This window comes from Xyrauchen texanus, chromosome 43 (genome assembly GCF_025860055.1).
Source record: "Xyrauchen texanus isolate HMW12.3.18 chromosome 43, RBS_HiC_50CHRs, whole genome shotgun sequence".
NCBI lineage: Eukaryota > Metazoa > Chordata > Actinopteri > Cypriniformes > Catostomidae > Xyrauchen > Xyrauchen texanus.
Window position 1 is genome coordinate 5,059,252 of NC_068318.1, and position 144,179 is coordinate 5,203,430.

At 42.0% G+C, this 144,179-nt stretch overlaps 2 protein-coding genes and 2 pseudogenes across 3 annotated transcripts; 3 read left to right on the forward strand and 1 right to left on the reverse strand.

Moving 5' to 3' along the window:
• Positions 1–35,959: 35,959 nt before the first annotated feature.
• Positions 35,960–46,203, reverse strand: LOC127636146 (gastrula zinc finger protein XlCGF17.1-like). The gene is made up of 2 exons (XM_052116564.1): positions 45,865–46,203; positions 35,960–39,089 (listed from the first exon to the last, which is right to left on the reverse strand). The coding sequence occupies exons 1-2, from the start codon at positions 45,941–45,943 to the stop codon at positions 38,179–38,181; spliced, it is 990 nt and encodes a 329-aa protein (XP_051972524.1). The 5' UTR covers positions 45,944–46,203; the 3' UTR covers positions 35,960–38,178.
• Positions 46,204–54,025: 7,822 nt separating this feature from the next.
• LOC127636151 (sterile alpha motif domain-containing protein 3-like) lies at positions 54,026–58,288 on the forward strand. 2 transcript variants are annotated; one of them, XM_052116570.1, is made up of 7 exons: positions 54,026–54,315; positions 54,493–54,580; positions 54,799–54,954; positions 55,662–55,802; positions 56,101–56,272; positions 56,864–56,943; positions 58,145–58,288. In XM_052116570.1, exons 1-7 carry the CDS (start codon positions 54,299–54,301, stop codon positions 58,181–58,183), a joined length of 693 nt encoding a protein of 230 aa, XP_051972530.1. In that variant the 5' UTR covers positions 54,026–54,298; the 3' UTR covers positions 58,184–58,288. The 2 variants fall into 2 exon arrangements, with proteins under 2 accessions (XP_051972530.1, XP_051972531.1); XM_052116571.1 differs by lacking the exon at positions 55,662–55,802.
• A 20,984-nt stretch (positions 58,289–79,272) lies between these two features.
• On the forward strand, positions 79,273–109,606 carry LOC127636142 (NACHT, LRR and PYD domains-containing protein 3-like; annotated as a pseudogene).
• A 10,033-nt stretch (positions 109,607–119,639) lies between these two features.
• Positions 119,640–119,758, forward strand: LOC127636245 (uncharacterized; annotated as a pseudogene).
• The last annotated feature ends 24,421 nt before the right edge of the window (positions 119,759–144,179 follow it).

Below are 144,179 nucleotides of genomic sequence, written 5' to 3' on the forward strand. Positions count from 1 at the left end.
TGCATTTTTCTGAGCTCCTAATTTTGTCCATTGTTCTATCTCTTCAGGGTCATCCTCATCATAGTTTAAAAATGTCTCTGGGTGTCTCACTCTCCTGAGGAGCAAGAACCATAACACTCACGCAAGTCTCAGTCCGTGTTGCAGCCTCTCTGGCAGCTGTGTCAGCAGCTCGGTTTCCTGTGGCCTCAGGAGAATTGTCCGTTGCATGTCCAGTGACTTTGATAACTGCTCCTGTTGCAGGAAGATCACAGGCATTCATAAGTTATTTTACCTGCTGTTGATGAGAGATTGGCAGACCGGCAGTGGTTAGAAATCCTCTGCGTCTCCACACAGGGCTGCTGAATAGGATCGAGTTCCCACCCATGTCCATAGATGGAACGGCCTGCTGGCATCGGCATGACGTAATGCCGGGGAGGAAGCAAGAGTTTCTTTGATACTCACAAACGCCTCCTCCATCTCCTCAGTCCAGTCGATCAGCTCCGATCCAGGTTTTCCTCTTTTCAGCGCCTCTGTGAGTGGTTTAGAAAGTTCAGTGTATTCAGAAACATACTGGCGGCAATAATTCAAAAGACCCATTACTTGCCTTAGACCAGTAACCGTGTTTGGTTTTGGAAGTTCAATGATAGCTTTAACTCGTTCAGGAGTGATGCGTCTGCCGTGCACACCCACAATTTGCCCCAAATAAGTCACTTCAGGCAGTGCTAGCTGTGCTTTCTTCAAGTTCACTTTGAATCCCCCATTTTGGAGGGCATTCAAAACAGTCTGTACAGCAGTCAAATGTCTGAACTTGGTTGGACTAGCAATTAAAATGTCATCCACATATTGTAGGACAACAGATCCGTCATATTCAATTTGTTTTCTTACCGGATCGATGAAGGATGCTAGTACCTGATGAAACAGTGTGGGTGAGTTGCAGAAACCTTGTGGCAAACGACTCCATGTCCATTGGCGACCCCTGCTGGTGAAAGCAAATCTGCCTTGGTCCTCCTTGGCTAGGGACAAGTCCAAAACCATTAGAAATGTCTAAAGCAGTAAAAAGACAATGTTCAGATCCTATCTCGTGTAGGATAGTTGCGGGGTTGGCCACCAGAGGGTGCATTTTCTCAGACACTGAATTCAGAGAAGTGTAATCAATGGTCAAACGCCAGCTCCCAGGTGGCCACGACTGAGATAAGCGAATTGTTTCATTGCAGCCAAGCACCCACAGAGAATAATAAAGAGAAATAAACTCAAAATGCCTCCAGTCAATATTCATAATTAAAGAAACAATGAGCCGAATTGTTAAATCTGCACTTATCATCTGCAAAGTATGCAATACAGTGGCTTTTTACACAGTGTTAGAAGTGATCTCAAGATCGAGGTCTGTAATTGATACAGTCGCGCCCGTGTCAATCAAAATAAGGCATCCTTCACACTCATCATCGGCTAGCTGGAATACAAAATGAAATGTTAAGAAGCTTGCTAGAGACTGAACACCTCAGACCACATTCATCTTCATTGTGTTTTTTTTTCAATGAAAGTGAATGGTGACTGAGACTGAAAGCTCTTTGGCCTTGATCACTGATAAAGTGTCTCAGTGTTCCCTGCTATCAAAATAGAACTGCATTTGTTTTTCTGTCAGGCAAGCTGAGAGCACACACATTTTCTGCCCAGAAAATCTTATCAAGCCTCACAAACAGCCTCGAAACCCTTCCTCAAACTACACCACAGCCGACTTCCTGCCCAATAATTTTTGCCACTCTATCACGCTGGGCAATCAAACTAGACCATCCGTCCATCACATTTGGAATTGCCTTTTCATGGTTTAACGGTATACCACCCAGTTTACAAATCCATGAATAGGCAAACACGGATAAATATTTGGCCCTATCAGCGTCTTTTTTTTTGTTCTGCAGCCTAAATATAACAACACTTATCTTAAATACACCCTTGGTTTAAAATTCAATAACTTATTTGACTTCAGTTTAACGCAATACACTCAAAGCTTTATTGTTTGTCCAGATAATGTGATTTCCCAAATACAATTCAATCGCTTTAAAGTGATCACTTTTTTATAATCTAAATATTCTTACTCATCACTTTGATATAAAAGGAGTTATGATCTGACACATGTCCATTCAACAGCTGCTCCCTCTCAGTTTAGTTAATCTTACATCAGGCTTCATTCATGACATGAAAAGAACAGCCCAAGAATAAACATTGTCCAGTCCGCTAAGGGTTAACTTTTTGATTTCATGCACATTTCTTCGATTTGAGCTCGTCAGAGCAGAGCTGTTTACAGCGTGTGCCCTGCTCGTTTTGGTCAGAACTACTCAGAAAATTCCCTTTATCAGACATTTTTCTTGGTCACAGTTGAAAATCACTACCGAAAAGATTTTAGCAGCTAATATTTTACGCGGATAAATTAACTATAACAGCAACAATACTGGATTTCTACCAATTTCACCACAAAGTATTCTTCACAAACATCCTGGTCACATATACTGATCCATACCAATTAGGGTCACAATTTATTTACTTACTTGGGACCGCTCCTGATGCATCCCTGGCAAAACAATCCCTATTGTATTTTATTTATTTTATAACTAATATCTGAATCCCTAACTGCCTGATTCACTAAGCTCGGGGTACCCCTATCTGAGGTGGAAGAGATTGAGCAGGTTTACGGTGCCACTGGACCTCCCGTCCAGGGACGCACTCTGCCGGGGTGGTGCTTCACCCATGCCCACCTGGGCCCCCTCACAGAGCACGTTTCACTTGCGCTGTTTGCTGTTTTAACCCTTAACAGCTCTCTCAGCGACTTCTTATACTCTCAATAGTATAATTAAATTACTCTTCACTCGCCTCGTCGGAGTGAAGCTCTCCCGCTCCCCTTCAAAATCTCTTCCAGGCAGACAGCCCTAACAATTAATAAAAGCTTCCTACCTTGTTTGCTGATTTGCCAGAGATGTCACCACGGAGTGATTGCCCGCCTAATCCTCCACCAAACTGTTAGGGGTATAACAGTTATGACCCGGACCAGATATGGAGAAAGAAAACCAGGAGTCGAGAAATTCAATTAAAGAATCAAAATTTACTGAAGAATAGTTTGCAGTGAAATTGGTAGAGCCAGCGACAAAGTCTCACGAGGAGATCGAAAGCTAACTCGTACATTACACAAACTTTTACATCAATTATACCATTTGCAAGGATGTACATTCTATTATTTAACTCCTGATTGGCTAAAAGAACATAAAGTCACAACATATAGACAGCTATGCGGCCTATCAACATTAATCAGCGCACTTGTCGTCAGAGCCCGAGATTTACATCTGAAGTGACCTCGCAGATGATCGCGGGCGTCTTCAAGTCGGCCTGGTGTGCCTTCCTGGGTTCAAAACCTGGGTAGAAGGTCAAACGCACACACAAAACACTGACGAACAACAGTTCTTCTCTGGGCACAGGAGAGCCAGAGCACACATTATCAGGTCATTTAAGCCAAAACAAGAGAGATAAAATTTTCACTCCTCAGGCAGAGAGGGGTAGAAATAACATACCTTTCTTCCCTAAAGAAATAATAAGAGAAAATCACACTTCTACTATTCAGGTAGTATTGCATAGGACTTTAAACCATATACTTAATCATAGAAAAGTAAAGATCAAACACAGAACATATGTTTAACATTCTCCCTGCCCCCTCTCATCACAGCTAAGCTTATCCCCAAAGGACCTTCAGACTACGGGCAGGACAGAGAGAGAGACTCTGGAATGTTCCTTAAAAGACACTAGTTAACATTCACACACATATGATTCACAGTATATTTCAGTTATGCATAAGAAAATAGAATTGATTATGTGATCATGCATATAGTTAATTCATCACTTTATTAAAGAAGTTAAGCAACAGAATACAGATAGATATTGATATAAAAGGATATATATATATATATATATATATATGTATATGTATTGATATATCTGAAGAGCCAAGGGATTTTGAGGAAAAGGGTACAAGAAAAACTAACACAGTGTGAAACACTCCATGCCGGGAAATTGCTTCTCGCCGCTGAAGGGAGAAGGGATGAGTCTCTCCTTCTCCATATCCAAGACAGGGACTTGGTGGCTAGTGAAGCACGGTATCACTTCACCTGCTATCGAGATTATACCCGGTACCTGACCACACAAAAAAATGAGAACAGAAACAAACATATATGAAAATGGATACAAGCACTTCTGCAAAACAGTCATTGAGGAGAGGCTTTTAAAACACCGCGAAGTGCTTCAACTGTCAAAGCTGAATTTGCTATTCAAAAAAACTGTGGAAGAAACAGAGGGAGTGAACATTGCAGCTTATAAGGCACATTCACTTAAGGCAAGACTTCAAAAGTCTCATCCCTTCTTGAAATTCCTGAAGGCATCCACAACCTATCTTGTATATGTGGACAATCTGTCAGCTGACGAGATTGTGCATGAAGTTGCTGTCTCCTCTGCTTCCTCCTCATCTGAAGAAAGTGAAGGAGAAATGACAAGTCAAGAAGCTATTGAAAATGCCACCATCAACACAAATGATTCTCGGGTGTTATATCATGCTGTAGCGCTTTGAGTCTGAGAAAGGCGCATTACAAATAAAATGTATTATTATTATTATTATTATTACATGCCGTTCTTCTTGAGCTCTTAGCTCTCCGGTTATAATATTGGCTGCTTGCTGACCCTTTAATGTTATGTCAGATGTAACTGATAATTAAATATGTCTTAAAACCTGTTAGCGTTCCTGCAAAATTTGCCTAAAACGCCTAAAAAAGGCCTACCCAAATTAAATTGCATGCTGTTCTTGAACCATTTGGAGTATATGCATGCTTTTGGTCTCTTTTGAAAGGTGACACTCAGAGGTTTGTTCCTAAACAGTCAGAATCACTGTAAGTCTTACTGGTATTGAGTAATATAACTTTGAACACACTGAAAAAGGACCAAAAAAAATTCCGCCTACATTTATTTTTGTAAACAGATGCCTACAGATAACTACAGCTGGGAGCTATTAGCTGGAAAACACAATGGGATCACAGCATGAAGCCTTACCAAACACAGTTTAAAATTTTATAACAATACCTTAGAAAATGAGTGTTTTACACATGTTTATCTAAGTGTATGTCTAGGCGCTTCTCAAAAAAGGCCACTTGGAGACTCCAAATGACCCTTTGTGACCATAGACACATAAAATGCTGCCATTCTTGAATGCTTTACTCTACAGTCATAATTTTGGGCTCTAATGAAAGGTTACACTTAGGGCTATTATATTCCTTATCCAGATTCACTGTCAATAATTGCTGACACAAAGTAACTGAAGCATAAACACATTATAGTGTTGTTTTTTTCAATTCCTGAAACCAAACTTTCTACAAAAGAGACAAAACAAGTGCTATGGTACTAAAACACTTTAATATTTGAACTCACACTATATATATATATAAATAAAATCAATAATAAAATATATATATACATACACATGTATTTCAAACTATTTACAAATTATTCTTTTTTTCAGAATCCAAGGGGCACATCTGGTACTAAAACAAAACTATGCGTGCTCTAAAACAGATTTCCACCTAGCTTCTGCCAGTTCTCCATCTGCCTCTCCCTCTCCCCCCCCCCAGTAAAAAGTGTGTTTTACTAGTCCTCTTTGCCATTTTACACCAGTTAGCTACTTTCTCTCGTCAACTCCAACAATGCTGTGTTTACGCACGGGCGCATGAATCACTCTGGAACTTTGCGCATGGACTTCTGGCATGACCTGAGGAATCGACCCACTAAATCTGCATATCAACCTTTACAGAAATTCATTGGCTATCAGAAAAGACTGTCATTTCCATTCAATATTGCAATTGGGTCGATTTACTGTCACTCAAAGAGAGGGAGGTACCATTTTTCATCATTGTGCTCGTTGGCTATTGAAACCAAGTGACACCTATGTCATGGACCAATTGGCTCAAATTACCTGTCTATCAAAAGTTCAGGGATCAAAGGCCATTTTGATATCACATTTTCTTCAATGTTTACTTTTCAAATGAAACTAGATCATAGAATGCGTGGAAGTTGTGATAGTGCTGTCGGCTAACGCGAAATGCTACTACTATATTCCGTGGATGTTTATTGATATATAAATGTGTTATGGACTAAACACTTCATTGAATTGGATTGTATGGACCCTTTACAGTGTAACCAAACCATTTTTGTTGGAATGTAATGGATCAGTGGACTTACAGGAGGCATCATGGGTGAGTTTCTTCCAGTTTGGATTTGTTTATTTGGCTGTTGGTGGTCTGACAAAGAGACAGATTGTACCCGCTGTGTTGATTGTATCTTAAAAAGGTTTACATCGTTCGAATCACGAGTATCTCAGCTTTCCAAATATATGTATTATGTTTACTTTTTTTTTTTTGGAGTTTTATCTTTCAAAAACATAAACCTCTGAAACACAGCGTGGGTCGAGTTCGGCACGTCGGATCAGGAAGGCCATCAAGAGGTTCATGTTTACCTTGAGTTTTTGGAGAACGTTTGCAAAACAGTCGGAGGTAATTATCCGCGGACATACAGTGGAGCTGTAGCCTATGTGAGTTGGACGAAGTGTTACCATTAGAATTAAGTATTTAAACTTTACACCAAATCAAATATGTAATCGCATGATGCTAGCTACTGCTAGTTAGCCAGCTGAAACTACCCTACTTAAAACGACACTAACGAGACGCTTACATACGTTTGAACAACACAGTGTACAAAACAAACATTTTTTATAGATATCATATTCTAATGAAATGAATACTCACAATCACAAAAACAATGTCCTTGGCGATAGTCATTGTGCTGCCGCCGCAGATGCTGCTCGTGTCTGACAGCTGAATCTTCCGTGTAACAGCTGTTCTAAATAAGCTACATCTGATTGGTTAATAATAATCATATGTCAGTATCTTGCCACGCTATTGGCTCGACTGATATAGTAGGCAACCGCGTTTGCCTGCATATTTACGGTCGTGCATTATGATTTCGGGGGAAAATGTGCAATAAATGGGAGTGGGAACACTTTTCATATCGTTGAGAATAAAACAACCGTCCCAACTTTACAAATTCAGGTTCTCCCTCCATGGGGATCATCCATTTCGAAAAGTAAAGCAGATACGGGCCCTCGGCCCACCGTCTATATGACCACACACATGAACAGGGTTGGGAGGGTTACTTTTGCAATGTATTCCACTACAGATTAGTGTTGTCACGGTACCAAAATTTCAGTAGTCGGTCCCAATACCATTGAAATTTCACGGTACTCGATACCATTTTCTGTACCAAAGCAAAAACATGTTACTAAACAACACTCTTTTATTAACAAAGTCTAGAAAACATTAGCAGCAGAACTAAGAACAGAAATATGCCATTGAGCAACACTTTAATTTAAATATATTATTTTTGAATTATAACAAAACTGAACAAAGTATGCTTAAAGTATTTTTGAACACTTATATAAGATTTGCTTCAACTTTTCAAACTTTTAATTTAAGTTTTAACCAAGTACTAAAAAAAAGCCTAAATAAATAAGCATACAATAGAATTAATAAAAAACAATTTCCAAACTAATGTGCAAAGTGCTCTCTTATTAATAAAGCTGCATATTGCCAATTTTCTTCATGATAAGAAATGCACAGTGACATATAGGCCTATTATGTTTAAGTCGCGAGCAATCGCGTTCTAATTTATCTGCATTTAGCGTGCGCTCGAGGGATGAGTTCACCGAGGCAGAGTCTCTCTCAGCTATGGCAAGCCGTTTTAACTTTTATTCATTTCAGGATATGAATTCTTGATATCAACAATTCAATTTTCATTAGTTAAAATGATAGTTATTGATATCAGGAATTCGATATCTACTAGTAACAATGGCAATTTTTTATATCAACAATTACATTTTTACTAGTTAAAATGCTCATTCTAGATATCAAGAATTGTATTTCAACTAGTAAAAACTATAATTCTTGATATCTGTAATTGTATTTTCACTAGTGAAATGTCACCATAGGCTGCCATTCAAAATCAATTGTTGATATCAAGAATTGATTTCTTACTTGTTGAAATTCCAATTTCACATATCAGAAATACAATTCGTACTAGTAAAAACCTTTATTCTTGATATCAACAATTGAATTGCTACTAGTAACAATGTTCATTTTTGATATCAATAATTCCATTTTCACTAGTGACAATGTTCATTTCTGATATCATGAATGTGATTATTACTAGTAAGAAAGCCATTTTAGATATCTGAAATTATGTTGATATCATAAATACATTTTCAGATATCAAAAATGTAAATTTTTACTAGTAGCAATTCAATTGTTGATATCTAGAATAGACATTTTTAACTAGTGAAAATTGAATTGTTGATATCAAGAATTCATATCCTGGAAATGAATAAAAGTTAAAACGGCTTGCCATAGAGTCTCTCTCTCAGCCGGGTGCAGTTTCAATCTCTACCCCAGATCGGGACATTCGCGCAACTCATAGAAGAGGCACCGACCACACAGAGAAATGCCAGTTTCTGAGTTTATAGTTATTAACATGACCTGCTTCTGTATTATTTGAACTTTAATAAAGCAATTTTACTGCATTTAAGATGTTACGCCGAGATGTTTCCTTGAGCTCCGCCTCCGCTTATTCCACAACGGTACATGCTTCTGAATGTACTTTTTTTTTTTTTTTTTTTAAATCATTCCCTAATACTTTGGGATCTACATAAAATAAAATAAACTGTGAAAGTTTTGAGTGCATCTGGACTGATCTGTGTAATTCTTCCTCCATCAGATGTGAACTGCTGCTCTCACGCGATATCGTTACAGTTTAATGTGATTTCATGTTACGTTAAATGAGATCAAACGACTATTCGACAACGAACATTTTTCTCATCAATTTTGTATTTTCGACGATGTCGATAATGTAGAATAAACGCTTCAGCCCTAATGCAAATGATAATATGCTTTTAAACTCGCCTGCTTTATTTGCTTGAATAAATCCGGGTGTCTGTCTTGAGGTGTTTCCTCCTTTCGTCAGAAGCATTTACAAACAGGTTTTTGCTGATCTATGATGTTTCCCTTTTCATCAGCCTCAAATTACCTGGCTTTTTCCCACTTTTCATTTCGACATGATTCAGTTGAGACTCTGCAGAAGCTTGCTTGTCGTCATCTTTTGCTTGTTGTGAGCGTTCGAAAGTTCCCGCCTCTGCACGGTACCCCGTTACATTCAGAAATTCTGGTATCGTAAATAATTTTTTGTTTGAGTACCGACTTGGTACCGGGGTACCGGTATTTTTTGACAACAGATTACAGAATAGGCTACATGCTATAAAATGTAATTTGAAAGTTCAATAACGTAGGCTATTATAAATACTTTGGATTACTTCTTCAGCAATGGTAGATTTTTTCACTTGTTTTGACTATAAAAACTCAAAATGCACATGTTAAAAATACATTCTCTGAAAAACACAAATATCTTATGCAGTGTTGTTTCTAAAACAAGATCAGTCAAATTGATCTTGTTTTAAGGATTTTTAGATATTTTTACAGGAAAAAAATACAAAATGTATTATCAAGAATACGATTTTTGCCCTAATATCAAAGGTCTTACTAGAAAAAAAATTATGATTCAGCGTGAATTTTCTTGATAAAAATATGATCGTGTCAGGGAACATGCTTGTAAAATGTCTAGGAATAGCAGAAGGGGCTCTTCGGCGCCACCTAGAACATGGGCATGTTCGGGGGGCTATCTAGCACATCCCTTTTGAGGTACAGACACCAAACTCCCAGGGATTTAATGTTACAAGTACCAAATGTGGGCGACACATCCCAAGACATTGACGATGCTAAATTGCAATTTTTGATATATCGCACGGTGTTGCCATGGCGAAGTGACCAAAAAACGTTAGAAAAAATGGAATAAGGAAAAGTCTCGTATCTTCTGCGTGCAGAAAATTAAAAACATCAAAATTGAGCCAAATGTTTGTCCTTGTGGGCTGATCACTTTGATTGATGTTGTGGGTCACGGTCATAGCGCCACCAACTGGCAGAAGGAAGTGTGTCACTTTTAACAGACAATCACATTAATCCATATAATGTTAGCCTGAATTGCTTAAAAAAAATACAGATTAATGTCAAGGCATTGCACATTTTAAATTCTGAAGGGTTTCTTGATATCATAAATACTGTTGCAATGGTAATTCATTAAATGTCATCATCCTTTTTTGTGCATATTCACATGTTTTTAGGTATTTGGCATAATTTAATTTTAAAGTTTAAGATTAATAAACATATTTATTACATTTTATATAAATAAAAAATAATAAAAATATCAACTGAAATTTAAAAATACAAGAAACCCCTTGTCTAAGCCACTGTCTGTTAATTATCTGAGTGGCAATTACAAGAAATGTCCAATAGAGGGCATCCAAGCTCCAGTGTTGAATGATTTCCAACAGTTCTGAGTCTGAGTCCAGAATGGGCGGGGACTGAGTTCATGAGTTGGTTGAGGTCTTTTGCAGTCGAATACCATAAAAAAAATGCAAACAATGTGTCCCAAATCAATATACATCAACTGAGGTGCGGATGCAATCTTTGTTAAGACCCTTTAACCCTTTCCAAATGACTTTTTTATTTCCAAAGTGCAAACATTGAGGCCAAAAATTATCTAATGATGATCTTACATGAACAAGATCACCATTGAAGATCTAACGGGATGAATGGTCCCCTGTCTCTCCATGAAATGGCTTACTGGACAGAGTAACTTGGTCGATTGAAATTGCTGTTAATAAGTTTGAATATTGAAGATGCCATATTATTTACTGTACGTGAATTAATAATTTAAGCAGTAATTTAGCAATAATTAAATTTATTCCATATCATAGACATCCATTTAAAATATGTTTTCATTTGCCTTACCTTAACAAACATTATTACAGTATAAAATACAATACAATATAATGCTTAAAAGAAACTCGAGCACAGTTAATATCCACCATTGAAATCTGCTACTCCGAAGAGTCACACGGTTGCTTAATTTGTGACATCAAAGTAATTTAATATTTTAATGGACATTAATAATCACGATTACAATATCAAAGGCAATAATCGACAATAAAGATTTTTGCTAAAATCATGCAGCCCTAAACTGGGTAGGCTATATATGAATGTGTATGTATTGTTTGTTTCTATTTCTCATATGACTGATTCTCACAGTAACACTAACACTGTTACACTTATTATTTTGGGTATGGCTGGCCATTCTCGCACTAGTTCAAAGTCAACTAGAAAGTGTAAACGCTTCCCTGACTCTGTTCGTGTGTACAGACCAGAGGCGGCGAGAGCGTCAAAATTAGCTCTGGCTGCCCTGCCACCAACGCTGTCGAAGATTCGTGGACGCTCTGACGTAGTTGAAATAGGCGGCAAGGTTCGTTCGGAATGCTTGGTTTTGTGAACTATATTTAAAGGGGCCGACATATCACAAGTAGTGTATATCCTCATGAAATCTTTTAATATATAATATAATATGATATACCATAATATTCTTCATCAACTCACCTGGCACACCAAAAATTTCAGACACATTTGTCCACGCATCGTTTTTAATTATTTTTATTTATATCCCTGTAAGCAAACAGGGACAGATCAAATATTACGGGAAAACCCGTCACAGCAATAATCAGTTTCTCCATTTTGTCTTCGGAACTAATGTTTGGTGGGAACCAAAGTTTACATGGTTGTGTTCTCTAGACTTCGCTAGAGCGGGGCACTTCTATATTCCAATAGGTTGCCGCCGAACCGCGTCACAGCTCATTACCATAATGTTGCCTGCACTTGAACTTTCCTCTGACGACCACACTGCCATCTCTCGACGCTGAGAGACGCTGGCTGCCATAGAAAATGAATGACTTCCGGTCGATTTGACGCTCTTGACACCTCTGGTCTGAATGCACCATGTTTCGTATCCCTCATACTCTGACATCAATTCACAGGCACCAAAACCTCTCCAATTTAAGCCTAGCCGTCAATTCTGTATTTACCTAGGTAGTGTGCGTCAGGCTGAGTGGTCAACCTCCAATATGATTGTGGAGCGGAGGGGGGCGGGGCAGGGTCGGAATATCGTGCGCCCGGTCCCCAATCGGTCTGATGAGGCGCGCGAGGGATAAAGGCGGCCGGTGACGATGGTACGAGAGAGAGAGAATTACGGGCATGTCCGTCATGTGTGTTTATGTTTGTGCTTTTGGTTTAAGTTTAATTAAATTATCATTTATGTTGACAAGCCGGTTCTCGCCTCCTCCTTGCCCATCCTTTAACTGTGTTACAATGATGTTGTGAGAAATTTACTTTTTCATGCTGTTTTTACTCAAGATGTAGTTGCTGAGATATGCAGCTTTACAAACTGTCAGGGGTGGGAGCTCGTCCTAAACTGTAGTGCCACCAACTGGTGGAAGGAAGTGTGTCATTTTAATAGTGTTGTTATGGCAGTGGATTCAATTTCATGAAGTTGTAGTCAAACTGGAATGGGAATGATGGCATATATCTATTACACATTGTATGTTTAGGGTCCATGTTTACATTAATGTTGAGTTGTTGCTGTGTCCCGAAAGCCACCGAGTGGTAATGGACCCTTGGTGCTTGGGCCCGTCATCGCTGATTGCAGCTATATTTTAAATTGTAACTGTAGTGGAATACAGTTTTTTGTATTTTGTATACAATATTTTGTATTTTAAATACGTAATCCCGTTACAGTTCATTACTCCCCAACCCTGCACATTAATTAATATAAGAAAATTACTTTCAACTTTTAAAACAGCTATTAACCAGTGGCCTTGCCCATCTACCCTGTATGTAATAATATCACCTGGAAACTTGTTGAAACAAATTGCAACACCAGCAGATCTATTGGTACCATGACTAAATAGTATTCTTTCACCCCATTGTTTATTCCAAAAGTTAACATCCAAATTGGAAGAATGTGTTTCTTGTAATAAAATGCATTGTGGTTTTCGCCCTTTGCAAAATAAGAATAATGCCTTTCTTTTGTCTAAACCTTTAAGACACCTCACATTTAAAGAAGCAAATTAAATTGAACAGTTGAACATTACTGTAGAAAATTTGAATGAAAATCCAACAACAAAACTTAAAGTGTAAAGCTTGTTTTACGATGTTTAACAATAACAAAAAGAGTCTCATGTCCTCCTTTCTCCTGTTTATAGTTCAGTGTTTATAGTTCCCCTTCTGTCACTCACTCGAACATTGTGTTGATGTAGTGACATTAGGGGTCGCTCTCAAGAGCCAGAGACACCTTCAGATCGTTGAGAAAAGGCCAATGAGAATTGGCGAGTAGAATTTGCATGCCACTACACCTGACATATGGGTATAAAAGGCTGAAATGCGGATTCATTCAGATTTTTCTTCAGAGCCGAGTGGTTTTATCTCAGCAAACTGAAATACTACCAAAATCATTCACCTCTTCAGAGCATATGGTGTTTCTTTCCACTCTGAACTCCACTGCAGACTACGCCCCTGGGCGCTTCGACTGCGCTCTAAAATAGTATTATTTTCTAAAATAGTATATATTCTATTAGAGCAAGCACAGTGACGTTGAACGTCTTTTTAAAGATGCGTCTTTTTAAAGATGCCTTTTCGTCGCTGTGCAGTTCCTGGATGCCAGAACTCAATCCTTCGGCTCGTCCGCTCTCACTACCCTCGACTGTGGGGTGGCCGATTATGTAACGATACCCCAGGTGGATAAGGCGAATACAGCACACCTGTGCCCGCTGAGCGCCACCACCTGGTGGAATCACCCAGCACTCCCTTCCCGAGCTTCTGTTGAAGGAAAGCCATGACCCCAACGTAGCCATGGTCAAGTTCTCGCAGTGAGAACATGAACCATCCAGAAACGCTGCCTCAGTGTGATAGCTGCCCAGACACATGAGAAAGCGCCTGTGGTCGTCAGGAGCAGAGAGCACTCTACCGCATCCAGCAACTACACAATGGCGGAAGGGCATCTTTATAAAGACGCGTCCTGAAAAGGACGTTCATCGCCAGCTGTGTATTTGCTCTTTTAGAGGAAATAACTCTTTTAGAGAAATAAATTATTTTAACTGCGCTGTCGAAGCGCCCAGGGGCAAAGCTGCACTGCCGTGCAGAGAAGGAGAAAGCTGCTGATATGCACCGTAGATCCAACAGCAATCACTGTTGGGAGATGGGAGGAACAGAGTGTGACTCGCAGCTCGCTGCATACACAACCAGTCGGCTCCGAAGAAATGTTCTGAATGAAACAGATGCATTTCCTTCCCTTTATACCCATATGTCCGGGGGCAGAACATGCAAATTATGTATGGCAATTTCTCATTGGCCTTTTCTCATAGATCAGAGATGCAAAAGGCACTCAAGAGAGACACCTAGTGTCGCTTCTTCGACACAACGTCGAAGTGAGTGACAGACGGGGAACTAAAGAACTTTGATAGAAACAGATCTGAATATTGCAATTAGTTTCTGATGGCACTGCATCCTGATTGAACGTCAGACTAATTGTTTCACTGCACTCCGCCCAGGCCCCCCTCGTCCCACTGGACGGCTGAAGAATTGTTTCAGGGGCGCTTCTCTCTCATTGGCCGAGAGCGTGCCTCACCTCCTATTGACTTATAAAAGACAATTAAATTAATTTAAAAACGACTTTAACACAAATAAAAAAACTATAAAAGAGTCCTTTCTTGATTTTTTAAAATGTCATAGATCTGCCAAATATTTATTTTGTGCATGCCAATTAATAATGTGCATTTTTCATAAATATTTATTTTGTGTATGGGTTTTTCAGTGCATTATCATAACATCAGGTGCATTGCTTTACTGTTGCAGAATGGAAAGAAAACCCAACCTGCACGTGGAGGCTGAAGAACTGAGGCTGAGGGCATCTAAGGGGGCAGCCACTGTGGAGAAAGTCCATCTTTCTCAGGTGTCTAAAGGGGTGACCTTTGTGCCTGAGGCTGTGCTGGGGGAGGTCAAGGTCAGGGTTATCAGAGGTGGAGGGGACCCCTTTGATGACCTGCTGCTTGCAAGTTAAAGTGCCATGCAGTTTGATCAGTAAAGGGGGAAAACCTTCAAGTGGATGCTAGAAAATGACCTTGGTTACTCCCTCATGGTCCTGTCTGGGTATCAGCGGGAGCGTGAGGCTGAAAGAATGGACAGAAATTTTACCTTAATAGCATAGAATGCTCTTCTAGCATTCTCTTTTAGTGCATTCACAGCCAGACCAAAACCCCCTGAAGCATTGATTTTTAGGCTGAGATAGTCGTAGTGTAGGGTGTGTTCTATTGCAGTGTTTCCCAGAGTGAATGTGTATCTGGTGTCCTGTACTCTTTGGACTCCATTTTCCACAGTCCCCGTAGCTGTCACTAATGCTGCGTTCCATTTTCCTCGGATGTCGGAGCTGGGAATGACGTCACACCCGAGTTGACCGCGTTCTAGTACACAAGTCGGAAAGCCAAGATTGACGCTTCCAGGCAAACCTTTGTTGTGCTTGCTCTTTCGAAATACAAACAACTACAGAGAGCTTCTAAACTTACACATTAGAGAAAGCCCGTTAAAAGGAATCACTAATAATGACACCGAAGTGATAATAAGTCAGTTAGCCGATGACACCGCCTTGTTTCTAAATGATGTCTCTCTAGTAGCTATAGCATTAGAAACTCTTAAGCCCTTCTCCAAAGTCCTCAATTTGTAACATTCCTATAAGAGATAGCGTCACCTATTTGGGGGTTAAAATAATTAAAGATAATAAGACTAGGTGCCCCTCCAATTTTGCCCTAATTATTGAAAAGACACGCAAGGCACTGAATCATTGGTTGCTGAGAGATCTGACAATCTGCTCACTAAAGCAGAAGGCATTTCTCGCTTATCATATACTGCTCAGTCACTTTATGTTGACAAACACACATGTAAATTAATTGACTGTATTATTATGGAAAAACTGTTCACTACATTAAGAAATCAGTAATACTATATTCATATGAAAAGGGGGTTTAAATTTTATCGACTTTAGCTCTATGAACAACACTTTTAAAATAATCTGGCTTAGACAATATTCTCAAAACCCATGGTCTGTTTGGAATACATTCCCTCCACATATTTATTCTCATTTGGGTGGTATAGAATTATAAGATTGAAAAACTTCCAATTAAACTCTCTAAATTTTTATCAACAAGCACTTGCTGCTTGGAGTCTCATATACAAACACAACTTTTCTCCCCAAAGATTCTTTATCTGGAATAACAGCAATATTTTGTGTAGGAATAAATCTTTATTTTTTCACAATTGGTTTAAGAATGGGTTGTTATTAGTGAGTCAGTTATTCAATAATAAAGAGACTTTATTTGTGTTTGCAGACTTTATCTCAAAATACAAAATATCTATTACATTAAAAGAATTCAGTGTGGTTAAAAAGGCGATACCTGCTGAGGTGCGGATGCTTTTTAGAAATGGTGTCTATATGTCGGCACTCTCTGTCTGTCCTCCCATACCTGAAAATAGCCCAGTTGGTTCAATTTGGTTTTCCATGTTAAAATCTAACAATTATAAAATTATATTCTTAATTCTGAAAGAGAGTATCTATACTCCTCTTTTTATTTTCTATTGGAACAATCTCTTTAATAATGTAAACTTGACTCAAGTTTGGTCATTGCCCCAAAACTTTCTCCTTACAAATAAGGTTAAGGAAATCTCATACAAAATAATTCATAGAGTCTATCCTACCAACCAATTTCTAAAAATGTGGTGGACACTTTCGAAAGAAAGCGTCCTGAGGTACTTTTTTAAGTAGAGAAGAGTTTTCTTTGGCCACTGGCTTATTATTATGTGTTAAGCATTTAATTGTGCAGCTGAGTATGCCCTCTTTTAGCAAACCACATGAATTCTATGACACAGGTATACAGAAAAAGGTATTGTGGATGACTCCTGTGCAATTGAATGGGGAAAGAGGAGGCATTTACCTTTTCAACAAGAAAAAAAAATTAAAATAGACAATGTCTGAGAGGAAAGGGTCTGTTGTTCCTTTTTTAGAGCTGCAGAACAAGACATGTGTCAATGATGGGAGAGCAACATAAGGATGCATGCAGTGCGCTTGCTTTAAATAGCCTGTTGGTAGCAGCAACTCTCGCTTACAGCCATACCACCCCGAGTGCGCTAGAGAGTCACTTTTTTCAGGAAGTGTTTGGCTGCAGTGGGTTAGAAAGGCTCACCACATGCTTTGTGCTGTTTATTTTGTTTTTGAATCAGTGTTTGTTTTCATTTGATTTATTTTTGTTTTAAGTTTACCCTCCCAGCAGTAGGCTATATGCTGTATGGGGGGAACTGATGTATTGTTTCGTGGCTAATTAAAAATGGATGGATCATCTACAACAGACACGGAAATGGTAGGAGAAACACGATGGTGAGATGACAATGGACTTGTTAAACAACAAAGAGTTGGAAAAGGAAAGGAAGCCAGAGAAGGAATTGAAAAAAGAGTATATATGAAAGAAGCAATAGTGATGGTGGATTTAGCAGACGTCCATGATACAAGAGCAGAGGACCTTATTAAAGCGGTGACGGAGAAAATTGGAGTGGTAAAGATTTTGACGGTGAGGCTGAAACAATCAAAGGAATATGAGATTACTTTAGAAAGGGAGGAATACATAGAGGAGTTAATGGATGGACTGATAATTAAAGGTATGTACTGTGAGGTTATAAAATTGCATAACAGAGACTATGTTGTTTCCTTCATGCATCTGCATGCTTACATGGATGATGAGGACATTTTAAATAAATTGGAGGGGTGGGGAGTAATCCCCAACTCTAAAATCAGAAGTAATGTGTTTCCAGGAAAATAATGGCAGAGGGTCCACAATATTTTTGGGTGATGCACAGCCACCAGGTGAAAACCTGTAGGCTTTGTATGAGCCTGAATCATGTGATGAAGGACTGTCCAGACTTTAGGTGCTTTAAATGTGAGGAGAGATTTTACTGCAAGAAACAAACTAGAGGAAAGATGTAATGGAGGATTTTAAGAGGTGGAGTGGAGAAATATTTTTTAAAAATGGGGTTGGAAGAATGGGGAGAGGAGTTGCTATTTTAATAAGAAAAGATAAAGATATTGAGGTTAAAGAAATATATAATGACAAGAAAGGCAAATGTATTGTTATTTAAATAAGGTATGAAGACAAAAATTTATATTGATTAATGTACATGCGTCAAATGAAGAAAAAAGAAGAACTTTTTTAGTACATTAAGAGATCTAATGGAAAGGTGGGAGACAGTTATGATGGTGGGAGATTTTATTACAGTAGTTAATAAAAGAGATATGGCAGATGGAATGGTTTTTAAAACCGATATGGGGAGAAAATAACTTAAAATGCTGATGGAGGAAAACAATTTGATTGATGTGTGGAGAGAGAAATGTAAAGAAAAGAGAATTTTCTAGAAAACAACTAGTTGGAAATTTCATTTGTCAAACAAGTATTGATTATTTATTAAGCACAAGACATTTTGAATATTTTATAGAGGATATATCCTACAAAGCAACATCTCTGAGCGATCATAAGATTAAGAAGGAGGATAAAGGACCGGCAGTATGGATTTTAAATAAAGAGTGAAAGCTATAAATTAAGGATTGAAAAATTAATAGAAGAAAAAAAGAGATGATGGAATGTACTTAGAAGATAAAATAATATGGTAGGAAAATGTAAAATATGAAAAAGAAATACTCAATAAAATATAGCAAATTGGTTCAGAGAGATAAAAAAAAGCTAAAGAAAAACATATAAGGATAAAATTAAAGGAAGAGATAAAATAGAAAGAAGCAAATATACCGAATGTAATAGCTGTGGTAGAAAATCTAAAGAAAATAGAGGAAAATAAATGTAAAAGAGCTATGTTGAGAAGTAAAGCAAAATATACGGTTGAAGGAGAGCAAAATACAAGCTTTTTCTTTAACTTAGAAAAAAGTAAAGGGAGAGCAGAAGAGATAAAAGAAATAAAGGTCAAAGATGGAGAACTTGTTAAAGGAACGAAAGAGATTTTGAAGGAAGTAAGAAATTATTATGAAGAACATTTTAAAACAAAGGGGTTAGATGAAGAGAAGAAACATATATCATTACAGCAAATAGCAATGAGAGTTGGGAATAAAGACAAAGCAGAATGTGATAAGGAAATAGGACAGGAAGAAATAATACAGGCAATTGGTCTTTTAAAAACAAAGAAAAGCCCAGGTATAGATGGGATAGTAAATTAGATTGATAAGGTTTTCAAGGATAAAATAAGTCTATTTTTAAAAGAAGTATATGAGGAGATTTTTAAGGAGGAAGGGCTAAATCAAAGGATGGGTTTAGGGCTGATGAAGTTAATATACAAAAGAAAGGGGGATAAAGCACTTTTAAAGAATTTTAGACCAATCACCATGTTAAACACAGATTTAAAGATTTTAGCAAAGGTTATAGCAAACAGATTGAAGAATGTACTACCCAACATAATAGAGACAAATCAAGCATATGGAGTGAATGAAAGAGATATAGCAGATACAACAAGCAGTATAAGAGATATCATAATTTTTATAAATGGAGAAAATAAGAATGGGTATGTAATTAGCTTAGAATTTGAAAAAGCCTTTGATGGAGTAGAGCAAGGTTTTTTATTCTCGGTTTTAGAGCAATTTGGGTTTGGGGAGAATTTTATTAAATGGATACGAATTTTATCTATCAGCTCAATTATATTCTCTGGTAGTGGAACCTTAAGGGTTGATAATCAAAAAGGAAAAATAATTAAAAGGAATAGAGATAGAAGGAGGAGAAGAAGTAAAGAAAAATGTTCAATATGTGGATGATACAACAATTGTAGTAGAAAATGTACAGAGTGTTAAAAATGTCATGGAATCAGTACAATGGTATTGCCAAGGATCTGGAGCAAAAATAAATGAGGAAAAGACAGTTTACATGAGATTTGGGAGGGTACCGGATTTAACTGAAGTACAAGAAATTAGCATTTTAGGAGTGCTTTTAGGGAAAAACAAAAAAGTACACAAGATAATATATGGGAAGGGTTAGTAGAAGGAATGGAAAGGAAATTAATTTTAAATTAATGGAAAGGAAGATTTTTAAACTTAAAGGGAAAGATTTTAATTGTAAATGTGTTGATGCTGTCTAAAATGTGGGTGAGAAAAAGATTGAAAACATTTATTTTAGAATTTTTATAGGAAAAAAACTGAATCGCTTATAATACATTGATTGGACTGGTAGAAGGAGGCATGGGTTTATTAGATCTAGAACAAAAGAAGAACAGTATGAGAATCAAAGCAGTATTTGGATAAGGGAAACAAAGGGGATTGGAAAAGGACAATGACATTTTATTTAAATAAATGTGGAAATTTGGAATTGGGAGAGAACATTTTATGGATGAAGTTAAACAACTGGATGATGCTAGGGATACCAGAGTTTTATAAAGAAGTTTTTTTTTAACAAAGGTGGATTTTAAACCATATGGAAGAGAAATCATGAAATCACTATCTGCCCCCTAACCAACTATTTTGCCAAAGTCGACCAATGAGACCCCCGGACCACCCGGAGAGGGCAGGGCTGTCCACAGACCCACTATCTGCCCCCTAACCAACTATTTTGCCCAAATTGGTATTTACACTCTGTGTTTGGTGCCCACTGTGCCCGCCCACACCCTTAAAAAGTCATGTTTTGAAGTTTGAAAAAAGAAAAAATATCACAGGAGAAATCTGCCCTCTTAGTATGTGATAGAGGGGCACCAGATGTGCAAGCATGCAAAATTTCAGCACTTTGGAGCTCAAAATGCGAAGTTAGAGCACATCCCACATGCAATTTATACCATGCATTTTCACTGCGTGTCCATGGACATGACTCCAAATTGTCCAAATGACTCCCATTTGAAAGCTGTAGCTTCTCATGGGCCTCTTAGTCAGTGTGCAAAGTTTCAAGTCTGAATGACTTAGTTAAGTGCAGTTATTTTCCTATAATATTTTTGTAGATTTTTTAAAGGACTTCCTAATCTCCGAGGAACACTCATTTTTAATATGTTGTTTCTGAGGGCCCAACGATGAAGCATTCGAATCCCCCAGGTCTTATTACCAGATTTAACCCATCCACGAAACCACTGTAGAATTGCATTGCTTCAATGGGCAAGTGGGACATTTAGAAAAGGGGGTTCCGAAGGCTACAGGACCTTGAAATTTGAGATATTCGATTGTCAGATTTAGCTGATTTTGATTTTGCATCCTAGGTATTAGTCCTCTTAGTATGTCAATAAGGGGCACTTGACGTGTTACCTTGTGAAATTTGGGCTCAAAGTGCGAAGTTAGAGCACATCCCACTTACAATTTCTACCATTCATTTTCACAGCGGTCCGTGGACACGACTCAGAATTGTCCAAATGGCTCTAATTTTAAATCTGTAGCTTCTCAGGGGCCCCTTATACAGTGTGCAAAGGTTCAAGTCTGAATGACATGTGAGTGTATTGTGACAATAATTTTTCAGGAATATTTGTCTTGATTTTTGAGTACTTGCTTAACACTGAGGGACATGAATTTATTATATGTTGTATCTGATGTCCCCAGGAAGGAGTATTTGACAACTGAAGTTGCTGGCATACGATTCAAGGGTTTTTTCCCCGAATCATACAGGAAGTTCCCACTTCCAATTTTTTTAAATGGCGCCAAATGCAAGGTTTGTGGACAGTCATTTTTAAGCTAATTAAGCATATTTATGAGTTGTAAATTGCATAAACCTGTTGTATGGTGTATTTTGAGTGCTGAAAAGGGGATTTTGTCAATCAAATTGAATGATGCTTCAAGTACTATTTTAATGAATTATACACGAACCTAGTATTAAGTCACGTAGTGCTGAATAAATGTACATAATAAAGCTTACTGTCCTACCCCACTCCAACCTCAATTGTATGTATAAACTTGAATTTGGAGTCACACACATCTGTTATAACTTAATGTTCATGGACTCTTTGTTTGTCCATTTCTCCTGTGCAACAACGTTCTGCACCAATTAAAGGTAGTTACGTTGCAGACATAATTGTTGTTTTTTTACATGTGTTTATTTATGTTGACTCTGTGAGTGCTTGTGCCTGTGTTTTGTTTCTCTCTCTCTCTGCTGTTTGTCCCACTAATTGTCACCAGGTGTCATCAATGATGAGGAGTGGAACCAGATTAGCTAATGGTTGGATGTGCCTGGTTTCTTAAGCAGGAAGGAAAGGAGAGGACAACAACTGACTGTGTTGTCCGGCCCCTGGTGAATGGAACGCACCACCACGTTTTTAGAGGACGGTAGGGGTCTCCCCAACCCCTGACAGCAGTAACCACTCCAGGTGGTTGGTTGGGAGCCCCTCCTCCCTTCACGGTCAGCGGCCGTACCTCCACTTCCAGGAGGCCGTGGCTCCTCCGTCCTCTGGCGGATGGCCATAGCTGCTCCTTTGGGGTGGATGGTAGCAGCGATAACTCCACTATGGTGCATCCCTCCTCCTTACCGTGTTTCGGCACCAGTGTAAAGGGATTAATGGAAAGGAGGAGGTGAGAACCATCTTGATAATAAAAAATATTATTTAATTTAAAACTTAAACCAAAAAGACAAACACACACATAGGTGTTGGACAGCTGCCCGTAATGCTTTCTCTCTGTTGCACCACCGTCCGCAGTCAGCCTTTATACCTCTCGGAGGCTTGATTAGCCTGATAAGAGGCCAGTTGTGTGGAATCACGACCCAGCCCTGCCACACCAAGGAAAAAGAAAAGAAGAAAATTACTTGTTTCAGGAAATCAGTAAATGCTGCTGTAAATCAGAATTAAATAGTGAGGATGAAGAAAAACGTATGATATTGCAATCCAAATTAGATGATATGAACTGCAAGAGAGCCCAAGGTGCACTTGTGAGATTGAGAGGAAAGTGAATAGAGGAAGGAGAAAAGAACACCTCTTATTTCAGCAATTTAGAGGAGAGAAGACTTCCAAAAAGGTTTCCAAGCTTTATGGTTTGTTTAAAGAAATTTGTTAGTCAGATTTAAGAAAAGAAGAATTGGATGATGTGAGCTTGAGAACGTCATTGAACAAATTCCCTGTTTATTACAATAATAAAAAAGTCCTGAGATTTATTTGAGCTATCCACAATATCCCTGAGTCTCATGAGGCTTTGCGGGTGATGTGGGCGGAACTTCCTGTTAAGCATACACAATCGTTATGTAAAGTACTAACACAGCATTCAAAATGACAGAAATTTGAGAACAAATGATTACAGAATTATAGTGAGGCGATATTGTTCTTCCTCACCTATCTGTTAATGATTATGGCTTTCAGGATGATGGCCAAATATTACAAATATTGAGTCTTTATCCATTGATGGAAGGACCTGAGCAGACTAATCTGAAAATTAATGTAGCCTATTAGCGCCTTCAAAGCTGTAAAGTTGGACATGTTTTGAGAACTGTAGATAACTATGGTCATTTTAAAGCATATATTGAGTCTAGTCAGAACCTGAAGAGTTTGGTGTATCAAGATTATGTTATTACCTCTGAATGAAGCCATCCCAGACAGAGTGCTACATCCGGGCTTCCAGCTGTTCAGAGCGGATCATGCTGTGGAACCATCGGGGAAAATGAGAGGCGGTGGAGCATGCTTTTTACATCAATGAAAGTTGGAGTACAGATGTAACAGCTTGAAGTAGATGCACTGTCCTAGTTTACAATGCTCTTCATCAACTGTAAGCCTCTCTACTCATTGCGGGAGTTTATCTAATTTATTCTGGTGTGAGTGTATATCCCGCCACAAGAATGTGTGAACGCAGACCTGGGACTTATGCAAATATCCTATTTGTAGACTTCAATTCAGCCTTCAATACCATTATGCCTGATCTTCTCTCAACCAAACTGACCTTGCTCTCTGTGCCCACCCCAATCTGTCAATGGATTATCAGCTTTCTGACAGATAGGCAGCAGCTAGTGAGACTGGGGAAAATCACATCAGGGATGCATTTAGGGAGTCTAGGGAGTCTTGTGTACATCTATAACTGTCTGGTTTGGTTCAGCCACCAAATCAGGCTGAAGGACATTACAATGGAGAGTCAGGACTGCTGAGAGGATTATTAGTGTCCCCCTGCCCAGCCTCCAAGGCCTGTAGATTTCCAAAGTAAGGAAACATGCAGGTAGAATCACTCTGGACCACACACACCCTGCCTTCTCCCTTTGTGAACTGTTGTCCTCTGTCCGGCACTTGATTGTCATTGCTGCTTGATTGCGATGCCGAGGATACACAATCCGGTGTTACTGGAGCGGTTTGCCAGGAGGCAGAGGGGCCCACTGCCATCCACCAGGAGGCAGAGGAGCCAGCTGCCATCTGACAAGAGGTAGAGGAGCCGCTGCTGTCCACCAGAAGGTGGAGGAACATGCTGTCGTCCAGGAGGCGAAGTCCAGTGCCACTGCCCAGCGTCGCAGAGGACCGCTGCACAGCTGGTTGAGTACAGAATGGCAGCATGGTTGCGAACCAGAGTTTTTTTTCCTTTGTCTATCCCCCCTCTCTCTCTCTCTCTCTCGGGTTCTCTGGCTCCTCTTTATATCTCTCCCACTGATCGTGGCAACTCAGAACCGGGTGTGCATCCTCATGGCCTGGCCATGCCCTCCTCGTCGTCACATGTGCAGTTGAAGTAAAAAATGTACATACACCTTAGCCAAATACGTTTAAACTCAGTTTTTTCAAATTTCTTTACATTTAATCATAGAAAACATTCCCTGTTTCAGGTCAGTTAGGATGACTACTTTATTTTAAGAATGTGAAATGCAAAAATAATATTAGACAGAATTATTTATTTCAGCTTTATTTCTTTCATCACATTCCCAGTGGGTCAGAAGTTTACATACACTTTGTTAGTATTTGGTAGCATGGCCTATAAATTGTTTAACATGGGTCAAACATTTTGGGTAGCTTTCCACAAGCTTCTCACAATAAGTTGCAGGATTTTTGGCCCATTCCTCTAGACACAACTGGTGTAACTGAGTCAGGTTTGTAGGTCTCCTTGCTCGCTCACGCTTTTCCAGTTCTGCTCACAAATTAATCGAATTGAGGTCATGGCTTTGTGATGGCCACTCCAATACTTTGACTTGGCCACAACTATAGTTTGGTAATATTAAATCTGTTGAGTGCTTAAAAAATGAGTTTTAATGACTTCTGACTGAAACTGTATATTGACTCATATTTAATTCAATAACTGTACACACCCCTTACCTTGTATATATATATTGCCACTTGCACATATGCCGTTCTCTCTTATATGTCCTTGTAACAATTATGGAAAGGAGGAAGGTGGGGCTGGCTTGACAAAACATGTAGACATTTATTGTTGCACTTTTCAGTAGCACACAATAAGGCCGCTTTTCAGCAATACACAAAAGGTTTACTTTTCAGCAAAACCCCACACTGACACACAGATACACACAAACAGTGTCACGCATCTCCTCTCCTTTAGTACTCTCGCCACCCCTCGTTGGAATGCGAGATCGGTGTGGCATGCAGGTGAAAGTAATTCGCCACTTATCTTCCCGGCCTCACTCTATCCAGACGGCGCTCGGCTCTGCCCTGCTTACCACAGTCCTATTATATTATAAGTCTATTTATGCTCTTACCTTGTTTTATATTCTGTCTCACTGTAATGTTCTTTGTGCACTTGCTTCTTTCTCCTATCACCAAAAAAAGTCCTTATGTACGTGAGCATACTTGGCAATAAAGCTCATTCTGATTGTGATTACTGCAGATACAGGTGAGGTCCAAACTCCAAACAGCAGGATGCTTGTGTATTGCAGGACTCAGGCGATGATACTGTCATGCTGCCATTTTTATTTATAACATACAATTATTTTGCTGGAGATTAGAGTGTGGTAGGCTAAATCTAGCTTTATAATTGTCAATTTACATACTTAATCTCCATATCTAAATACAACAACCTACCTTAAATGTTTTAGTGTTGGCTGAACAACTGATCCTGTTGATAGATTGAATTTATTGTTCTTGGGTAGGAAATAACAATGTCTTAGCAGCTTCACAATGAACTGTACTGAACAAAATGAACTACATGCACTACTAATAAAAAATATTTTGGACATACATTATAAACATTTGACACAAAATGTAATGTTCTCTGTAAAGCAACTATAAAACAGTATGCATTATTAAAAGCACTGTACAAATAAATTTTATTGACACTGAATTAATGCCCAAACTAGTGGCACCAAAGTGGCTCCAAACTGAATTACAAAAATAAAAAGTGGGAGGCACATATACAAACTGTTGTAATTCCTACACCGTTCACCTGATTTGGATGTAAATACCCTCAAATTAAAGCTGAAAGTCTGCAGTTAAAGCACATCTTGTTCATTTCATTTAAAATACATTGTGGTGGTGTATAGAGCCAAAAAGATTAGAATTGTGTCGATGTAACAATATTTATGGACCTGACTGTATGTTGGGTGTATATATGTTTGTCTGTCTCTCTGTTCTGATCCTCTAGGATGAGAAGTGGCACCTGTTGCGAATCAACTTGGTTGACTCTTCTGATTGGCACCTGTGGCTGTGTACTCTGAAATAAAAGCTCTCCAGTTTGGAGTTACGGGACAGACATTTTACGACCATCTCTCTCTTGCTGAGTCCCTTTCTCTTCTCCCAGATATTGGGTGTTTTTTCTCTCTGTGTTATAAGCTGTGTGAGGTATTGTCTTTTGGTATAAAGTTGTTGTAAGAGAGCAATGTTACCCTGAATGCAGACAGACATTCGCTGTTACCCCCTGAGTGGGAGGTCGTAACAGTTAACATTGCCAGTGTTACGATTCTCCATCACTCATTTCTGCCCTGGAGCAACGCCATTGTGTGGACCACTGATCCAGCTTGTTCTGCTGCTGAGTAAGCTTTTCCCACCAGTGTGGACGTTTGTTGACACAGTTTGGAAGGATGTACATGTTACTCGCTGGGCAGAGGTGTGCTGCTACTGCCTCCTCCACAGGGGGTAATTGGGCATAACCGTTCTCTTTCCTGTGATCCACATTAAAGAGGATGGCTTCACTGCGCGCCATATAAGGTCAAGCGCCAGGACTTGGATAGTTTGTTATGAACATTGGGGTTGAACTGTGCAGGATGCTGCCGTTTGACGGCATCCGGACTGCTGGAATCATTCATCGAGGTGAGACTGTTTAGGTTCCTCTGGGGGTCACCAGCCAGGGTGAAGCTCTTTGACCGCCCTTGTAAGGACGTGGAGCATCTCCATCAGTGGCGCATGCACATTCTTCGCCCTCGCTGGGGGGAGGGGTGGCAGCATCATCCACTGACCACTCACCTGATGCAGCGAGAGACATGACATCATCATCACCAGCGTCAGATCTGCCAAACAAGATAGAGTCTGCATATTCCTTCAGAGGGCCGGAGCTCGTCTCACATATAGCGTACTGGGAAACGTGCACTTCATGGAGATTTAGGGGGTGGTGGGGCGTGTGCTGGAACGAAATCCACCTCAAATTCATCCTGCTTGTGTCTCCTCATGTGACTCCTCGGGTATCACAGAAGAGGCGGGCGGGAGGGCTTGTGAGGCTGAATTATCCCTCAGAATGAGGGTGATTCACAAGTGAGGCGTCTTGAGACATTTACATTTATGAACTTGCTTTTATCCAAAGCGACTTACAGTGCACTTATTAGAGGGACAATCCCCCTGGAGCAACCTGGAGTTAAGTGTCTTGCTCAAGGACACAATGGTGATGGCTGTGGGGATCGAACCAGCGACCTTCTGATTAACAGTTATGCGCTTTAGCCCACTACGCCACCACCACTCATGCCCTCACAGTGAGGACAGTCTGTCTCTCACAGTGAGGACAGGAGCTGACTCTGCGTGGGCGCGGCCCAGACAGTTAACACAGCTCTTATGCTGATCTGACAGCGGGATGTGTCTCTCACACAAGGAACACTTACGGAATGACATTTTTACGTGAACACGTGACTCTTTTATACATATAAATTAATATATATATCACACAGTATACAATGCACAATATACAATTGCTTTGTAAGGATACACAAACCCTCCTGAAGCGCTGCGGGGAATGAGGATGCTGAGGCCAGTTCACCAGCGAAGTGTCAATCGGCGAGGCGGTGTGATGTTCGCCGGAGTACTGCAGAGGAGCGGGAAGTTTTCCTGCGAAGATTCCACCCGCTGACTCGTGTATATTGACGGTGAAGGTAGAAGGCTTCTAGACAAGAGATGATCGCTGTCTTGAAGGAAGAAATGAGGAAATCGGTGTCTGTGCACCTGTTTTATGTTTTTCAGTTTCACGCCCAAAACAGGCAGAACTCAAACACCATAGCCAATATTAGAATATTGCCCTTATTGTGGAGAGGCTTCAAAAAGGTTGTGTATGAAGGCACTCCCCATATGCGTAACTACGCAATGTCAAGTGGACTGAGTCGTAAGGGGAAATCATTTTCATGTTTTCTGTAAAGGCATTAATTAAAAAAGAGCTACAGATACACCTTTTAGACAACATCCTAAACATCTATGAGTGTTCTTTGATTTGTAATGGAAAATTATTGCCTTATGGCAGCAAATTATGACGATAACAATAATAATAGTAAAACTAAGGATGCCCCACCAGTGTAGCACGGGTTTGGGACAGAGAGAGACAAACACAATTTTCTTTGTCCCCAGAATATTGTCACACTGGAGCCGTTGAAAGAATGTCTGAAGTTAGGGCTGGGATAAACGATAATTTTTTTAACGATTAATCTAGCGATTAATTTTTTTCGATGCATCGATTAATCTAACGATTCATTTTTTTCAGTCCGATTCGATTTCGATTCGATTAATTGACTTGTGACAACACCGGTAATACCGGTTCCCCTTCTGTCGCTCTCTCCACGTTGTGTCGGAGAAGCGACACTAGGGGTCTCTCTTGAGTGCCGATATTCACCTCTGACCTATTGAAAAGGGCCAATGAGAGTTGGCAGTCAGTATTTGCATACCCCGCCCCCGCATACGGGTATTTAAGCGGGGCAAATACGGAAGTTTTGTCAGAAAATTTCTTCGGAGCCGATGGTCTGTCTGCAGTTTGCTGCGAGTTTACACACCACTTTAAACGTTCCTGTTTCCTCTGACGATCTGCATGCTGTTGGATCTTGATGGCGCACAACAGCAGCTTTCTCCTTCACATTGCACGGCGTGCATTGTTGCCCCTGAGCGCTTCGACAGCGCAGACACACACACACATTGTGTATTTAAAAGAGTAAATTCCTATTAAAAGAGTAATTTCTCTAAAAGAGCAAAACACAGCGGCGTTGAACGTCCTTTTCAGGACGCGTCTTTTTCAAGATGCCCTTCCGCCCCTGTGTTGTTCCTGGATGCGGTAGAAGCCTCTCCGCTTCAGACGGCCACAGGCGCTGTCTCGTGTGTTTGGGCCGCGATCAAACCGAGGCGGCGTTTGTGCATGGTTCATGTTCTCACTGCGAGAACATGACCATGACCACGTTGCGGTCGCGGCTTGCTTTCAACAGAAAGCAAGCCACCCCAGCTGCACCCCGCATTGCTCCTTCTTCCCACGGGATTGAGGACGATGCGGTTGGCGCTGGGGGCGATTTGGGGGCAGCAGCGGGTGCAGTTTCGCCGGGTTGCCCCCCGCGAACCTCCCGTTCCCCGACACGCTCGCTGGTCCCCGTCCATGCTCGCAGCGATAGCGGCTCGACTCACGGCCTGGCTGTCTATCCTCCCGAGCCCGAAGCAGATGAGCTCGCCGCTGCATCGGAGAGTGTGATGTCTGATGCCGAGAACTCCCCTGGACTGCCGACTTCGGGCCAGCAGGCCCAGGCTGAGGCCGACGCTCAGATGTCTGACATGCTTTCCCGGGCCGCCGTGAGCGTGGGGTTGGATTGGAACCCTCCATCCTCCCCACAGCCTTCATGGTTGGATGACTGGTTCCTCCAGCCTCGACGGCGGAGAGCGCCACGGATACGGGGCGATTCCCCAGGTCGATAGGGCAGTTGCGTACCATCTATGCCCCGGTAGCCCTACCTCCTGGCGTGGCCGCCCCGTACTCCCATCCAAGCCCTGTAGGACAACATCCTCGCTCAACGCGAAGGCCTACAGTCCGGCTGGACGCGCTGCCTCCGCCCTGCATGCGATGGCCCTCCTGCAAGTCCACCAGGCCAAAGCACTCAGAAACATGCACGGGGGTGGACCTGATCCTGATGTGCTGCAGGAACTGCGCTCAGCGACCGACCTCGCCCTGAGAGCGACGAAGGCCACAGCGCAGGCACTCGGACAGGCGATGGCCACCCTTGTGGTCCAGGAACGCCATCTTTGGCTCAATCTGGTCGAGATGCGTGAGGCCGACAAGAACCGCTTCCTGGACGCACCTGTCTCTCAGATTGGCCTTTTCGGCGACACCGTCGAGGACTTCGCCCAACAGTTCTCCGCGGTGAAGAAGCTGAGGGCGTCCCCTTGCGGCGAAGAAACGAGCTCCTGCTCCGCCTCAACCCAGGCCCAGCTCTCAGCCCCAGCGTCGAGCACCCCGCAGGCAGCGCACGCCCCCTGTCTCACGAACCTCCTCTAGGACCCGGAAGGCTCCCAAGCGTTCCTGAGACAGCCGACCCAGAGCCGAAGACGTTAGCTCCGGAGGTGGTAAGACCGCTCCGTCCCCCGGTGGAGGGCCGGGAGGAGAATCCTTTGTTTTTTCATTTGCCACACCCCCTGACAGGGGCTGTGGTACCCACATTCTCAATAAAAGAGCTATTTCCTTTGCCTCTGGGTCACCTGGCCCGCAAATGCCGTTCTCACGGCAATCTGCTTTCAGATTACGACAGTCCCGGTACACCGGATGCGGCGATCCCGCCTTCCCACGACTGTCCCCCGGCCGGCCGGTTCAGACGAGTCCAGAGGACCCCTGCCGGGTGCGCGGAGCAAGGTAAGTGCTTTGAGTCTATTCTCAGCACCTCAGCCTCAGGCCGCAACGAAGGGCGCCCGACGCTGCACTACCTGTTCCGCCCCGCTGCGAGGCCCCGCCGGGTACGTCCAAAATACTCGTCCCTTTGGTGCCCCTAGCGCAGAGCTGGGAAGCGTGGCTTTCGCTTCCCAACGCATCACGCTGGCTGCACCGGACCATTCGACTCGGTTACGCAATTCAGTTTGCCCGGCTCCCGCCCCCCTTCAGGGGCGTCCGCTTTTCCGCAGTACACGGCGAGCATGCCAGTTCCCTGCGCACGGAAATCGCGACCCTCTTAGCCAAGGGCGCGGTGGAGCCCGTCCCTCCAACCGAAATGAGGAAGGGTTTCTACAGCCCTTACTTCATTGTACCCAAGAAAGGCGGCGGCTTACGACCAATCCTGGACCTGCGAGTTTTCAATCGGGCCTTGTTAAAACTCCCGTTCAAAATGCTCACGCAGAGAAATATTCTGGCTGGTGTTCAGCATCTAGATTGGTTCGCAGCGGTAGACCTGAAGGACGCGTACTTCCACGTCTCAATTCTGCCACGACACCGACCCTTCTTACAGTTCGCGTTCGACGGCCAGGCCTTTCAGTACAAAGTCCTCCCCTTTGGCCTGTCTCTGTCCCCTCGCGTCTTCACGAAGGTCGCAGAGGCGGCCCTTGCCCCGCCTCACGAGCGAGCGTGCTCAGTCGGTGCTGGACTGCCTCGCTTCCTTCAAGCCAGGCACAGTGGTCCCTCTAAAACGTTTCCAGAGGCTCCTGGGGCATATGGCTTCCTCCGCGGCGGTCGCGCCGCTGGGGTTGATGCATATGAGACCACTCCAGCACTGGCTCCAGACTCGAGTCCCGAGACAAGCATGGCACCACGGCACGCATCGGGTAAGGATCACCCCCGCCTGCCTCAAAACACTCCGACCCTGGACAGACCTCTGCTTTTTACGGGCAGGAGTGCCCCTGCAGCAGGTGTCCCGATGCGTTCTGGTCACAACCAACGCCTCCCGGTCCGGGTGGGTGTCGTGTGCAGCGGGCATGCAGCAGCGGGCCATTGGAAAGGGGCCCCGCTGCGTTGGCACATCAATTGCCTGGAGTTGCTGACCGTCCTTCTTGCTCTCAGGAAGTTCCTCCCGTTAGTTCGGGACAAACATGTCCTCGTGAGATCGGACAGCACCATGGTGGTGGCGTACATAAATCGCCAAGGCGGCGTACGCTCCCGCCACATGTCACAACTCGCCCGCCGTCTCCTCCTATGAAGCCAGCAGCGACTCATTTCGGTCAAGGGGCTGCGCAAGTACGCATTTCCCCCAGTGAGCCTTCTTGCACCGGTGCTGTGCAAGGTCAGGGAGGACGAGGAGGAAGTCACGTTAGTGGCCCCCTACTGGCCCACTCGGACTTGGTTCTCGGAACTCAGACTTCTCGCGACAGCTCCTCCCTGGCGAATTCCCCTGAGAAAGGACCTCCTCTCTCAGGGACGGGGCACGCTCTGGCACCCGCGCCCAGACCTCTGGAACCTCCACGTCTGGTCCCTGGATGCGGAAGAGCTAGCCGGCTTACCGGTGACCGTTGTGAATACAATCAACCAAGCCAGAGCCCCCTCTACCAGGCACCTTTACGCCCTAAAGTGGCGCTTGTTCGCAGATTGGTGTTCTTCCCGAACCGAAGACCCGCAGAGATGCGCGATCAAGTCAGTGCTCCTGTTCCTACAGGAGAGGCTGGACAGGAGGCTGTCCCCGTCCACCCTCAAGGTGTATGTTGCCGCCATTGCCGCCCACCACGATCCTGTAGACGGCAAGTCTTTGGGTAAGCACGACTTGATCCTCAGGTTCCTGAGAGGCGCCCGGAGGTTTAATCCCTCCCGGCCAGGCCTAGTTCCCTCCTGGGATCTCTCGGTAGTCTTGGCAGGACTCCAGAGACCTCCCTTCGAGCCGCTTGAATCAATTGGACTCAGGGCCCTCTCTCTTAAGAAGGCCCTGCTGATCGCGCTCGCCTCTATCAAGAGGGTCGGGGACCTGCAAGCGTTCTCTGTCAGCGACACTTCCCTGGAGTTCGGTCCAGCGGATACGTCTGTGATCCTAAGACCGCGACCGGGCTATGTGCCCAAGGTTCCTACCACACCCTTCCGAGATCAGGTAGTGAACCTGCAAGCGCTGCCCCGGGAGGAGGCAGACCCAGCCCTTTCGTTGCTATGTCCAGTGCGCGCCCTGCGCATTTACCTGGACCGCACACAGAGCACCAGACGCTCTGAGCAGCTCTTTGTCTGCTTTGGGGGACGGCAGAAAGGGAATGCCGTCTCCAAACAGAGGCTCGCCCACTGGGTTGTCGACACCATCACACTGGCTTATCACACCTAGGCCGTGCCCCTACCCTTGCGGGTCCGAGCTCACTCAACAAGGGGTGTTGCGTCCTCGTGGGCACTGGCCAAGGGCACCTCCCTAGCAGACATCTGTAGAGCCGCGGGTTGGGCAACACCCAACACCTTCGCGAGGTTTTACAACCTCCGCGTTGAGTCGGTTGCGTCTCGTGTTTTGTCAGGTCCAAGCCCGTAGAACTCGGTAATACGTAGACCAACCGGCCGGGTGGATCGCTTGCGCCCAGCGCCCTTTTCCTGACGTCAAGGTAAATTAGTGCGCCTTCTTCCCAGGGCGCCCCACTCCGAGTCGGGACCCTGGTCGATTCCTCCCCAGCCCTCCGGGTCCGCGGTTCAGCGGAGGAACTCGCCGACCCAGGCCACTGCGGGTACCCTGATGGCTACCCTGTACTGGTATAGGTGCTCCACAGGTAAGGCCTCCTGCGCGGACTCCCCCTGTGTGTAATTCCACGGTTCTGTCCCCGGTGTCTCCCTTAGGCAGTTACAGCTGCCCTGGTCGCCGTGCTGTAGCAACTCCCCCCTTTCGAGGCTGGATCTACCACCGCACCATACTTTCCACACGATCCCTAAGACGGCCGTGTGACGTGTCTACCACTTTTCCTCCCCAAGAAAAAGGGCAGGTGTGGTCTCCGCAGGGTCTGGGTAAGACCCCTTCCCTATATGCGTGTAAGGGCCCCGGCCGTGATTGCTCTATGCGAGAAACATAGAGAGAAAAGAGGCCCAGCCAGGCTGGCCCGTTCCCATGTTGGCAAACATCGCCTTGTTCCCCTCCCAGGGTAACTAGAAGGATTCTGATGTTCTTATGGGGCATTGGGGAAGGGTACGTGCAGCCAGGTACAGACGATGCGCGGCACTGGATGAAATCCCTGCCCGCCTCTGTATCGGCGGTTCACGTACACGGTTCAGCGCATGGCAAGATTGGAATGGGTCCCCTAGTGTCGCTTCTCCGACACAACGTGGAGAGAGCGACAGAAGGGGAACGTTTGGTTACGTATGTAACCTCCGTTCCCCGAGGGAGGGAACGACACGTTGTGTCTTTCCTCCGCCATGTCGCTGAACCAAGCCACTGTTGTGGCCGGACCATTTCCGGCTCCTCAGAAAAATCCTGACTAAACTTCCGTATTTGCCCTGCTTAAATACCCGTATGCGGGGGCAGGGTATGCAAATACTGACTGCCAACTCTCATTGGCCCTTTTCAATAGGTCAGAGGTGAATATCGGCGCTCAAGAGAGACCCCTAGTGTCGCTTCTCCGACACAACGTGTCGTTCCCTCCCTCGGGGAACGGAGGTTACATACGTAACCAAACGTTTCATCGGGGGTGGGGGTGTATAAAATGTAAAAAAAAAACATTTGCCGGGAGTTTGATTGACTGGCGATCTGATCAATCAATCATAATACGCCATTTTTGTCCGACAAAGTAGTCAGGAGAGAGAAGATTAACGTCGGTGGATTTGAATTTGAATAATGGATTGTAGGCTACTGTACTGACATCTTTCCGCGGTTAAAACAACAGTCCTTCTGATGTAGGCTACATTCATGTTTAGCCTATTTGATGCTATAAATTAACCAAGGAAAAGATGATCGGTTCACGAGCAGCTTTAACTGAGGAAATCTGTCACGACACATTAAAGAGCCACAAAATAGTAGGCCTATTTATGGTTTAATTTTCTTTGAATGGCCAAATTTGAAAGTTGAGACTTTATTAAATGTTACCTGCTTGGTCCTGTCTGTCAGCGCATTGTCAGTGTCCTCTACGTATTTTTCACGACATTCATAGCTATAAGCGCATTATTAATAGCTATAAACGAAAACTGTGTGTCGACAACGTATTATAGCCTACTCCAACATCGAGTGCAAAGTGGGGAGTTGAAAAAAAACTTGCTCTGTCATCTGCAGCTGCAACCGGGTGGCGCCTCTTCAGATGCTGGTGCATTGCCGTGGTGCTAGAATGGAAGCCCATCTCAATTTTGCAAAGACGACATATCACGGAATTGTTTCCTTTTAAATTAAAGAATTCCCATACTTTAGAGGAACGAGTGCATGCCGCCTTGCACTTCTGATAGTCTGAGGAGCCACTCGTGTTGCTACTACTCGCCTGCGCCGCCATCTTTGTTTTGGGTCCGACGAATCGACGCGCATATTTTGCGTCGACGTATTTTTTGCGTCGACGTCAGCGTTGTCCCAGCCCTATCTGAAGTGTTATTATTTATTTACCTTCAGGCAAGCCAGCAGAAAGATTTTCTTCTAGACATCTTATAGTTAAGCATAAATGTGGACTGCCTTCAATCAATTCGTGGAAGATGTCCTCTTCTACAATGGTGTCTTTGTCATCCAAGTCTTGAAGAGCAGCACTTGTTGCAAGCCCTAATTTGATTTTAAATATTTTAGGGTTGACTGAACAACTGATCCTGTTGATATATTGAATGTATTGTTCTTGTGTAGGAAATAATGTCTTAGCAGCCTCACAATAAACTGTACCATACAAAATGAACTACATGCAATACAAATAAACATTTATTTGGATATACATTATAAACATTTTACACTAAAGTTCAATGTTCTCTTTAAAGCAACAAAAAAAAAAACAGTATGTTTTATTAAAAGCACTGAACATATAAAAGTAACTGATACTGAATGAATGAACACACCGTTTCCAAATCACCTTTTCCCATTGAAGGTGGAGTGTGTAATTTCTGTGCTACTAGTGGCACCAAACGGAATTACAAAAATAAAGTATTTTATTACTGTAAATTATATAATACTGTAAAAAAAATAGGCCATTCTAAATAAAAGATGATAAAGTTTAATGTCGAAATAAAAAAGACCACTATAACATTAACACAGAGGACAGAAAGCATTGCAGAGGAATCGGCTTGTCCGATAACATTGCCGGTGTTACGGTTCAACTGGTTTTCAAGTTAAAGGTGGAGCAAGCAATTCCTGAGAAAGACTCTTGATATTTGAACCTCAACAGACAAACAAACCCCTCCATTCAGTGCTACACTCCACAAACTCATGCAAGCACATTACCAACGCTGTGTGATCACAACTGTGTTGTGTGGATCAATCCGATCCACTTAGTTTATTTTCCCATTTACAGGGCCAGGGCTGTGTACAAATACAAGAGTTTTTTCAGCACACTCACAGAACGGACAGCTAGCTTACCGTAAAGAGATATTTGTCTAATTGAATTTGACAAAAAGCATATTTGAATAAAATTACACACTCCCGTTTAAAGGAAAACCTGCACATTCTGCAAAGACACTCAAATGAAAGTGAATTGCTGGCAAGAAAAATGCAAGAAGGAGGAAAATCAAAATACAGTTAATTTCAAACGTGATAAAACATCTATGTACTGTACATGTCTCATCTAATAATGGTCTTCCACTATAGCATTGATCAATTTAGCATTACAGCATGAAAACATTGTCACTACTCACAGACAGTTCAGGTAAAACACTGTTCCTTTTACATGCCATTTCAAAACACATGAAGTATTCACAAAGAATAGAAATGAACAAACTCACAAAATGTCTTATAAACCATAAATGCATGTTTACACACCTGTTAGCACAATAATGCTATAGTTCATGTAACTATCATAGCTTGAATATAATGTTGGATTTTATAAGTAATCACCCCTGTTGACTTCGTGCCAATAATTTGAAAAGAGCACACAAACAAAATATTCAGATCTTTTTTAAACAGTCAATCGTTTTATAGGTAGCTGATGGAAAAAGCAGCATCTGGGACTGGAGCTCTTTGCGAGAGGTTTCTGATCATAACAGCTTTTTTAGTTGTTGATAAAACTCGTTTGATTATAAGGATATCCATTAACTCAAAACACTGACTGTAAAATTGTAAAGACATCTTACAAAATTTAAAAAGCAAGAATAACCACATAACATGCAAGCAAGCAGTGACCGGCTACACACAAAACACCAACCAACTTCCGCTAGCCAACTGGAAATTCCGCCCACCTAGTGAAATACATTGGACTCTGAGAATATTGTGCATGAGTGATTATTTAAAACCATAGTCTAACACTCCAGTGAAGCCATTCAATCCATTAATACTGCAATATAACTTTAGAATCACAATTAAGATTTAGCGAATACTGTGATTCTCAATCATTAGAATGACAGAACTTAGCATAAACAAACAACTTTTATCACATACTTTACATATATTTATGTGCTTTACCTGATGGACATGAGAATGACTCTTCCATCCTTTAAACCAATCAGTTGTTAATCAAAAATCAACATAAAATTCCAGTGAATAATCCAGCGGACTCCAGTGTCAAGTGAACATCACATCACAATCTCAGCTGAGTCAGTTGAGCTTTTGGCTTATTATTCTTAACTTATTATTCATTTGTCAGCTGAAAAAAAGGGTAATTTCATAATGATTACACACCAGGTCTAGAGGTGTATGAACATAAAAATTAACTTGGACATTCTGCAGAAAAAAGTTAACTTGTATAACCGTGGCTAAACAGGGAAAAGACAATGCTTCACATACACACATACTTATAAACCTTAAATGGATGCAAAAATACATTACATCCAGACCATATCTGTCCTAAGAAATTGAATGAAGACATTAAAGCATGATTCTCTATAGAGCTGGAGTTTTAAGACATTACAGAATGATTTTACATAAAGCTGCTTTAAAACAATGTGTGCATTGTGAACAACGCCATCCAAATAAAAATTATTTGACTTCTGACAAAAATTGCCTTCGATAATGTAATTGTGATTTAATGTTGATGCCTGAAAACACTAGGATGATTTCAGGGCAGTTTGATCTCTAGCATGTGTCTTCTGATGAGTTTTTAAACTTGATGAAGAAACAAATGATTTCCTGCAGATGGAGCAGCTGTAAGGTTTCTCTCCAGTATGCACTCTCTGGTGGACTCTTAATTCAGATGGTTTATAAAATCTCTTCCCACAGTAAGAGCAGAGGTAACGTTTCTCTCCATAGTGTCTTTTTTCATGAGATTTCATGTCAGATTCAAGATGGTAACGCTTGTTACAGTGTGAACATTGAAAGGGTTTCTCCACAGATTGTCTAATTTCATGACGTTTCAGATCAGATTTCTTAAAGAAACGCCTATCGCAGTGTGAGCATTGATAGGGTTTCTCCCCAGAGTGGATTTGCTGATGTGTCTTTAGACAAAATAATTGTTTAAAGGTTTTGTCACATTCTTTGCACTGATACGGCCTCTCATTGGTGTGCAAACGGACATGTGATGTCATATGACTCTTGTTGATGAATCTCTTCTCACAGTGAAGACACGTGTACGGTTTCTCCCCCGTGTGTATTTTCTGATGCTCATTAAGATTTCCTTTAGTTCTAAAACACTTGTCACACTCACTGCAGCTGAAAGGCTTTTCCTCACTGTGTGACTGCATGTGAACTTTCAGTTTAGAAGTTGTAAGGAAAACCTTCCCACACTGCTCACAGGGAAACTCCTGCTTTACTTTGTGCACTTCTGAATGACGGTTCCTCTCTTTTAAGGTGGAAAAGATGCTCTCACAACTCTTACATTTGAAGACTTTCTGCTCTTTGTGTCTTCTCTCATGTCTCACTAAATGTCCTTTCGTAGTGAATGTCTTCTCACAAATTTTGCAAGAAAGATGCTGTTTTGATGTAGAAGCCATTTCTCCATCAGATGGACCACTGTTTGTATCTGAAAGGAACATAACAGTATGTAATGATAAAACAGTACAAATCACAAACTACGTTTCCATCTAAGGATCTTTTAAGAAAAAGTTTTAGCGCATCAAAATAAAGCTGATGGTAACGCAAATTATCGCAAACATTTCACAAGTGTCAACATAATATTTTTGTCGATACATCAAATGTTGTGAAAAACTGGTTTGAAAATGTCTCTGGTTACGTAGTGTAACCCTTGTTCCCTGAAAAAAGCAGAACGAGATGCTGCGCTGAGAAAAGCGCTTTGGGAACGAGAATACCCACGCCGCCGCACTGAGGCTGTCCGGACCCCTACGGTTGTGAAGTGTGCTCACAAGAACGCGAGAGGTCTCAGACATGAGCTTGAGATGTCGACTCAAGGACGTAAGAGCCCGGAGTAGCATGAACATACAAACTATATAATTTGATGAATGTGGGCGGAGAGGACCAGCCTGCCGCATCACAAACTTAATGCAGAGGGACCCCTCTAGCCAAGGCTTTAGAGGAGGCGACACCTCTGGTGGAGTGAGCCTTGATACCTACTGGCGAAGCTTGACCGTGCACCTCATAGGCCAGGGCATTAACATCCCTCACCCAATGCGACATAGCCACTGGCTAGTGCGGTGGACATAAGTCTAAAGGGCACAGACTGGACACAGTCTGTGAAGTCCTTGCTGCTCCGGCATTGCAAACGGCAGGGAGCAGAAGGCATAGAGAGTAACCTGATGTAGGGTCACGAAAGGCACCTTAGGCAGGAAGTCAGGATGAGGGTGCGAAATTGCTTTGGTCGTTCCTGGGGCAAACTCTAAACAGGCTGGCAAAACAGACAGAGCCTGTAGGTCGCTAATTCTCTTTATGAGGTAATCGCCATAAGAAAAAACATCTTGAGTCAGAAGTCTGTCAGATGCTGACTCTAGAGTTTCAAAGGGGGTTTCAACCAGACCCTCAAGGACTATTGCTAAGTCCTATGAAGAGGTCATGGTCCTAGCAGGGGATGCCTCTCAAAGGGCACTCTGTCCATCAAGGCGTGGCAAGCCAAAATGGCAGCCACATAGACCCTGAGAGTGGCGGGGCATGTGCCTGCTGACAGTTTTTCCTGCAGAAAGTCCAGAACTGAAGCAATCTGGCAGTTAACTGGATCTGCATATGAACTTTTAGTAGAGGGAAAAACATACAGGCGCATTCTGGGCCATGTATGTGCCACCGCGTCCAGCCAAGGGGGGCTGGGTGACACAGGGAGAAGTAGAGGAGACATTGCGTTAGCAACCTGCGACGACGAGACGCACCTAGAGTGGGACCCAAGGTAAGAAACCGGGGTCTGAACCACATAGAAAGGGAACGAAGCCTGCGGCACGTAACCCTTATTTACCTTAGGGGACCGTCCCTTGGATGAAACCCCCTGGCTTATAGCCACAGCTGGAAAGGTCTCATGTGCAGAAGGCCAGAAGGGATCACCGCGGACGCAGATGCCATGAGACCTAGTATTCGTTGATACTGACGAGCAGTGCAACCTTGTCCTAGCCTGACCTTGCTCAGGGTGTTCTGAATGGAAATGATTAGTGCGGGAGACAATTGTGCCTGCATCGTGATCGAATTCCATATAACCCCCAGATAAGTGATTCCCCGGGTGGGAGAGAGAACGCTCTCTGACGTTAAGTCTCAGATCCTGAGAAACAAGATGAGCTAAGACGATATCCCTGTGCTGAACTGCCAGTTCTTGGAACTGTGCTAGATCAGCCAGTCGTCTATGTAATTCAGAATGCGGATGCCCCGGAGTCGCAAATGAGCCAGTGCTGCATCCCTGCATTTCATGAATGTGCGGGTTAATAGGGCTAGGCTGAATGGAAGAACCCGATACTGGAAGGCTTCGCCCCCGAAAGTGAACCTCAGGAACTTTCTGTGCTGTGGCGGAATTTCTATATGAAGATGGTGACCAGCCAAACGGGATGTTGGGCTTGTGACATGATCGTCTTGATAGTTAGCATCTTGGACTTGAACACACTGACTGGGCAGTTCAAGCCTTGATCTAAGGTCGGACGCAACCCCCCACCCTTTTTGGGAACCAAGAAGTATTCGCTGTAATAACCTGACTCTTTCTCTGGAAGGGGAACATGTTCTATGGCCCCTTAGACCGAGAGATTTTACAGTTTTTTTCACAGTAGAAATGCCTGTTCCAATTTACGGTAGTGGGGACCACGCCATTGAAACACGGAGGGAGGCGAGCGAATTTAATTCTGTAGCCCTTCTTTACTGTTCTTAGGACCCACATAAAAATATCTGGCAGAAGTTTCCACGCTGCCAGGTACTCTGAGATGGGTATTATTTTAAGACTTCCTGTTGAGGGGGTGTTGAGTGTTTCCGCGTCCTGGATCAAGGCAGGATGCAACGGTACACCCAACTCTTTGTTGGAAGCCCGAACAACCAAAGGCGGCTGGAGTGAAGAGGTTTCGTGAGGGTATCGGGAGGGCCGAAGTGGATGGTACACGCACCCTGTCCCGAGGGGAACTACCCCCACAAGGCTGGGTACAAGACCATCAGGGCTTCTTTCTATTAGAAATCATGACCCCGAGGTCCTGCTTGGGCGGCTGCTGAGGGCGACGAGCCTGTCCTCAGTCCTTACGAGGGGGAGCATGACTCGCCACGCTCGGTTTCTGAGCCTCCCTCCTAGCAGAGTCTGGGCGAGACTGGGTGGCCGACGGCCCCGCCGCCTGAGTGCGGTAAGGAAAAACCGCCCATAGGCTTCCTCGTGGCTTTTTGCCTCCTGGAATCTGGAGATAACCGTATTCATGGCATCTCCAAAGAGACCAGAAGGCTAAACCAGGGCATCAAGTAAGAAAACTCTGTCCTTATCCCTGATGCCCGAAAGGTTAATCCATAAATGCCTCTCTGTGCTGACTAAAGCGGACAGAGACCGGCCAATAGCACGGGCTGTCTGCTTGGTCGCACGGAGAGATAGATCTGTGGCCTGATGAAGTTCAGAGAAGGCTTCTTCATCAAGCGTTGCACCCGCACTCAGGTCTTTCAGTAGGTCAGCCTGGTAAGCCTGTAACTCAGCCATGGTGTGCAGCGCAGCACCAGCCTGACCTGCCGCTTGATAAGCCCTCCCTACTAGCATGGATGTGGTCCTGCATGGCTTAGTGGGGAGAGCGGGTTTTTTCAATGATGATGCCGAACCCAGTGAGAGATAACCCGCGAGTGTCTCTTCGACCGGTGGCATCATTGAATACCCTCGTGCCTCAGCACCCACGATAGTCTATTTTTTATATAACAATGACGAGGGCACGTGAACGCGAGAAGTATAAGGCTTCCTCCATGAATGAGAAAGCTTGTCGTGGAGGTCATCATAGAAGGGAAGGGAAAGATGAGGCATTCCCTTCCCTTGGCCACAGACAGAAATCTGTCCTCTAATTTGGAGCGTTTAGAGTTTCTTGATCACGTGGCCAATCGAACTGAAGTCTGGCCACCGCACGAGTAACCACATCGAGTAACTCCTCAGAAGATTTTGAGTCATGTTTGGAGTGCTCAGATATGGGTAACTTGAAGTCCGCAGACCTAAGAGAATCAAGGTCCCCCTCAGGAACTGAAGAAGCACCGGAGCGCGCTTCAAGATCATGGGAAGGACCAGCCGGATCTGGGGAGAGAGCGAACGAAAGGGACGGACCCGTCTCTCACTCCTCAACCAGATCCATACGACAGCCCCACAAATGAAGTGTGGGTGCCGGCTCTCGGAAGTAAGCAAGGCGAGTGCGAAGCATTTTGACCGAAAGTAGGTTGCAATGCGTGCACCCGCCCTGCCCCAACGCGAGAGTAGCATGCTCTTCCCCCAAACAAACAAAGCAAAACTGACGCGTGTCCCTCTCAGCCATAGAGCGTAAACAGGGGAACACGCATCGTTTGCCTTGATTCTCCAACATTTTTCTCTCCTTTCTTTTTTTTCAGGGCAAAGAGAGAAGAAAAGAAAGTTCTGCGCACTGCCTAACAATTTCTAACTCCTAACAAAGGAAAGAAAGTTTTGACTGGCTTGTGAGAGACACACAGAATGGGCTCTGAAAAAAATTGATCTGACGACATGCTGGCGACGCGTCTATTTATAACCTGGCCACAGGTGCATCCAATGATCTCACCAGCCGAGGCTATAAATTCTGGTCAATGTTCATTGACATGTTACACACATATTAACAGCTGGTCACAATGCAGGATTGTTCCCAAAGCACTTTTCTCAGCCCAGCATTCAAGTGAAGCTTTTTGTAAAGGGAACACTTTGCCGAGAAAATTGGCAGTAACGCAAAAATATAGTGTCACATGACGGAGTTTACCCCAATCGTTAGCCTGTGTTAATCATGACGACAGTATACATCCTTGATTATGGATTGATCTTAACGGCATATAGATCTGATGCTGCAAACATGACACCCCAGGAGTGTCAACAAAAATATCTCACATCATGCACATCGACAAGTACACAGAGAACAAATGAATGGCCACTGTTTGCGATTAATTGAATTGCAGTATCTACCCGTTTATTTATTAAAATAGTTTTTCCACACAATTCAAAATAATAGACGGCAGTCATGGAATTAGCCCACAATACAAGAAACATAATTTCTGTAACAAAAGCTTCTGCGTGTTTTTTATGTTTTTTGGGAACACTTACAGCCCAATTCTATAAAATTATTGTTTAGTTTTACATTTCAAAAAATGCCAGCAAAATTCCCTGTATTAAATAAAATAAATTACCAAACAAAAAAAAGCATTAAATTAAAGAAAAAAATTACCAAACTAAAAATATAGATATTTGTAAATCTATATATGCCTTATCTTGACACAAACTTAAATTAGCTTTACCCTGTTCTGTAGATGAATAAAGTCGTCTGAATGACGTTCTAAGAATGTTCTAGACTTTATTCAAGACTATAAACTTATTAACTTTCACAAAATGACCTTTTGAACATTTTGAACAATATCTTTTAAATATTTTAAATCTTCACGTCGTATTAGCTGAGCTTCTTCAGAAAATGTAAATTGCATTATGACACTAAAATAAAATTTAGATGAAAATCAAGTTCAGTTGGTCCTTAAAAGTTGCTGGAGAACTATGCAGAACATAATGCAGTTGTGATGCTTTAGATATGATTGTTTAAAATAGCCTATTGAATATCAGGAATGTATCATATATAAACCCTGATATTACACCGCATCAATGTTTCTTTTATAGCTGTGCACACACATCGACTGCGCCATGCCCACCACACGAGTCCTCCTCCAAAACTACTGATGAATGCAGCGGCACTATGACTGGGACTCTAACAGGTAAGGTTAACGTTTAGCAAACAAACCAACAAACAAAATCGGCTAACTTGTAGTGGTACATGCTTGTGTACTTGTTAAATTAACGTTTCTGTTCACGGTGACATAGTCCTACAAACTGGGGCCTACGTAACTTTAGATATTGTTTGGATGAATGGCTATAGCTAGCTAAATCCATGTTAAAAATGCTTTAAGGTTGACAGTAACTGATCAAGTTTAACTCACATTGAACTAGTTATCTTCTTAAACTGTACTTAACCTTAGGGTTGGCTGAATTAACAGTTTAGCTTTCTTGTTGTTTTTCCTCTTCACATTAATGTTATAGCATCTGCCGACCCTGAGGAGCACGAGGAGACCAGAAGGCTCAGGAGATGAGTCTTTGAGTCTGTAAACAAAGTCAACAAACTGAAAAAATAATATCAGAAAGTTTTTTTGAGGTAATGTTTGTAATCTTTTTAAAACTGATTTCATGGTATTGAAAAAAGTTGTTTAGGAACTGGTATCGAGTCAAGGTATCGTATCGATATCGACATTTTTGGAACGATACCCAGCCCTAGAGATAACATTAAATTATGTGTAGCCACAAGCAACTATTCCTAAACCAAACCCTTATGCTAAACCTATAGTAAGCACATGTTAATTAGTTATGATCAGTCATTACTTGTGTGGTTACACTGTTAAATAAAGTGTAACCCATAATACAATCAACTATCATGTACTGCACTTTTATCAAGACTATAATCTATCAGAACTATTTTTCCAATGCCGAGTTCACTTTCAGAAAACTACCTTTTGAACATTTCAAAATGTTTAAATATTTTAAACCTAACCATCTTTGCCTTGGATGGATGGTCCTAAATACTGAGAGAGAAAGTTTCCTCCACTACTTTTGCCGGCAGGTTGCCAGCTTGAACAGGGCCATGAAGATTCGCTTTCGGGTCAGAACCGGTGCCAATTGAATAGGTGCAACTTCAGGACCAATATTACAGTCCTGTCAGAAGGGCAATTGTTGCCTTTTGATTGCAATTCTTCGTCTTCTGATTGATTTTATTTGTTAATTAAAATTACAGTAAACTGGATAATTTCAATGAATTGTCTCAATACTCTCCCCATTTTACCAAAACTTCAGAAGAAAACAAAATGAGGGACACCTGTGTGGCGAATTAGCGATAAACACACATTTCTGAATGGAAACGGCTTCAGGGCAGATTTCTGTTGCGATAAATCAAAACTTATGCGACAGAGTGGGTTTTTTTTAGGCATGACGTCATCACGCACACCCTTTTTTTTTTTTTATAGCTATAGAAACCGCTTATAAACAATTTGGACACTGACAAATGTCTGAATGCTGCATTAGATACATAATATCAAACAAAGTTGCATCAGCACACAAATGATGCTAGATAACTTACACTGCATTTTCTAAAAATCTCATGTGAAATATTATAAAGTAAAAAACATACCTGAAGGAATAAAATCACTATCTTCATCACTCTTGTTTTGTTCCTCTATTGTGGTTATCATCATCATCATCATCATCATCAGTGTGTTGTTCCTGTGCTGTGGTTTCTCGTCTCATCTCCATGAGGTTCCTGCAGTCCATCAGCTTCACTGAACACATCTTCAATGGTATCTTGAGCATCTGCTGTTCTCCAGCAGTGTTACAGACAGAAGCCAGATCAGTTCCTACTGATTTACACCACATCAGATCCACCTGCAAACTCATCTTCAATATCTGAACTAAAAACAATGAACTATAAACACTGATCCACAAACACTAGCAGAGTGCTCAAACTGTGAGTTCTTTCTTTAGTGAGTTAACTGGAGGACTAAAGAGCTTATAGCGCCTCCTGCTGTACTGGAGTGAAACACAATCAACACTAGATTCATCAGGAGGATTTCAAACACATTTACAGCAAATACAAGTCCACCTGCAAACTCACCTTAAACATCTGAACTATAATCACTGAACTATAAAAACACACAAGCGGAGTGTTCAAGCAGTGAGCTCTTCTTTCTTTCTTTCTTTAGTGAGTTTACCGGCACACTAAAGATCTTCATAGCGCCTCCTGCTGTACTGGAGTGAAACACAATCAACACTAGATTCATCAGGATTATTTCAAACACAGAATACTGATTTACAACACATCAAATCCACCTGCAAGTCATCTTCAATATCTGAACTATAAACACTGAACTATATTGTGGTGTATTATTGTTAGCTTGTTCTAGCTATTCGTAGTGCTACTGAATTCTATGTTTACATTGTGTTTGAGGCTTCCTTTATTTCATTAAATACCAGGGGGCTTAAAGACAGTATTAAGAGAAAAACTATATTTTTATTTTGCAAAATGCAAAGTCCAGTACAGAAGACTCAACTTTTGAACTGGAAATACCATTTTGTTTAACCATGGAACTAATCTGCTGGTGTAGCCATATGCTTGAACAACTGCCAATGAAAAGTTGTTGAATTTAAAGGAGATAAAGATGGACACTGGATTGCTGTGGTTTTAATCATTGAAGGAACTCCACTGATTCTTTTAAATGTTTATAATGGACAGTCTAGGAACTAAATATTGCAGGAACAAATTTCTGAGACTATTAGAGAATTGAAAGCACTCTTCCCAACTGATAATATTTTAGTGGCGGAAACTTTTGTGTAACTAATTGTGTACCTGATGAATGGATGGATAGATTCCCAACAAAGTATGTTGGTTATGAATATAGGCTAATCAAAATATTACTGGGTTTTGTATTAATAATTCCCTAATATATGTTTGGAGACATGTTAACCCTGAAATAAGGCAATATTCATGGATTAGACCCCCTTGGGAGTCGTAAATCAAGAATAGATATTTGGTTGATAACACAGGAAATCTTAAAATATGTTTCACAAGCTAAAATATCTGCGGCTCCTACTACTGATCACTGTTTAGTTACTGTCACACTGATGCCTGACACTGGAATGATTTGTAGATGAAATATTGGAAATTAAATGCTAATTTTCTAAATGATGAACAATTTTGTAAAATTTGAAAGTACTCATTTGATTATGGTAAAATAATGTGTAAAAACTAAAAAGAATTAGAGAGACAGCTGATAAAGGACATTAATGATTGTTGTAATAAGGATCTGTAATTAGATACTGATAAGGAAAAAATTATTAGATTACGATTGTCACGTTTTCATGTTTTTGTGCTTTTATGTTGAAATTCTTGTTTAGTTCCCACTTTCCTGTTTCCTGTTGGTTTTGTAGTCCTTTTGTAGTTTTATTTCACGATTGGTTCTCCCTGATTGTTTCCCCAGGTGTTCCTTGTTTTTTCTTGTATATTTAAGCCCTTGTTTCCCCCTGTTAGTTTGTCAGTCTTTACATGTTTTGTTTATGCTCTGTGTTTGGTTTCCTGAGTTTTGATTTTCTTTTTATTCTGAGTTAGCTTGTATATTCTGCCATTAAATAAAGCTGTGAAAGAAAGACTGACCCCCGAAATGGATCAAGCAGCAATCTTCATCCGGTTGAGCCGAGTGAACCTTCCTATTATCGAATACACTCGTCTGTTCAGCACCATTGCCAGATGCAAGTCTTTGTACCAGATCAGCCTCCTTGCTGACAAGTGGAAGGAATTGCCAAAGACCGGTAACTACACGTGGGAAGAATACGTGGATTTAATTTTATCAACGTTCGCTTCTGAGAATCCTCATAAGAGACAGCGCCCACACCTGCCTCAGCCAACGCCCATGCCTGCCACGTCCAACAAGCCAATGCCCACACCTGCCACGGTCAATGAGCCAGCGTAGCCGGCCTCGCCCGTCCCAGAGCCAGCGTAGCCGGCCTCGCCCGTCCCAGAGCCAGCGTAGCCGGCCTCGCCCGTCCCAGAGCCAGCATTGCCAGCCTCGTTCCTCCCAGAGCCAGCATTGCCAACTTCGGCCATCCAGAGGAGGAGGAAATGAAGGGCTTCTGTTCCCCACTTTCTGCCTGTACTCCCTTCCACGGCTATTCCTCCAGAGCCTTCCACGGCTCCACCCCCGGTGCCTTCCACGGCACTGCCCACTCCCCCAGAGATAGTTCCTCCCGCGGCTCCGTCCGCTCCCCCAGAGACTCCTCCTTCAGCAGTTCTGTCCATCTTACCAGTGCCTCCTGACCCTTGATCAGCCCTGCGGCCGCCTCCCAGGCCTCCGGACCCAGTCCCTTTCCTACGGCCGCCTCCCAGACCTCCTGACACAGTCCCCACCTTGAGGTGGTCCCTTTGGTCCACTGGCCCTCTGCCTGATCTCCTCTGATCTCCTGGCCGTCCCCTGGATCTGCTCTGGTCTCCTGGCAGCCCGCCTGAAATGCTCTGGTCTCCTGGCCGCCCGCCTGAACTGAGGTTGAGTAAATGATGACAGATTTGTCATTTTGGCTGAACTATCCCTTTAAGAGCATGAAACGCCTGCTGCAGCTTTAAATGTTGTTTGTCTCTTTTCAGACTCCTCCTCCTCAGGTGAAAGTGAAACTATTAAAATAGGATCCATTTTATGACAAGAGCAGAAATTACACGACGAGAGAAAAATAGAAAGTGTACAACAGTTTGTGCTGCACTGAATTGTGTGAAACAATAAATCAAGTGATTGTGAAGTATTTTGTAGGTAATATTCTAATCAGTAAACCGTAAGTGAACATCAACAAATCTTGACAGGTGAGTACTGAACTGCTGCAAACCAAACCTCACAAGACAACTTGAATGAATCTTTAAATCTATCAGCTACAGTAAGACATCTAACAGATATCTTAGTATTCACCACAGCAGAAAAAACACATACTGACACTTTTGCTCTTTTATCTGAATTGTCAGTATGTGTTCAGTTTCTTTGGCACTGAAATGTTACTGATTTGATTGGCCTGAATATAGATGTCCCTTTTGTTGACAGGTGTTCAATGGACTGTTCAGATGATGTCATGGACTCCACAAAAGATCTCAGTGGACAGAGAGACACAGGGAAGGTCAAGAGGTCAGAGGATTGCACTGGTTTAATAAAATACACTGATAGATATTACATACACTACAGTATAAAACACTGAGGAGAAATGAAAACCGACTGGATTACAATTTTAAGTATCAAGTATTAAGGTAATTGTCAACAACATCACAATTACTACTTTTGCTTGCTTAATTCAGAACTTTCAATCAAACTCTCCAACAAATCTCTTCAGCAGAAGCAAATCTGTTGCAGAACTGTGGTGAATACAGTCTCATGAATGATGGTTGTATATCTCAAGTGTAATCTGTTGGAACAAACATGTGAAAACATGTTTAGGGCAAAGTGAGATCTACAGTAAGATGACAGTGAGATGGTTTAATTCAGTCACAGATATAACTGGAAAAATGTTTTAGTCAGTTGTATGTAGAAGATGAAACTCCAATGTGTTTCTCTGTACATTTTTAGACACAAACGCAGGATTTCCTTCAGATGAATGCGTAACAAACCGTTAAACTAAAATATTTTTTAGGATTGGGGTCAAAGGTCATTTGTGTGTATGTTTATCCTGTAAAAGTACATTTTATCATTCAATTCTTGTGAAAAAAAAAAAAAAAGTTTTTCAGAAAGCAGCACATTTTTTATTGTATGGTGTATATTAATTCTGTGCATTTATTGGCGTGTAAGTTTGATCTTCAGTCACAGCTGAAAGTCTTTCCAGTTTTGGTGCATTCAAATCTAATCTGCTGTGTAATGTCATGTGCTCAAATATATCTTATTTAGATAAGTGAAAGTCCTGAATGTTGAACTAGGACTGAGCATTAAACATTACCAAACAGTCACTGTGTGTAACCATGACAATCTGACTTTTACAATGAATCCATGAATATAATTGTGCCATTATTTTTTTTCCACACAACTTTGCAGAGATCACATGAACTGAACTCTGTTTATTTGTTGTTTTAGTGTCATTCATGGAGAATCTCCTGAATCCAGCTGTGTGTCCATGAAGAGTGACTGGTCAATGGAAAAACCACCTGTTTTCAGTTCAGGACCCCTTTGTGCTAATGTTAGGTGTGGACTCTCGTTGACTGACAGTATGAACTTGTACATCACAAAGATAACAACTGATAAAACACATGAACTGAACTCCGTTTATTTGCTGTTTAGTGTCATTCATGGAGAATCTCCTGAATCCAGCTGTGTGTCCATGAAGAGTGAGGGGTCAATGAATAAACCACTTAACTTCAGTTCTGGAGAATCTTTGATCAACTATAGAAACAAACAGGACAGATCAGAGTCTGGGAAACTGCCATTGGACTCTATTTTTGAGGTGTGATTTATGTGTGTGTGTGTCAAAAATAATATATTGTAGATTATTGCCCTTGATATTGTAACTTATTACTGCTTAAATTATTAATTCACGTACAGTAAATATGGCATATTCAAACTTATTAACAGCCGATTTAAATCGACCAAGTTACTCTGTCCAGTAAGCCATTTCATGGAGAGACAGGCTCATGTAAGATCATCGTTAGATTATTTTTGACTTCAGTGGTTGCACTTTGGAAATTAAAAACTGTCATTTGCGATCAGAGTTTTTGTGAAAATGTTAAATCTACCAATACCAGCTGCGTGGCAAATTAGTCTTATTAGAGCAGACGCGATAACAATAACGGTGATTCCTGACATATAATATTCATGCCACATTGGCCTACTTATTAACATGACAAAACAAAACTGTATTACATTTGTAATAAATTGTACACAGAAATCGAGCAACGCGACAAACTCATTACAATGACTGCAGGTTTACACTGTTTGAGACCTGCATTTCGACGCGAGCTCCGCGACGATCCGCACAATGTTCTGCACTCTCACGAATGCTCTCATTAAAAACAAAGCGGTCTAAACAGCATAATAAATCAATTATTTACACCGTGTCTGTGCCTTGATTAGAGCGGGAGCATTTTAGTTTTGTCGTGTTGGTCATTTGCAGTGTATTTAACATCTATGTTCGAAGCGATGCAATGAATCAAAAATAATTACAAAGTGCTTTTCGCTTTTGTTCTACAGCTTATTTTCGAGTGTCTGGTGATGTTTCTTCAGTATTAATTCCCCTGTGCCATGCGAACAGAGCAAGAACATAAAGCAAGCAACTGTTTAAAACTTGCGCATTAGGGTCGGTTGTCATTACAGATAGGATGGAGGACTAAGAAGCTCTGATTGGCAATTGCCGTTTCATTGCTCAACGGACATGTTAGTGATCTGTTAGAGGACTCAACTGCTGCAAAAACACATTGTAAATAGAAACCATCAATGGAAAAGAAGTAGTAAATATTATTTACGGTGTGACAAATTATTTATGAGGTATGATTTACGACCTAACAGGTGTACTTTTTAACTTTGCTTCCTCTCCCCTCCCTCCGGCAGTTGTACACACTGTCAGAAAAAACGGTACGGTTGGGGTACATTTGTGAACACTTAGGGTACAAATGGTGAAGTTGTACACTCAATGGGTAATATTTACACCTTAGGGTACTAATATGTACCATTTAGTGGTAAAAAAGGTACAAATATGTTTCCAACTGTCAGAGGGTCCATGTTTGGACCATTTAATCCCCAAACAAGGGTACAATCTGTGACATAGGAAGAAAGTGTGGTAAAAGCTTATTAGGCTCTGCATCCACAGTGATCTCAACAATTCAGTGAACACATATTTGTCAATCACCCAAAATAGATTAAACATAAGAAATCCATGTTCATGAGTTGTTGGTTATAAGAAGAGATACACAAAGTAACCAAATGTATTGAATAGCCCACATCTTTACTGCTGTCACTGGTTCTGAACAGTATCCAGGCTGGCACATGACCTTCTATTGATTATGCAGAGCATCAAGATGATAAGTTTTAAACATAAAGCAAATGTAATAAAGTAGGTCTGTATTTTTTATTGTAATGCTAAACTGTGTAATATAATACCTGTTTTAACTTAAGATAGCCTACCTAATTTAGAGTTAAAATAAATACACATGCTAATCTTTTTTTAGCAAAAGCAATTTTTAAAAGCAATGTAGACGAAAACTATTCAACGTTTATTTAAAATGATATGGGGTACTTTTACTTTGCATCCAAGTACAAATACACGCATTTGTCCAGCCAATGGGATTGTAGCCCGCGCAGTGCACGACTTTATGCGCGCGAAGAAGTAGTTGGAGGTACTGTGCACAGAAAGCGACGGTTATTCCAAGAAGATGGCTGTCTCACTCCTGACGCTGTCGACGGAGGATCTTCTTCAGAAACTGAAAGAAGCCGGAATAAATATCACCGAAGACGAAGCACAAAAATTCAGAGGTATGTTTAGTTTTAAGTATTGTGAAAATCCGTTGGTTCCCTTTCGAGTTATGTGCACTTGAAATAACGTCTGTAGCGTTAGGCCTAACTTAACGTTACTGACGCGTGAGGGAAAACCTTTATTCGAAAATACTGGCCTGACAAAACCAACGTATTGTTATTACACTTATTTGTATGTTTTAGCCTTAAATTAAGATATAACTTTTAGCATCGTTTACAACGTTACTCTACCGCGAGACCGTGCTTGAGACGCTGTCAGTGGTGAAACGGCCTTAGAAACAGTTCAAACCAAAACCATCGCGTTTTGTGTAAAAAAAACTATATAAACCAACAGTTTATAAATTCAGTTTCCACAGAATTTTCTTACAACTCTAACCTAACGTTACCCGTGTTCACCCAGGACGCGAGCGAACGCATGGCCTGCTTCTATTTTAACGCTTCTAGTCAGTCTGGAATTAAATAATTTACGAATATCATCCGTGTGAGTTGATTTTATATCAGTTTTATTTGGTAACGTTGTATATTAAATAACGTTCTAAACGTTAGTCCATGAGTGATCATTTAGTCCTGTCAGTCATCACGAGCGAACTGCGTATGTAAGTTAAGAATCATTAAGTTAAGCAAAACTCGTGAAATAAGTTTCTAGTCTTTGAGCTGCTAATTTAAATAAGTTTGCTTATAATCATACACTCAGAAAAAAGGTACGTTTACCCTCCCTGTACATATTAGGCCTAACGTTAGTACTTTAAGTACATATTGGTACCTTTTAGCTTTTGTACCTTAGGGTACTGCCCCAGTGACAGCTTTGTACCTTTTTTTAAGGGTAAAAAATATACACTTAAGAGTGTGTACAGAGTTATTATAGTGTGTTTTTCTAAATTAAAGTCATATTGTATATTGTATACTGATGAATTTCCATTGTAAGTTTAAAAGTTGTTTTAAAAAAAGACATTGATTTTATTTTTGCTCTTAAAACCTCAAGCTCACATTGATCTTTATTTTTTTCAGAAAATGAGGTGGATGGGGAAACAATAGAGTGTGGCCTCACAGAGAACATGATCTCATATTTATTTCAAGGCTCCTTTAAAAAACAGTCCAAGTTCAACAAATTTGTACATGAGATGAAGGAGGTGATAACACTAACACTGGAGCCAGTGCCAGCAGAATCCCACCAACAGACTTCTACTACAGAAATGCAAGTATTACATTGACTATTTTGTATTATATTTGTCCTATGTTTAGTGGTTGACCGATTTAGATTTTTTTCCTCTGATCTAACTAGCGTGCAAAATTTTAAGAGCTGAAGAGAGAAAGATTTTGTTTTTTGATGGGGCAAGTGAAATAGTCCGACCAGATAAGTAGCCCGATTAAAGGAATCAGTTATTGCCAGTAATTATCAGTATTACTACTAATGCAAGTTCTTAACTACTACCCCATCCTCACTGCAGAAATGCAACAAGTGGTAGACTGCCTTCTGGGTTTGCCATTCCACCCTTTCCTAGAGATCTTCAGGCCAAGCTTGATGACAAAGAACCATGCCAGAAGTCCTCTAAGGATAGACACAGAATCATTAGAGTTCTTCATGAAGCCATGATAGAACACACAATGTAAGTCAGCAACTTGAAAAGCAACATAAATACTTTGATACATATCAATGAAGCAATGCTTCGTTGACATGCATTTAAAGTATTATATTTTACTTAAAAGTAATAAAAATAAAATATAATTATTTTTTTATAATAGGGATTTCCAAGGGGCCAATTGGTTTTAATTGAATCTTTCAGGTATCCAACCAATGCAGAATATGTGCAGGTGGCAAAAGCACTAATTGTGAAATACCCTTTCCTAAAGGATCTTGAAGGGAATGGCTATGTAAGTTACAAGGAATGGTAGACTTTACATTATGTGAAAGGACTTTACCAGTGTAAATAGGAGTTACATAATGACATTGTTCCATGAATGATATGTTCTCGATTTTAATTGACAGAAGTTGGTGGATGCTGTTTATATGCGTAAAAAAAAAAAGGGAAATCAAAATCTCTCGGCTGTATTCCCTGATCTACTACTATATTTTTCCCCGCATATGTTAGCACACTTGGCACCAGTCCCTCAAACGCAAATTTAAAGCTGAGCGTGCACCTCTCATCCATGAAGATGAGGTAAGAAAGAGTAAGGAGAAGTTTGGCCACACAAGAGTGAGACACTCTGAACAATCTCCAACAGCCTGTCGCAGATCTGAGTCAAGGGTAAGTGTATTCCTGTAGTTCAACAGGTTTATTAGTCAAGATCCCAATAAAATTTTACAACTGTACAGTAATTGAATTAGGGCTGCACAATTGACAAATCATAATTGCCATTACTAAAGTTAAACACTAAATGGGTTAAACTATAGGATCCATTTTTCTTGTTCACTGCCAAAAGATTGCAATATGTTGCTATGGTCCTCAAGTTAATGGTTGCAATTTCATCAGTGTCTCTTTAGGTCTGCATGACAAACAAAAAAACTAACATTACAATATTTAGTTTTTCTGCAGTATATATTGTTATAAGAAAGACTACAGGAATTTTCACCAGATGACTTGAATGACTATATTAATCATTCTAAAATGATTAGGGATAGAATGAGTTTGTTGGGTAGTGCATCTCTGTCATCTCAACCAGAGGTCTCTGGCTAAAATTTTAGATTTTGATTTTGAATTTATTTATTTTTATTCTGGTTAAAGAAATACATAAATGAAGAAAGCCAAAATATAAAATGTCATGGATGTATATTTACTGAGTAATCCACCATTTTGTAGAGGGGGGTGAAAATTACCATTTCACCTGAGTTGAAATTGCCAAAAGAAAAATTTCTTGAGAACTAATTAACAAAATTAACAAAATCACAAATTTGAGCCAGGGAAGTTTCTGAAATGTGGTCAGTTTGACACGGGATTAACTCCTGCATATCCAGTACAGCAAGATGCGACCTGACACCTTGGTGGTCAAAGACCGAATGCAGCGAACTTTTGCATGGCGAAGAAGGGAGATAAGAGATGGGATGACTGTGGAGGATATACTTAAGAAATACCCTTTCCTAAAAACACCCTCAGGGGTCAGTGATATCACCGATTTTATATCAGTTTTCAGCTTAAAATAAATGTTGATGTAAGCTAAAAGTATGCTAAAATGAAAATTTACAGTTATAACTTTTGGAAAAACATTGCAATTTTCTAAACTGTCAGGTGAACAAATATATGTGCATTCAAGCTTAGAAATATTTGTACAATGATATTACTTAAGCGAAATGGCAATGAAAGAGGCAACATAGAATATTAAAATGTCTGATTTTATTTATTTTAGTATTTTTAGTTCATGTGAATGATTAACTTTCTCTTTCTGTCTATTTTCAGTTGTGTGATGAAATTGACCAAATGCATTCATCAACTGTCAGCTTAAGCCAGCGCTTCAAGGACGGCTTTACCAGTATTGTGCCAAAGGTGCTTGAGCTTGTTCAAAGAAATGCTCCATTAGCCAAAATCTACAAAGAAGCAAGAGAAGAGATGCTTGCAGAAGATCTACCAGGTATTGACATAAAACATAGCAGTTTTGTGATAATCTATTTCCAAACTTTAAGGACTGATAGTTTTGTTAATTAAAAGTATAAGGTGCTCAACAAATACATTTGTTGAAAATGTGTGCTTAGTTTCCATACAGTATATCCTTGAGAAACTGTGATTAGCCCTGGGCGATATGACAAAATTTTCATATCACGATACAAGTAATTTTATTTCACGTTTATGATATACATCACAATATATAGTTATTTTTATAGGAAATAAATTTGATTAATAAGTTGTTTTGCACATTTGTCAGAATCACCAGAAAACAGTTAGTCAATTATATCTTAATTTTCTTTTTGGGTTTGCCCTTTCATGCGCAAATTGTTTCATTGGTAAAACATGCATTCACTTGAAACCAGCTTGTAAACAATTTCATGCATTTTATGAAACATTTGTTAATATTTCCAGTTACTTTGTTTTTAGGTAATAGCAGAAATATGACTAACATTAAGTAAAGGAAACCACTTATGGAGGATATAAATTAATATGAAAACAGGCAATTTATAATATTAAATTATTGAAGAGTCATTTATATATTTATTTATTACAATAGATTCTGACTTTCGTGCAGCACTGATTCTGCTGCCCCACATCTTTAAAGAGAAAGTTGAGAGCTTCATCACATTGGGAGAGGTATGGAACTATTTGTTAAACTGTCATTTTTTAATACTCTGATACAGGTCAGGTTATTCAGTTCTGATAGATGTTTAAAGGGGTCATATGATGCGATTTCTTGTTTTCCTTTCTCTTGTGTTATGTAGCTGTATGTGCATGTATAAGATCTGCAGTTACAATGCTCAAAGTCTCAAACCCAAAAGATATTCTTTGTAAAAGTTACGGCTCAGCCACGCCTTCCTGAAGCACTTTGTTCAAATACACCCCCACATCTCTACGTCAGTGTGTGGGGACAGAGTTTCATAACACCGGCGTAACTTTTATTTTCACCCGCACCGCCATGTCATGGAGACGCTGTGTTTTTTGTTTGCGAAAGCCAAACTACTTTGTTTGGCCTTCCAAAAGGGGACAATTAGAAAACAGAGGCTAAGCTTTAGTTACAACACTGTTCCAGAACAGTACAACCAAAATATTCGACTGTAAAATAAGGACTTTTTTTTTTACCTAAAACCGTAAACATTGCATTAAAGGAACACTCCGACTTTTTGGGACATTAGCTTATTCACCGTATCCCCCAGAGTTAGATAAGTCCATACACACCCTTTTTATCTCAGTGCGTGCTGTAACACTGTCTGACGCACTCCAATGCTAGCCTAGCTTGGCACAAAGACTGGAAGTAAATGGCTCCAGCTAGCATACTGCTCCCAATAAGTGACAAAATAACGCCAACATTTCCCTATTTATATGTTGTGATTTGTATAGTCACAGTGTGTAAAAATAACAAGGTCATATGAGACACGGGCATCTTTTAACCGTATACATACTGGGAACTATATTCTCAGAAGGCGAAGCACTGCTACTTGGGCGGAGTGATTAGCGCAATACTCTGAGGGAACTCTGCTCCTCACCACAGGGCTTCTCAGGTATAAATGGGAAAATGTTGGCGTTATTTTGTCACTTACTGGGAGCAGTATGCTAGCTGGAGCCATTTACTTCCAGTCTTTGTGCTAAGCTAAGCTAGCGGTGGGTGCGTCAGACAGTGTTACAGCACGCACTGAAATAAAAAGGGTATGTATGGACTTATCTAACTCTGGGGGATACAGTGAATAAGCTAAAGTCCCAAAAAGTCGGCATTTTCCTTTTAAATCCAAATACAAAAAATAATGTTATTTTTAGAACCATCATATGACCCCTTTAACATTTTCTTTTCTTCTCACAGTTTGATGCTGATACACCATACCAACCATACAATTGGTAGAAACTGACTGGAAAATGGCTTTCTCCAAGAGGCTTCAAGTCCTTGTCAAAGTGGATGGTGTGGAGGTGTGCAGGGGAATAGGAGTTGAAGAAGGGATAGTTGCAGCATTCAGTGCTTACTACGTTTTCAACTTGGCTTATCCACCCTACTTGAAGAATACATTGACCTTCCTGCAGCATGCCATAGCAAAGATTACTGAGGTGGGTGGCAAGCCCCTTCCAATAACTGTCACCCGAATAATTAATATCCTGTGCTGAAAATGCCACAACCATATCGATGCACAAGGTGTAGGAGAAAAACCTTCACCATAATGAAACTAGTTCAACATGTTGGTCTGGTTCACAACCATGAACCCAATTTCAGCATCACATGTGGACTGAATAACTGCAAGTCATCTTTTACAATTTACGAGTCTTTCAGGCGTCATGTCTATCGAAAACATAGGAAGCTTGTTCTACCTCAGGATGATCTGGATGCTACTGAATACATGGACAATGATTTTGAGGAAATGGACTGTCACAGTGATCTGGAGCATACCAATGAGCTACAGCCTAGAACAGATGAAATGCATCCACCTAGTAGGAATGAGCTTTTGACAAACTTTAAAGAAAATCTCTTCAGCTTCATTCTTAAATGTAGAGAAAAAAATCACATTCCACAGACTGTCCAGCAGGAAATAGTGAATGACATTAATTTTTTATTTTGTTATTTTAAAGAGAATTACGACTCATTTATTACTTACCATCTTCAAAAAAATGGGTTCAACATTTTAGAATGTCCTGAAATAAGAGAAATGTTACAGTCAAGGGATTTTTTTGAAGAAGCTTCCAAAATTGTGAGCTCTCCATACATGTTAAAAGAACATTGTAAATCTAACCTTAGGTTGGTCGAACCGGTACATCATATTTTGAGGTCACCTAGTGGACACACAATAGGCACATATTCATATGTACCCATCACTGAGGTTTTAAGTAACTATTGCTCACATGAGGACATATTTGATGAAATTCAAGCAAACAACTATTTAGACAGAGATCCAGATTATTTAAGTGACTACTCAGATGGTACATATTTCAAGGAACATCCCTTCTTTATAGTCAATCCGCATGCCTTACGCCTTCATTTTTATGAAGACGAATTTGAAGTTGTGAACCCCTTAGGTTCAAAGAAAACCAAGCACAGGCTTTGCGCTTTTTATTATACAGTAGGCAACCTAAAACATTGCTCAAAACTGAAGCACATTCATCTGGCTTTATTAGTACGACAAACATTTGTAAAACGCTGTGGTTTAGCGACTGTCTTAAAACCAATGTTAGACGATCTTAAAAAACTTGAAAGTGAAGGGTTCATGGTAACTGTAGGTGGGATTGAGCAGACCATTCACGCTGCACTAGCAACATTTTCAGCAGACAATCTTTCAGCACATATGTTAGCTGGGTTTACAATGTCGTTTAACTCTGCTAGAATTTGTCGCTATTGCATGGCAACCCACAATGAAATAAAAGAGAAATTCAGAGAGAGTGATTTTGTTTTAAGAACCCCAGAGGTACATCAGTACCATCTAGCGTGTATTGAAAACACTGAGGATAAAAGAATGTATGGTGTAAACTATCCTTCACCATTTAATGAATTGAACTATTTTGATGTGACAAAGGCATTTCCGCCTGATATAATGCATGATTTATTGGAGGGAGTCATTCCTCTTATAATTAAGCTAGTTCTGAGCTGGGCTCACAAAGAAAAACATATTACTATTCAAGAGTTAAACGATGAACTTAGGCAACTTTCCATTGGTCAAAATGACAAGAAAAACACACCAGTACAGTTGTCAGAGCGAACTTTACACAAATCTGGAATTGTTGGATCAGCTTCACAAAAGTGGTTTCTGTTTAGAATTTTTCCATTTTTAATGGCACACCGTATTCCTCCCAATAGCAAACATTGGAATGTTTATCTGTTGTGTCGTGACATTGTTGACATTGTAATTGCCCCAAAGGTGAAAAGGGAAAACCTAGCCATGTTAGATACACTAGTTTGTGAGTTTTTGACACAGCTAAGTGATGTTTTTGGGGATGTTGTAACACCCAAGTGTCATTATTTGACTCACTACTCAAGACTAACAACAATGTATGGACCTTTGCGTTTACTTTGGTGCATGCGTTTCGAGGCGAAGCATCAGTATTTTAAAATCATTGCAAGTAGCTGTAGAAACTTCATTAATATTGCCAAAACTTTAAGCGAAAGGCACCAGATGAAACAATGCTGGGAATTTTCCACTCCCAATATCCTTGATGAATTTGAGATGGTAGTAGGTAGGAGTATAGAGACTCCGTTGTCATCGCTACCATTAGACCTACAGAAAATTCTTAAAAATGTACATGAAAATGAAGATTTGTGCAAAGACATACAGCGTGTTTCAGAAGTGACTGTTGACAGTGTGAAATATGCTTTAAAAGATGTATTCATTGTTGACTACGTCCATACAGAAGAAATTCCTCTATTTTTCCAAATTAAGTACATTTTAAATGTCAATACTGTGTGGTTTCTGTGTGGCAAGTTTTTAATACCAGTGTTGTATGATTCACACTTCCATGCATATACAGTGAAAGTTGACTTTGAATGGAGTATTATGAAACCAGGGCAAGAGATGGACTTTCAGGCCCTTGACACGTACTCTGCTGATGATAAATTGTTTGTGATCCTCAAGAATGTTTAAAAAGTTCAAATTAAATATGTAGTACTGTGTTTGGTGAAATGTGTTTTTCTGATTAAATGTTTTTAAGGGTATAAAGTTAAAATGTATGAAATGTGTACTGCTAGAAAGATTGCTTTGTCATTCTTGATGTACAAAACTGTTTTAAAAGTAGAAAAAATTCTTAAAATGAGATCTAGTACTGATTTTTTTTTTTTTTTTTTTAAATGAAATTTTGTGATTCTTGATGTTAACATGTTTTATTGCATGGTAAAAAAAAAGGTTAATGAAATGTATTGTACTGATTTTGAAAAAAAGCTTAATATAATATTAAGCTTAATATTCTTACTTGAATAATTTTTTTTAGAGTAAAAAGTTGAAGTAAAAATTGCTCAATATATACATCCTGTTATGACACAAAATGTCTTAAAATGAGATCTAGTACTGATTTATTTTATTTTTTTAAATGAAATTTCTTTGTGATTCTTGATGTTAACATGTTTTATTGCATGGTAAAAAAAAAAACGTTAATGAAATGTATTGTACTGATTTTGAAAAAAGCTCAAAAATTTGCTCAATATATATACATCCTGTTATGACACATTGTGATAGTGCTTAACATATTCATGCTTCGAAAAATGTGAGAATGTAATCATTTTGAATGTTTAATAAATGATAAAGAGCATTCTGGCCTTTTTAATGTGCTGTATGGGGTACAAATTTGCCATCATAAGGTACAAAACGCTTGTCACTGGGGCAGTACCCTTAAAAGTACAAAATTGCACCTCATAAGGTACAATTTAGTCACCAGAGGTACATATTTGTCTTTGAAAGGTACATACTGCAAGGGTACTGATATGTACCCATGTTAAAGGGTACAACGGGTGTACCCTTGAGGGTACTGCCCCAGTGACAAGCCGTTGTACCCCTAAAGGTACAAATTTTGCACATTTTTTCTGACAGTGCAGGATGTGGTATGACGTGTTTGGTCAGCTGTTCTGATATGGGATGATTTTAATCTCAATATGATTAATGAATGCACACACAATTATGTATGTACTAGATACATTTTGTGAATGTATTTTACTAACCACAAACAAATGCCATTTGATTTGAATCTGTGGAATTCGGGATTGAATGATTGTGCAGCGATTTGTACAAATACAGACATGTTTGCAAATAAACATGGTCTGTTCTACATTAATAAATCAAAAATTGCTCATGCAAAGATGAATCCGTGCATTTGTGGATCAGAAGACACGCGTGCATTTATTGACATCTTGTTCGAATCGATCGTGTTCGGTTCATTTGGATTTTGAGACTTCCTTTTCGCAGTTTACAGCATTCCACCCACACACACACACACACACACACACAACTAACGAACAAGCCAGTGCTCTTCATCAACGTGAACACGATTCATAAATGGGTGTCACTATGCAATGAAACAAATGCTTTTCAACCGGTGTCTGTAGAATTAAGAATTACATAAATGTGCAGCAATTTGTACAAATAAAGTCATGTTTGTGAGTATAAATGTTCTGCTTTGTATTAAAGTGTGACAATTTCCGCGTGCAAAAAGGAATCCGTGCATTTGTGGATCAGGCGACACGCGTGCATTTATTGATTCCTTGTTCGAGTCGATCCTGTTCGGTTCATTTGGATTTTGAGACTTTCTTTCCGCACTTTCAGCATTGAGGATCCACACGCAACTGAAAGGCAAGGCAGGCAGCTACCACTAGATGGCAGTCGCAGAGAATTACCGAGTTGGCCTGCCCTGGTTTGAGAACAGGTGATAATGGACATTTTGGCATTCTCCCGAAGAACCTTTAAAACATGGATAATACCATTTTAAACCAACAAGCTGGTTGGGTAAGTAACACTAATCTTTTTTCTTTTTTTCTTTTATTGCATACTGAAAAGAAGAAAAAAAAAGTAACTTCCTATAGACTAGCAAGTTAAAAACAATGTACATTTGATATATTTGACATATTAATTACATTTTATAAATATTCATTTGATGAGATATTAACAAAAAAATGTTGGCTCTTCATTATGTATGTTAGATTATTGTTTAGAGTGCGAGCTGATCAGGGAGGAGAGAATGTTGGCGTGGCTCGTCTGATGTTTTCTGTACGTGGAGAAACTGCAAGAAAAACAAAACTAAGGACACTTGTGACAAATGTCAAAAGGTAGTGTGTGGGATCTGCACATGGATGGTAGAGAGTACATGTGTCGAGTAATCGATCCACAAGCGTCAGTGAATGATGTGCGGGTTTGCCCCCAAAACAACCAGATGCCTTGTTCAAGTGAGCCCACTTTTAGGAGAATTCGTTCATAATGATTTTACAGCATACTATTTTCATTATAGTTTTACAGCATGATATTTTTGCTCACAGTAAAACAAATATTGCTTTCTAAATCAGTTCGTTTTCCCACAGTTTAGCGAATGTTCATATTCTTTATTAACTGTTTTGGCCATTTTGGGTTTGGCCTATATGTGTTTCATACATGTCTAAGGTTTTTACTATGCATTGAAATACACATTGGTGATGTTTTTATAAGCTATTGTATTGATTTGTTTTTATTTTACAAAGAAAATAATTTAATATAAATAATCAAAGTTGCATCTGTAATCAGCTACAATAGCAAGTTCTGTGGTTGTCGATGAACTAATACATTTTCACATTCATTAGAATTTAAATTTCGTGTCCTGGTGTTTATTATTAATATAACAGATTCATTTATTCATGGATTTCGATTCCAGTGGTGGCTGCATAGGATTATTTCCAATTTCCAATAACTCCAGAGCATTGTAAAGTCCAAAAGTCAACATGTTTTGAAAAAATATAGATTTAATAATTTCCCAAATTCACAACATGTTTTTATCTAACGAAATATTCCGCCTCAATCCATGTTTGTTGGCGTTTAGACTTTCAAAAACATTTTCACTGTGGTGAAAAAACTTGCTGGACACAAAGCTGAGGCACGCACCTTCCGGGGCAGTCTAGCAGCTCATATACATATATTTTTTGTATAGTCTAGCACTATTATATATTACAAAAAAAGATTGTATTATATTGGACTATCTACGTTCGCTTGGCGCTCCGTGCTCCATTTAATCCATATTATTCTATTTTATTCTAATTGAGGATTTTGTTCGAGGATTTTGACATTTTTTAGGGTGATGACGTCATAAAATATGACGACAGACATTAGAAGCTTCATTCTAAAACCTCAATAGAAGTGTCGAATGTAAATATGACATGACATTTGGTCCAGTCTAGTATGAACGGTCAGAATGACCACTATGGCCATTCTAGTAGTTATAGAATTCCGGTAGTTCTCGTGTTAAATGCAAGTACAAGTCTGCTTGATTAGTGTCCTTTGGAAGATCAAAGCGTGTCTCAGCCATGACAGTATTACAAATGTCATAGACAGTAATGTCTTTGAAGGCCAAGTTTAAATATATCTCTATAAATTCATGCGCATCCATGCTCTCAGTCTCTTTGAGTAAATTAATGATGGCAATGACACAATCGGAAAAGAGCTATACACACACCGGAAACTGTAACGCGTGCGCACGCGAAAGTCTCTTAGATTTTTTTTTTTTTTGCACAGGTCACTTCGGGGGCTCCGACCATTAGGAAGATGCTCGTGGAAATTCTATAACTACTAGAATGGCCATAGTGGTCATTCTGACCGTTCATACTAGACTGGACCAAATGTCATGTCATATTTACATTCGAAACTTCTATTGAGGTTTTAGAATGAAGCTTCTAATGTCTGTCGTCATATTTTATGACGTCATCACCCTAAAAAATGTCAAAATCCTCGAACAAAATCCTCAATTAGAATAAAATAGAATAATATGGATTAAATGGAGCACGGACGCCAAGCTTAACGTAGATAGTCCAATATAATACAATCTTTTTTTGTAATATATAATAGTGCAGACTATACAAAAATATATGTATATGAGCTGCTAGACTGCCCCGGAAGGTGCTTGCCTCGCTTTGTGTCCAGCAAGTTTTTTCACCACAGTGAAAATGGTTTTGAAAGTCTAAACGCCAACAAACATGGATTGAGGCGGAATATTTCGTTAGATAAAAACATGTTGTGAATTTGGGAAATTATTAAATCTATATTTTTTCAAAACATGTTGACTTTTGGACTTTACAACGCTCTGGAGTTATTGGAAATTGGAAATAATCCTATGCAGCCACCACTGGAATCGAAACCATGAATAAATGAATCTGTTATATTAATAATAAACACCAGGACACGAAATTTTAATTCTAATGAATGTGAAAATGTATTAGTTCATCGACAACCACAGAACTTGCTATTGTAGCTGATTACAGATGCAACTTTGATTATTTATATTAAATTATTTTCTTTGTAAAATAAAAACAAATCAATACAATAGCTTATAAAAACATCACCAATGTGTATTTCAATGCATAGTAAAAACCTTAGACATGTATGAAACACATATAGGCCTACCCCAAAATGGCCAAAACAGTTAATAAAGAATATGAACATTCGCTAAACTGTGGGAAAACGAACTGATTTAGAAAGCAATATTTGTTTTACTGTGAGCAAAAATATCATGCTGTAAAACTATAATGAAAATATTATGCTGTAAAATCATTCTGAACGAATTCTCCTAAAAGTGGGCTCACTTGAACAAGGCATCTGGTTGTTTTGGGGGAAAACCCGCACATCATTCACTGACGCTTGTGGATCGATTACTCGACACATGTACTCTCTACCATCCATGTGCAGCTCCCACACACTACCTTTTGACATTTGTCACAAGTGTCCTTAGTTTTGTTTTTCTTGCAGTTTCTCCACGTACAGAAAACATCAGACGAGCCACGCCAACATTCTCTCCTCCCTGATCAGCACGCACTCTAAACAATAATCTAACATACATAATGAAGAGCCAACATTGTTTTGTTAATATCTCATCAAATGAATATTTATTAAATGTAATTAATATGTCAAATATATCAAATGTACATAGTTTTTAACTTGCTAGTCTATAGGAAGTTACTTTTTTCTTCTTCTTTTCAGTATGCAATAAAAGAAAAAAAAAAGAAAAAAAGATTAGTTTTACTTCCCCAACCAGCTTGTTGGTTTAAAATGGTATTATCCATGTTTTAAAGGTTCTTCGGGAGAATGCCAAAATGTCCATTATCAGCTGTTCTCAAACCAGGGCAGGCCAACTCGGTAATTCTCTGCGACTGCCATCTAGTGGTAGCTGCCTGCCTTGCCTTTCAGTTGCGTGTGGATCCTCAATGCTGAACGTGCGGAAAGAAAGTCTCGAAATCCAAATGAACCGAACAGGATCGACTCGAACAAGGAATCAATAAATGCACGCGTGTCGCCTGATCCACAAATGCACGGATTCCTTTTTGCACGCGGAAATTGTCACACTTTAATACAAAGCAGAACATTTATACTCACAAACATGACTTTATTTGTACAAATTGCTGCACATTTATGTAATTCTTAATTCTACAGACACCGGTTGAAAAGCATTTGTTTCATTGCATAGTGACACCCATTTATGAATCGTGTTCACGTTGATGAAGAGCACTGGCTTGTTCGTTAGTTGTGTGTGTGTGTGTGTGTGTGTGGGTGGAATGCTGTAAACTGCGAAAAGGAAGTCTCAAAATCCAAATGAACCGAACACGATCGATTCGAACAAGATGTCAATAAATGCACGCGTGTCTTCTGATCCACAAATGCACGGATTCATCTTTGCATGAGCAATTTTTGATTTATTAATGTAGAACAGACCATGTTTATTTGCAAACATGTCTGTATTTGTACAAATCGCTGCACAATCATTCAATCCCGAATTCCACAGATTCAAATCAAATGGCATTTGTTTGTGGTTAGTAAAATACATTCACAAAATGTATCTAGTACATACATAATTGTGTGTGCATTCATTAATCATATTGAGATTAAAATCATCCCATATTCTGATATCCCCGCGCTGTAGCCGAGACCATCTGTGTATTTAAAAGAGCAAAACTGATTCATCTTTAATGATGTACAATGTTTAATGGAAAACAGAGATGACAAAAGACTGCATGGTATAAGACTTGTCGTGTTTCAACTCAAACTAAAAAATAGTGATTAAACAATTAATTGATGTAATCATTGAGATGTTTTTCAAAAACATGATAAAGTAATGTGTGTGGGTCATTTTATTTATTATTATTATTATTATTGTAAGACATAAAAAGTATTACGTTTAAAATGTGTTTAAATGATGTGTCTTTAATGGGGTGCAATGCTTGGTGACAACTGGGGTGTTAAAATAATGGTTGGTATAAGACTTCTTTTTTACTTTTAACAAAGTGGTGAAAATGTGTTTCTAAAAGAGTTGATATTGACTGAAGCGAAATCATTCAGATGTTCACTTAAATTATGAATAAATGGTTTAACAAAGACAAAGTGTTATTTTACTTTTAACAGAGGAGAAAATTTGTTTTTTAAACAAAATGTGTCAAGTTGTCAAGAACAACAAAGTTACTTTTAAAAAAACTTTAGCTCCACTCTGATGGATGGAGTTTAAACATGCTGTTAAGATTATTTCACAACATCCTTTCTCTTAGGAAGCATGTGTGTTTTTAAAGTTATTATTTAAACAGATAGTTGTCACCTGTTCGCTGTTAGATGCGGGGACAGGATGATTTTTATATATCCCCGGATTTAAAAACGTCATCTCTCTTAGGAAATGTTTTTTAAACCGTTAAGGCATTTGGTACGGATCAGGATAAATGGGGTGTTTGTGTTTGTATTCACATGGGAAAATGCTTCGGACAAATGCTGTGCGGGGTTTAACAAGATTTCGAAGTGTCATTTTAAATCTTTGATCTCTGAATATTTCACAACAAAAACGTTTTTGCTTTTCAGTTCTAAAATAGTTTTTTTTTTTTACTAAATATACATCCAAGAATGAGTTTACTCAATGAATCACTTTATACACTTTTATACTGTTAATATTGTAAATTTCATGTCTGTGTTTCTTCACACACAATCGTCTACTAAAAATAAACAAAAACAATCAATAATAGTCTAATTAGAAAGCAGCTACTGAGTTAAATCACTGGACAGTAAATATATGGAAAGCAAATGAGGCCAGATTTGTGTCTAGTCTAAGGGAAGGACATTTTTCTGTTGTGAATGATATCAAAGAGACATGCATAAAATATGTTGGAACCTGGACAACTGCGCAGGAAATACAAGCAGCTGCAGATTTGTTTGTCAAGAATATATTTACTTAGTCATAACAAGCGTCTCAAATATTGCACATCCAACGTAAACGCAAACAATAGAGTAATTTACTTGATTAATCGAATAGAGTGACATTACAAAATAGTTTTATGTGCCAAAATAATGCATTCTGCTGATTGTGTTCATACTTGCAAAGATTTGACAAATGCAATGTAAGTTTAACAACACGTCATAAACTTGACAGACAAAAGCAATGGAGACATGAGAACATTGAAATGACTCTGAAGCGTTATAGAGAGAATGCCAAACGAAGTGCAAGTTCTCGATATGTGACTGAGGAAAATTATAGAAGTAAACAAAGTACAATGCTCAGAAATATGCAAACTACAAGCAACATCGTATCAATGTAAAAGAACAGAGAGGACAGAAGTATGCCAATATAAAATCTACCAATGTTGTTTCATTCAGTTCTAACAGAGTTTTTAACAAAATATACATCCAAGAATTAGTTACTCAATGAATCACTGTATACACTTTTGTTCTGCATATCGGGGTTAATAAATATCCATGTCTGTGTTCTTCACACACAATCGTCTACTAAAAATAAACTAAAACAATCAATAATATTATAATTAAAAACAGCTACAAATAATGTAACATTTCATTGTAAAAAGCATGCTGAACACTTTCATGCCGTATGCTCTTTACTTCTGTATAGGCCCGGACTGGCCATCGGGAGCACCAGGACAATTCCCGCTGGCCTGGCAACTAAGTTGGCCTTTATTTTAATTATTATTATTTTATATTACTACATTTACCAGTGATAATTTAATTCGTCATTCAATAAAATTATTATTAATATTAATAACAATACAAAATTAAAAAAATCATGAATCTGTTAGTCTTGACTGGCAAGGCTACGATTCGACTTTACGCCTCAGACAAATGGTTAAACAGAAAATGCGAGCAGCACTCGATGATGGAGAGAAAACGGCCTGGTGGAGCAGAGAGGGAAGGGACAAAAAAAAGCACTCCAAGAAGAAGCAGCAAAATGTTGCAAAATTACTGACCTGTTCAGGGCTTCAAGTGCAGGTCAGTTTCATCTGTAAATACTTTTTTCTTCGTTAACTTAGTATTGAACTGCTAGCAAATGTAAGCGGTATCGCCCGTCTAACGTTACATTCATGGAGAAATCAAAACAAATGAGTGCACAACGAAAACTCACAGAAGAAATGTACTGAGGTAAAAATTAAATTTTTTTTTATTTATAACATATGATTTAGGCAAGGCAAGTTTATTTATATAGCACATTTCATACACAATGGTAATTCAAAGTGCTTTACATAGAAGAGATTAAAATAAGAATAAAAAAATAAGAATAATTGAAACAGTTTAGAATAAAATAAAATACAGTACAAACAGTCGGACACACAGTGGCACAGTGCTCATTCAGTAAATGCACAGCTATACAGATGTGTTTTAAGTCTGGATTTGAATGTGACTACTGTAGGAGCACATCTGATCTCTTCTGGAAGCTGGTTCCAGCTGCGGCTGGCATAATAGCTAAAAGCAGACTCTCCTTGCTTAGAGTGAACCCTTGGTATTTCTAGCTGATGTGATCCTAATGATCTGAGTGATCTGTTGGGTTTATATTCAGTGAGCATATCTGCAATATATTGAGGTCCTAGCCCATTGAGTGATTTATATACCAGTAATAATACTTTAAAAATTAATGCTAAATGTAACTGGGAGCCAGTGTAAAGACCTGAGGACTGGTGTGATATGTTCATATTTTCTGGTTCTGCTCAGAATCCTGGCAGCAGCGTTCTGTATGAGCTGCAACTGTCTTATGGTCTTTTTGGGAAGGCCAGTGAGGAGTCCATTACAATAATCCACCCTGCTGGTGATGAAAGCATGCACAAGTTTCTCTAGGTCTTGACTGGAAACAAAGCATCTAATTCTTGCAATATTTTTCAGATGATAGTATGCTGATTTAGTTATTGCTTTGACATGACTACTGAAACTAAGGTCTGACTCTAGAGACACACCAAGATTCCTGACTTGATTTTTAGTTGTTTGACCCCTAGCGTCAAGGTATGCATTCACCTTGAGAACGTCATCTTTGTTTCCAAACACAATGAATTCAGTTTTGTATTTGTTTAACTGAAGAAAGTTTTGGAACATCCAACTGTTTAATTCATCAATGCATTGGCACAGGGAGTCAATGGGGCTGTAATCGTTAGGTGATAGGGCTAAGTAGACCTGTGTGTCATCTGCATAGCTGTGGTAAGCAATTTGGTTCTTTCTCATTATTTGGCTCATTGGGAGCATATACAGGTTGAACAGGAGTGGCGCAAGAATTGAGCCTTGAGGGACTCCGCATGTCATGGACGTCCACTCAGACTTATGGTCTCCTATACTCACATAATAACCTCTCCCTTCTAAGACTTGAACCATTTTAGGACCATCCCAGAAAGCCCCACCCAGTTTTCCAGTCTGTCAAGAAGTATGTTGTGATCAACAGTGTCAAATGCAGCACTGAGGTCGAGTAGTACCAGTACTGATAATTTGCCTGTATCAGTATTTAAGCGAATATCGTCTATTATCTTTATGAGCGCTGTCTCTGTGCTGTGATGCGATCGGAAACCAGATTGAAAATTGTCAAAGTATCCATTTGAGTTCAAGAATTTGTTCAGCTGATTGAAGACTACTTTTTCAATGATCTTGCCTATGAAAGGAAGATTTGAGATCGGTCTATAGTTTAACATAACACAACTAAGGGAGCTGTTTTGCTGAATATTATCGAGATTGAAAATGTTACATTGAATTTATTGTTCAATAAACAAGTAGCGCAGTTAATATTTATTATTAAGTTACTTGCATTTTAGACACAAACCATATTAACTGTTTTTGTTCTATTTCACCGACTAAAATAGTTCCAAAGGAAAGGTACAGCAGCGCGGTGTTTTGTTACTGAATGATTCAGCGTTTTGAACGAATCTTTTGTATGAATGACTCACTAATTAAGATGGTCACTTGCCGGTCACATTTTGTCATAAATATAATACTTTGATTTTTACTAAAATAAATGTAGGTTCTGGGCAAACAAATTACAATAAGGTGGTTGTTTTGCACCAAGGTGGAGAGTGGGACAGTTCTGTTTGTAACATTAGGCCAGAAGAAGTGACAGGTACAAGAAAAATACACACACTTTATAACTACATACTGTTACATATACCTTGTCTTGTCTTACCGTTGCCCCTTTGTTTACCATTTTTGTCCCTTTTTGTATTCCGTAGTTTTCACTTTTGTCCCTTGTTTAGCTCCACAGTCCTCCTGTTAGCGTTCGTGTTCTCTGTCATTGTTTTCACCTGTCCTCATTAGTTTCCCATTGGTTTCTGTTTATCACCTTGTTATCTTATTTTGAGTTCTGTTTGTTCATTGGCCTCTTTGTCCTATGTTCATTTATTTATCACTTAAGGAGCGGTTGCCACCGGCGACGCGCGGCTGGACTCTCCTGGAATTCGTGGAGGAGACTTTGCTGGTCTGCGGCTCGTCACTCACTGTGGGCGTTGTTGAGGAGGACCCTGCCTCTCCTCCCGCAGTGGTGACCCTCCAGTCGTCCATGGCTCGTCCTTTCGCGCCTGCCCCACCTGCAAGCAAGCCAACCTCCACGCCTGCCTTAATCCACGAACCAGCGCATACCACGGTCATCCAGCCAGAGCCTGTCGCCTTGGTTGTCCCTGAGCCAGCGCCTGTAGCCTCCGACGTCAGCGAGCCAGCGCCTGTAGCCTCCGACGTCAGCGAGCCAGCGCCTGTAGCCTCGACCGCCCCTGAGCCAGCGCCAGTAGCCATGACCGTCCAAGAGCCAGCGCCAGTAGCCATGACCGTCCAAGAGCCAGCACCAGTAGCCATGACCGTCCAAGAGCCAGCACCCCTCGAGCCTCACAGGGCTCCTCCTTCCGAGCTTTCCAGGGCTCCGCCCTCCGAGCTTTCCAGAGCTCCGCCCTCCGAGCTTTCCAGAGCTCCGCCCTCCGAGCTTTCCGAGCTTTCCGGAGCTCCGCCTTCCAAGCTTTCCAGAGCTTCGCCTCTCGAGCCTCCCAGGGCTCCGCCCCTCAAGTCACTTGAGTCTTCCAGGGCTCCGCCCCTCAAGCCTCTCGAGCCCTCCAGGGCTCCGCCTCTCGAGCCTCCTACGGCTCCACCTCTCGAGCCTCCTACGGCTCCGCCTCCCGAGCCTCATACGGCTCCGCCTCCCGAGCCTCCTACGGCTCCGCCTCCCGAGCCTCCTACGGCTCTGCTCCCAGAGACTCCAGAGCTTTCTAGGGCTCCGCCTCTCGAGCATCCTACGGCTCCACCTCTCGAGCCTCCTACGGCTCTGCTCCCAGAGACTCCAGAGCTTTCTAGGGCTCCGCCTCTCGAGCATCCTACGGCTCCACCTCTCGAGCCTCCTACGGCTCCACCCCCAGAGACTCCAGAGCCTACCGGGTCTTCGCCTCTGAAACCTCCCTCGGCTCCGCCTCCAGAGCCTCCCACGGCTCCACCTCTAGAGCTTTCCTGGCCTCCGCCTCTAGAGCCTCCTACGGCGCCACCTCCATAGCCTTCCAGGCCTCCGCCTTTAAAGCCTCCTACGGCGCCACCCTCCTCGGCTCTGTCTCCTGAGCCTCCCACGGCTCCACCCCCTGACCCTCCAGAGCTTTCCATGGTTCTGCCTCCCTCGGCCCCGCCTCCTGAGCCTCCAGAGCTTTCCATGGTTCCGCCTCCCTTGGCTCCGCTTCCTGAGTCTCCAGAGCCTCCCACAGCTCCGCCTCCGGGACCTGTCCTTGTCCTGAGGCTGCCTCCCAGGCCTCCCGGACCTGTCCCTGTCCGATGGCCACCTCCCAGGCCTCCTAGACCTGTGGCCTCCTCCCCGGCCTCCTGACCCTGTTCCCGTCTTGTGGCCTCCTCCCCGGCCTCCTGACCCTGTTCCCGTCCTGTGGCCTCCTCCCTGGCCTCCTGACCCGGTCCCTGTCCTGTGGCCTTTTCCCAGGCCCCCTGACCCAGTCCCTGTCCAGTGGCCTCCTCCCAGGTTCCCCAAACCTGTCCTTGCCCTGTGGCCTGCTCCCAGGCCTCCTGAACCTATCCTTGCCCTGTGGCCAGCTCCCAGACCACCTGAACCTGTCCTTGCCCTCTGTGCCCCCCAGGACTTCCTGCCTGCCCTCTGTGCCCCCCAGGACTTCCTGCCTGCCCTCTGTGCCCCCTTGGACTTCCTGCCTGCCCTTCGTGCCCCCTTGGACTTCCTGCCTGCCCTTCATGCCCCCTTGGACTTCCTGCCTGCCCTCTGTACCCCCTTGGACTTCCTGCCTGCCCATTGTGCCCCCTTGGACTTCCTATCTGCCCCTCGTTGCCCCCTGGACTACCTGTCTGCCCCCGGTGCCAACATTTTGTTTTCTGTGGGTTCTTTTGTCTTTTTGTTTTTGTTTTTTTTCTTTAGGATCGTCTGGGATCCGATCCTTAGAGGGGGGGCTCTGTTACATATACCTTGTCTTGTCTTACCGTTGCCCATTTGTTTACCATTTTTGTCCCTTTTTGTATTCCGTAGTTTTCACTTTTGTCCCTTGTTTAGCTCCACAGTCCTCCTGTTAGCGTTCGTGTTCTCTGTCATTGTTTTCACCTGTCCTCATTAGTTTCCCATTGGTTTCTGTTTATCACCTTGTTATTTTGAGTTCTGTTTGTTCATTTATTTAAACCCTGTCTGTTTGTTCAGTCACTGTCTATCGTTGAATGTTTGTGAATGTAGTTAGCCTGGTCTGTGTTCCCTGCCTGAGTTCTCTGTTCATGTTTATTTCCCCATTGAGGGTTTTCCTTTGTGTTTTGTTAATAATAAAGAAAGCTGCATTTGGATCCTCAACCTTCGTCTGCCTTCGTTGTCTGCAATTCGTGACACATACCTATATATATATATATATATATATATATATATATATATATATATATATATATATATATATATATATATATTTAGTTTAAATTTCCAATAACACTAGTACTCCTCTTTACTTAGTGTATGAGGCTGATGATCCTGGTGGAAGGGAGAGACAGAGCGATATTAGGGAAAATGAAGAGAAGGAAAAGGGAAGTGAGGGTACCATTCAAGAGAAAGCCTTTAATTTTTTTGCACGGCCACAGCCTAAGGATTTAGACAATTTTTCCGCTACCATCCACAGCAAAGCCCAAAACGGGCCATTCCTAACATCTTCTACAGCAAAGACAAAATAAACAGGAAGTTGTTGACACTCATGAGTGAGAAGTAGAGAGGTAGAAACAGCTTTGGACTTCTAGAGTAAATGCTTGTATGTACGTTATGTGCTGACCCATTTGATATTAGGACTGCTTTACTTCTAGGTTGGTTGTTTATGTTTTTATGTTACGGTCATACTGTGAAATAAATGTAATTTAGGGGGGGGACAAGGTTGTCCGTGTTTCAAAATTTTATTTGGGTGCATAGGGTGGCCTGGATGGGTGTAGGATTTCCCGGCCTGAAATTGTGTCCCAGTCCGGCCCTGCTTCTGTAAGTGGTTAAACAGTTTATTAGGTAATAGCTATTTCATACAAAATGTTTTTACGATGTTTGAACGCGTATTAATCGATAGTCAATCTAAAAAATTATTTTATTTTAAGCCATAGTAAAAAAAATATGACCATTACATTTGGGTATACATCTCCAGTACAAGGCCAACCCATTTAAAACAGAATGACGAGTGTGTTTGAGTACAAGTGTCACAGTTGAGACACACGTTTGTCTATGAGACTGCAGCGGGTGTTTAACCCGTGCCATTACTCTTTGGCATGTATTTTCAAAAGTATGTGTTGCTTGTATGATTGATATGTAAAATATTTGTAATTTCCAAGCTAATGTTTGGCATTAGTTTAACAAACAGGTTTATTTGACTAAAACACAATAATGTATTTATTTTAGCCATAGCTCTAACAACAAATATCTTACATTTTAACTTTTAACAACGTGGTGAAAACGTGTTTCCAAATCAGTGGATATTGGCTGTGAAGCAAACTCATTCAGATTTTCAATTTTAAAGATAAAGAATAAATGGTGTTAAGAAAGATGAAGTTTAACATTAGCTTAAAAAACAGGGTTATGTTACTAAAACACAGTAATACATTTAATGCTATTTTAGATGTATCTTTAGCACGAAGAACATTACATTTATTAAAGACAAGAAAAGTATCTTTCTAAAACGATGAGTAATGGGTGTGCTGCAAATTAAATCCACATTCACTCGGCAATACAGTATTTAACAAACAGAGTTGTTACTAAAATGCAATCATATTTTTTATAGAATGCTGACAATATCTTTAATACAAAGGTTTGTTAAATTTTGAATTTTAACTATGAGATAAAATGCGTTACTTAAACAAAGACTACGGTTATGCAGCAAAACACACATTCAGTTTAAATATGAACAAATATTTTAATAAAAATTAAGTTTTGTGTTTGAATTATATTAAGAAAACATGATAAAGCATTTCACGTAATTTTAGATGTATCTTTAACACGTGTTGTCTTGCATTTTTACTTTTGACAAAGAGAAGAAAATGTGTTTTTAAACATTAGCTTGTCTAACATATCTCTAGCATTGTCACTATAAAGATGCTGAACAAAAACTTTAACATAAAATGTTTTTAACATTTTTATTTCAACAAAGATCATTTTAAATTAAATAGCATACATTAATTGTAAAATGTAACACAAAGAATCTTACGTTTTTCTGTTCAAAGTCCTTTCACCAGAGCTTTCAATCGATACTGAGTCACACCTTGATCAGACTAGACGGGGTCTTGTGTGATTCTGTTCAGCAAACAAGATGGCGTCATGAGTTTCCTGGCCTTTTATGGTTTGCTTTCATTGAAATCATGGTGACAACAAAACGTATGAAAAAAGGAAGAGAAAAGTGTTTATTGTGTTTTCCCCCTCTTTTTTCTTCAAAGCAAAATGTTATTTAACTGTTTTAAAACATTCTTCTTTGGTTTTCTCTTTCTGCAAACATAATAATAATAATAATAATAATGTGACATGCGTAGGCTCTGCTGTGTATGATTCATATAGTGTAAATGTACTGGCTATTTTTAATTTAGAGAACACAAGCAAAGGTAAAAGACAAAGTTTTTCTTTTTGTCCATCAAGTGGTCCATGTAATGTTGTGAACCATGATGGTAGAGATTTGTGGCTAAAGAAGTATAACTCTCTGTAATACAGGCAACAATTAAATATAATTACTTAAAAGAACAGAAAGATTTTAGAAATCACTTGCAAAATCAATAGTTCAAATTCAAAGTTTTTTTTATAGTATACTGTACACAGTTCCCTGTCAAAAAGTTACACTTTGATGCTGTGCTGATTTTAGCGCTTTAGTTTGTGACCAGCTGTGAATATGTGTGCAACACGTCAATGAACATTGACTGGAATTTATAGCCTCTGCCGCTGTAATCATTGGATGCACCTGTAGCAGGGCTATAAATAGATGCGCCACAGGTGCATCGTCAGATCTTTTGTCTTCAGATCATTCTGTGTGTGTTGTGCTTCTTGACTGTCAGAACTTTCTACTTTCCTCTGTTAGGAGTTAGAATTGTTAGGCAGTGCACAGAAACATTTCTCTTTTCTTTAAAAAAAAAAAAAGAATGACTGACAAAGCAAGCGGTGTGTGTTCCCATGTTTACGCTCTATGGCTGAAACACTATATCAATCCCTTCCTTTCTTTGATGACCTTTATGACGAGCTCGCTTGTTCATGGAGGAAACCTTATACTTCCCGTGTCTTCGTGCCTTCGACGTCGACATATTCGACTATGATGGGTGCCGAGGCACGGGGGTAATGTCTCGGACTCTGGGTCGGATGTCTCAGGAGCGCCTGGGAGCCTTCCGGGTCCTCCCTGAAATACTGGCTTCTGGCTTTCAGCCTTTATTAATTGTAATGTTAGTTAATAAAAATACAACTGTTTGTTCATTGTTAGTTCATAGTGCATTAATGTTAATTAATACAACTAAAAAAAAGATGTAATGTTGTAACTAACATTAAGATTATTAGTTCATGTTAATTACAGTAATGCTGATAAATAATGTTAACAAATGGAACCTTTTTGTAAAGTGTTTTACTGTGTTAGGCATAAACGTATAACTGCAGCATATAACTTGCAAAAGTGTGGCAAAGGGCACTTTAAAAAAAAAATTGTATCGGCCGATCTTAGTGTTAAAACAAATCTGAATACTAATACACACTGTGGGCCCTATTTTAACGATCTGAAACGCAAGTATCAAGCGCAAAGCGCAAGTAACTTTGTGGGCGGGTCTTGGGCGCTGTTGCTATTTTACCGGCGGGATAAATGACCCTTGCGCCCGACGCAAGTTTAAAAGGGGTTGGTCTGAAATAGCTTCATTATTCATAGGTGTGGTTTGGGCGTAACGTGAAATAAACCAATCAGAGCGTCATCCAACATACTCTTTAAGAGCAGGTGCGCATGTTGCATGGCGGATTGTTATTATTATGAGGGATTTACCAGGCGCGCGCCGCATTACTATCAGAGGAGGGGAAAAGAATTACATTTATTCTGTTTAAATCTTTTCAACCTAATTTTCCGTTTGTATTTTTTTTTTTATCAATTACTGTTTGATATTGATTTTTCATTTTGACAAATGTAAATAAAGAAATGTCACAAATAAATACTTTCGGATGTTTTGGACTCGTTCTCTCTGAATCACGATATATGCATGGTTATATTTTTGAAATGTAGTCGAACATTAGACCGAGATTAATTTGCTTTACCTCACTATAGATGACGCAGCAGCTCTTCTGCCAAATAAGCTCTCCTGTCCCGTGCTGCTGCTGGAGCATTTGGGTTAAGTGGCATCGGCACATGCAGTTCACCATCACGTCTCCTTAAGTCCTCTAATGTTTCCTCATCTATGTCAACAACACAACCTTGATTTATGGAAATGTTGTGTAAAACACAACATGCCACAAAGAATGCTGCAACGTTTTGAGGACTGTACTGTAAAGTGCCTCCTGACCTATCCAAACACCTGAAGCGCATTTTCAGTATGCCGAACGTTTGTTCAATTACACTGACACAGCGTGTTTGTGTGTGTTTCGATTAAACCGTATTTCACTCATTGTTGCTGGCATCAAAAATGGTGTCATCAGCCATGTCTTTAACGGATACCCGTTGTCCCCTAATAGCCACCCATCCGACGGGGGATTCCCCTCGAAGATGGCAGGAATGGCAGAGTTTGCTAGTATAAATGAGTCGTGGCTCGAGCCTGGATAATTCTCAAAGACATGGGTGATTTTACTATTAGCATCGCAAATGACTTGTATGTGGATTGAATAGGTTCCCTTGCGGTTGACGCAAGGGTTGACGCATTTTTTTACATCTTCATGGACACCACAATGATTTCCCTCATGTGTTAATATTTTTCCTTGTTATAATGTATGATTTGCAAAAATAAAAACTGCTGCATCTGTGTTGATGAGAGAATCAAAGTGTATGCGCGTTGTGCACCCTACATTATGGCCAAGCATGCGCGCTTAAAATAGCATTATGAACAACGCGCAACGCGCCACTGACTTTAGACTAGGTTTTTTCTGGTCAGTGGCGGAAGTGTTTTCTGGAACTGCAAAATAGCACTAGGGAATGTTTGCGCCGAAACACGCCTCCTTTTTGCGCCGACCCGCCCAGGGAGCGCAAGTTCATTTCCTAGTTTACCGACGTGCGTCTGTGGAGGGAAAATCCCGCTTTGCGCGGGTGCAAAATAGGAATGATACATGCGTCAGTGTACAAAGTCATTTGCGCCGGGTGCAATATAGGGCCCCATGATGGCTCATTCATACACAACAAATCAACCAGACTAAACATGCAGCACTTTGAGAAGTTCTACAGATACACACACAAACACTGAAGAATTCAAGACAACTAAAGCACAAATAAAATGAGTGGTGACTCTTGTCCACTGATCCTGCAGTTCAGCATCTCTGTTACTGAATGAGCTTCATTGTTTAGATGTTCACTGATTTCAGGAGCTTGAGCACAAAATCATCTCTCTAATGAAGAAAGAGCTGAAGAGTTTCAAGAGATTACTGAGCCCAGATTTACCGGCATGCTCTGAGAGAGAAGAGGATGAAGGTCAGAACAGAGTCAGAGAGGGGCTTCTGAAGATCACACTGCACATCCTGAGGAAGATGAAGCAGATAGACCTTGCTAACGCACTACACACCAGTAAGAGCTCACACTCATGTCACTATTACATCACATCACCTTCAGAGGAAACGCATAGTGTCTGAATTCACTCAATATAAGTGAAAAGACATTTTAAATTATAAATCATTGAATTATTTGTGACATTTCTCTTCCTTTGCACAACAGAACTTGCTCCTTTTGATATAAAAAAACACAAATCCAGACTTAAGGAGAAATTCCAGAGAATTACTGAAGGAATATCAAATCAAAGCAGCTCAACACTTGTCAATGAGATCTATACAGAGCTGTACATCACAGATGGAGGGAGTGGTGAGATCAATAATGAACATGAGGTGAGACAGATTGAGACAGCATCCAGGAGAGCAGAGACACAGGAAACACCAATCAAATGCAATGACATCTTTAAAGCCTTACCTGGACAAGACAAAGCCATCAGAACTGTGCTGACTAAAGGAGTTGCTGGAATTGGAAAAACAGTCTCTGTGCAGAAGTTCATTGTGGACTGGGCTGAAGGAAAAGAAAATCAGGATGTTCACTTCATATTTCCACTTCCTTTCAGAGAGCTCAATCTGATGAAGCACAAAAATATCAGTCTGATGGATCTTCTTCAGCAGTTTTTCACAGATACAAAAAAACTGAGATCAACAGACCTTGATGACTACAAAGTCATTTTCATTTTTGATGGTCTGGATGAGTGTCGACTTCCTCTAGATTTCCAGAACAATGATATTTTGTGTGATGTGACAGAATCGGCCTCAGTGGATGTGCTGCTGACCAACCTCATCAAGGGGAATCTGCTTCCTTCTGCTCTGCTCTGGATCACCTCTCGACCAGCAGCAGCCAATCAGATTCCTCCTGAGTGTGTTGACCAGCTCACAGATGTACGAGGCTTCAATGACCCTCAGAAGGATGAGTATTTCAGGAAAAGAATAAAAGATGGGCGTCTGGCCAACAGAATCATCACACACATGAAATCATCAAGAAGCCTGTACATCATGTGTCACATACCAGTCTTCTGTTGGATTTCAGCCACTGTTCTCCAGAGACTGTTGAGTGAAGTAGAGAGCGCAGAGATCCCCAAGACTCTCACTCAAATGTTCACACACTTCCTGATCTTTCAAAGCAAACTGAAGAGTCAGAAGTATGATGGGAAATGTGATGTGGATCTTCAGCAGGCTAGAGAGAGGATTCAGTCTCTAGGAAAGCTGGCTTTTCAACAGCTTGAAAAAGGGAACCTGATCTTCTATGAGGAGGAACTGAGAGAGTGTGGCATTGATGTCAGAGAAGCGTCAGTGTACTCAGGAGTTTGTACCCAAATCTTCAGAGAGGAGTTTGGACTGAACCTGGGGAAGGTGTTCAGCTTTGTGCATCTGAGCGTTCAGGAGTTTCTCGCTGCTCTATATTCTTTTCTTTCTGTTTCTCAACAAACATCAGATCTCAATAGTAATTTTAGGTAATCTGTGACTGATTTCCTGAAGAGTGAAGTGGACAAGGCCTTACAGAGTGAGAACGGACACCTGGACCTTTTCCTCCAATTCCTTCTGGGTCTCTCACTGAAGTCCAATCAGACAATCTTACAAGACCTCCTGACACAGACAGGAAGCAGCTCTGACAGCAAACAGGAAATAGTTGAGTATATTAAGAAAAAGATCAGGGAGAATCCCTCACCAGAGAAATCCATCAATCTGTTCCACTGTCTGAATGAACTCAATGATCATTCTCTAGTGCAGGAAGTACAAACATACGTGAACAGAAGTGATAACAATCGTCTCTCTGGAGTCAGTCTCTCTCCTGCTCAGTGGTCTGCTTTGGTGTTTGTGTTGCTGAACTCAGAAGAGGAGCTGGATCAGTTTAATCTGAGAAAATATGATCGATCAGATGAATGTCTTCTGAGGCTGCTGCCAGTGATGAAAGCATCCAGGAAAGCTGAGTGAGTAATTTAGCATTTTTTTTTGTCTCATTTTATTGTAATTAAATAGCAGAGGTCCGATTTTAATGTAGTTTGTTAGACTGCAAACAAACCCCTTATGTTATTTTGATTAAATTTGTATGGTTTCATGTGTGTGGCAGCAGGGGCCTGGTTGAGTGCCCATCCGGAGAGCGAGAAAGTGGTAAGGGTGCTTACACCTGGGCTAAATTATGTCTAACACCTGTAACTAATTCCAGTGAGAACGGGGAGAGCGGCATATAAACGTCCATGCCACCGCCAGAGAACTGAAAAATTTATGTTTATTTTCTTTGTGAAGCTATTCGAGTGGGCTTAGCGAAGCTCTGAAAGTGTGCACAGTGTGGCAGAATTCGGAGAATAAAAGCTTTACCTTGATGCTGTCTGTGCTTCCCGACTCATCCGCACATATTCTCTTTGGCAGACGAAGGAAAAGCTGCTCCATTACCACTTGATCGATAACTCCCACAGCATCATGTTTCCCCTCCAGCAGCCATTTCCAGCACGCGTCCAGCACGGAGCCGTTGGGAAAAGTCAGACTTCCCCAGCTTCAAGGACCGGAAGAGCAGTCAGTACTGCTCCTGACTTCGTCCCACCCGCTGCAAGATGGCCTTTTTCAGGTCATCATAGGCCAGGAGGTTAGCCGTGGGCAGTTGTTGAGCAGCAATATTTAGGAGCATGGGTGGGGGCAGGGGGCTGTGGTTATCCGGGGTCACAGCTGGAGCTCTCTCCTGGCTGAGAAGGCTCTGGATCACATGCCGGTCCTCTGCTTGAACTAGCAGTATCTCAAAGAAACGGCGATCCTGGTCTTAGCGGAGCTCAAGCAGGGATTTTTGATGGTTCTGATGTAGGCCGGCAAGGGACTTGAGGATCTGGGAGGTCTCCATGGGTTGTACTTCCTTCCTGTGTTTCGGCACCAGTGTGAGGGGTTATGGAAAGGATGAGTCAGGAAGCACAGACAGCATCAAGGTAAGGCTTTTATTCTCCGCCTTCTGCCACACTGTGCACACATTCAGAGCTTCGCTGAGCACACTCAAATATCTTCACAAAAAACTCAAACATAAATTTTTCAGCTCTCTAATGTTTAGGGATGCATGCCAACACTGGACTGATGTGTCACTTTCTCTCCCATCTGGCGGTGGCATGGCCGTTTATATGCCGCTCTCCCCGTTTTCACTGGAATTAGAGACAGGTGTTAGACATAATTTAGCTCAGGTCTAAGTGCCCTTACCGCTCCCTCTCTCCGGCTGGGTGCTTACGTACACAAGGATTCTTTTTTTTTGATGATAGGAGAAACAAGTGCACACAGAATATTACAGTGAGACACAGAATGTAAAAAAAGATAAGAGTATAAATAGACATACAAATAAGAAGACATATAAAATAATGGCATATGTACATTGTATGTACATATGTACATGCAATTGGTAATGTACAGTATGTGCAAGGTAGGGGTATGTATTTTTGGGGGCCATATATTTTTTTCTTTCTACACAAAAGCTGTTTTGAGATGCCTTCACTAAAACGTATAGTTTAACACACTGTTATCTTGTCATTTCTTTCTCAGCCTGATGAGCTGTAATCTGACAGAGAAAAGTTGTTCAACACTGACCTCAGTTCTCAGATCAAACTCCTCAAGTCTGAGAGAGCTGGATCTCAGTAACAATGACCTGCAGGATTCAGGAGTGAAGCTGCTCTCTGATGGACTGAAGAGTCCCCACTGTACACTGGAGATACTGAGGTCAGTGATTTTCAGTTGAAATAATCATACATTGAAACAATAAATGGCTCAGTGACTGTTACAACACTACTTTTCTAACTGTGGAGCATTCACTCTGGAATAGTTTGTTGTATAAAACTACTTTATGATAATTTTGTTCTGTTTAGATTTGCAGGTTGTAGATTCACTGGTCAGTGCTGTGAACGTTTGTCTTCAGATCTACAATCATCAAACTCCCTGAGAGAGCTGGACCTGAGTAACAATGACCTGCAGGATTCAGGAATGAAGCTGCTCTCTGGCGCACTGAAGAGTCCTCACTGTACACTGGAGATACTGAGGTCAGTGATTTTCAGTAGAAATAATCAGACATCGACTCAGTAAATGGCTCAGTGACTGTCACAACACTTATCTAACTGTGGAGCATTCACTCTAGATTAATGGTTTGTTTTACAAAATTACTTCATCATAATTTGTCTTTATTATTTTAGATTTGCAGCTTGTAGATTCACTAGTCAGTGCTGTGAAAGTTTGTCTTCAGTTCTACAATCATCAAACTCCCTGAGAGAGCTGGACCTGAGTAACAATGACCTGCAGGATTCAGGAGTGAAGCTGCTCTCTGATGCACTGAAGAATCCCCACTGTACACTGGAGATACTGAGGTCAGTGATTTTCAGTAGAAATAATCAGACATTGAAACAATAAAAGGCAGTGAGATGATAAACGACTTGATAAAATAGGTGTTTGAAGGAATTGAATTTCATTGTGACTGGATTTCTACAGGTGCCAAATGAAAAGTGATGCAATGAGAGTTTTGCATTTATTCATGGTTCTTCTATACACCTTCACTGCAGTCTCATCTTTGATTTTAATGGGAATTACGATGAGGCTGTGATGGATAGACGTTCAGTCTCTACAATAGGCTGTACAGTCATTTTAAGTGTTTTAAGACCATTCCGCTGTTGAAACATTGAAAAAATATAATTCTCCAAGAAATTACAGTAGACAAAAATGTCCAGGTTACTTTCGTAAACTTTGTTCCCTGATGGAGGGAACAACATGTTGTGTCTATGTAGTGACATGAGGGGTAACTCTTGAGAGCTCAAACACCTCTGGTCTTTGATAAAAGGCCAATGGAAATTGGCGAGTGGTATTTGCTTGCCCCTCCCCCGACATACGGGTATAAAGGAGGGGGCGCTGCATACCGCTCATTAGGTTTTGTGCTGAGGAGCCAAGAATAAGGCCCCGGCCATTTCAGCAGTTATTTAAGCATTGTGGCAGGAGGGACACAACGTCTTGTTCCCTCCATCAGGGAACGGAGGTTACAAAAGTAACCAGGATGTCTGTCATTCACTTAGTTGTGTCGATGCAATGACACTAGGGGTCCCCTACAAAAATGCCACAACTGGCTGAACTGGGTTACGTGGATTGGCGGTGTGAGACGGGCAGTCTGCCAGTGCACAGGGCCGGCACGTAACCTCCCCTGATGCATGTGTGAGTGTCCAACAGCCCTTTGGGGATGAGTTGAGTTCTCAAGAGAATGGGTACAGGCTTGTCCTCGTCATGCCTCTTTTCCCTTTTTTTTTTTCTTTCTCGAGTTTTCTTTACCTGTTCATTCCTGCTTAGACATGGGACAAGACAGGCTCAACCCGTAGATTGTAGAACCTCACAAGGGTGTTGGTGTAGCCCAGCCCACTGCTCTGCAATGTCAGCTAGAGAGACACCACTGGTCAGAGCCCAGGAGCCTGCCACACTCCTGATGGAATGCTTTTTTTGGTTTATAGCCCTGCAGGGGGTGGCACATGCTGATCCAGTGGGCGATCCTCTGTTTGGAGACAGCACTTCCTTTCTGCTGTCCACCAAAGCAGACAAAGGGCTGCTCAGAGATCCTAAAGCTCTGTGTGCGATCCAAATAGGTGCGTGAAGCATGCACCAGACAAAGCAATGATAAGGCTGGGTCTGCCTCCTCCTGGGACAGCGCTTGCAGGTTCACCACCTAGTCCCTGAAAGGGGGCATGGGAACCTTAGGCACATAGCCCGTCGGGGTCTCAGGATCACGTGAGTTGCCCGGACCGAACTCCAGGCACGTTTCGCTGACAGAGAACGCTTGCAGGTCCCCTACCCTCTTGATGCAGGTGTGCGCCGTCAGGAGGGCAGTCATCAAGGGGAGTGCCTTAAGCTCCACTGACTTTAAAGGCTCGAAGAGAGCCCATGCAGGCCTTGCAGGACTATGAAAATCAGGTTGTGCTTCCCTAAGAAATTGCCGTCCACTGTGTTGTGGTGCGCAGCTATGGGCGCTACATACACCTAAAAGGTGGAGGTGTACAATTGTCCTTCCACAGAAGTCTCCTGCAAAAAAGTAAGTATTAAGCTGACTGCGCATCTCTGGGAGTCTTTGCTTTGTCGGGAAGAACACCACTTAGCGAACAGTCTGGTCACCAGACAGTGCCCCGTCCCTGAGAAAGAAGGTTCTTCCTCAGGGGGATTTGGGAGGGAGGGGCTGACATGAGGAGCATGAGGTCCAAGAACCAAGTCTGTGTGGGCCAGTATGGAGCCACTAGGGTTACCTGCTCCTAGTCCTCCCTGACCTTGCTCAGGGTCACTGGGGGGACGCATACTTGCATAGTCCAGGTGGCCAGCTGTGTGCCAGCGTGTCTATGCCGAGGGGGGCCTTGGTCAGGGCATACCAGAGCAGGCAATGGAATGATTCTGGGGAGGCGAACAGGTCTACCTGTGCCTGCCCGTATCGACTCCATATTAGCTGGACCGACTGGGTACGGTCGTTCGTGAGGTGCGCCATCATCGAGACTGAGTCCAACTCCAAAACAAGAAAAGAGCCACACGTCCAAACTCTGTGCAAGGGGGACCACGGAATGGTCTTGTCGGACATAACGACGGGTGGGGCCTTGCAGTGGCAGTGCTGAGTAGATTATCTGACTGTTGATGTGTGTTTGTAGATAATCTGAGTGGATTTATGTGTGTATGTAGATTATCTGACTGTTGATGTGTGTTTGTAGATTATCTGGCTATTGATGTATGTGTTTGTAGATTATATAACTGGTAAAGTGTGTGTTTGTATATTATCTGATTGGTGATGTGTGTTTGTAGATTATATAACTGTTAAAATGTGTGTTTGTAGATTATCTGACTGTTGATGTGTGTTTGTAGATTATCTGGCTATTGGTGTGTGTTTGTAGATTATCTGACTGTTTATGTGTGTTTGTAGATTATCTGACTGTTGATGTGTGTTTGTAGATTATATAACTGGTAAAGTGTGTGTTTGTATATTATATAACTGGTAAAGTGTGTGTTTGTAGATTATCTGACTGTTGATGTGTGTTTGTAGATTATCTGCTATTGGTGTGTGTGTGTGTGTGTGGGTGTGTTTGTAGATTATCTGGCTACTGGTGTGTGTGTGTGTTTGTAGATCACCTGACTGTTTATGTTTGTAGATTATCTGACTGTTGATGTGTGTTTGTAGATTATTTGACTGGATTTATGTGTGTTTGTAGATTATCTGGCTATTGATGTGTGTGTTTGTAGATTATATAACTGGTAAAGTGTGTGTTTGTAGATTATCTGATTGGTGATGTGTGTTGCTGTGTGTTTGTAGATTATCTGGCTGTGTGTGTGTGTGTGTATTTGTAGATTACCTGACTGTTGTTGTTTTTTTTGTAGATTATTTTCCTGCTGATGTGTGTTTGTAGATTATCTGACTGTTGATATGTGTTTGTAGATAATCTGACTGGATTTTTGTGTGTTTGTAGATTATCTGACTGTTGATGTGTGTGTTTGTAGATAATCTGACTGGATTTATGTGTGTTTGTAGATTATCTGGCTATTGATGTATGTGTTTGTAGATTATATAACTGGTAAAGTGTGTGTTTGTATATTATCTGATTGGTGATGTGTGTTTGTAGATTATCTGACTGTTGATATGTGTTTGTAGATTATCTGGCTATTGGTGTGTGTGTGTTTGTAGATTATCTGACTGTTTGTGTGTGTTTGTAGATTATCTGGTTGTTGATGTGTGTTTGTAGATTATCTGACTGGATTGATGTGTGTTTGTAGATTATATAACTGTTAAAGTGTGTGTTTGTATATTATCTTATTAGTGTGTTTGTAGATTATCTGACTGTTGATGTGTGTTTGTAGATTATCTGACTGTTGATGTGAGTTTGTAGATTATCTGGCTATTGGTGTGTGTGTGTGTGTTTGTAGATTATCTGACTGTTGGTGTGTGTTTGTAAATTATCTGGCTATTGGGGTGTGTGTGTTTGTAGATTATCTGGCTATTGGTGTGTGTGTTTGTAGATTATCTGGCTACTGCTGTGTGTGTGTGTGTGTGTTTGTAGATTACCTGACTGTTTATGTTTGTAGATTATCTGACTGTTGATGTGTGTTTGTAGATTATTTGACTGGATTTATGTGTGTTTGTAGATTATATAACTGGTAAAGTGTGTGTTTGTAGATTATCTGATTGGTGATATGTGTGTGTGTGTGTGTGTGTGTGTATTTGTAGATTACCTGACTGTTTATGTTTGTAGATTATCTGACTGTTGTTGTTTTTTTTGTAGATTATTTTCCTGCTGATGTGTGTTTGTAGATTATCTGACTGTTGATATGTGTTTGTAGATAATCTGACTGGATTTTTGTGTTTGTAGATTATCTGACTGTTGATGTGTGTGTTTGTAGATTATATAACTGGTAAAGTGTGCGTTTGTAGATTATCTGACTGTTGATGTGTGTTTGTATATTATCTGGCTGTTGATGTATGTGTTTGTAGATTTATCTGACTGTTGTATGTGTGTTTGTAGATTATCTGGCTGTATGGTGACAGAGGTCAGCTGTTGTTCTGTGGCTTCAGCTCTGAGTTCAAACCCCTCACACCTAAGAGAGCTGGATCTGAGCTACAATCATCCAGGAGAATCAGGAGTCAAGCTGCTCTCTGAAAGACTCGACGATTCAAACTGCAAACTGGACAAACTCAAGTATGTTGAGCTGTAAAACCCTGTTAATACCCATATAAATCCCATAAAGCCAGGCTCTATTTGGTATTGAATTTATTGAATGGTCAGTGAATGCACTGAATTATCACCTGTTTTTATTCCTTTCAAAATAATTTAAATACAAATACACACAGATGACATATTATGGTATTTCATTAGAATGAAGACATTTGTGTGTTCATGAAATGTTATCAGAATTGTATTTTTTACACATTTTAGGAAACCATTTCTAAAGAATATTCTTCATGCATCTGTCACTTAACCCTTTCACACTTTTACATAACTACTCACGAGTGATGCTGGGTGACTTCAACGCGCACGTGGGAAATGACAGGGACACCTGGAAAGGCATGATTGGAAGGTACGGCCTCCCCGATCTGAACTCAAGTGGATGTTTGTTATTAGACTTCTGTGCTAGTCATGGATTATCTATAACAAACATCATGTTCGAACATAAGGATGCTCATAAGTGTACGTGGTACCAGAGCACCCTAGGCCGAAGGTCGATGATCGATTTTGTAATCGTGTCATCGGATCTGAGGCCATATGTTTTGGACACTCGGGTGAAGAGAGGGGCAGAGCTGTCAACCGATCACCATCTGGTGGTGAGTTGGGGGGGTGGGGAAATACTCTGGACAGACCTGGGAAGCCCAAGCAAGTGGTGCGGGTGAACTGGGAATATTTGGAGGAGGTCCCTGTCCGCGAGATCTTCAACTCACACCTCCGGCGGAGCTTTTCAGGCATCCCTGCGGAGGTTGGGGACATTGAACCGGAGTGGGAAATGTTCAAGGCTTTCATTGCCGAAGCCGCGGTAGAGAGTTGCGGCCTCAAGGTTTTAGGTGCCACAAGGGGTGGTAACCCTCGAACACCGTGGTGGACACTGGTGGTCAGGGAAGCCATCTGACTGAAGAAAGAGGCCTTCCGGGATTTGTTGTCCCGGAGGTCTCCCGAGGCAGTTGCAAGGTACCGACAGGCCCGAAGGGCTGCTGCCTCTGCCGTGAGGGAGGCAAAGCAGTGGGTGTGGGAAAAGTTCAGAGAAGCCATGGAGAAGGACTTTCGGTCCGCACCAAAGTGCTTCGGGAAAACCATCCGCCACCTTAGGAGGGGGAAACGGGGAACCATCCAAGCTGTATACAGCAAAGATGGGACACTGTTGACCTCAACCGAGGAGGTTATTGGGCGGTGGAAGGAACACTTTGAAGAACTCCTAAATCCCAACACGCCCTCTATGCTAGAGGCAGAGCCGGAGGCTGATAGGGGATCAGATTATATTTCCCTGGGGGAGGTCACTGAGGTAGTCAAACAATTCTGCAGTGGCAAAGCCCCGGGGATTGATGAGATCCGACCAGAAATGCTAAAAGCTTTGGATGTGGATGGGGTGTCATGGATGACACGCCTCTTCAACATTGCGTGGAAATCTGGGACAGTGCCTAAGGAGTGGCAGAACGGGGTGGTGGTTCCCATCTTCAAAAAGGGGGATCAGAGAGTGTGTGCCAACTACAGGGGTATCACACTTCTCAGCCTCCCTGTTAAGTTTACTCCAAGGTGCTGGAGAGGAGGGTTCGGCTGATTGTCGAACCTCTGATTGAAGAGGAACAATGCGGTTTTTGTCCTGGCCGTGGAACGATGGACCAGATCTTTACTCTCGCAAGGATCCTGGAGGGGGCCAGGGAGTATGCCCATCCAGTCTACATGTGTTTTGTGGATCTGGAGAAGGCGTATGACCGGGTCCCCCGGGAGAGACTGTGGTGCTGCGGGTGTATGGGGAGGGGGGGTCCCTTCTTAAGGCGATCCAATCCCTGTACGTCTAAAGTGAGAGCTGTGTCCGGGTCCTCGGCATGAAGTCGAGTTCATTCCATGTGGGGGTTGGTCTCCGCCAAGGCTGCGCTTTGTCACCAATCCTGTTTGTGATATTCATGGACAGGATATCGAGGCGTAGTCGGGGTGGGGAAGGTGTGCGCTTCGGTGGGCTGGGGATCTCATCGCTGCTTTTTGCAGATGATGTTGTCTTCGTGTCATCATCGGTCCGTGTCCTTCAGCTCTCACTGAATTGCTTTTTCAGTCTAGTGCTGGGATGAGGATTAGCACCTCTAAATCTGAGGCCTTTCTCAGCAGGAAACCGATGGAGTGCGTACTCCAGGTAGGGAAGGAGGTATTGCCCCAAGTGAAGGAGTTCAAGTACCTTGTGGTCTTGTTCACGAGTGAGGGGACAATGGAGCGGGAGGTTGGCCGGAGAATCGGGGCAGCGGGGGCGGTATTGCACTCGCTCTATCGCACCTGAGCCGGAAGGCAAAGCTGTCGATCTACCAGTCAATTTTTGTTCCTACCCTCACCTATGGTCATGAAGGCTGGGTCATGACTGAAAGAACTAGGTCGCGAGTACAAGCGGCCGAAATGGGCTTCCTCAGAAGGGTGGCGGGCTTCTCCCTTAGAGATAGGGTGAGGAGCTCAGTCATCTGTGAGGAGCTCGGAGTAGAGCCGCTACTCCTTTTCGTCGAAAGGAGTCAGTTGAGGTGGTTTTGGCATCTGGTAAGGATGCCCCCTGGCCGCCTCCCTAGGGAGGTGTTTCAGGCACGTCCAGCTGGGAGGAGGCCTCGGGGAAGACCCAGGATTAGGTGGAGAGATTACATCTCCACACTGGCCTGGGAATGCCTCGGGGTCCCCCAGTCAGAGCTGGTTAATGTGGCTCGGGATAGGGAAGTTTGGGGCAGCTGCTCCAGCAGAGTCGCGACCCAACTTCGGATAAGCGGTTGAAGATAGATGGATGGATGGATGGTGCGGGCTCAGTTCAGCACAAAGACATGTCTGACCCTGAACCTTTAATTCACAGCTGAAGTGTGGGAGTATTTTTGGTTATTTGTGGTATGGCACATCAATATTTCTTAGTTACTCTGTTTGGAAAGTTTGTCGCAAAAATACTGTAGCAGAAAACATTACTTGAGAAAACACCAATAAATTAACAGCAAATTAATAATAATTTATTAAGTAGGTATTGTTTAGAATCAACTAAGTTACAAAAGCAACCAATCACTGAAACAAATGAATATCTAAACTGTTCATTTGGGCAGAAATCATTACAAATTATTAATATTTTTGTTTATGCTAAATTAAATTTAATACATCGTAAGATATTTATTAAAAATTATATTTTATAGTTGGCATACGGTAAGTAAGGGATAATGTACAGGTAGCGGGTTGTTATCTCACAATAAATCCTGAAAGGATGATCAGTAACCCAATGCGAAGTGACCCACTGCAAGACATTACAAGAGAAGTTCCCAGTCAAAACAACCAGATATGCATCATCCAGATCCCTTCAGGATCAAATAAGTAGAGCATTTTTATATATATTCCTTTCATGATATTCTTGTTGTGTTGTGGCTTAATTAGGTTAATTTGGTTGTGTTGTGCTCCACTTTGCCACTGTATTTAGTTGATTTAAAACATTTTACAAATAAATAAAATAGCTCACAAGTCTGTTTAAATGATGTTGACTCAAATTAGATGAAGACTCCAGTCAGCTACTAACCTCAATAAAAGCTGTTTAATTTGACATTGAGCATGGCCACCCCCTCACGGATGCTGCCATGTTGACAGCACATACACTTTTCATGACCAGTTACTACCATTAATAATAAAAATAATGATCACAGATAAACTTTGCTACATCAAGCACAAAGAGTAAGCACACTACGTTCTCATCAGCTATCAGAAAGCTCACGAGTCGCTGCAGTCCACTCACAGTCCAGTGCACAACAACCTGTGAGAATTCATTTAGATTTATTCCAAGAATGTCCATTATACTAATGGGTGTAGTATGAGACAGAGAAAAACACAGAACAGATGACAGTATAAAGTTCAAAACCACTGGTACTATTGGGACTATTAAGAGCCAGATAAAAACTTACTTGTGCCACTTCGCTGCTAACACTGCTCTGAAGCAGGTTTCACAACCCAGGATTAAAAGAGGTGCTCATCTTTCAGAATGACAAGTGTGAAATGTTGCTTTACTCTAGGTTAAAAGCGGGTTTAAAAAGACAATAACCCAGAGTTAAGTGCAGTGTCAAAGGCCTTGAGTTTATTGTTGGTGGGATGTTGTATGTATTGCAGGGGTGTCAAACTCAGTTCCTGGACCCTTCACACCCCTCATGTGTTGTTGAAATATTTAATCACATTTAATCACATATTTGTTTTGTAGTTAGTGTTAACACATTCAGTTCCAGGAAAACGTCTAGGTTACTGTTGTAACCCCTGTTCCCTGATGGAGGGAATGAGACATTGTGTCGAATGAAGCAACACTAGGGGTCGTTCATGAAGGCCTTGATTACCTCTGAATTTGAGAAAAGGCCAATGAGAATTTGGCAGACAGAATTTGTATGTCCATCCCCCGGACATACGGGTATAATAGGAGGGAATCGTGCATCTGTTCATTCAGGTTTTGCACTGAGAAGCTGAGAATAAGGTTCGGCTGCTTTCAGTGGCTCGGTACAGCATCGTGGCGACACAACGTCTCATTCCCTCCATCAGGGAATGGGGATTACAAAAGTAATCTAGACGTTCCCCTTCTCTCGCTCACTTGACGTTGTGTCGAATGAAGTGACACTAAGGGTCCCTATTCAATCACGCATGCGTGTACCGTGTATGTGAACTGCTGATGCAGGTGTGGGCAGGCAGTTTTGTGCCAAGGCAGCAGGCTGCATCAGACTGCACATACCCTTCCCCGACGCCCCATAAAATCATCATGAAGTTTTTAGGTTCCCGGCATCGCCGAGGGGGGGGGGGGGGAGACATGCTAAGCATGGGAGCAGGCCGCGCCAGCCGTGCCTTTTCTCTCTCTATGTTTCTTGCATTGAGTTAAAGCAGCTGGGACCATTTAACGCCATAACGTGCATCTGGGAAGACGTTCTTTTCCAACTCCTATTCTTTCAGGGGAAAAGACCCGCAGAAGCCACATCATGCTCAGGCTGTTGGGAGGTTAAGCGTGGTGAATACAACACATGGGTTTTGAGGCCACATGTGGAAGTGGCACGGTGGTAGATCCTATCTAGCGAGAGAGGAGTTACTACAAACACAGTAACCGGGGGGCAGAGGTTTAGTGGATAAAGCTTAGTGGACTCTCCTGGGAGAAAGAGCGCATGTGATCGCCTCAGTGGAGGGAAAGGGCGCTAATTAAGTGGAACACCTGGTCAGTCGTTCCGTATTCCTGAGTTCTCTGTGCTCAGGACCTGAGAGAATACGGGAAGAGACCGACTCAACCCTGAGGTTGTAGAATTTCATAAATGTCTTTGGTGTTGCCCAGCCCACCACTGCGGAGGTCTACTATGGAGGTGCCATTGGCGAGTGCCCATGAGGATGCCACACCTCTCGACGAGTGTGCTCGAACCCGCAAGGGGCGGGCACGGCCTGGGTCTGATAGGTCAAAGCAATGGCGTCGATGACCCAGTGGGCTAGCCTCTGTTTGGAGACAGCGTTCCCTTTCCGCTGTCCATCAAAGCAGACAAAGAGCTGCTCAGTACATCTAAAACTCTGCATGTGGTCCACATAGGTATGCAAAGCACACACCGGACACAGCAATGAAAAGTCTGGGTCTGCCTCCTTCCGGGGCAGCGCTTGCAGGTTCACTACCTGGTCCCCTAAGGGGGTCGTAAGAACCTTGGACATGTAACCCGGTCACGGTCTTAGGACGACATGGGCGTCTACCAGACCGAACTCCAGGCAAGTGTCGCTGTTCCCCAACCCTCTTGATGGAAGCAAGCGTGATCAGGAGGTCCGTCTTCAAGGAGAGGGCTCTGAGCTCGACTGATTCTAGCGGCTTGAAGGGGGGTCTCTGGAGGCCCGAAAGGACCATGGAGAGATCCCATGAGGGGAACAGGCATGGTCTGGGAGGGTTCAGCCTCCAGGTACATCTAAGGAACCTGATGATCAGGTCGTGCTTCCACTGCGTTGTGGTGAGCAGAGCGTCTACATAAACCTTCAAGGTGGAGGGGGACAGCCTTCCCCTCCAGCCTCCCCAGCAGACATCAGAGCACTGACCCTATTGCACATCTCTGCAGGTCTCCAGATCGGGAAGAACACAAATTCGTGAATAAACACCACTTCAGGGCGTAATGCTGCCTGGTAGAGGAAGCTCTGGGTTGGTTGATCGTGTCTACGATAGCAGGTGGTAGGCCACTTAGATCTTCCGCATCCCGTCCAGGGGCCAGACATGGAGGTTCCAGTGGTCTGGGTGCAGATGCTAGAGGGTGCCCCGTCCCTGAGAAAGGAGGTCCTTCCTCAGGGGAATTCGCCAGGGAGGTGCTGTTGTGAGGAGCGTGAGACCCGAGAACCAAGTCCACGTGGGCCAATAGAGTGACTTGGTCCTCGTCCTCCCTGAACTTATACAGCACCCGTGCAAGTAGGCTCACTGGGGGAAATGCATACTTGCGTAGCCCCAGGGGCCAGCTGTGTGCCTGTGCATCTATCCAGAGGGGAGCATCCACTAGGAAGTACCACAGCGGGTAGTGGGAGGTCTCTTGGGAAGCGAACAGGTCTAACTGTGCTTTGCTGAACCGCTCCCAACTCAGCTGGACCACCTGGGGGTGGAGTCTCCACTCACCGCTGAGTGTGCCCTGTCGCAACAGTGCATCCACTGCTGTGTTGAGGCTGCCCGGGATATGAGTGGTGTGCAGCGACCTGAGTCGAGTCGATTTATGTACGCAATCGTGGTGGTGCTGTCTGAGCGGATCAAGATGTGCTTGCCCCGAAATAGTGGGAGAAACCTCTGCAGGGCAAGAATAACAGCCAGCAACTATAGACAGTTGATGCCATATGCCCCAGGAGCTTCTGAAATTGTTTTAGAGGAACTGCTGTGCCTAGTTTGATCAAGGTGAGGCATTTCAGCACCAACTGCATGCGCTCGTTGGTGAGGCGCGCTGTCATTGAGACTAACTCCATGCCGAGAAAAGAGAAGCTCTGAACCGGGGTGAGCTTGCTCTTTTCCCAGTTGACCTGAAGCCTTAGACGTGTCTGAGCACCTGGTCCCTGTGGGCACACAGTAACTCTCGAGAGTTAGGATGAGCCAGTCGTCGAAGTAGTTGAGTATGTGGATGCCCACTTCCCTTAGCGTGGCAAGGGCTGCCTCTGCAACCTTCATAAAGATGCAAGGGTACAGGGTCAGGCCAAAGGGGAGGACCTTGTAGTGATAGGACTGGCCGTTGAATGTGAACCGTAGGAAGGGTAGATGTCAAAGCAAGATAGAGACGTGGAAGTACGCGTCCTTCAGGTCTACTGCTGCGAACCAATCCTGATGCCGGATACATGTTAGAATGTGTTTCTGTGTGAGCATCTTGAACAGGAGTTTGCACAAGGCCCAGTTGAAAACTCGCAAGTCCAGGATCGGGTCCTCGAGGACGTCTGAGAGACGGGGGCGTGCGCTTCCTTCAGGGTGCTCGGCGCTGGAGCTGAGAGCTGCCTGACATTTAGAAGCTGCAGGGGGATGCCCTCGGTGAGCAGACGGAGCACGGCTCGCGCTGGAACAGCGGTGAGGCATGATGTGGGAGATGTATACCATCTGTTTCTTCACCGCCGAAAACTGCTTTGTCGTCGACGGTGTCACTGAGTAGGCCGAGCTGGGAGACAGAGGCATTGAGAACGCGGGCTTTGTCGGTCTCCGCCTCTCGAACACGTGTAGCCACAGGTGACATTCCTGGACCACGAGGGTGGCAATCACTTGCCCGAGTGCCTGCGCTGTGACCTTTGTGGCCCGTAGGGCGAGGTCGGTTGCAGAGCGCAGTTCCTGCAGCACGTCGGGGTCAGGACTTCCCACGTGCAGATCTTTAAGTGCCTTGGCCTGGTGGACTTGTAGGAGGGCCATTGCATGCAGTGTGGATGCGGCCAGTCCAGTGGGGCTGTAGGCTTTGGCGGTCAATGACGACATCATCCTACATGCCTTGGAGGGGAGTGTGGGTCTGAGGGAGTAGTAGACTCACCTTGAGCCTGGACGGAAGTCAACAAGCATGCCTGGGGGCAGGTGGTTCATGGGGATTTACCCGTGAAACAAGCCTGCTGCGATAACAAAACCGCAGCAGGCGGAAGGAGTGATGCTGGGGTGGCTGTAGTTGCGGTCTTTTTCAGGAAGCAATAGATAGCAATAGATAGTCAGACTATAAAATTATTATTGGACAAATTTATAATGAACACATATCCACAAAATAAAGTAGGCATAAATGTGGCAATAAGTGATATTAACAATATATTCCACCAATCAGCATCCATGTGCAATTGGAAAAAATAATCAAAAAGGAAACCAAAAACACCAACGAAAAGTGGTTTGACAATGAATGTAAAAGTATTAGAACAACAGTACGAAATCTTTTAAATCAAAAACACCAAGATCCTGACAATCAAGAACTCCGCCATCAATATCAAGTCAAGTGGTTTTTATTGTCGTTTCAACCATATACAGTTAGTACAGTACACAGCGAAACGAGACAACTTTCCTCCAGGACCATGATGCTACATAAAAACAACATAGGACAAACACAGGACCACATGAGACTACACAACTAAATAAAATACCTATATAAAATAGCTATATAAAGTGCACGTGCACGTGTGGTGAGAGACAGTGCAGCGCCAACCAGTATACAGTAGTGCAAAAAGATGACAGTTTCTAAAAACATAAACATAACATACTATGAGATAGTGTTCTATGCACATAGCAGTTATTGAGGTAGCAGACAGTTATAAAGTGACAGTAATTAAAGTGCAACTGAGGACACGTGTGTGTGTGTGTGTGTGTGTGTGTGTGTGTGTGTGTCAAACCAGTCTCTGAGTATTGAGGAGTCTGATGGCTTGGGGAAAGAAGCTGTTACACAGTCTGGCCATGAGGGCCCGAATGCTTCGGTACCTCTTGCCAGATGGCAGGAGGGTAAAGAGTTTGTGTGAGGGGTGCGTGGGGTCGTCCACAATGCTGGTTGCTTTGCGGATACAGTGTTTTTTGTAAATGTCTTTGATGGAGGGAAGAGAGACCCTGATGATCTTCTCAGCTGTCCTCACTATCCTCTGCAGGGCTTTGCGGTCCGAAACGGTGCAAGTCCCAAACCAGTCAGTGATGCAGCTGCTCAGGATGCTCTCAATAGTCCCTCTATAGAATGTAGTGAGTATGGGGGGTGGGAGATGTGCTTTCCTCAGCCTTCAAAGAAAGTAGAGATGCTGCTGGGCTTTCTTGGTGATAGAGCTGGTGTTGAGGGACCAGGTGAGGTTCTCCGCCAGGTGAACACCAAGGAATTTGGTGCTCTTGACGATCTCCACAGAGGAGCCGTCGATGTTCAGCGGAGTGTGTTCACCTTGTGCTCTCCTAAAGTCAACAACCATCTCTTTTGTTTTGTCCACATTCAGGGACAGGTTGTTGGCTCTAAACCAGTCCGTTAGCTGCTGCACCTCCTCTCTGTATGCTGACTCATCGTTCTTGCTGATGAGACCCACCACGGTCGTGTCATCAGCGAACTTGACGATGTGGTTCGAGCAGTGCATTGCTGCACAGTCGTGAGTCAGCAGAGTGAACAGCAGTGGACTGAGCACACAGCCCTGGGGGGCCCCCGTGCTCAGTGTGGTGGTGGTGGAGATGCTGTTCTCGATCTGGATTGACTGAGGTCTCCCAGTCAGGAAGTCCAGGATCCAGTTGCAGAGGGAGGTGTCCAGGCCCAGCAGGTTCAGCTTTCCAATCAGGTGCTGAGGAATGATTGTGTTGAATGCTGAGCTGAAGTCTATGAACAGCATTCGAACGTATGTCCTTTTTGTCTAGGTGGGTGAGGGCCGCTGCTAACGGTTTGGACGATACGCAAACTGCAGTGGGTCTAGTGAGGGGGACAGCTGGGTCTTAATGTGCCTCATGACGAGCCTCTCGAAGCACTTCATGATGATTGGTGTGAGTGCGACGGGACGGTAGTCGTTGAGGCAGGACACTGAAGACTTCTTTGGCATGGGGATGATGGTGGTGGCCTTGAAGCACGTTGGAATGACGGCACTGCTCAGAGAGATGTTGAAGATGTCGGTAAGAATATCTGCTAGCTGGTCTGCACATCCTCTGAGCACTCTGCCAGGAATGTTGTCTGGTCCAGCAGCCTTCTGTGGGTTGACTCTACGTAGAGTTTTCCTCACATCCGCCGTGGTAAGACAGAGCTCCTGGTCGTTGGGAGGAGGGGCGGTCTTCCTCGCCACCACGTCATTCCGCACTTCAAACAGAGCGTAGAAGTCGTTCAGCGCATCTGGAAGGGAGGCATCTTTTGTCACAGGCAACTGATGTTGTCCTGTAGTTGGTAATGGCCTGGATGCCCTGCCACATGCGCCGAGTGTCACTGCTGTCCTGGAAGTGACTGTGGATTCTCTGGGCGTGTGCACGCTTTGCCTCTCTGATGGCCCGGGACAGTTTGGCCCTAGCTGTTCTTAGGGCTGCCTTATCGCCTGTTTTGAAGGCGGAGTCTCGGGTCCTCAGCAGCGTGCGCACCTCCGCAGTCATCCACGTCTTCTGGTTGGAGCTTGTGGTGATGGTCTGGGAGAAAGTGACATCATCAATGCACTTGCCTGAACATGTGCCAGTCAGTACACTCAAAACAGTCCTGAAGAGCAGAGATGGCTCCTGCTGGCCAGGTTTTCACCTGCTTCTGAAGCGTTTTTGTGTGACGAGCGGTCTGTATGCTGGAATTAACATAACAGAGATGTGGTCTCAGTAGCCGAGGTGGAGGCGGGGCTCCGCCCGGTATGCTCCTGGGATGTTTGTGTAAACAAGATCAAGCGCGTTTGCCCCTCTCGTTGCAAAGTCCACATACTGATGGAATTTAGGGAGCACTGTCTTGAGATTTGCATGGTTGAAATCTCCGGCGACAATAAACAGTCCATCGGGGTGAGTGTTCTGCAGTTCGCTCATAGCCCCATACAGTTCACAGAGTGCTTAGCGTTAGCGCTGGGAGGAATGTAAACTCCAGTTATGCAAACAGTGGTGAATTCCCATGGTAAATAAAAAGGTCTGCATCTAACAGTCACAAGCTCCAACAGCGATGAACAGTAACTAGAGACTAGCATAGAGTTCTTGCACCATTCCGTGTTGACGTAAACACACAAGCCACCACCGCGAGTCTTACCGCAGAGAGCTGTATTTCTGTCGGCACGAAACGAGGTGAGCCCATCTAGCTGAATGGCGGCGTCCGGAACTCTGTCGCTGAGCCATGTCTCCGTGAAAACAAAGACGCAGCAGTCTCTAAACTCACGCTGTGTAGCCTGCTGGAGTCGGATATAGTCCAGTTTATTGTCCAGGGAGCAAACATTTGAGAGCAGGATAGACGGGAGAGCCGGCCGGCTAGGGTTTGTTTTTAGCCTAGCATGGACCCCCGCCCTCTTGCCACACTTCCGCTTCCTCGCACACCACTTACGACGTCCTCTCCCCCGGCCACCGGCATCAGGCGACGCCGAGGACTGAAGGCCTGGTCTCCGCAGCAAGCCGAGTATGCGTAGCGCCTCCTGCAGGTCATCATGCAGCTTGGTTTTTGCATGAGTCTTATATTTCAGTAGTGTCTGGCGATGGTAGACACGAACACCGGTTGCTCCGATGTCCATGTGTCACAAAAGTCGGGCTTTTTTTAACAAAAATAGCACCATTTTGGATCCGGAGTGGCCGCTGCTTGCTACCGCGCCGCCATCTTGGAAGCTCTTAAAGTGTACCTACAAACTCTAAGAGCAAAAAAGGAAGAGAATACAGAACAATTATTTCAATGGAGGAGTCAATAAATACCAGTAACTTCTGGAACAATTGGAACACTCTCTATAGACCCCAACAGGAAGAACTGGCGATTCAAAATGGGAACATATGGTGAACACACTTTGAAAATCTGTACAAAATAACTGAAACAAAACCTGTTCGAAATAAAATAAAAACTAAATTTGAAATCCTGAAAGAAAAAATTTAAGACAATCAGAACCCCCTGGATTTCCCAAACACAGTAAATGAGCTAACAGATAGACTACATGCATTAAACCCCAACATGGCATGAGGCATTGATGGAATATAACACGAAATGACAAATACACCAATGACAAATTCAAAAGTGCAATCATTTAATTATTCAACATTGTTTTGAGTGTAGGGTATTTTCCTGACACCTTAAATCTTTAAACAAGGAGACAATTTTGAGCCAAACTGTAAAGGGAACTATGGAAAGGAGGAGGCGAGAACCGGCTTGACTATATAAATAATATTTTAATGAAAAATTTAAACAAAAGACACAAACACACATGTCGGTCAGCTGCCCGTAAACGTTCTCTCGCTCTTTCGCACCATCCTCCGCAGTCGGCCTTTATCCCTCTCGGAGGCTTGATTAGCCTGATAAGGGACCGGGTGTGTAAAATCACAACCCGGCTCCGCCCTCCGCCCTGCCACACAAACAATTACATAGGGATATGTGTCAATAGCAACCTGGGGAATATATTCTGTTCGATTATTAATATAAAATTGCAGAACCTTCTTAAAACCTACAAAATCCGGCCCAACCCTGACTGAATCAGAAATTAAATGTCTCCTCTTTGCAGATGATTTAGTCTTTCTGTCAAATACAAAAGAGGGACTACAACAGCTCCTTGACATCATAGAGACATTCAGTCAAACGTGGGCTCTTAAAATTAACCTAGCAAAAATTTGAATAATGATTTTTCAAAATAGATCCAGGTGTAGGAAAAATAAATACACCTTCAAGCAGGAAACCAAGTCCTCCAACACACCCACAAATACACTTATCTGGGACTAAAACTAAGTTCAACAGGAAACTTCAATCTGGCTGTGAATGAACTGAAGGCAAAAGCAATGAGGGTCTTCTACATGATTAAAAATACATTTCAAACTGAAATTCCATTTAAAACCTGGCTAAAAATCCTTAAAGCAATAATCAAACCAATTGCTCTGTATGGCAGTGAGGTATGGGGACCCCTAAAATCCAGATTTTACAAAATGGTAAAAAAGAAGAAATTGATACTCTGCATACCCAAATTTGTAAAAGCATCCTAAAAGTAAACAGCGACACCAAACCCTTTTCTACTGTTCTTAGGACCCACATAGAAGTATCTGGCAGAAGTTTCCACGCTGCCAAGTACTCTTAGATGGTATTAATTTAAGACTTCCTGTTGAGGGGGTGTTGAGTGTTCCGCGTCCTGGATTAAGGCAGGAAGCAACGGTACACCCAACTCTTTGTTGGAAGCCTCTGTCACCTGAAACACCAAAGGCGGCAGGAGTGAAGAGGTTTCGTGAGGGTATCGGGATGCGTCACCAGGTGTTGTCAGATCCTCTTTTTTCAGAGCGATTCTGTGTGTGTGTTTTACAACCGTGTCAAAATTTTCTTTCCTCTTCTAGGAGTTAGCATTTGTTAGGCAGTGTGCAGTGAACCTTTTCTCCTTTCCTCTTCGTTCTAAGAAAATAATATATATATATTTAAAAGAGAGAATGACTGAAAGCCGGGGCAAACGATGAGTTTTGCTCTGTTTGTTTGGGGGAAGAGCACGCTGCTCTCGTGTTGCAGCAGGGCGGGTGCGAGCACTGCGATTTGCTTTCTGGCAAAGTGCTTCGCGCTCACCTCGCTCGCTTCCGGGAGTCAGCATCCACGCTTAGTTCGTGGGGCTCTCGCATGGATTTGGCTGAGGAGCAAGAGACGGGTTTGTCCCTTTCTCTCGCTCTCTCCCCAAACCCAGCTGGTCCTTCACATGATCTCGAAGCTCGTTCCGATGCCTCTTCGGTTCATGAGGGGGACAGCTATTCTCTTCCCGCCTCAGAGCTTTCCATCTGCGATAAAAAAATCAGCAGAGAAATTGCTCGATGTGGTTACTCGTGCGGTTGCCAGGCTCCAGTTGGACTGGCCACACCAAAAAGAGACTCCCAAACCCTCCAAATTAGGGGATAAATATTTATCTAGCAATCTGGGGAAGGGAACACCTCATCAGTCCCTTCCCTTCTTTGATAACCTCCATGAAGAGCTTTCTCGCTCATGGAGGAACCCCTATTCTTCCAGTGTTCACGTACCCTCGACGTCATTATATTCGACTATCGTGGGTGCTGAGGCACGGGGATATTAAGTGATTCTGCCGGTCGAAGAGACGCTTGCGGGCTATCTCTCGGCGGGCTCGGCATCGTCACTCAAAAAGCCCTCTCTCCCCTCAAAGCCTTGTAGTACAACCTCCACTTTAGTGGGAAGGACTTATCAAGCAGCAGGTCAGGCTGGTGCTGCTCTGCACACTATGGCTGTATTACAGGCGTACCAGGCTGACCTGCTGGACGACCTGAGTGTGGGTGCTGTGCTCGACGAACAAGCCTTCTCTGAGTTTCGCCGAGCCACAGATCTTTCTCTCCACGCGACCAAGCAAACAGCCTGTGCTATTGGCCGGTCTATGTCTGCCTTGGTCACGCGGAGAGGCACCTTTGGCTCAACCTTTCAGGCATCAAGGATAAGGACAAAGTTTTCCTCCTTGATGCCCCGGTTTCGCCCACTGGCCTATTCGGAGACGCCATGACCATGGTTATCTCCAGGTTCCAGGAGGTGAAAAGCCATGAGGAAGCCTTCGGGCAGTTCCTCCCTCGCCAAACTCAGGGGGCGGGTCCTTCGGCCCCCCAGACCCGACTCGGTCCTGTTAGAAGGGAGGCACAAAAGCAAAGCGTGGCGAGTCGTGCTCCTCCTCCCAGGGATTGGGGACAGTCTCGTCGCCCTTGGCAGCCCCCGAAGCAAGACCTCAGGACCGTAATTTCTAAAAAGAGAAACCCCTGATGGTCTTGCACCTAGATTTAGGGGGTAGCTCCCCTCGGGATGGGGTGTGTGCTTCACTTCACCCCTCCCGGTACCCCCTCGAAGCCTCTCCATTCCCACCACCTCTTGGTGTTTAGGGTGGCAGAGACTCCCATCAAAAGTTGGGTGTTTTCGCTGTTCTCTGCATTTATTCAGGACGCGAAACACTCGACAACTTCTGCCAGATATATACTTTTTCTGTGGGTCTTAAAAACAGTAGGAAAGGGCATCAGGATTTAATTCACCGCCGCCTTCCATGTTTCAACGGCGTGGTTCTCACTACCGTAAACCGGTAAAAAAAAATGTCTACTGTGAAAAGCAAATCTCCTGGTTAAAGGGGCCATGGAATGTGTTCCCCTTCCAGAGAGAGAGAGTTAGGTTATTACACTAAGTACTTCCTGCTTCCCATGGAGGGTGAGGGGTGGCGTCTGGCTTAGATCTTAAAGCTTGAACTGCCCAGTCTGGGTGTTCCAAGTCCTAGATGCTGCCTATCAAGACGATCGTGTCTCAAGCCCTACGTCTCGTTTGCCAAATGCATAAATGTAAATGTAAATATCGTCTTAGTTCATCTGGTTTCTCTGGGGTTGAGGCTCAATGCCAAGGAAAGCGTCCTCTCTCCCACTCAGAACACTGTCTATCAGGGCATCGTTTGGAGTTCAGTCACAATGCGGGCACAACTGTCTCCCGCTAGAATTGAGTCCATTCAGATCACCCTGAGCAAAGTCAGGCAAGGTCAAGGTTGCACTGTTATCAGTATCAATGATTTCCAGGTCTCAGGGCGACCACGTCCTTGATGATCCCTCTGGACCTTCGGCTCATGAGACTGTTTTTGTTGTGGCTCAAAGCCAGGGGATTTCTTCAAAGGGCCAAAACCCCTAGGCTAATAAGGGTTATGCACCTTGGACTTCATTCCCTTTCTATGTGGTTCAGACCCCGTTTTTTTTTTTGTCTTTGGTCCCACTCTTGGTGCGTCTTGTTGTCGCAGGCTGCTAATGACAGACGCCTCCCTGATGGGCTGGGAAGCGGCCTTAAGTGGTCTTCTAGCTTAAGGGGATAGGAGGGTCTTCAGCTCGGTTGTCACAGTCACTGTCTCGAGTTGATGGCTGTATTTCTGGCCCTGAAATACTTCCTCCTGAGGTTCTCGGAGTTAATATCTCTCCTCGACGGTTCACCTTTGGCGATTCCGAACAGGGAGGACCTTCTTTCTCAGGCTCAGGGGACATATTCATCCCCGCCCCGAATTGTGAAACCTTTCATGCTTGGCCCCTATAGGGTACCAACTGAGGTTCACAGGGCTTTCTCCTGAGGTTATCGAGACCATTTCAAGTGCTAGGGCTCCCTCCACTTGGAACTGATCTGGGTAGATTTTACAGGGCAGAAGAGGACCTCTTCGCCTCTGTTGATAGCGCAATGTCTCCTCTACTTCTCCCCAAGTCACACAGCCCCCCCCCGATCGTGGTGGCGCATACATGGCACAAATGCGGCTGCATGCGTTTCCTTCTAATAGGTTCATATTACAGAACCAGCTAACTGCCAGTCTGCTTCAGTTCTGGATTTTCCGTAGAAAGAACTGGCAGCGGGCACTTGCCTCGCCACTGCCAGGTTCTATGTGGCCTCCACTTCGGTTTGCCATGCCTTGGTGGGCGGGGTGCCCTCTAAGAGGCATCCTTGCTAGGACCTCTTCATAGGGTAAGACCCCCCTTTTTAACCTCTAGAGTCAGCGTTTGGTAGACTTCTGAGTCTCAAGATGGTTTTCCTTATGGAAATTACATCTCTAAGGAGACTTGGGTACCTACAGGCTCTGTCTCTTTTGCTGGCCTGTTTTGAGTTGCCCCAGGTATGACCAAAAGCATTCTTTGCACCCTCACCCTGACTACCTAAATGGCTCCCTGCAGTTTGTAACGCCGGAGCAGCTAAGACTTCTCAGACTTTGTCCAGTCTGTACCCTTCAGACTTATGTCCACCGCATTTGCTAGTGGCGTAAATTCAGGGCAGCAATTCTTCACTTGAAAGCCGTGACTGGGTGGCGGTCACCTCCTGGCAGACTATGTCACTTTGGGTGATGGACATTACTGCCCGGGCCTACGAGGTGCGCGGTCAAGCTTCGCCAGTAGGTTTTAGGGCGCACTCTACCAGAGGGCTCTCCTCCTTTAAAGCCTTGGCTAGAGGTCTCCCTCTGCAGCAAGTTTGTGGTGCGGCAGGTTGGTCCTCTCCGCACATATTCATTAGACTTTTATAGTTTGGATGTTCTTGCCACTCCGGGCTCTTATGCCCTTGAGTCGACATCTCAAGCTCATGTCTGAACAAGTTTGTGATGCGGCAGGCTGGTCCTCTCTGCACACATTCATCAAATTTTATGGTTTAGATGTTTATGCTACTCCGGGCTCTTACGCCCTTGAGTCGACATCTCAAGATCATGTTTGAGACCTCTCGCATTCTTGTGAGCACACTTCACAACCGTAGGTGTCCGGACAGCCCCAGTGCGGCGGCGTGGGTATTGCATTCCCAAAAGCGCTTAGAAAAGCGCAGCATCATAGTGAAACTTTTTGTAAAGGGAACGTCTCGGGTTACATATGTAACCCTTGTTCCCTGAAAAAAGCGGAACAAGATGCTACGCTATTTTGCTGCACTGGGATGCATCCATTTATAGCCTGGCCACAGGTGCATCTAATGATTACATCAGCTGAGGCTATAAATTCCGGTCAATGTTCATTGACGTGTTACACACATATTCACAGCTCGGTCACAACTAGTATTGCCGCATCACAAACTCGTTCCGCTTTTTTCAGGGAACAAGGGATACATACGTAACCCGAGACATTTTCATTTGTACTCCTGGCACAAATAACTAAATTGCTGTTTCTGGAGCATTGCTATTGTGAAACAGAGATCGGATATCAATGTTGAACCCTTAGACCTTTGAAAAGATGTATAATTTGTTAACATTAATTACATTTATAGATGCTAAATTATATATTAAATGTAAGCAGAGTGACCTCACCACCGCGTGTCACCATCTATTCTTGCAATATCTATTAAATCACAAACAAGAAAGATGTTATCCATTATAGTTCTGTCAGGAATACAATAATAATTTAAATGAAAATAATAATCATTTACTATATGTTCTAAAAACAATTTCAATCTATTTGAAAGACATTTCGCTAAGATTTTATAGTCAGTACACAAAATTGTGACCAAGATCGCCTTTCTTTGGTAACAAAGACAAAACGGCTCTTCTACAGCTTGTTGGCAGTTCTTTTGTCCTGTAAGATGATTTAAAAACCTCAAGAAAATCTTTTAATAAGCCCCAAAACGGTTTATAAAATTTGGCAGGAAGTCCATCAATTCCAGGTGCATGTCCAATGGATAGCTGATTAATAGCCTTTGTTATTTCATCAATGTCAATTTCAAATTGCCAAGTATGGAGTGGTGGTGGCGTAGTGGACTAAAGTACATAACTGGTAATCAGAAGGTCGCTGGTTCGATCTCCACAGACACCACCATTGTGTCCTTGAGCAAGACACTTAATCCAGGTTACTCCGGGGGGATTGTCCCTGTAATAAATGCACTGTAAGTCGCTTTGGATAAAAGCGTCTGCCAAATGCATAAATGTAAATGTAAATTCCAGTTGATTCCTCTGTTTATCAGTCAACTTTGGTAAATCTTTTAAAAGGTCATCCATACAGCCAATATCACAAGGACCATCCGAAAAAAGTTCTGTATAAAAAAACAAAGGCCATTGTTCTCATTTCTTTAGGATTAATTGTCACAGTTCCATCTTATTTCTTTAGATGTAGCATCGACGTCCGCGCTCCTTCCCTCTTTTCAAAACTAAAAAAGAATGAACTTGATGCATACATCTCTACCAGAGAAAGGAAGCAAGCTCTTATTAAAGCTTTCTTAGCTCATTCATGGAGAAGTGAGGCCAAAGCCTTCCTTTTTTCATTCAGTCTTTCAGTTGATTCACCATTTTGGTTCATTAGACTTCTTTCAATTGATTTGATTTTTCAATTCCATAACAGTTTTTAAAACAATCATTTGCATTGGTTGTATAATTTTGGACTGGTAATCTGGCATACAGGGCATTTTCCCGGTGGGCCGAAGCACTTTGGGGCCGATCAGGGCCGGACTGGTCATCGGGAAAACCGAGCAGGCCGGTGGGTCGGCAGCGAAACGTGCCGAATGGGCATGCAGAAAAGGACAGCGAACTAGAAAATCATTTTTATCACAATTCTCTAACTTTGGCAATTTTTAAAGACCTTTATCCTTTCTGCTCTATTATTGGGTGCATAGACATTAACAAACACAAAAGAAAAACCCATTAAATTAACGTGAACAGACAAAATCTGACCTTTCTCTATTTCATCACTTGATACCAAAGTTGTGCTAATTTTCTTTGAGAACACAATAGCAACACCATCCTTATTATTAGAGCCACTTCTTCCATTCTATCTTTCAATATCTTTATTTTCAATATATTCTTTCAACACTGCTCTTCTTTTACTATCCCTTCCTCCATTAATATTAATTGTTCCTATCTTAATACTCCCCATCGAAAGAAAGGAAAGATCAAGAAAGAAAAAAGAAGGATCAACAAAGAGAAAGACAGAGAATACGCCCCAAATTATTTCACAAAGGAGTTGTTAAACCTTTTTCAAGGGCCATTTTTCTTCTCAATTCCTTTACAATTTTTTTTAAATCTAAATCTTTTTCTTCTGCCTAATTCATCATAACTTGCAGTCTGTTTTTTCACAACTGATTGAAAAAAAAAATTTGTATCAGGGAAGAATTCTCTAATCTGGGACAAAACAAAATCTGCCCAGTGTTTTGTGCATCATTTGTCACAACCCTTGGTAACTTAGCATGAAGACCCTCTTCATCTCCATCATTGCCATCATCAGCACCTACACTCAAATTTTCTCTTTTCAGTACAATTACCAACTACACTGCCAGTTTAGTTTGTTTTCTTCTGATAACTCATCTCCATTTTCATCTTTGTTTTTCCCATTAATTGTTGTTTTATTTGGTTCCTTCCTAATCTCTATATTTTCTCCTTTCTGTACACTAGAAATTACAATATCATTAGCATTTTTCTCTAGGTGCGTTTTATTGTGTGGGCAAGCGATCTTTTTATGTCCAACGTCTCCGCATTCGAAACATTTCAGATTTCTGGTACTTGCGAAAAATCATATATGATTTACCTTCGTGTTTGATTCGGAAATAAATGTCTAGCGATTGTTGATCAAGAAACATAAACACCTGACGCCTAAAAGACAACACGTGTTTCAATGCTTCACTCCTACACCTCAACGGAATTATTTTCACTTCACTGGATATTTTTCCAAACCTCATTAATTCTTTTTCAATGTCACTGTTTAATATGAAAGGGGTCACAACAGTACACGCTCCATTCAGCCAAACGCCAATTTCAATTAGTTTACTCACCAACCTTTCATCTTTGAGAAAAACCACCACTGCTTTGTTCATCCTTGATGCTGAAATTATATACCATATCCAATTTATTCACCAAAAGCAACAAGCACATCTTCCACTTTAGAATCCAATTCAGGTACACACCTGAATCCATGACGGAGTGAGAGTGAGGTGACACCTCCACTTGGGTGAGCCTCCATCTCAGGCCTCCGCCACGAAGTCTAAAAACTCCCTAAATCGAAAAGTATATTACACTCAAAATTAAATTAATACATTTATACACAAAGCAAAATAATACATAAAGGAAGAAAAAAGAGAAACCGAAAAAATAATAAGTCAAGAGTTTTAGTGTCTGTACACAAAATTCACAGTCGTACAGTCAATACACAAGATTCACAGAGTCGTACAGTCTATGCACAAGATTCACAGAGTTGTACAGTCAATACACAAGATTCACAGAGTTGTACAGTCCATAAACATTGATCAAGCAAACAAATAAATATTCAAACTATTTTAATTTGTTTCAAGATCCATGTAAGAATACACAACAATTACAATCACAACAATAAACTTATTTTGAGTCTCAAACTTTATTTCCCACAATGCATTTCATCACAGATGTGTGAATTGTGTTTCAGGTGAGCTGAATGTGATGTCATTTGTGTGTGTTTGTGTTTTTATAGTGTGGATCATGGAGGAGAGTTCAGGATTACAGCAGGACCACGCAAATGTAGGTACACACACACACTTTAGTGATTGTTGTGTTAGAAGTGTTTTTTCTCTTCTTGTGTTCAGATGTCTGTGATCTCACACTGGATTCAAACACAGCACACACTGAACTCAAGCTGTCTGAGGGGAACAGGAAGGTGACACATGTGAGAGAGCGTCAGTCATATCTTTATCATCCAGAGAGATTTGATGAGTATCCTCAGGTTCTGTGTAGAGAGAGTCTGACTGGACGCTGTTACTGGGAGACTCAATGGAGTGGAGATGCTGAAATATCAGTGTCATATAAAGGAATCTGCAGGAAAGGAGGGAGTCATGACTGTTGGTTTGGACTCAATGTAAACTCCTGGAGTCTGTTCTGCTCTGATGACAGATACACTGTCTGTCACAATAAAAAATCACTGACATAAGTCACCCTTCATACGACTGTAAGAGAGTCGGAGTGTATGTGGACTGTCCCGCCGGCATTCTGTCCTTCTACAGCATCTCTGACACACACACACTCACACACTTACACACATTCTTCAGCACATTCACTGAACCACTCTATGCTGGATTTACAGTTTATCCTGATTCCTCAGTGTGTGTGTCTGTGTGAAAATGAACACCAGAGACACACACACACAACTGGATGAGTGAAATATACTCACTGTATCTCACATCAACACAACTCCAAACTCTTTCTAGAAATAATTTAATCAATTCAATTCACTGAATTCAATACAATGTTATTGTTATTTACTATCAAATTAAATAATAATAAAAATAAACAGTGTTGAAATCCAATATGACGTCATGTCAGTAACATGAAAGTTAATTTGTTCTTGCACATCTCGTGATCAAACATCATGATTTCATGTGTTGTTTCTAATAGTTCTGCTCACATTATATCTTCTTTATTTTCATTTATTCTGTTTAGCCTTGATTCATATTTACCCAGATATCAAACCGACATAGAATCAACGTAGAAGCTGGGAGGTTTTGGGTGCGGGTGAGGGTGCTAACGTGGAGAGAACGAAACTTGAGTTTTTGTTTGTTTGTTTGTTTTTTGTTTTTTTCCGCTTAATTTTCACATTTCAGTTTTCATTTTCTATTAATTGTTTTGTTTGTTAGTGGAGAATTTTTTCAGATTTTTAAGTTTTTTGGTTATTCTCTGTGATGGTAGAATGGCGTCTCCCCCTGCGGGGGGAGCATCACCTGTATTGCTCCGTCACAGAATTAGGTGTGTACCGGTGCTTGGTGTGAGCGTGGAAGATGTGCTACTGGCAGTAGGAGAACAAGTTGGATTTAACAACATTTCCTCAGCATCTAGAATGAACAAGGCAGTGGTGGTTTTTCTCAAGGAGGAAAGTCTGGTTAACCGTTTGATTAGCGAGGGAATCACGGTAAGTGGAGATTGTTGTTGTTTCACCGCTTGTTAATCCAACTACGAGAATAACTATTTCCAATGTACCCACTTTCATTCATAATGATGAGATTGAATGGGGCCTGGCCAGATATGGAAAGTTGGCAAGTGAGATTAAAATGATACCATTAAGATGCAAAAGTGAATCTTTGAAACATGTCATGTCATTCAGGAGACATATTTTTATGTTTTTGAACGGCACGGAGCTGGATATATCGTTTAGTGTGCAGCATGAAGGAAAAGCGTATATGGTTTACGTGAATACTGGCAGCATGAGATGCTTTGAATGTGGTGACATAGGGCATAAGAGGACAGCGGGCCCACATAAGGATCAGGTTAGAGAGGAGGTTGCTGGGCCTAGTTCTGCTGCTGTGATGGAGTCTGATAAAAATGAGTCCTTTTCAGAGGAATCACAAGCTCAGGTCACTGAGCCAAGAAACGATGTTGAATTGATTGGAAGTGTCACTGATGATCAAAGTAAATATGTTGATCAAACATTGAAACAAAGTGAAGATGAGGAAGCATTACAAGTAAATGATAATGGAGTAATGATTGATGATGATAAAAGGAATAGTGTTGAAATGGTTCTTGTTGAAAATGTTTTAATGTCAGAAAGTGTAGAAATGGTAGCTGGAACTGAGTTTAGAGATGATGATACATTATCTGATATCTCTGATTTTGGGTCACAAATTATGGATGATGGATATACACTGCAAGAGATAAATGATTTCTTAGATGTAACTTTTGGGAAAGCTGTTGAAGTGAAAGATTTTGTTTCCAGACACAGAAAAATTAATGGTGTCAGTGTTGATGTTACAGAAAACAGTTAGCTATGAGGCATTAAGTAAGCAAAAAAGGTTCAGACTGAAGAAGATTGTTACTAAATTAAGAAAAGAGAAGGCACTTCACAAAAGTAATGGTTAAATCACATAGGGTGTCTGTTTTCCTTTGCTTTATTCTGCTTCTGTCCACTCTATTTCTCAGTTTTTTAATGGAGGTTTTAAGGGTTGGATCCTTAAATATAAGTGGCAGAAGGGACAGGAGTAAGTTAGCAATGGTATCAGAGTTGATTAGAATAAAGATAAATATAGCTTTCCTGCAAGAGACACATACTAATATTGAATGGGGTATGAGGTGGGAAGGAAAATCTATTTTAAGCCATGGGACAAAAAATAGTGCTGGTATAGCCATTTTATTTTCCAAAAATAGTGATATAAATATTGTATCTTCAGAAGAGATTGTAAAAGGTAGATTATTATTAACTCAGATAGAGTTTATGGGTACCAGTTTTGTACTTGTAAATATTTATGCACCGGTGTTCCTGAGCGAATAGAAGTTTTTAAAAAGTTGGGAAAAGCAATTCAGAAATTTGATAAAAATAATGTATGTTTTATTATTGGAGGTGATTGGAACTGTACCATTGATTTTACGATTGATAGAAATGGGGAGGAGCCACATAATGAATCAAGTACAGTGTTGTCAAAAATTTTAACTGAATTTGATATGATAGACATATGGAGAAGTAGAAATATACGAGTAAAACAATACACGTGGCTTAAAATCTCTGATAGTAGGTTAAGTGGGGCAAGGTTAGATAGATTTTATTTGGATGTAGAATAGTAGAGTGATGAATGTTTTTATTTCACCCAGTGGGATTTCAGACCATCATCTGATTGTTTTTGATTTTAATTTAAAGAAATGTTCAAAACCAAATTACTATTGGCATCTTAATATTAAATTATTGCAAAATGCCTCATTTTGTGAAAAATTTAAGGTTTTTTGGAATATTTGGAAATTAAAGGATTATTTTGAAAATCTATGTCAATGGTGGGATGTGGGTAAAGCAAATATAAAAATGTTTTGTCAAAACCACAATTCACATTATACATCAATGGTAATGGTGCAAGCAACAGTGAAAAATCTTCAAAGAGACATTGAAATGCTGGAAAGTGCACTTTTTAATAACAATGGAACTGAACAGAAAGAACTTTTACAAAAAAAGAGGAATGAACTTAGTTTCTTTCTACAAGAGCAAGTAAAGGGAGCATTAATAAGGGCAAGGGTTTGCTCTATTAAGGATATGGATGCTCCTACTACTTTCTTTTTCAACCTTGAAAGAAAAAGTGTCCAGCAAAAGCAAATGTACCACCTTCGTCGTTATGACAGGACTCTTACATCAGATCCTGCAGAAACAAAGAAGCTGGCAGCAGATTTTTATAGAGACTTATATGATGCTGAGTGTTGTGATTCTGGGAATGGTTCTGATTTACTAAATTAATTATTACCCAAATTAGGGAATGAGCAGAAAATATCCTTGGACAAACCAATTACATTGCTGGAGCTCACAGAGGCAATGCAACAAATGTCTACTGGTCGATCCCCAGGTATTGATGGACTACCTCCAGAGTTTTATCAAGTCAAGTCAAGTGGTTTTTATTGTCGTTTCAACCATATACAGTTAGTACAGTACACAGCAAAACGAGACAACGTTCCTCCAGGATCATGGTGCTACATAAAAACAACAAAGGACCAACACAGGACCACATGAGACTACACAACGAAATAAAATACCTATATAAACTACCTATATATACCTATATAAAGTGCACGTGCAAACATGTGCAAAAAGTACAGGACAGTACAACAAATTACTGACAATGAACAGGACAATAGACACAGTGCAGCGCCGACCAGTACTCAGTAGTGCAAAAAGATGACAGTTTCTAAAAATGTAAACATAACATACTATGAGATAATGTTCTATGCACATAGCAGTTATTGAGGTAGCAGACAGTTATAAAGTGACAGTAATTAAAGTGCAACTCAGGACACGTGTGTGTGTCAAACCAGTCTCTGAGTATTGAGAAGTCTGATGGCTTGGGGAAGAAGCTGTTACACAGTCTGGCCGTGAGGGCCCGAATGCTTCGGTACCTCTTGCCAGACGGGAGGAGGGTAAAGAGTTTGTGTGAGGGGTGTGTGGGGTCGTCCACAATGCTGGTTGCTTTATGGATACAGTGTTTTTTGTAAATGTCTTTGATGGAGGGAAGAGAGACCCCAATGATCTTCTCAGCTGTCCTCACTATCCTCTGCAGGGCTTTGCGGTCCGAAACGGTGCAAGTCCCAAACCAGGCAGTGATGCAGCTGCTCAGGATGCTCTCAATAGTCCCTCTATAGAATGTAGTGAGGATGGGGGTGGGAGATGTGCTTTCCTCAGCCTTCGAAGAAAGTAGAGACGCTGCTGGGCTTTCTTGGTGATAGAGCTGGTGTTGAGGGTCCAGGTGAGGTTCTCCGCCAGGTGAACACCAAGAAATTTGGTGCTCTTGACGATCTCCACAGAGGAGCCGTCGATGTTCAGCGGAGTGTGTTCACCTTGTGCTCTCCTAAAGTCAACAACCATCTCTTTTGTTTTGTCGACATTCAGGGACAGGTTGTTGGCTCTACACCAGTTCGTCAGCCGCTGCACCTCCTCTCTGTATGCTGACTCGTTGTTCTTGCTGATGAGACCCACCACGGTCGTGTCATCGGCGAACTTGATGATGTGATTCGAGCTGTGCATTGCTGCACAGTCGTGAGTCAGCAGAGTGAACAGCAGTGGACTGAGCACACAGCCCTGGGGGCCCCAGTGCTCAGTGTGGTGGTGGTGGAGATGCTGTTCCCGATCCGGACTGACTGAGGTCTCCCAGTCAGGAAGTCCAGGATCCAGTTGCAGAGGGAGGTGTCCAGGCCCAGCAGGTTCAGCTTTCCAATCAGGTGCTGGGGAATGATTGTGTTGAATGCTGAGCTGAAATCTATGAACAGCATTCGAACGTATGAGTCCTTATTGTCTAGGTGGGTGAGGGCCAGATGGAGGGTTGTGGTGATGGCATCGTCCGTTGAACGGTTTGAACGATACGCAAACTGCAGTGGGTCTAGTGAGGGGGCAGCTGGGTCTTAATCTGCCTCATGACGAGCCTCTCGAAGCACTTCATGATGATGGGTGTAAGTGCGACGGGACGGTAGTCGTTGAGGCAGGACACTGAAGACTTCTTTGGCATGGGGATGATGGTGGTGGCCTTGAAGCACGTTGGAACAACGGCGCTGCTCAGAGAGATGTTGAAGATGTCGGTAAGAACATCTGCTAGCTGGTCTGCACATCCTCTGAGCACTCTGCCAGGAATGTTGTCTGGTCCAGCAGCCTTCCGTGGGTTGACTCTACGTAGAGTTTTCCTCACATCTGCCATGGTAAGACAGAGCACCTGGTCGTTGGGAGGCCATCACGTCGTTCTGCACTTCAAACCGAGCGTAGAAGTCGTTCAGCGCATCTGGAAGGGAGGCATCTTTGTCACAGGCAACTGATGTTGTCCTGTAGTTGGTGATGGCCTGGATGCCCTGCCACATGCGCCGCGTGTCACCGCTGTCCTGGAAGTGACTGTGGATTCTCTGGGCGTGTGCGCGCTTTGCCTCTCTGATTGCCCGTGACAGTTTGGCCCTAGCTGTACTTAGGGCTGCCTTATCGCCTGCTCTGAAGGCGGAGTCTCGGGACCTCAGCAGCGTGCGCACCTCCGCAGTCATCCACGGCTTCTGGTTGGAGCGTGTGGTGATGGTCTTGGAGAAAGTGACATCATCAATGCACTTGCTGATGTAGCTGGTCACTGATGCTGTGTATTCCTCCAAGTTGGTAGAATCGGCATATGTTGCAGCCTCCTGAACATGTGCCAGTCAGTACACTCAAAACAGTCCTGAAGAGCAGAGATGGCTCCTGCTGGCCAGGTTTTCACCTGCTTCTGAAGCGGTTTTGTGCGTCTGATGAGCGGTCTGTATGCTGGAATTAACATAACAGAGATGTGGTCTGAGTAGCCGAGGTGGGGGCGGGGCTCCGCCCGGCACGCCTGGGATGTTTGTGTAAACAAGATCAAGCGCATTCGCCCCTCTCGTTGCAAAGTCCACATACTGATGGAATTTAGGGAGCACTGTCTTGAGATTTGCATGGTTGAAATCTCCGGCGACAATAAACAGTCCGTCGGGGTGAGCGTTCTGCAGTTCAGCTCATAGCCCCATACAGTTCACAGAGCGCTTCCTTAGCGTTAGCGCTGGGGAATGTAAACCCGGTTATGCAAACAGTGGTGAATTCCCGTGGTAGATAAAAAGGTCTGCATCTAACAGTCACAAGCTCCAACAGCGATGAACAGTAACTAGAGACTAGCATAGAGTTCTTGCACCATTCGTGTTGATGTAAACACACAAGCCACCACCGCGAGTCTTACCGCGAGAGAGCTGTATTTCTGTCGGCACGAAACGAGGCGAGCCCGTCTAGCTGAATGGCGGCATCCGAACTCTGTCGCTGAGCCACGTCTCCGTGAAAACAAAGACGCAGCAGTCTCTAAACTCATGCTGCGTAGCCTGCTGGAGTCGGATATAGTCCAGTTTATTGTCCAGGGAGCAAACATTTGAGAGCAGGATAGACGGGAGAGCCGGCCGGCTAGGGTTTGTTTTAGCCTAGCATGGACCCCCGCCCTCTTTCCGCGCTTCCGCTTTCTCGCACACCGCTTATGACGTCCTCTCCCCCGGCCACTGGCATCAGGCGACGCCGAGGGCTGGAGGCCTGGTCTCCGCAGCAAGCCGAGTACACGTAGCGCCTCCTGCAGGTCATCATGCAGCTTGGTTTTTGCATGAGTCTTATATTTGAGTAGTGTCTGGCGATGGTAGACACGAACACTGGTTGCTCCGATGTCCATGTGTTGCAAAAGTCGGGCTTTTTTAACAAAAAATAGCACCATTGTGGATCCGGAGTGGCCGCTGCGTGCTACCGCGCCGCCATCTTGGATCAATCTTGGAAAAATTTATAAACAATTTTGGGAGATTCTTGGTCAAGATGTTTATGAAGTACTTTTAGAAAGCATTGAAAACAAGTCACTTCCTACAAGTTGTCGACGTGCAGTACTATCCTTAATCCCAAAGAAATGGGATCTTGGACTTCTGAAAAATTGGAGACCAGTATCTTTGTTGTGTCTGGACTACAAAATATTCTCAAAATTTTTAGCAAACAGACTCAAGTGTTACTTGGAAACATTAATTCAGAAGGACCAGACATATTGTATTCCTAATCGGTCGATCATGGACAGTCTTTTTTTAGTGAGGGATAGAATTGATTTTAACCTTCTTAATAATTCTAACCTTGGCATTTTATCATTAGATCAAGAGAAAGCTTTTGATCAAGTTGATCATGGTTATCTTTTTAATGTCTTACAAAAATGTGGTTTTGGTGACACTTTTATATCATACGTTCAATTATTGTATTTTAATGCCTTTGTAATAGTAAAAGCTGGTGGTGGTTTAAGTGCACCAATACCAATATTAAGAGGTATTAGACAAGGCTGCCCACTTTCTGGGCAATTGTACAGCCTTGTGATTGAACTTCTTTTGTGTAGGCTAAGAAGAGATTTGTGTGAAATTTCAATTCCTGGAATAATAAGTAATTCTAGAGTATCACTATCAGCTTATGCTGATGACATTACAATGTTTATTACAAGTCAAAATGATGTTACAGTGTTAACAAAGGCTATTGAACAGTATGAGAAAGCATCATCAGCAAGAGTAAACTGGGGAAAAAGTGAAGGTTTTATTATTGGGAAGTGGGAGGGGATAGGACCTCCACAATTGCTGAGTGGATTGCTGTGGGGAAGAGAAGGGCTGAAAATTTTAGGTGTTTTTTTAGGGAATAAACAATTTCAAGCTAAAAATTGGGAGGGAATACTGGAGGTGTCTGCCCGATTGTCTAAATGGAAATGGCTATTACCACAATTGTCATACAGAGGGAGAGTTCTAGTAATTAATAACCTGGCCGCTTACACATTATGGCATCGAACTATTGTTATGGAGCCACATTCGTGCAGCAGCGCTTTATCATCCCATTCAGGAAGGAGGACAGGGTTTGGTGGATGTAAAAAGCCGCATTCGCGCTTTCAGGATACAAGCGGCACAGAGACTACTATACCATAAAGACCTGGCTTGGACTCAGACTGCAAAAGGGATTTTACAGAAGGCTGGTGGTCTTGGATTGGACAGACATCTATTTTTAATAAGGCTGGGAGAGCTGAGTCTGTCTGAACTGACACCTTTTTACCAGTCAATGCTACATTCTTGGAGGACTGTTTTTAAAACTGAAAGGGTATTGGATGAACCAGGACACTGGGTTACTGAGGAACCTTTAATTTTATCCCAATGTTGCAGACCAGGCTGTTGTCCTCAGTAAGTGTACGTTCATGCTTACTGAGAAATGGAGTTGTTAAGTTGGGGCACCTGCTGAATAAAAATGGGTGGAAAGACGCAAAGGCCATTGGAGAAGTGACGGGCTTGAGGTCTTCACGTCTTACATCTAAGCTTGTAGAAGAAATTTTAAACGTGTTGCCAAGCAGTTACAGGGAGTACATTGGGAGGATACATTTGATGGATATTCAAAGTGGACTGGAATTTCCAAGGATTAAAGTTACCTCTGTCATTAATGAAGAACGAGAAAGTGGAGTTGCAGATTCTATATTATCTTTAGAAACCCCTCAGTTGGAGTTTTTTGAGAACACCTCAAAGAAAGCAATATATTACACTACAGTGAAAGTTCTGTATAAAGACTCACATACAAGACAAAAACTTTCAAAGTGGCCAGAAATGTTGGAGCCAGACTTCCTTGTGAGGGACAGGTGGAGAGCCCTGTATAAACCTCCCATAGAGAAGCGAACTGCAGATCTACAGTGGAGGATTATTCACGGGGCAATAGCTACAGACAGACATGTGGCACACCTAAATCCAGCAGTAGGTGAGGAATGTAGGTTTTGTGGGAGGGTTGAACATTTAGAACATTTGTTTTTAAGATGTGAAAGATTAGTAGGCCTTTTTAATATTCTTACAAATTGGTTTCAAGCTTTTAATGAGGAGTTCTCAGAGAAAATCTTTATTGGAGGCGTGAAGTATAGTTTTTCTATCAGAAGGAAAGTATGTTTACTAAATTATTTGATAGGAACAGCAAAACTAGTGATTTGGAAAACAAGGAAAAATAAGGGACTACTACGGTTTAGTACAGATGCTGAAATGATATTTAGGAATATGATTGCAGGAAGGCTTAAAGTTGAATTTGCTTATTATGCTCTTATCAATGATGAGATGAGGTTTTCTGAAATTTGGGGAGTTAATGGAATTTTATGTACAGTTGATGATGGTCTGTTGTTTTTACTTTTTTTTAAAAAAGGATGATGATTTGTGTATTTTATTATTTTAGTTCTTTTTAAGATTGCATTACTAAATTATTTTGATAACTTGTGATGTATGATTGTTAAGTGTAACAATAAAGTTTTTGTTAAACCTCTCTCTCTCTCTCTGACAAACACGCACACACACATCCATCTGTCTATCCTTGTTTATCCCTTGTTAGAAACAGCAAAAGCTGTGATACTATTTCTGAAGTGAACTTTTTGAATTACTAAAGGAGGATTGGACGCATCATTTGTTTTGAACCAGGAACAGCAGATTCTGATCAGTCGCATAAGAAAGTAGTGCCAAGCACAAATTTGTTTTTATGACCGTACTCATTTCTTTTTTTTTGTACTTGTTCATTGAACTGTTGTATATAAGCAATATCACACTCACAATCATGCTATATGGTCCTACATCAGCACTGCTGTAATTACAATTAGGGATATCTGGGAGGTGAATTAGCCATAAACACACATTTCTGAATGGAAACGACTTCAGGGCAGATTTAATTTGCGCTAAACCAAAACTTATGTGACAGTGTTTTTTTAGGCATGACGTTATCATGAACACCTTTTTAATCGATAAAAGGCCATTTGAATGAAAATGGGCAGAAGGCGGCAAATGTCACAATTTTATTTTTATCATTTTCACTTTGTCGACACAAAATAGTGCAAAAGGTGGATGGAAAATAGGCTAGTGTCTTAGAGGAACGCATCCGTTTTTCCTTATTTAGAGCTGCAGTATAAGACGTGTCAATGATGGGAGAGCAGCATAAGGATGCATGCAGTGCGCTTGCTTTAAATAGCCTGCTGGTAGCAGCAACTCTCACTTACGGCCATACCACCCTGAGCACGCCGAACTCTTCTGAGACAATTTCTGAGAGGAAAGAGTCTCTTGTTCCTTTTTTAGAGCTGCAGTATAAGACATGTGTCAATGACAGGAGAGCAGCATTAGAATGCGTGCAGTGCGCTTGCTTTAAATAGGCTGCTGGTAGCACCAACTCTCGCTTACGGCCATACCACCCTGAGCATGCCTGAACTTGTCTGATCTCGGAAGCAAAACAGTGTTGGGCCTTGTTAGTACTTGGATGGGAGACTGCCTGGGAATACTAGGTGCTGTAAGCTTTTTCTTTTCCTCATTTGTTTTAACTCATACTCTCAACTGGCTCAACTGGGATGTATTTATCAATCATTGGAAATTGGTTGTTTGTTTGTTTTTCTGTCATTCAGCTTTCTCTGTGGCAAAGGACAGCCTGCTCCTTTTTCTTGCCTCCTCCAGAAAGCAGTAGAGGCTTTTTTTGCTCTTTCTTGACAGCAACATACAGAGTAGGAAAGTGCAAACAAAGTGCTGTGCTTCCAAAATGTGGTGGACTCTTTCGAAAGAAAGCATCCCGAGGTCATTTTTTAAGTAAAGAAGAGTTTTCTTTGGCCACTGGCTTATTATTACGTGTTAAGCATTTAATTGTGCAGCTGAGTATGCCCTCTTTGAAATAATTAAGGCCTCTCAACAACTTCTCTGGGTGAGGTAGCTTGCTGTGTCATCACAAAGCACAGCTGCCCCTTGCAAGAATAGGTTGTTTCAATAAACGTGGAAGAAGGATTTGATAGCATTGGGTCTCTGTGTCATTTCTTTCTGCCCTCAGCTGAGCCGCATCGAGACGGGGATTGCAGATCAAGAAAAATGTATTAAATACATTGAATGACAAAATTAGCTAACAGATTTGGGGGCTTGTCCGGGATCTCTCCAGACAGGTAAGACTGATTTAATTATCAAGGATTAACCTGTCTGATAAGAGATTAAAATTAGAATAAAATGTATAAAATGGCTTGATATTGTTAATAACTCCGTTAATAACTCTGCTTGGGGGCCTCTTCAAAGAGATGATTTTGCCCTATTATAAATAGGAATAACCCCACGACCGCAGCAGTAGTTTAAATAGTATCCTTATTCTGGTATGAATAATAAGAGGACGGAAATTGTCCTAAGGAAAAGACGGAGAATATAGAAAATTTGATCTGCATTATTGTACTGCATGAACCGTGTCAATTGGGAAATTGTCTGTAGTATTATGAAAAGGGTGACATTATGGGACAGGAAATAAGTCGCCCTTTATCGAACGAAACTCCAAAACAGTGGATGTTTCTAAATAATCAGGGTTTCAATACTGAACCTTATATTAGTAATCTGGCCAGTTGGTCAGAAGGAAAAACACATAGATCCATATCCTAGAGATGGCTCATTTATTGATCGATTCATGAGCGAATCAAAATATATGGTTAAAAAAGGGTAGGGGGACCCTTAGTGGGATTATAAATACATAAAAGAATCATATGAGGTGTGGAAGAAAATAAAACCATTCTGGGACAAAGGTCCTGAACGAAAAGAGACTAATCAAACGTACGCAGCGGTCTCTGTTTCAGAACATGCCGTCTAATTATGATATTGTCATGAGCAGAGCCTTAACCCTTAACACCCCAAATACAATATGCGCACTATTAAATTCCGAATAAACACAATTTAAAAGGCAACTCATTCACTGCAGCCACGGACGTATCTGATTCAGAGTCAAAGATAGATACGAGCGAGGGTACAACATCTGCATTTTCTTTTATCCAGTGCCCAAATGGATATAAAATAATTTCACTAAAATTGTCAGAGACGCTGGCTATATGCAAAGAATTACCATATAAAAAACGCATACCTTTATCATCGATACTGGCGCATCTAAAAGTTTATTAACAGCAAATTGCTATGAGGGATCTATTACGGGATGCACTCTAAACTCTGTGGGAATTAATGGCATTCCTGTGAAGTGTCATATGACACCAAAATTACCTGTAACATCTATAGATAACCTAAACTTGTTTAAAATGCATGATTTTGTAATTTTGCCTGTGTAATTTTGCCGATCGATTGCATCGATCGGTCAGTCTGTGATCAGATGCATAAAATTGGGGCAAAAATAACTTTTGATTCTAACTCATTACAATTGCAGTTTCCCTCAGTATCTTGTCAGTCTGTGTATACAGGACATTGCAGAGAAGTTTGCAGCTCAATGTCTGTCAACACTTCTGCTGCGAAACAGGAAATGCTCAATGTCAACCCAGCGCTATGGGCCACCCAGAAAGATGAGGCGGGCCTCATTGACATTAGACCATATGTTGTCAAACTCCGCTCTAACTTGCCAGTATACTGCAAACAGTATCCTCTGTCCAAAAAAAGGTATTAAAAGATATTAATACAGTGTCTGTAACAAGGTATTTTGAAACCCATTCACTCATCATATAAAACAACAATTAATCCTAAGAAGAAAGCTAATAATACATGGTGATTAACACAAGAGTTGAAAAAAATTAATGCCATTGTCACCAGTGGTGCTGGATGTGTGCACTACTATTAACTACATTGCAGCAGACCACACTCATTTTACTATTATTACTTTGTGTTCTGAATTCTTCAGTGTCAGTCATGCCTGTTATGCAGCTGCTGTTCGCATTCACATATGGAGGCCAACAGTAACAGAATGCCCCAGGAATTTAGAGACTCGCCTGCTGTGTTCTCTGCTGTAGTGCATGCTACTTTGAAGAACACCAAGCTGCCACCTGTCTATTGAAATATGCTGACAACATCCTGCTTTCCGGCCCGGACATCAAGTTATGCACAGCCGCTTCAACTATTGTGTGCAATGTATTAGTGAAGGCTGGCTTCAATGTATCAAAAGAAAAGAAGCAATGGGTTAAACTGAGCTATCAATTTGGGTCATGAACTACAGAAAGGAACATTAGGTCTATCCACAGACAGAGTGAAGATGATTACTACCTTCCAACACCCTAAAACAAAGACTCAAATGCAAAGCTTCTTAGGATTTTGTCATATAACAAGCAGTTTGGCACACATGCTCGACAATAGTTCACTAAACCCGAGAGAAGCAACACTCTCAAGGGGACTGCTGAAATGGACATTGCTACCAAATCATTATGAACCCTTTCATCTGTATGCGCACGAGGCAGCAGGCACAGCAGCAGCGATCCTCGCTCAGTCCCAATGCGTAACATATAGACCAGTGGCGTACTTGTCAAAATTTTTAGAGACAGTCGCCAAAGGCCTTCCTGCATGTTTGCGAATATTGACTGCTGCGGCGTTGATGGTACAACATGCAGAGTTATTTTATTGGCTACTGCTAATCTGACAAATAAACCAACCTCCGATGTACACGCCCTGACTTTATCATTACAAATTACTAACTAAAGGTGAATTTTACAACGATTCACATGATTGCATCGATCGCCTAAAAACATATACTTTATACAGGCCGGATGTTTCATCATTCTCCCTGGAGGAGGGGGACCATTGGTACATTGAACATTGACGGGTCCTGCTCCAAGCCAAATTATTCCGTTTACTGGTTTGGTTATGCTGTAACGGAACTTCCAAATAGAATTATTGAAGCTTATTTGCTCCCATTTAAATCTGCACAAGCTGCTGAGTTGTTTGCGTTGATCAGAGCATGCCATTTGGCTAAAGTAAAATCAATCGATATATACATAGACTCGACGTATGCTGATGAAGTAGCAAAGTGGGCTGCAAGGGAAGTTGTGGTAAGCCCAGACCTAAATCAAGCTGAAGAGATTTTTTCCATGATACAATCAACAGATTTTGCACGTTTCAAAAGAAAAGGTTATCCAGTCAATAAATCAAACTTATTGCATAAATGGGGTACAAAATGCAGAAAAATGTATCCTGGACTCATGTCTAACGTGCGCAAAGAACAACAGACACAAGCCTACGAAGCACGACTCATTACCACACCCAGAACTGCCGTTCCAACACCTGCAAATAGATTTTACATATATGCTGCCATGCAGGAATAACAAATTATTGCTCGTGATCATGGGCCATTTTTCTAAATGGACAGAAGCTTTCCCATGTGTGAGATAAAATGGTGAAAATTTGGCAAAATAAATACAGAGATTCGGCTGACTGAGCTCAGAATGTCACCATTCTCTGTTATTAAACTCTCTCCATTTGAAATACTAATGTGTAGGCCTTTCCCGACCCCTTGGGTCAAAGGCCGTGCTGGCTCGCTCTCTCTCCACAGGTGACACGGATGTAGTGATTGCAGAATATGCAGACTACCTCATTAAAATATTAAATGGCATAAATGGTGATTGTGGCAGGGCGGAGGGCGGGGCCCGGTCGTGATCATACACACCCGGTCCCGTATTAGGCTAATCAAGTTTCCCTATTTCTGTTTCCCTCCCCGTGTCCCCTCCCTCGACAAGGTAGATGGGGATGACCTGCCGGCAGTCAGCGCAGAAGGCGCGCCCTCCCCCAGGGAAAGAGGGGGGGGATGTACGTCAGGCCGGGGGCTCCCCAGCCTGAGAGAACGAGGGAGGAATGTGGCAGGGTGGAGGGCGGGGCCGGGTCGTGATCATACACACCTGGTCCCGTATTAGGCTAATCAAGCCTCCGAGGTATAAAGGTCGACTGCAGGGTGTCGTGCAGGAGAGAGAGATCGTTAGCGGACATGTCTGTCATGTGTGTGTTTATGTGATCTTTTGAGTTTATCATTAAAACTATTATTTATATTGAAAAGCCGGTTCTCGCCTCCTCCTTTCCATTGATCCTTTTACAGTGATATCTCTCTCTCTCCCTCTGCATGCAGAAAGCCCTAGCCATCCATTTGTTCCAAAGATTCTGGTGAAGTGTCTGAAACCAATGAAGTTAGGTGAAGCAAAGTGTGGCCAACTACTGTACTGCCAGTGACCAGAACGGGGGTGCTAACTGACCTTCAACCACAGTGGATCCACGCAAGCCGCGTTAAGCTTGCTCCAGAGGAGGGCCTTACTGATACAAGGTGAATGGTGAAAGCACTGGAGGAGCTGAACATGCAGCGCCAGTGCCCAACCGGGAATCTGCAAATTAGGAGGACCTGAGGATGGACCCGGAACAGTCAACATGAAGACATTCCTACTGACACTCTGCATATGGCAGGTGGTCATGCTTGCTTATGCCCGTTCAAGTCAAGTCAATTTTATTTGTATAGCGCCTTTCACAACACACATCGTTTCAAAGCAGCTTCACAGAACATCAGCATCAACAGACGATAAAAACTGCAACGTCTATAAAGTCGATTAATCATCATTGTGTAATTTAGACAAAATTAGATTTTTAATAGTTTAAAAATAATTAAATGATAATTGTATTAACTCTTTCCCCGCCAAACACGGAATTTTCCGGGTATCCGTGTTTTAGGTGGAATACGGTAAGGAAGACCCGCACGCATGTTTTGAAAGAGTACGCAACTCTTTGATCAAAGAAACAGACTGCGATCGTCTTAAACGTGAAGTGGAGTATTGAGAATGTAGCTCAAAATGTAGATAAAAATGCCTTTTTCTCAGCTTTTTGTCCGAAATGTTGTTTTTGACAAAACCTACCTCTGTTCAAGTGGCAATAAAAAAGAACAAATGAAGAAAAAATAAAATCGTTTTTTTTTTTTGCCTAAAAGCAGAGGCTCAGATCTTTATTTTGATATATAGCATCTTCATATATTCATGGAAGAAAATATTCTGCGGGCCATTAAAGTTTAGCGGAAATCGTCAAAAACCCTGGCGGTGGCTGGCAACGTTTTTTTAAAAACGCTGGCGGGGAAAGAGTTAATAACCCCAGTGAGCAAGCTATAGGCGACTGTGGCAAGGAACACAAAACTCCATAAGATGTAGATCTTATGTAGATGTATAACCTTGGGAGAAACCAGACTCACTGTGGGGGCCAGTTCCCTTCTGGCTAACATTATGAATGTAATGTAAATATTAATTATGTATAGGTAAAATTATGTTTTAAAATTATTAAACTAAGTGTTAAGGTGTCAGTGATGTAACACGTCAATGAACATTGACCGGAATGTATAGCCTCGGTTGGTGTAATCATTCGACCTGTGCACCGGTGCACCTGTGACCGGGCTATAAATGGATGCGCCCCCAGCGTAATCATTCGACCTGTGCGACCTGTTACTTTTTGGCCCATGTTTGCTACAATTACTAATGCAAAAGTTGAATGTGATGATAAACAGGGATAATATCGCCATGTTCCATTATGTACGTATACCTGATACTGAAGATGGTTGAGAAGGCTACATGATCCTTTTAGTATCAAAGTGGGCAATGTGAAATAATTAAGGCCTCTCAACAACTGATGACAGTTGTGATGGTGATGTAGCTTTGGTACCTTGTACCAATATCCCATATAGTAACCCTTGTTCCCTGAAAAAAGCAGAACGAGATGGTGCGCTGAGAAAAGCGCTTTGGGAACAATCCTACATGTTTGTGACCAGCTGAAATATGTGTGTAACACGTCAATGAACATTGACCGGAATGTATAGCCTCGGTTGGTGTAATCATTCGACCTGTGCACCGGTGCACCTGTGACCGGGCTATAAATGGATGCGCCCCCAGCGTGTCGTCAGATATATGTTCTGAAGAGCAGTCCTGGGGCATCCCAGGGCGGCAAATCGCTTTTTTCAGGGAACAAGGGTAACAATACGTAACCCGAGACGTTCCCTTTACAAAAAGCTTCATTAGGATGCTGCACTGAGAAAAGCGATTTGGGAACGAGAATACCCACGCCGCCACACTGAGGCTGTCCGGACCCCTACGGTTGTGAAGTGTGCTCACAAGAACGCGAGAGGTCTCGAGGAGCTTGAGATGTCAACTCAAGGACATAAGAGCCCGGAGTAGCATGATCATCCAAACTATAAAATCTGATGAATGTGTGCGGAGAGGATCAGCCTGCTGCATCACAAACTTGCTGCAGAGGGAACCCTCTAGCCAAGGCTTTAGAGGAGGTGACCCCTCTGGTGGAGTGAGCCCTGATACCTACTGGCGAAGCTTGACCACGCGCCTCGTAGGCCAGGTTAATAGCATCCCTTACCCAATGCGACGGGGTGGCGGCCGCCCCCCTGTTGCGGCCCCCATGGCAGACGAATAATTGCCCTGACTTACGCCACTGGCTTGTGCGGTGGACGTAGGTCTGAAGGGCACAGACTGGACAAAATCTGTGAAGTCTTTCCTGCTCCAGCGTTAAAAAAAGGCGCAGAAAGCTACAAGAGTGACTGGATTTAATGTCGAAAAAGGCACCTTAGGAAGGTAGTCAGGGTGCAAATTGCTTTAGCCATACCTGGGGCAAATTATTAACAGGCTGGCAAAACAGATCCCCAATCCTATTTAGAGAGGTGAACGGCATAAGAAAGACCATCTTGAGAGTCAGAAGTCTGTCAGACGCTGAATCTAGAGGTTCAAAGGGGGTCTCAACCCGACCCTCCAGGACTATTGCCAAGTCCCAAGAAGGAGTCATGGTCCTAACAGGAGGCCTCAGTCGCATGGCTCCACGAATGAAGCGAGCGAGTAGAGGATGCCTCCCCAAAGGTACCCCGTCCATCAAGGTGTGGCAAGCCGAAATGGCGGCCACATAAACCTTGAAAGTAGCGTGGCATAAACCAGCTGACAGTCTTTCCTGCAGAAAGTCCTGAACTGAAACGATCTGGCAGTTAACTGGATCTGCATTATGAACTTTTAGTACAGGGAAACACATACAGACGCATTCTGGGCCATGTATGCGCCACCCGTCCAGCCCCAGGGGGGAGGCTGGGTGACTCCGGGAGAAGTAGAGGAGACATTGTGCTGTTCATAGAGGCGAAGAGGTCCTCTTCTGCCCTGTAAAATCTCACCCACTTGATGGTTTATGTAAGAGACTGTCGCTGTATTTCCCACCCGCACCAAGACATGGCAGCCTCTGGAGGAAGTATTTCAGGGCCAGAAATACAGCCATCAACTTGAAACAGTTACTGTGACAACCGAGCTGACAACCCTCCCATCCCCTTGAGCTGGACGACCACTTAAGGCCGCTATCCAGCCCATCAGGGAGGCGTCTGTCGTTAGCAGCCTGCGACGATGAAAGACACCTAGAGTGGGACCCAAGGTATGAAACCGGGGTCTGAACCACATAGAAAGGGAACGAAGCGTGCGGTGCGTAACCCTTATTTGCCCTAGGGTACTGGCCCTTGGATGAAATTCCCTGGCTTTTAGCCACAGCTGAAATGGTCTCATATGTAGAAGGCCCAAAGGGATCACCGTGGACACAGATGCCATAAGACCTAGTATTTGTTGATACTGGTGAACAGTGCAACCTTGACCTAGCCTGAGTTTGCTCAGGGTGTTCTGAATGGATTGATACGAGCAGGAGACAACTGTGCCCGCATCTTGATCGAATTCCATATAACCCCCAGATAGGTGATTCCCCGGGTGGGAGAGAGAACACTCTTTGACGTTGAGTCTCGGACCCAGAGAAACCAGATGAGCTATGACAATATCCCTGTGCTGAACTGACGGTTCTTGGAACTGCGCTAAGATCAGCCAGTCGTCTATGTAATTCAGAATGCGGATACCTCGGAGTCGCAAAGGAGCCAGTGCTGCATCCATGCATTTCATGAATGTGCGGGTTAATAGGGCTATGCCGAATGGAAGGACCCGATACTGGAAGGCTTCGCCCCTGAAAGCAAACCTCAGGAACTTCCTGTGCTGTGGCGGAATTTCTATATGAAGATATGCGTCCATGAGATCGATGGTGACCAGCCAAACGTGATGTTGGGCATGAGACATGATCGTCTTGATAGTTAGCATCTTGGACTTGAACACCCTGACTGGGCAGGGAGGGAGGCGAGCAAATTGAATTCTGTGGCCCTTTTTTACTGTTCTTAGGACCCACATAGAAGTATCTGGCAGAAGTTTCCACGCTGCCAGGTACTCTGAGATAGTATTAATTTAAGACTTCCTGTTGAGGGGGTGTTGATTGATCCGCATCCTGGATTAAGGCAGGAAGCAACGGTACACCCAACTCTTTGTCGTTTGCCTCTGTCACCCGAAACACCAAAGGTGGCGGGGGTGAAGAGGTTTCATGAGGGTATCGGGAGGGCCGAAGTGGATGGTGCACGTGCTCTGTCCCGAGGGGAACTACCCTCATTAGACTGGGTACAATACCGTAATTGTTTCTTTCTTTTAGAAATCATGACCCTGAGGTCCTGCTTGTGGGGCTGCTGAGGGTGACGAGCCTGTCCCCAGTCTTTACGAGGAGGAGCACGACTCGCCACACTCGGTTAATGAGCCTCCCTCAAAGCAGATTCAGGGCGGGACTGGGTGGCCGACGGCCCCGCCACCCTGAGTTCGGCAAGGAAAAAACTGCCCGAAGGCTTCATGGCTTTTCGCCTCCTGGAATCTGGAGATAACCGTATTCATGGCGTCTCCGAAGAGACCAGAAGGCAAAACCGGGGCATCGAGTAGGAAAACTCTGTCCTTATCCTTGATGCCCAACAGGTTAAGCCATAAATGCCTCTCCATGCTGACTAAAGCGGACATACGACCAATAGCACGGGTTGTCTGCTTGGTCGCACAGAGAGATAAATCTGTGGCCCGACAACGTTCAGAGAAGGCTTCTTTGTCGAGCGTTGCACCCGCACTCAGGTCTTTCAGTAGGTCAGCCTGGTAAGCCTGTAACACGGTCATGGTGTGCAGCACAGTACCACCCTGACCTGCCGCTTGATAAGCCCTCCCCACTAGCATGGAGGTAGTCCTGCATGGCTTAGTGGGGAGAGCGGGTTTCTTCAGTGATGATGCCGAACCCGGCGAAAGATAACCCGCAAGTTTCTCTTCGACCGGCGGCATCATTGAATACCCTCGCGCCTCAGCACCCACGATAGTCGAATATAACGACGTCGAGGCCAAGTAAACGCGAGAGGTATAAGGCTTCCTCCACGAACGAGAAAGCTCGTCATGGAGGTCATCAAAGAAGGGAAGGGACTGATGAGGCGTTCCCTTCCCCTGGCCACCAGACAGAAATCTGTCCTCTAATTTGGAGCGTTTGGGGGTCTCTTGATAGTGTGGCCAGTCTAACTGGAGTCTGGCCACCGCACGAGTAACCACATTGAGTAACTACTCGGATGTGCTCGGATGTGGGTAACTCAAAGTCCGCAGACTCAAGAGAATCAAGGTCCCCCTCATGAACTGAAGAGGCGCCGGAGCACGCTTCAAGATCACGGGAAGGACCAGCCGGCTCTGGGGAGAGAGCGAGCGAAAGGGATGGACTCGTCTCTCGCTCCTCAACCAGATCCATACAAGAGCCCCACGAATGAAGTTTTGGTGCTGGCTCTCGGAAGTAAGCAAGGCGAGCACGAAGCATTTTGACCGAAAGTAGGTCGCAATGCACGCACCCATCCTGCCCCAATGTGAGAGCAGCATGCTCTTCCCCCAAACAAACAAAACAAAACTGATGCATGTCCCTGACAGTCATAGAACATTTGACAGGGAAACACGCATGGTTTGCTTTGATTCTCCGACATTTTCCTCCTTTTTCTTTTTATATATATATATATATATATATATATATATATATATATATATATCAGAAAGAGAGAAATGAGAAAAGGTTCACTGTGCACTGCCTAACCAAATTCTAAATCTTAGCAGAGGAAAGAATGTTTCTGACAGGCTTGTGAAACACACACAGAGAATGCTCTGAAGAAAAAGATCTGACGACGCGCTGGGGGCGCGTCCATTTATAGCCCGGTCACAGGTGCATCGAATGATTACACCAACCGAGGTTATAAATTCCGGTCAATGTTCATTGACGTGTTACACACATATTTCAGCTGGTCACAAACATGTAGGATTGTTCCCAAAGTGCTTTTCTCAGCGCAGCATCCTAGTGAAGCTTTTTGTAAAGGGAACTACATAAGAGATGGAGAGGCAAGGACATGAACTAAACGATGAAGAAAAGGAAAAACAAGAGACAAATGAGAAAGGAGCAGAGCAAATGGACTGCAGAAAGGACAGAAGGGAGACATTAAGAAGACAAACTGTTAAGGTAATACCAAATGTGGATTCTGCCAAGAAAAAGAAACTTTTAAGAAAAGTGTAAAGAAAAGAATGTGGGAAAATAGATTTAAAGTGCTGATGGAGGATGAGGAGGAAGAGGGTGACTAAGAAAACAGAAATGTTTGTTTTTAAGTATTTATTTATTACATTATGCTTTTAAATATTGTATCATGGAATGCTAGAGGTTTACTGAACATGGAGACATTTGAAAAGATGGAGGAGCTATGCAAAGACGCAGATGTAATTTTATTGCAAGAAACAAATTGGAAAAATGAAAGTGTTAAAAGGTTACAAACAAAATGGGATGGTAATATACATTTTAACAACAGAGATGAGAAAGCAGGTAGGGGGGTAGCTATTTTAATTAAAAGAGGAATATGTGAAAAGGGTAATATTTGATGATAGAGTGGGGAAAAGAATGGCTGTGAAAATAGAAAAAGGAGAGGAGGATTTTATTATTTATAATATTCATGCACCAAATGAAGTAAAAGAAAAGGTTGAATTTTTAAAAAAAGTTAATTTTAATAAAAAAAAAAAATGGCAGAAGTAATTAATAGGGGATTTTAATACTGTTTTTACAGAGTTAGATCTTGCAAGTAAGATGGTTTTTAAAGCGGTTAAACGGAGAGAGGAGTTGGTGAAAATAATGGGAGACTTTAATTGAATAGATGTGTGGAGAGAAAGAAATAGAACGAAGAGGACATTTTCAAGAATACAAAGGGTAATGAAGGAGATGAAATGAAGTAGAATTGATTATGTTTTATGCAATGAGGACATAGAGGGAAGTATCAAAAATGTATTTTATAAAGAAGTTTGTTTTAGTGATCTTTCATTTTTAAATGTGAAATTAGATTCTACAAGAGTGGAAAGAGGAGCAGGGGTATGGGTCAAAATGCAGTCATTTTAAAGGATGAATTTTACAGATATTAGAAACCTGTAAAATGAATAGAATGTACTCAGAAGGAAAAAGAATATGGTAGGATAATGTGAAATTAGACAAAGAATTTCTCAATCCAATATTGTAAAAGTTTAAGAAAAGTGAAAAAGAGTAAGAAAATGGAAATAAGAAAAAAGCTGGAAAAGAAACAAAACAAATAGAGGAAAATCAGAAGGAAGGAGAATTAGATAAAATGTTAATGTTACAATTAAGAGTAATGGAAGATGAAAGGTGTAAGGGGGCTATCATTACAAGTAAGGCAAAAAGTATGTTGTGGAGGGGGAAAGGAGCACAAAATTATTTTTGAATCTAGAGAAAAATAGACAAAGGGCTGATTTAATGAAGGAGGTGTTAGACAAAAATTGAGAAATAAAACAAGGAACAGAAGAGATTTTAATAACAGTAAAGGATTTTTATAAAGACATGTTTAAGAGACAAGGGATAGATAAAGATGAAGGTATTTTTTTCTGTGGAAGACAAGGTTATATGTCTTCCGGGGCAGTGGTGGCTCAGTGGTTGAGGCTCAGGGTTACTGACCAGAAGGTCAGGGGTTCAAGCACCACCAAGATGCCACTGTTGGGCCCTTGAGCAAGGCCCTTAACTACAGGTTGCTCCGGGGGGATTGTCCCTGTAATAAGTGCACTGTAAGTCGCTTTGGATAAAAGCCTCTGCCAAATGCATAAATGTAAATGTAAATATGTGATGCAAAGATAATGGAAGAGGAATTAGATAACGCAATAAGGCAATTAACTATAGGGAAGAGCCCAGGTATAGATGGATTAACAAATTAGTTTTACAAGAATTTTAGAGAAAATATAGTACCGATTTTAAGTTAAGAGAAAAGAATTAAGATAGGGATAATCAAAATTATTTATAAAAAAAAGGGGAATCCATATGCCATTAACAATGCTAAACACAAATTTTTAAGTTTTAGCAAAGGTTTTAGCCAAAAGTTTGACCTAAAATCATAAGCCACACTCAAATGTATGGAGTACAGGGAAAAATATATTGGATATAGTTCAGAATATAAGAGACACCATGTTTTATATGAAGGAAAAAAATAGGAATGGATATTAAATCAGCTTGGATTTAGAGAAGGCATTTGTTAGAGTGGAGCACGAATATTTATTCAGTGTTCTTAAAGGGTTTGGATTTGGGGGAAATTTTAGAAAATGGGTTAAGATTTTTTATTCAAATATTTTAACATGTATTAAATGTAGGGCTGTCGATTTAACGCGTTAATAACGTGCGATTAATTTGACAAAGATTAACGCGTTAAAAAAATTAACGCACTTTAATCGCAATGCTTAACTGAGAAATTCAAGCTTGTAGTACCACCTGTTTACTCCAGGGGGCAGTAATTGATATTTCAGCTGTGTGAGCAACACACAGTTTATACAGTGAAAACAATGTATTGCGTTCAAAAAACTTGGAGCGCAAATGCGATCTTTAAAGGATCTTAAGATGTGTTTAAAGATTGAGTATTAAACTATATTTAACTAAACATGACCTAAACATTTTATTTTTATGATGCAACACACCCGAGACGCGACACAAGCATGTCTGACGCAGGTCGTACGGTGTTTACCTCATGCATATTTAATTACCAACAAGGTTAAGGAGGTGTCCTTTAAACTGTTACACCGTTTTTACCCAGTGAATCTTTATTTAAGAAACATGCTCCCTGAAATAGATCCACTTTGCTCCTTCTGTGATGCTGTAGATGAAAAGTTTGTTTGTACGTACCTCTATTTTAACTAGTTTTCTTTGCTTTATAAAGACGTTTTATTTGGTTTTCAAAGATTTGATAACTTAAGTTAATATTTTCTGATTAATCCGTTTATATTTCTTGCCAAGTTTTTAATACATAAGTGTAAATTTATGTCTATAAAGCCCCTATTTGCACTTTTTTTTTTAAAGACTTATTTAAATAATCTTTGTACCTCCAACAACTCCAAAGCATTGAAAAACATTGCACTATGTAATAAATATAATGTCTTGGCATAATTGTAAAATATATCTGTAGTATTGTGTACTATGTGTACCCCTGGCTTGTTTCTAAAAAAAGAAAATGTCTAACGCAGGTGTAAATTGATGGTCCTTAAACAAACCCTCATAATAAATCTCCAACTGATTGACAAATTCACTTGTGTAATGGATTGCTGTGAACTGTGTGACAATGATTGACTTATGATCAATAATATGGTAGTAAACAATACATTGTATTCTAAAGACGCTTTTTATATTGTCTTATCAATGATGAACTCTACTGCCACAAGAATGTAATGCATTTGAATTATCTGAATATATTTACATACATACATATATATATATATATATTCAAAAATTATATTTAAAGATACCTATGTATAATTATTTCATCATTATATATTGAATTATTGTTATATGAGGGGCTTTCTCAGCAAATATTTGTATATGCAATTAATCGCGACACCGTGTAATTAATTCGATTAAACTTTTTAATCGATTGACAGCCCTAATTAAATGTAATGGGTTTTTATCTGAATGTTTTCAACCGACAAGATCCATAAGAGAAGGATGTCCGCTGTCTGCCTTACTTTATTCACTAGTAGCTGAGCCCCTGGGGCAAGCAATGAAGGCGGACAGAGAGATAAAAGGTATCCGGATAGAGGAAAGCACTAAACATGAGCCAATATACCAATATGCAGATGATACAACCTTGTTGTTTGAGGATGTTCAAAGTGTTATGAGGGCAATGGGGATTTTAAAGAAATATTGTAAAGGGTCAGAGCAAAAGTGAATGTAGATAAGAGTGTATATATATGAGGACTGGGAGTGTGGAACCATTACATCAGCACATACATTTTAAAGAAGAACATATAAAGATTTTAGGAATTTGGGTGGGGCTGGATTTTAATAAAGCCGATGTTCTTAATTGGGAGGGAGCTTTAAAAGGTATAGAAAAAAGATTGAGATTTTGGAAATTAAATGTGTAATTTAACATTGAATTTAACATTGAATTTAACATTGAAGGGAAAGGTTTTATTGATAAATGAATTAATGCTTTCAAAAATCTGGTATGTGTTGAGTGTAACCCCATTGCCCCATGGGTATTTTAAAAGAAAGAGTTTTAGATTTTTTACCAATTTTAGAGAATTTACATTTTTTATTAAAGGTCCCCTGACATGCTTCTTTTTGTAGGCTTTGATATAGGCCTTAGTGGTCCCTAGTACTGTATCTAGAAACCTCCCACTGCAATCAAGAGGGTCGGGGACCTGTAAGCGTTCTCTGTCAGTGACACTTGCCTGGAGTTCGGTCCGGCAGACACGTACATGATCCCAAGACCGCGACCGGGCTACGTGCCCAAGGTTCCTACCACACCCTTCAGAGATCAGGTAGTGAACCTGCAAGCGCTGTCCCGGGAGGAGGCAGACCCAGCCCTTTCATTGCTGTGTCCGGTACATGCTTTGCGTATCTATCTGGACCGCACGCAGAGCTCTAGACGTTCTGACCAGCTCTTTGTCTGCTTCGGGGGACAGCAGAAAGGGAAAGCTGTCTCCAAACAGAGGCTCGCCCACTGGGTTGTCGACGCCATTTCACTGGCTTATCACACCCAGGCCGTGCCCCCCCCTTGTGGGTCCGAGCACACTCATCTAGGAGTGTTGCGTCCTAATGGGCACTGGCCAGGGGCACCTCCCTAGTAGACATCTGCAGAGCAGCAGGGTGGGCAACACCTAACACTTTCGCAAGATTCTACAATTTCCGAATTGAGTCAGTATCGTCCCGTGTTCTCTCAGGTCCGAGCCCGTAGAACTCAGTAACACGCCGACGATCTGGCCGGGTGAATCGCTTGTGCCTAGCGCACTTTCCCTCAGCCGAGGTAAAATTGTGCGCCTTTGTTCCCAGGAGACCCCATCTTCGGATCCCTGGTTGATTCAAGCTGCCTTGAGACGTCACACAGGACACATAGAGACACATAGAGACTGTAACACATAGAGACTGTATCACCTAGATATCTCATAGAGACTGTGTCTGTTCCCCGAACTACCAAACACAAAACCCTCAGTAAATCATTTAGAAAAAATTTGATTAAGGTCAAACTTGAACAAAACAAACAAATTAAAAATACACATCATATAAAAATAGGGCTACTAAACATTAGATCTCTTTCTACCAAAGGACTAATTGTCAATGAAATGATTACAGATCATAGATTGGATGCGCTCTGTTTGACTGAAACCTGGCTTAAACCGGATGAATATATTAGTTTAAATGAATCTACTCCCCCAGGTTATTGTTATAAACATGAGCCTCGTCTGAAGGGTCGAGGAGGAGGTGTTGCTACAATTTACAGTGAAGTTTTTGGTGTTACTCAGAAGACAGGATATAAATGTAAGTCTGTTGAACTAATAATGCTTAATGTGACACCGTCAAATACAAATATAAATAAAAAGTCTCTGTCGTCCTTTACCCTTGCTACAGTGTATAGATCACCCAGGCCTTATTCAGATTTCCTTAGTGAATTTGCACATTTTTTATCAGATCTTGTAATTACTATAGATAGAGCCTTAATTGTTGGTGACTTCAACATTCACATAGATAATGAAAATGATACATTGGGATTAGCATTTATCGATATTCTCAACTCTCTTGGAGTCAGACAAAATGTAACAGGACCAACTCATCGCCATAATCATACGCTAGATTTAATTCTTTCATATGGAGTTGATGTTGATAATATAGAAATTCTGCAGCAGAGCGATGACATATCGGATCATTACCTCGTATCTTGCATGCTGCAATCAGCTAATGTTACTCAATCTACACCATGCTATCGTTCAGGTAGAACTATTCTTTCGACCACTAAAGATAGCTTCACTAATACTCTTCCGGATCTCATATACTCAATAAACCCCAAAGCCCAGAAGAACTTGATGAAATAACAAAACATTTAAATGCAGTCTTCTCTAGCACCCTTGATGTTGTCGCCCCACTTCGATTAAAGAAAATTAAAGAAATAAGCCCTGCACCATGGTACAATGATCACACTCATGCTCTCAAGAGAGCAGCTCGGAAAATGGAGCGCATGTGGAAAAATACAAAATTAGAAGTATTTCATGGTGCATGGAAGGATAGGGTCTGTGGATACAGACAGGCACTAAAAGCTGCCAGGTCAGCATATTTTAGTAAACTCATAGAAAATAACCACAACAATCCTAGATGTTTATTCAGTACTGTGGTTAATTGGTTAGGAATAAAGCCTCAACAGAACCAGATATTATGTCACAGCTCAAGAGTAATGACTTCATGGATTTCTTTACAGATAAAATTGAAATAATCAGAAATAAAATTGGAATTATGCAATCATCTGTCATAGCACCTCAGAAAACAGTGTCGAATAATTTCCCTCATGTGCAACTTCAATCCTTCGCTATCATAGGTCATGAAGAGCTAACAAAACTTATCGAAACATCAAAAGCCACAACTTGTTTGTTAGATCCTATACCAACTAAGCTCTTAAAAGAGGTATCTCCTGTAATATCAGAACCTCTTCTTAATATCATTAACTCCTCGCTATGCTTAGGACATGTCCCAAGAAACTTTAAAATGGCAATTATCAAACCACTAATTAAGAAGCCACAACTTGATCCTGGAGAACTTGCTAATTATAGACCGATTTCAAATCTCCCGTTTATGTCAAAAATACTAGAAAAGGTAGTATCCTCCCAAATATGTTCATTTCTACAGAGAAATAGTATATATGAAGAATTTAAATCAGGATTTAGGCCTCATCACAGTACAGAGACTGCACTTATCAGAGTTACAAATGACTTGCTCTTATCATCTGATCGCGGCTGCATTTCTCTTCTAGTGCTGCATTCGACACGATAGATCACGACATTCTCTTGAATAGGCTGGAGAATTATGTTGGAATTTGTGGAGTGGCATTAGCATGGTTTAGGTCATATTTAGCAGACCGCTACCACTTTGTCTATGTAAATGAGGAATTGTCAAACCAAACAAAAGTAAAATATGGAGTGCCACAGGGATCAGTTTTAGGGCCTCTGCTTTTCTCCATGTATATGCTTCCCCTGGGAGATATTATCAGGAATCGTGGAATAAGTTTCCACTGCTATGCTGACGATACACAACTTTATACTTCTTCAAAACCTGATGAGATTTCACAATTCTCAAACTTAGCAGAGTGTATCAATGAAATAAAAGATTGGATGGCCAGAAATTTCCTTCTACTCAATTCTGACAAAACAGAGGTTCTAATTATTGGACCAAAAAAACTCTAAAAATAAGCAGCTAAAATATGATTTGACTCTAGATGGATGTACTGTTACATCATCTTCAACAGCGAAGAACTTAGGTGTTATATTTGATACCAATCGGTCCTTTGAAAATCAAATTACAAATGTTTGTAGAACAGCATTCTTCCACCTAAGAAATATTGCTAAATTAAGGCATATGCTCTCGGTTGCTGATGCCGAAAAACTAATTCATGCGTTCATGACCTCAAGACTAGATTATTGTAATGCATTACTGGGAGGATGTCCAGCAAGATCAATAAATAAACTTCAATTGGTTCAAAATGCAGCAGCCAGAGTGCTGACGAGAACCAAGAAATATGATCATATTAGCCCCATTTTATCATCGTTACATTGGCTACCTGTTAAATTCCGTATTGATTTTAAAATTCTGTTAACTACGTACAAAGCTTTGAATGGTCTAGCTCCGCAGTACTTAAGTGATCTTCTACCACGCTATATTCCAACACGTTCATTAAGATCGCAAAATTCTGGCCTATTAATAGTTCCTAGAATATCAAAATCCACTAAAGGAGGAAGATCTTTTTCATATTTGGCTCCTAAACTATGGAATAGTCTCCCAAACACTGTTCGAGATGCAGACACACTCTCTCAGTTTAAGTCTAGACTAAAGACTCATCTATTTAGCCAGGCATACACCTAATTTATCCTCCAACCCACAATTAGGCTGCTTTAGTTGGGTCTGCCGGAACCAGAAACCAGAAACATTGAGCATGATCTCTATCTCTGCAATAAATTGAATGGCATCTACGCTTACATCTTTTTATTTGTTTCCCTGTCTCAACCTCGGGACTCCTATCCTGAGGTCACCAGAACCGGCTGGATCCAGCACCAGTCCTGCTTCATGTTGGACTCCACTGCTACATGTCGCAGAATGATGATGACTACATGCAGCCGGTGCCAGTCAAACATCACTTCAATCCATTATGACGGACTTCAGAGGATGAAATGATGCCAACTCCAACCTGCATCACCTCGGCCCATTTATGGACTACGATCTTGAAATGAAATGCTTAGACTAACTATTGCCAACAAAAGCCTTCATCAGCCAATTAACAAGGACAATTGCATCTATGTGAACTTCTGCAATTAATCAAGATGGACTTCAAGGTATTTGGTCATTAATCTTACAGTTCAAACACAATCGATGTTTAATCACTGACCCTTAACACTTAGTTTAATAATTTTAAACCATGATTTTACCTATACATAATTAATATTTACATTACATTCATAATGTTAGCCAGAGGGGAACTGGCCCCCACAGTGAGTCTGGTTTCTCCCAAGGTTATTTTTCTCCATTGATCTACATCTTGGAGTTTTGTGTTCCTTGCCACGGTCGCCTACAGCTTGCTCACTGGGGTTATTAATACAATTATCATTTAATTATTTTTAAACACTATTAAAAATCGTATTTTATCTAAATTACACAATGATGATTAATCGACTTTATAGACATTACAGTTTTATCGTCTGTTAATGCTGATCTTCTGTAAAGCTGCTTTGAAACGATGTGTGTTGTGAAAGGCACTATACAAATAAAATTGACTTGACTTCCTCCCTAGACCTTTTCGGTCTGCAGTTCTGCGGAGGAACTCGCAGACCTAAGCCACTACGGGTACTCAATCTACCCTGTACTGGAATAGGTGCTCCACAGGTTAAGGCCTCCTGTTTGGACTCCCCCTGTGTGTAATTCCGCGGTACTGTCCCCTCACGAGTGGACTCCCGTGTCTCCCTTAGGCAGTCCTAGCTGCCTCGGTCGCCCTGCTGTAAGCTTCCCCCCTCTACGAGGCTGGATCTACTACCATGCCAACTTTCCCACATAGGTCCTAAGCCATGTGATGTATTTGCCACTCTTTGCCTCCCCTGCAGGGTAGGTGTGGTCTCCGCAGGGTCTTCTCCCCCTGAAAGAATAGGAAACGGGGTAAGACCCCCTTCCCTTAATGCATGTAAGGGCCCCGGCCATAGTTGCTCTATGCGAGAAACAGAGAGAAAAGAGGCACAGCCAGGCTTGGCCCGTTCCCAGTTGGCAAGCATACCCTCTCCAGGGTAACCAGAAGAATTCTGATGGCTTTAATGGGGCATTGGGGAAGGGTACGTGCAGCCTGATACAGCTGGTCACCTTTGCACGTAAGAATACCTGCCCGCTCCTGTATCAGCAGTTCACGTACATGGCTCAGCGCATGGCACGTTTAAAGGTGACCCCTAGTGTCGCTTCTCTGACACAACATGGAGATAACGATGCATGCAGTGCGCTAGCTTTAAATAGCCTGCTGGAAGCAGCAACACTCTCTTACGGCCACACCACCCTGAGGGTGCCTCTAAAGTCATGCCTCTGATTGTCTTACCCTGGGCTCTATGTTCTGATTCTTCTCTAACCACCTAACACTAAAACTGAGGTATTGGATCCAAACATATCTATTTACATTGAAATGGACTTTTGAAAACAATAGAGTTTTGGATCCAAAAGTCTGATTCAAATGTAAATAGATAGACTTTTGGATCCAATACCTAAATTTTAGTGTGATTAGGGTTGGAGCTAAACTCTGCAGGACAGTGGCCCTCCAGGAGCAGGGTTCCCCACCCCTGATATACACTCACCTAAAGGATTATTAGGAACATCTGTTCAATTTCTCATTAATGCAATTATCTAATCAACCAATCACATGGCAGTTGCTTCAATGCATTTAGGGGTGTGGTCCTGGTCAAGACAATCTCCTGAACTCCAAACTGAATGTCAGAATGGGAAAGGAAGGTGATTTAAGCAATTTTGAGCGTGGCATGGTTGTTGGTGCCAGACGGGCCGGTCTGAGTATTTCACAATCTGCTCAGTTACTGGGATTTTCACGCACCACCATTTCTAGGGTTTACAAAGAATGGTGTGAAAAGGGAAAAACATCCAGTATGCAGCAGTCCTGTGGGCGAAAATGCCTTGTTGATGCTAGAGGTCAGAGGAGAATGGGCCGACTGATTCAAGCTCATAGAAGAGCAACTTTGCCTGAAATAACCACTCGTTACAACCGAGGTATGCAGCAAAGCATTTGTGAAGCCACAACACGCACAACCTTGAGGCGGATGGGCTACAACAGCAGAAGACCCCACCGGGTACCACTCATCTCCACAACAAATAGGAAAAAGAGGCTCCAATTTGCAAGAGCTCACCAAAATTGGACAGTTGAAGACTGGAAAAATGTTGCCTGGTCTGATGAGTCTCGATTTCTGTTGAGACATTCAGATGGTAGAGTCAGAATTTGGCGTAAACAGAATGAGAACATGGATCCATCATGCCTCGTTACCACTGTGCAGGCTGGTGGTGGTGGTGTAATGGTGTGGGGGATGTTTTCTTGGCACACTTTAGGCCCCTTAGTGCCAATTGGGCATCGTTTAAATGCCACGGCCTACCTGAGCATTGTTTCTGACCATGTCCATCCCTTTATGGCCACCATGTACCCATCCTCTGATGGCTACTTCCAGCAGGATAATGCACCATGTCACAAAGGTCGAATCATTTCAAATTGGTTTCTTGAACATGACAATGAGTTCACTGTACTAAAATGGCCCCCACAGTCACCAGATCTCAACCCAATAGAGCATCTTTGGGATGTGGTGGAACGGGAGCTTCGTGCCCTGGATGTGCATCCCACAAATCTCCATCAACTGCAAGATGCTATCCTATCAATATGGGCCAACATTTCTAAAGAATGCTTTCAGCACCTTGTTGAATCAATGCCACATAGAATTAAGGCAGTTCTGAAGGCGAAAGGGTCAAACACAGTATTAGTATGGTGTTCCTAATAGTCCTTTAGGTCAGTGGTTTTCAAACTTTTTCAAGAGGGGACCCTTTTTTTTTTGTTTTTTTTTTTGACGCGACCCATAGGCTTGTGCGCAGAACAAAAAGCACTTTAACCACTTTTGATGATGCACGTACACTTGCTGATCCTTGATGCGATTGGAACGCAAAGTCGATTCTGAAATAATTTGATCAAGCTATAGGCCTACATACAGGAATGTTAACCAATTAATAGCCTATCGTTTGCTGCATGCTTAAAAAAATACACAAAACATATTCCACAACAAACTCTTTAAATGTAATATTCATTATATAAAGAACAGAACAAGAATTAAAAAATAATAATAACTTTAAATTATTTTGTTTTGGCTTGTTTAAAGCGAAAGTAAAAGTAAGGGGCATTATGCTCACGTAACTCTCTCATTAGAATCACGTTGCAATATCAACAGGAAAAAAATCATCCTTTTCACATGCGCAAAAATGTTTTTCCTCTTTTTCTTGTGAAAAAATCATAAATGGTTTTTGACTTTGGTTTGCTCATGTTCAGCATAAAATAAATTCATTACGGGCTACTAATTTCACGGTACCGAATATTTTCATCATCTCATGGGAAAATAAAATAAAATGGCTGCATATCACAAGGTTTTTTGTTTTGTGTTGCCTAGGGCTACGAGTAGGTCGGTCAGCCGGTCAGGTGACATGTGGATTATTTATTTTGCATGAATTTGAATGTTTTTTTTAGTGTACATCTAATCAAAGCTATTATTATTAATATTAATAAAAAACGAAATTATTATTATTTTTTTAAAAATTTTAAATCACTGGCGACCCATTTTTTAATTCATGCGACCCAGGGTTTGAAAACCACTGCTTTAGGTGAGTGTATACTGAGTAATATATATATATATATATATATATATATATATATATATTTGGTAATATACCCTATCCTAAATTTCAAAATCAATAAAAAGACTTTGGGATCCAAAAGTCATATCTGGGCGTGGCCTGGGAAGGTGTGGCAGGCGTATGACCAATGCCTGCATCTTTGTGTGACCTCTCCCTCCCTCTGAAAAAAATTCTCACTTTGAAGTGTCTAGGGGGCGCTATAGTGCGCCTGAGGGCATGGGCATTGCCATAGATGTCCATTGAAGCCAATTAACTAATGCAGTAGTTAGGAGTCAGGAAACACCCTTGGGATCCAAAAGAAATATCTGGGCGGGGCCTGGGATGAAGCCGGCCAATGGCAGCTGATATACGTGAAGGTGCGGCAGGCCTACGACGAATGGCTGCATAGATATATGCATTCAAGTTTTACTATGATAAAAAGTAGTATTGTGCCATTTTTTCTCTAAGTCATGATAGTAGTACAGGAGTAGTACTTCTCATCCGAAGTACAGGAGCCTGGATACAAGTTGGGGATCCTAAAGCCTATTTACACAATATACCCATTTGCCACCCTGCCGAGGTCGAGGGCCGTTCCGACTCGTACCAGACCACCCCTTGGCACCAATTTTGATATGTCGGTCCCTGGGGCCCCGATGCCATTAGAGGGAAAATATATCAAGTTTTTGTGTCCCAAGCAAGTCAGAAAGACACTTTGAAAGGAAAAGAGCAGAGGTCACCGGTCAGTGAAAAGAGTACATTTGAGGCTGCAACGTCATCCAGAAACATGCCAACGACACCAAACTTTACGCACAATATTGGCGTCATAGCAAGACAAAGAGATGCGTTCTGGATCCTAATGGCTATTTCTATGATTTGATGGTCATAAATAGGCTTTTGGATCTAGAAAATTTCTCCTGACCACTGTTCGGTAGCCAAACAGGTTACCGACGGCCATTTCGCACTAAATTCGGATATGTCGGTCCCCGGGGCCTCCAAGGTGGCACTCTGGGTCTCGGGACACTCGGCTGCCGTTTTCCTACACCGTGGAAGCTACGTCTCCAAAACTAGTATGGGGAGCTCTGGACGGCCCCCTGATGTGACCCACCGAATTGCGTCTGTGTGCGACCTCTCCTTTGCTCCAAAAAAATTCTCACTTTGAAGTGACTAGGGGGCGCTATAGAGTCCCCGAGGGCACGGGCATATATTCTTATATTTCTGTTTATATTTATAATAATTTCACTTAGATTTAATATTAATTTTCAAAAACAATTGCTTGTGTAATGCATTAAGCATATAATATAAATAATATATAATTCATATAAAATAAATATAATAAATAATTAGCAGCAAAAGCCAGGCAATTTTGTCTCTAAAATTATTTTACAGTGAACTGCTTTAATTTGGTGCAAGAGGTACAGGGAGGAGTGACTTTATGGCATCAGATATGTCACTTTGCTCAGCCGAAACATTTCTTTACTTTTTTCCATTTTTGAAAAGTGTTAACAGCATCAGTAACCTGCTACCAAGCCTCCCTTTTTCTGGGTCCTGACACAACAGTTTACAATTGAAAACAAAACGTTGTGGTTTGAATGCCAATAAAACTTCTATTTCGGCATCCAAAACGTTTTTCTTATTAACCTCTTTTGTAGACATGATGAAATCCTCACTTACATGATGTCATCTTTATAT

Coding starts and splice junctions, on each gene's coding strand:
- LOC127636146 (XM_052116564.1), bottom strand. CDS start 45,943: ATGATGATGATGATGATGATGATAACCACAATAGAGGAACAAAACAAG. Junction 39,090..45,864: donor TAGTGATTTTATTCCTTCAG/GTATGTTTTTTA, acceptor TGTTCCTTTCAG/ATACAAACAGTGGTCCATCT.
- LOC127636151 (XM_052116570.1), top strand. Junction 54,955..55,661: donor GTCGCAGATCTGAGTCAAGG/GTAAGTGTATTC, acceptor CTGCATATCCAG/TACAGCAAGATGCGACCTGA. Junction 56,944..58,144: donor GCTTCATCACATTGGGAGAG/GTATGGAACTAT, acceptor TTCTTCTCACAG/TTTGATGCTGATACACCATA.